The sequence below is a fragment of the Bufo gargarizans genome, chromosome 2, assembly GCF_014858855.1.
Source record: "Bufo gargarizans isolate SCDJY-AF-19 chromosome 2, ASM1485885v1, whole genome shotgun sequence".
NCBI classification, from domain to species: Eukaryota; Metazoa; Chordata; class Amphibia; order Anura; family Bufonidae; genus Bufo; species Bufo gargarizans.
Window position 1 is genome coordinate 319,127,472 of NC_058081.1, and position 134,546 is coordinate 319,262,017.

General features: G+C 41.9%; 1 protein-coding gene across 1 annotated transcript; it reads right to left on the reverse strand.

The window, feature by feature from the left end:
- Nucleotides 1–56,802: 56,802 nt before the first annotated feature.
- On the reverse strand, nt 56,803–121,174 carry EPYC (epiphycan). Its single transcript, XM_044277212.1, has 6 exons — nt 120,980–121,174; nt 87,907–88,072; nt 74,407–74,565; nt 65,144–65,346; nt 60,159–60,254; nt 56,803–56,985 (listed from the first exon to the last, which is right to left on the reverse strand). The coding sequence occupies exons 1-6, from the start codon at nt 121,136–121,138 to the stop codon at nt 56,815–56,817; spliced, it is 954 nt and encodes a 317-aa protein (XP_044133147.1). The 5' UTR covers nt 121,139–121,174; the 3' UTR covers nt 56,803–56,814.
- Between the last annotated feature and the right edge of the window lie 13,372 nt (nt 121,175–134,546).

Here is a 134,546-nt window from a genome sequence, read left to right on the forward strand (position 1 = left end):
TTGTCAAATCCTTTATTCATAAACACAACGTGAATGGTGAACTCCTCCGACCCCTCACATGGTTTGAGGCAATGATTGCCAATCCCAACATCCCTAGAAGACCTATCTCCCTGGTCTATAATAAACTACGATCCCCACCTTTAGTTGTCTAGCCAGCTTTCATACGCTCATGGGAGGGGGAAACTGGGATAGATATCCCTTTCCACTCTCTACCCATGATCTTTGACACCCCTCACAAATCCTCTAGGTGTGTTAGGGCCCAGGAGAATGGTTATAAAATTCTCTCGCAATGGTACATTACTCCAGTTAAGACCGCTCGCTTCAGCAGACCTACTTCTGCCGAATGCTGGAGATGCCAAAAGGAGATTGGCACCTTTCTCCATATTTGGTGGTCATGTCCCCCCATAAATAAGTGGTGGGCAGAGATCTTTAGGATCAGCAATCAGATTTGCTCCTCTGACATTGCCGTCTCACCGTATGGTGCACTACTTTCCTTTTTTGGTGACAAACCGTCTCTGCCGCCCACTTTTCTTTTTAGGCAACTCTTGATAGCCGCCCGCCTCTTGGTTCCCCAATACTGGTTACAAACCAGTCTACCATCGGTAGAGCAGTGGAGATTGAAGGTGGACCAAATTCACCGCTTCGAAGAAATGGCTTCATGGGAATCTCGGACCCATCTAACTTTCTTGAGAAAATGGGCACCCTGGACCAAATATAGGTTCGCCCAGCACTGACTGTTCTATTTCACCCTCCCAACCCGCTATATGTTTGGTCTAACCTGTTAGCTAGATCCTGATGGGATGGTGTCTCTTCCCTTCCTTTGCTTCTAGGAACACCCTAACAGATTGGAGGCCAGGGTTTTGGTCATGAGTGCCTGTTGTGTATTATTTGACGTACTCTTCTGTTGGCGGCAACAATGTTACTGTCCTATTTATAATGGTTCAGGCATGTTTATAATAGACCCAATGCTGTTGCGCGATTTCTAAATTGAAGGCTCTTCCTTATTGTGGGACTACAACTCCTGATGCTCCTAACCCTCCCTGTGCTGTAAGATGCAAAATGTTTACTTTCTTATGTGACTGGTACCGTGTTACACCATTGTTGGTGTTATGTTACACTGTATGCTTTCTTCAGAGTATAATAAAATATTTAAAAAAAAACAAAAAAACAAAAAAAAAAAACAAGGAAGTCACTCAGGCTCCCCCTGCTACCTCTTCTGCTGCTGCCGCCTCGGCCTCTTCTGCTGCTGCCGCCGCCTTAGCCTGTTCCTCCGCCTCTGGAGGAACGTTGGCACCTGCCGCCCAGCAAACATGGGATGTACCACCTAAACCACCACCTGCGTCACCAAGCATCTCAACCATGTCACACGGCAGCGTTCAGCTCTCCATCATACAAACATTTGAGTGAAAGCGTAAATTCCCAGCTAGCCACCCTCGATCCCTGGCCCTGAATGCCAGCATTTCTAAACTACTGGCATATGAAATGCTGTCATTTAGGCTGGTGGACACAGACAGATTCAAACAGCTCATGTCGCTTGCTGTCCCACAGTATGTTGTTCCCAGCCGGCACTACTTCTCCAAGAGAGCCGTGCCTTCCCTGCACAACCAAGTATCCACCTAACCACAGATACGTGGACCAGTAAGCACGGCCAGGGACACTATATCTCCCTAACTGCACACTGGGTAAATGTAGTGCGGCTGGGCCCCAGGCGGAGAGCTGTTTGGCGCAAATCCTTCCACCACCAAGGATCGCAGGGCAACATTCTTTGCCTCCTGTTGCCACCTCCTCCTACTCAGCTTCCTCCTCCTCTTCTTCCACCTGCTCATCCAGTCAGCCACACACCTTCACCACCAACTTCAGCACAGCCCGGGGTAAACGTCAGAAGGCCATTCTGAAACTCATATGTTTGGGGGACAGGCCCCACACCGCACAGGAGTTTTGGCGGGGTATAGAACAACAGACCGACGAGTGGTTGCTGCCGGTGAGCCTCAAGCCCGGCCTCGTGGTGTGCGATAATGGGCGAAATCTCGTTGCAGCTCTGGGAATAGCCGGTTTGACGCACATCCCTTGCCTGGCGCATGTGCTGAATTTGGTGGTGCAGAAGTTCATTCACAACTACCCCGACATGTCAGAGCTGCTGCATAAAGTGCGGGCCATCTGTTTGCGCTTCCGGCGTTCACATCCTGCCGCTGCTCGCCTGTCTGCGCTACAGCGTAACTTCAGCCTTCCCGCTCACCGCCTCATATGCGACGTGCCCACCAGGTGGAACTCCACCTTGCACATGCTGGACAGACTGTGCGAGCAGCAGCAGGCCATAGTGGAGTTTAAGCTGCAGCACGCACGGGTCAGTCGCACTGCAGAACAGCACCACTTCACCATCATCAATGACTGGGCCCCCATGCGAGACCTGTGTGCCCTGTTGCGCTGTTTCGAGTACTCCACCAACATGGCCAGTGGCGATGACGCCGTTATCAGCGTTACAATACCTCTTCTATGTCTCCTTGAGAAAACACTTAGGGTGATGATGGAAGAGGAGGTGGCCCAGGAGGAGGAGGAGGAGGAGGAGGAAGAGGGGTCATTTTTAGCACTTTCAGGCCAGTCTCTTAGAAGTGACTCAGAGGGAGGTTTTTTGCAACAGCAGAGACCAGGTACAAATATGGTCAGCCAGGGCCCACTACTGGAGGACGAGGAGGAGGAGGTGGAGGAGGATGAAGCATGGTCACAGCGGGGTGGCACCCAACGCAGCTCGGGCCCATCACGTGTGCGTGGCTGGGGGAAACGCAGGACGATGACGATACGCCTCCCACAGAGGACAGCTTGTCCTTACCTCTGGGCAGCCTGGCACACATGAGCGACTACATGCTGCAGTGCCGACAGCAGAGTTGCCCACATTTTAACGTGTGCGGACTACTGGGTTGCCACCCTGCTGGATCCACGGTACAAAGACAATGTGCCCACCTTACTTCCTGCACTGGAGCGTGATAGGAAGATGCGCGAGTACAAGCGCACGTTGGTAGACGCGCTACTGAGAGCATTCCCAAATGTCACAGGGGAACAAGTGGAAGCCCAAGGCCAAGGCAGAGGAGGAGCAAGAGGTCGTCAAGGCAGCTGTGTCACGGCCAGCTCCTCTGAGGGCAGGGTTAGCATTGCAGAGATGTGGAAAAGTTTTGTCAACACGCCACAGCTAACTGCACCACCACCTGATACGCAACTTTTTAGCAGGAGGCAACATTTCACTAACATGGTGGAACAGTACGTGTGCACACCCCTCCACGTACTGACTGATGGTTTGGCCCCATTCAACTTCTGGGTCTCAAAATTGTCCACGTGGCCAGAGCAAGCCTTTTGTGCCTTGGAGGTGCTGGCCTGCCCGCCAGTCAGAGTTTTGTCTGAACGTGTATTCAGCACGGCAGGGGGCGTCATTACAGACAAATGCAGCCGCCTGTCTACAGCCAATGTGGACAAGCTGACGTTCATAAAAATAAACCAGGCATGGATCCCACAGGACCTGTCCATCCCTTGTGCAGATTAGAAAATTAACTACCTCCCCTTAACCATATATTATTGTACTCCAGGGCATTTCCTCATTCAATCCTATTTTTTTTTTCATTTTACCATTATATTGCGGGGCAACCCAAAGTTGAATGAACCTCTCCTCTGTCTGGGTGTCAGGGCCTAAATATATGACAATAGACTGTTCCAATGTTGGGTGACGTGAAGCATGATTCTCTGCTATGACATGAAGACTGATTCTCTGCTGACATGAAGACTGATTCTCTGTTACGGGACCTCTCTCCTCTGTCTGGGTGCCTGGGCCTAAATATCTGACAATGGACTGTTCCAGTGTTGGGTGACGTAAAGCATGATTCTCTGCTATGACATGAAGACTGATTCTCTGCTGACATGAAGACAGATTCTCTGTTACGGGACCTCTCTCCTCTGCCTGGGTGCCTGGGCCTAAATATCTGACAATGGACTGTTCCAGTGTTGGGTGACGTGAAGCCTGATTCTCTGCTATGACATGCAGACTGATTCTCTGCTGACATGAAGTCAGATTCTCTGTTACGAGACCTCTCTCCTCTGCCTGGGTGCCTGGGCCTAAATATATGACAATGGACTGTTCCAGTGTTGGGTGACGTGAAGCATGATTCTCTGCTTTGACATGAAGACTGATTCTCTGCTGACATGAAGCCAGATTCTTTGTTACGGGACCTCTCTGCTCTGCCTGGATGGCGGGGCCTAAATATCTGACAATGGACTGTTCCAGTGTTGGGTGACGTGAAGCATGATTCTCTGCTATGACATGAAGACTGATTCTCTGCTGACATGAACCAGATTCTCTGCTATGGGACCTCTCTCCAATTGATATTGGTTAATTTTTATTTATTTTATTTTTATTCATTTCCCTATCAACATTTGTTTGCAGGGGATTTACCTACATGTTGCTGCCTTTTGCAGCCCTCTAGCCCTTTCCTGGGCTGTTTTACAGCCTTTTTAGTGCCGAAAAGTTCGGATCCCCATTGACTTCAATGGGGTTCGGGACGAAGTTCAGGTCGGGTTCGGATCCCGAACCCGAACATTTCCGGGAAGTTCGGCCGAACTTCTCGAACCCGAACATCCAGGTGTTCGCTCAACTCTAAATGTAACCAAATATGCAAAACAAAGACCTCGCTCTCGCCTCAACTTGCCCTTTTAGGCCTCCCCCCTCCCACACAATTACCGAGGTCACACCACTGTTTAAAAAATTGCTCATGGCAGCACGCCTATTGGTTCCTCGGTACTGGCTATCCCAGATCATCCACCACTAGACCATTGGGTAAATAAGGTGGATACCATTTATAGATTCGAAGAATTAGCAGCTTGGGAGAATTGCTCTCATAGTAAATTCTGCACCCTTTGGAAACACTGGGAAGCTTTCAGGCAATTTAACAGTAACCATTGACTGAGCTGTGATTTATTTCCTCTATTAGAGATATAAGTTACAATTAATAACGAATATACATTGTGACCATAGATGACATCTGCCTACTATAATTACTGTAATTGTTGTTATGCAGCATAATATTGCATAGTGCTGCACATTGTTTCTTTATTGTATATGTAATACTGAATTACTTTTTCAATAAAGCATTGAAACAAACTAAAAAAGAAATTCAGGAAAGGCCCCAAAAGTAGTGTCTTGCACAAAATGGGTGTTTTTTTAAACCCTGAATATAAGTGCAGTATTTAAAGTTTGTATTTGACTGTCACAAATGCAACAAATTCTGCAAATGTATTATCTTGCCACAAAATGGGTGTTTTTTTTAATACCAGAATATAACAGCAGTATCTAACGATTGTACTAGACTGTGAGAAATGCAACAAAGGCTGCAAATGTATTATCTTGCCCAAAATGGATGTTTTTTTATTACCAGAATATAACAGCAGTATCTAACGCTTGTATTGGACTGTCAGAAATGCAGCAAAGGCCGCAAATGTATTATCTTGCCCAAAATGGGTGTTTTTTTTAAATATCAGAATATAGCAGCAGTATCTATTGCTTGTATTTGACTGTGACAAATGCAACAAAGGCTGCATATGTAGGGTCTTGCAAAAAAAAAAAATTGAAACCAAGAATATATAAGTTTGTATTTGACTGTCACAAATTCAGCAAAGGACCCAAAATTTATTATCTTGCAAAAAATGGGTGTTCTTTTAAACCCAGCATATAATTGCAGTATTTAAAGCTTGCATTTTACTGTGACAAATGCAGCAAAGGCCCCAGATGTAGGGTCTTGCAAAAAATTGGTGTTTTTTTAAACCCAGAATATAATTGCAGTATTTAAAGTTTGTATTTGACTGTCACTAATTCAGCAAAATACCCAAAATGTATTATCTTGCAAAGAATTGATGTTTTTTTAAACCCAGAATATAACTGCAGTATTTAAAGTTTGTATTTGACTGTTACAAATTTAACAAAGGACACAAAATGCATTATCTTGCAAGAAATTTGTGTTTTTTTATACCCAGAATATAATTGCAGTATTTATGTTCAAACTATTTTTATTGTTCAGTGAATGCATCAATGACATCTTATGCATTATAGGACACCTTATTGCACTTGTAATCATAAGTAAAGAAGCGATAGTATAACACATCAATAAAACATAAAAGGGAAAGGGGAGGGAAGGAATAGGAGTGTGGGGGGGGGGGGAGTTGATGATTGCAGCATACTTTTCAGCAATTCCTTAAGAGTAGTTCTTGTAACCTCCTAGGCCATAGGAGGAGAAGATGGAGATATTCCCTCATGTGGATTGGAAGTCTCTATATGTTACCCACGGGCTCCATACTTTTTGGAACACGTGGGTGGATTTATTCTCCCAGCCTGCTAGTTGTTCCATCCTATATATATCATCACATCTGAGTTCCCAGTTTCCCAGTGAAGGAGGGGATGTATCTCGCCATTTAACTGCAACTAGCACCCGAGCAGCTGTAAGCAATTGCGAAATGAGACGTTTGGTGGTGCCTAAGCATTTTATTTGGTCCAATAAATTTAATAGACAAATCTGTGGAGACGGCTGTACTTAAATCTTACATACCTTTGTGACTGTGGAGCAGATTTGTTCCCAATATTTTTCAATTATCTCACACTGCCACCAGATGTGAAAAAAGGTGCCTATTTCCCATTTGCATCTCCAACATCTCTCACTGACCTCGGGGAACATCTTATGTAAAATATCTGGCATGTAATACCATCTGGTCAGTATTTTAAAGTCATTTTTTTGCAGTCTCACGCAAGTCGAGATCTTCGGGGTCATTGAAAGTCACCTGAGCAGGGATCTATTATCCCTATCTAAAAGTAGGTCCGATTCCCATTTCGCTAGATATGGGTTAATCTCTGGGCTTGTAAATGTAAGTATCATAGAGTACAGTATAGAGATTTTTTTAACAGGTTCCTAATTCTGGAGGGCTATTTTCTCAAACCTTGTTGGGTCTGTCTTATTTATTGGTGTCATTGGTTTTAAGTAGTCTCTTATGTATGATCTTTGTAGAAAAGATAAAGAGGAAATATTGTCCCCCTTATCCCATTCCTTTCTCAGTGTGCCCCAAGTGTCTAATAAATCCACCACTGGTCTGGTAAAAGCTTTTGCCTACTCAGGTAGAGTTTGTATAAATTGTAGGGATGCATCTTGTAGGATATCTCTCAGTTGTGTCAAAGGGGAAATTGGGGCAGTGAGAAAGTGAGTATTCAATTTTTGTTTCCATAGTCATACCGTATTTTTAGTAATGGGGTTTCCAATACATGCTTCAGTTACACACTTTCCATGTAAAAGGCCGTATTGCAGATTGATTAATGGCAAACTCGGATTGAATATCCAGTCTATCTCCCTGGTAGCGCAGCCATTCTAAACATCTCATCCCGTGAACTGCCAAGTAATATCCATAAAAGTCCAGTACCCCCATACCCCCTTGCTTGACAGGTAAAGTAGCGTATTGTTTTGTAAGTCTGGGTTTCTTTTTATTCCATAAAAACTTAGAGAGAGTTGACTCTATTTTGGCAAAAAAAGAACGAGGTAGGGAAATAGGGGGAGTTTGGAGGAGATATAAAACTTTGGGTAATATAATGGTTTTGATTAATGAGCGTCTGCCGAACCAGGAAGTGAATGGCATTTCCCATGAGTCCAGCGTACGTCTAATGTCATCAGATAAGTCTCGATAGTTCTCATCGTATATCCGGGTAGGATCAGATGTAAGCTTAATGCCCAAAAACTTCAGGCTTGAAGCCGACCATTGATACGGGGTATTGAGCTCCAGTCTTTTCTGCCACTGAATGTCTAATGTCAGATTTAAAACCCGAGACTTTGTGGGGTTAATCAAGAAGTTAGATAGATCCCCAAAAAGATCAAATAAGGACTGTATAGCCATAAAGGCTTCATCATTAATACCAATAAGTCATCAGCAAACGCCGCCAACTGGTGGTGAACCCCTGTAGCTCAATACCCCATATTCTGTCATCTTGTCTTATAGCCTGAAATAGACACTCAACTTTCAAGACAAATAGCAAGAGGGACAGAGGACATCCCTGTCTCGTCCCATTGGAAATCTGCAGAGGGGGAGAGAGTGTGCCATTAACCACCACTTTAGCAGAGGGCTTGAAATACACAGCCATGATAGCGTTGACAAAATCTGCAGGGATTTAGAATTTTGTCAAGGCCTTCTGCATAAACAGCCAATCTATACGGTGAAACGCTTTTTCGGCGTCCGTCCCCAGCAGTATTAAAGGTACAGAACAGTTACATGCGTATTGAATGATGTTGATAAGATGAATAGTGTTCATTCTACCTTCTCTCCTCGCTATAAATCCAACTTGTTCGCTATTTATAAGGTTTGGCAATAATTGTTTTAGCCTAAGTGCCAAGAGTTTGGCAAACATTTTTAAATCATTCAAATCCACAAGTAGTTGCAGGGATCGCGCTGATACCAGCAGTAATAGACCCAATGCTGACTTCAACACACGCTCCAGCAGGCAGCTGTTATCAATCTACTCCTATGGACGTCTCCTGAAGCGTCTTGATACCAACCAAAAACTTAAATGTATGGCACCAATTCCTTCACAAGACAAAGAGACACAAACCCAGGTTTCGCCTTAGGCTTCGTCAGGGGTTGAGAAACTGAATTCCCTCAGACTCAGTGTTAAATATCCTTCCTAAATTGCTCTAGGGCCACACCCAACTTCCAATTTGTCCGCCCTCCGGCGCTATTTCTTCTGTATTCCTAGCTAGTGAGGATGTTGTTGTGCGTATCTTTTGTATGTATGATTTAGCTTTCCTCTTTTTAATCTGTGCGAGTAAGAATTTTGAAGCTTTATCTCCATGCGCATAATATTTAAAGCGCGCAGAAAGAAAAAGCTTAGCCGTTCTTTGGATATTTTTGAGGGATAAGCGTGTTTGATTCAACTGTATCAGACCATCCTCAGATCGTTTTTTTTTTTTTATGAGAAGTTTCTAAAGCTTGTATTTTCTTTGTTAGGGATGACACTTGTTCTTCTCTTTTCTTTTTAAGGAAGGAACCCAAACTTTTAAAAAGACCTCTTATCACAGCCTTATGGGCCTCCCAAACCATGCCTTGTGCAAAATCTGGGGTTGCATCCTCTGGCTTGTCTGCAGCCTTCTGAACATGTTCCGGTGAGTCCAGCAATGTTTCATTGAGCCTCCAATTTGACATAGGTTTAGGCACTGAATCAAAACCCATCTCTACAAACACCAGAGCATGGTCCGATAACAGCAAAGTACCAATAGAGGCATTAATACATGAGGTCAGTTTATAAGTAGTCAAGTCTCTGATAGGATCTATGGGCTACCGAATAGTGAGAATACTCCTTAACAGTGGGATGTAGTGTCCTCCATACGTCTACCAGTCCCAGAGAGCTGATAGCTGAATGTACCCTTCTCAAAGCTATTCACGAGGTAGACGAGATGCCCGTCGACGAGTCTAGTAGTGGGTGTAGTGTGATATTTAGGTCTCCACCCAGAATCAAAATACCTTCAGTAAATTCTCTTAGGAGGTTTAAGGTAGTACATATCCACTTGGTTTGCTCAGTATTTGGTGCATACAGATTGCCAAATGTATAGGTACTGTTCCCTATCGTTCCTTTAATAAAAAGGAATCTACCCTCTGGATCCTCTAAAGTGGAGCTCACATTCAGAGGGAAGTTTTTGTGTAAGGCATTTGAAGCCCCCTTTGAGGCCGAGGAGGGCCATGTACTGTGGTACCACCTATTATAAGTAAGATGGCTTTACCGCGGTACGTGGTCCTTCTTAAAATGTGTCTCTTGTAGCATCAGATATTATTTACAATTGGCCACTCGGGCCATCAGTGTCCCTTGGTTTACACGTGTTACTAAGGCTACTTTCACACTAGCGTTCGATCGGATCCGTTCTGAACGGATCCGATCATAATAATGCAGACGGAGGCTCCGTTCAGAACGGATCCGTCTGCATTATATTGGCATATAAAAGCTAAGTGTGAAAGTAGCCTCGGACGGATCCGTCCAGACTTTCAATGTAAAGTCAATGGGGGACGGATCCGCTTGAAGATTGAGCCATATTGTGGCATCTTCAAACGGATCCGTCCCCATTGACTTACATTGTAAGTCTGGACGGATCCGCACGCCTCCGCACGGCCAGGCGGACACCCGAACGCTGCAAGCAGCGTTCAGCTGTCCGCCTGTCCGTGCGGAGGTGAGCGGAGCGGAGGCTGAACGCCGCCAGACTGATGCAGTCTGAGCGGATCCGCATCCATTCAGACTGCATCAGGGCTGGACGGAAGCGTTCGGGTCCGCTCGTGAGCCCCTTCAAACGGAGCTCACGAGCGGACAGCCGAACGCTAGTGTGAAAGTAGCCTAATACTAAAAAATAACTTTTATTACTTCTACTTAAAAAAATGTTTTATTCATTTTTTAGAACTCTATATTTTCCTATAATTAAAATTATCAGCGTAGCCTGCCTGCCTGTTAATATGCTCACAATGTAATCAGTGATTTCCAAAATTCATCCACTAGGTGGCTCTATGCATCTACAGCAGCTTATTTCATGCGTCCTTTATTATACAGGCGTCTCTCTGCTAGTATACTACACGTTGTTAGTTCCACAACGTCTCACTACTGTGCCACCTACTTGGACTGATCACCCATCTTGATATCTCTCTCATACATAAATTGAGGCAAGGCTACCGCTGGCTAAGATACTAAATTCACTAACTGCCCCCCGACATGTTTCGCCAACCAGGCGTCTTCAGGGGTTTGGGCAGAGGACTGGGTGTTGGGGGCGGAGCCAGGTTTATAAAACCTCCCTTCTCTCGTCATTGCCGTATTGACCAATAAGTTTCTTCCTAAATGCGGGCATTTGTTTTTGACCAATCGCAGCGCCTCTACTGAATAGTCCCAGGTATTAGCTCCTCCCCATTAGACTTTGACCTGCGCCGTGCGGGATGCGCTGATACTTAGTATCATTTCGGCTCACATTGCCTTTACCGCGCATGTCTTGGGGCTCCTTCCTGGTTTCGCTTCATGACGTTCATATCGCTACGCCCTGTCTTCTTTTTATGACATGTGAGCGGTGCGACTCCTGGTGTGTGACCTCTCCGCGCATGTCACGGTACTTTAACTTTTTCCTCCTTAGTAAGTTATACTGCGCCTGCTCTCCCTCTTGGAGCGAGTCTCAATCATTATCACTGCTCTTGATTCTGAATTCATGCCCTTACATTACTATTCACTATGTTCAGACCCCTTGCTTGATTTATTTGAGCTATTGTAGTCTTCTTTCTATATAGGGGCTGTTCATTCAGTATTGTATAGCCATACCTAATTATATTAATTCATGCTACTTAATTTATTAATTACTTCAACATTCTCATATTAATAGATTTTAAATGGATATTCAGGCCCCTAAAACACTTCTCTCTAATTCCAGATGTTCCGGTTTTCCCTTTTCACGTCGCCGTGTTTCCGAGGGTAAGTTCTGTGCATGCATTATGATTTATGTTATTATATTATAGATTATTGATGATTTTTTATTTTTTTATTGTTTTTTTATATTATTTTTTAGTTTTTTATATATATATATATTTATTATATTATTTTATTATTATTATTTGTTGTGGTGGAATTTTTTGTTTTAGGGATTAACATGATTTTGGTGATGTTACTATTACTTCTATCTATTATATTTACTTCTTATTCCTTCTTTATGTACATATATTTTTTTATTATTAATAATTATTAATTTTCTGTGATTTTTTAATATTATTTTAATTATCTGTATTATATTTTAATATTAATGCTTTTTTTTTTACTTCTTTTTTTTTAAAGATTTTTAGAAATTATAAATTTTAAATATTTTTATTATTATATTATTAGTGCTGCTAGTGATTTATTTACCATACTACCTTGCTTTCCTTCACCGTTTGAGAACTATAATTGACTGGGTTAGTGCATATATGTGATAATTCCACCTATAATATTCTCATGTATCCTAGTGTAGCTTCCCTATATTCCATTCAAGGGATTGGTCAACTTGGACTCTACTATAATTTTTTTCTTTTTTTCCCTATGGGGGCTTATGGCTACTTATTTTTCCTCCTTTATTTAAATTCACCTATGGTCTATGTTGAATTGGTATTAATTTATTAAATCTATTTACTACTCCTTTCTCTGTATTATTTTACTCCACATATCTAGTTTGCAGTGCGGCTATACAATACAATTGGTAATACTAATTTTTGTACTTGAGATGCTTTTTCTCATAGTATATTACTATTTTACTATTACTGGTTTCTACCTGGCTCCTCTCCTTTATTCTTATAGTGTTCTATTCATTCTTATCTCTTCCTTATGCTAATTTCATATTATTTTAGTCTCGCTCAGAGAAATGAGGCGAAGGTGAATCCCTCATTTAGGCCTACAGGAGCTAGACTTTTCAGCCGGTAAATCCAGCGAGTTTCCTCTTGCTGTAGTCTCCTGTCTAAATTTCCCATTCTGGGGCCCTGTTTGAGTTTTTGTATGCCCCATATTTTCAAATTCTGGGTGTTTCCATTATGTATTTCATGCATATGTCTTGCTATGGGTGTATCGCCACTAGTATTTATTACGCTCAGGTGTTTGGATATACGTCTCCTAAGCTCTTGGGTGGTTTTCCCCACATAAATCTTTGGACATTCACATTGTATGGCATACACTACTCCCATTGACTTACAGTTGATGTATTCCTTAATTTGATATTTCTTATTATCCCCAGGATTTGTAAAATCCTTCTTTGGTGGCATCATTTTACAAAAGCTGCAATCCCCACATGGAAACGATCCACTCGTACTGAGCCAGGTGGGTTTATTTTGTTTTTTGTTCTGAACAAAGTGGCTATGTACAATTTTCTCTTTTATGTTCTGCCCCCTTCTATATGTGATTGCTGGTCTCGGAGTGATAATTTCTTTAAGCTCATCATCTGAGAGTAGTATATGCCAATACCGTGTCAGAATCTTACGAATCTTCTCATGTTGTCCGTCATAATTTCCAATACAGCGTATTATTTTTTCATTTTGGATTCTAGATTGCCCGGTACTTATTAGCAGACTCATTCTGCTACTTTTTCTAGCTCGGTTGTATGCGCGGTGTAGGGTTTTCTTCGGATATCCTCTCGCTGAGAATTTTTCATACAGGAGCCTACATTCTGCCTCAAAATTTTCAGTAGTTGAGCAATTTTGTTTCGCTCGAAGATATTGCCCTATCGGGATACCTTTTTTAAGACTAGTTGGGTGATGGCTTTTCCAATGCAAGAGGCTGTTCGTTGAAGTAGGTTTCCTATAGATGGTAGTTTGTATGCTGCCATCACTCTCAAGGGAAATGGTGAGGTCCAAAAAATTAATGGTTTTTTGATTTAATTCCGCTGTAAATTTTAGGCCTAGTTCATTATTATTTAGTTCTTTAACAAAATCAAAAAATTGAGTGCTCGTGCTGTCCCATAAAATTAAAATATCGTCAATATAACGACTCCAGTACAGTATGTGATCAGTGTGATGTTGATTAATTTCTGTGAATACTACCTGTTCCTCCCACCACCCTAAAAATAAATTCGCGAAGCTAGGGGCACAGATTGTCCCCATAGCTGTCCCGGTGACCTGCAAATAAAACTTACCATTAAACGTGAAATAATTATGTGTCAACAAAAACTCATACAAATTCATTGTGCTCAAAGAATTGAATACCTTTTTTATTCAAATAATATCTAATAGCTTCCAGGCCAAGATGATGTTTAATACTAGTGTAGAGAGCCTCTACATCTAGACTCGCTATTTGAATGGACTCATTCACCTGAATTTCTTGAATTTTCATCAGCGTATCCTTGGTGTCTGTAAGGTAGGAGGATAGACTGGATACAAATGGGGCAATGGTTTGGTCCACATATCTGCTAATTCCCTCACAGAGACTTTGATTGCCTGATACTATCGGCCTACCTGGAATGGGATCCCGTTTTTTGTGTACCTTAGGGATGGCGTAAAAGGTAGCTACAGTTGGATACGGGTTGTATAATACCTTTAGTTCTTCTTTAGTAATGAGGTCTCTCTCTTTTGCTACATTTAGCATAATTTTCAACTTCTGTTTAAATTCTTCTGTGGGATTTTCTCCAAGTGGTCGATAGGTGTTGGTGTCTTCAAGGAGGGTCATTACCATACGTACATAGTACTCTTTTTCAAGTAGTACTATGTTTCCTCCTTTATCGGATGGTTTAATCTCTATATTATCATTCTTTATCAGGCCATCCAAGGCTCCTTTCTCTTGTGGGGTAAGATTAGACCCCAAAGATGTTTTATTAGTTCTTATTTTTTGAAGGTCCTTTGTGACTAAATCAACAAATGAGTCTATTTTCCCATACTTTGTGAACGGTGGAGTATATCTAGATTGTGGTGTTAATGTACTGTGAGGTGCCCTAGGGGGTACTACCTCACCTCGATGTTCCCGTTGTAAATCCTCTAGAATTTGTACTGCTTCTAGTTCTTTACCACTGATCCTTGTAGGATCCTTTTCTTGATTTTTATATTCTTTGTACAGGGCCAGTTTCCGTGCGAATAAATTCACATCTTTGACCCAACTGAAGCAGTCAAAGTAGGGTAGTGGTGTGAATGACAGACCTTTACTTAGAAGGGCCTCGTGTTCTGGTGTAAGTATCACATCTGTGAGGTTAATAATTTGCATTTCATCTTGAGATGATGCTACACCTAGGTCCCCTGACGATACCCCCACTTGTCCCTGTCCCTCAGCTGGATACCGGGCACTAAAAAATGAGGCATTAGTGTTTGAGTCGTGATTCCTGCCTGACCAGTATTTACTCCTGGGCTGTTCCCTGTGGGTTGAGTAGATGATGAATAGGAAGATGATTGTATTACACCTGACTGTCCTCCACTTGCTCCCGTTGTTCCACCCATATTTGTTGGAACTGTATTGGGGCATTTTTGCGTATCTTGCGAATATCCTCTGTTACTAGTTTGTTTATAGTTTGATCTACTGTTACCTCTTCGTTTATATCTCGAACGGTAACCTCTTTTATACGTCGAGGTATAGTTGTCAGGTTCCGATACGTCTGACTCTGAAACGTCAGTGTATTCGCTACGACTATAATTGCCGCGATAGTTGCTCTGACTATTTCGATTATAGATCTTCCCTGATTCAAAGTCCTTCTTATCCCTATTGTACTTTCGATGTTTTCTCTCCTTCACCTCACTCTGCAGATATTCAATGTTCTTTTGGAGTTTAGTCTCTAGATCTATAAATTCCGTATGGGATCGGAAAGTTTGTATGTCAGTAATCTCCTTTTCCAATTGTGTGGCTATTTTACTTAGTGATTGTTTTTCATATTCAAGGAGATATGTCTGCATGCGTAGAGAGCAGTCGGTCAATAGGTCTTCCCACCCCTTCAGGAAATCTGGATCATCCTGATGGGAATTTGGTCTGATATTTATTCTGATCCCCCTATACACGAGGTTCTGCTGCAGGTAGGTTTCCAGACTGGTTATTTCCCAGATTGACCGTATGTATTGTTTATATGTTTTATTCAGTTCCTTGAATGCAAGGCTGATGTCCAGAGCATTCACAGGTAAATTTTGGGCAGAGAACACTCTACTCGCTTCTGATAGATACACCTCTGTAGCAGGTTGATTAGACAGGAAACTAGCCATATTCACTCTTGTTCTACCTTCTTGCGTTCTTTCTGAGGTTCGTATTTCTGGGGAGTCATTATTAGGGGTTTTCCCCCTTTTACTAAATCTATGTTATTTTACACAAATCTCCCTAACACGTGTTGGGACTTGGTTCAAATATTATTTACAATTGGCCACTCGGGCCATCAGTGTCCCTTGGTTTACACGTGTTACTAATACTAAAAAATAACTTTTATTACTTCTCCTTAAAAAATGTTTTATTCATTTTTTAGAACTCTATATTTTCCTATAATTAAAATTATCAGCGTAGCCTGCCTGCCTGTTAATATGCTCACAATGTAATCAGTGATTTCCAAAATTCGTCCACTAGGTGGCTCTATGCATCTACAGCAGCTTATTTCATGCGTCCTTTATTATACAGGCGTCTCTCTGCTAGTATACTACACGTTGTTAGTTCCACAACGTCTCACTACTGTGCCACCTACTTGGACTGATCACCCATCTTGATATCTCTCTCATACATAAATTGAGGCAAGGCTACCGCTGGCTAAGATACTAAATTCACTAACTGCCCCCCGACATGTTTCGCCAACCAGGCGTCTTCAGGGGTTTGGGCAGAGGACTGGGTGTTGGGGGCGGAGCCAGGTTTATAAAACCTCCCTTCTCTCGTCATTGCCGTATTGACCAATAAGTTTCTTCCTAAATGCGGGCATTTGTTTTTGACCAATCGCAGCGCCTCTACTGAATAGTCCCAGGTATTAGCTCCTCCCCATTAGACTTTGACCTGCGCCGTGCGGGATGCGCTGATACTTAGTATCATTTCGGCTCACATTGCCTTTACCGCGCATGTCTTGGGGCTCCTTCCTGGTTTCGCTTCATGACATTCATATCGCTACGTCCTGTCTTCTTTTTATGACATGTGAGCGGTGCGACTCCTGGTGTGTGACCTCTCCGCGCATGTCACGGTACTTTAACTTTTTCCTCCTTAGTAAGTTATACTGCGCCTGCTCTCCCTCTTGGAGCGAGTCTCAATCATTATCACTGCTCTTGATTCTGAATTCATGCCCTTACATTACTATTCACTATGTTCAGACCCCTTGCTTGATTTATTTGAGCTATTGTAGTCTTCTTTCTATATAGGGGCTGTTCATTCAGTATTGTATAGCCATACCTAATTATATTAATTCATGCTACTTAATTTATTAATTACTTCAACATTCTCATATTAATAGATTTTAAATGGATATTCAGGCCCCTAAAACACTTCTCTCTAATTCCAGATGTTCCGGTTTTCCCTTTTCACGTCGCCGTGTTTCCGAGGGTAAGTTCTGTGCATGCATTATGATTTATGTTATTATTATATTATAGATTATTGATGATTTTTTATTTTTTTATTGTTTTTTTATATTATTTTTTAGTTTTTTATATATATATTTATTATATTATTTTATTATTATTATTTGTTGTGGTGGAATTTTTTGTTTTAGGGATTAACATGATTTTGGTGATGTTACTATTACTTCTATCTATTATATTTACTTCTTATTCCTTCTTTATGTACATATATTTTTTTATTATTAATAATTATTAATTTTCTGTGATTTTTTAATATTATTTTAATTATCTGTATTATATTTTAATATTAATGCTTTTTTTTTTTTTTTTTTTACTTCTTTTTTTGAAAAGATTTTTAGAAATTATAAATTTTAAATATTTTTATTATTATATTATTAGTGCTGCTAGTGATTTATTTACCATACTACCTTGCTTTCCTTCACCGTTTGAGAACTATAATCTTGTAGCATCAGGACGCTTACGCATAAGCTGAATTATCTGACTTCTTTTGGCAGGTGAGTTTAACCCTCTGACATTGAAGGGACATATCTTTATGGTAGCCATTTCATATCTTCTCGTGAGTCCAGTGAACAACCATTACAGCCTAGGAGGGAAGAATGTCGAAACGTATGCTGCAGGAAAAAGAGTGGGATGGGGGGAGGGGAAATTGAAAAATGCAATAAAAAAAATTAATGGAATAACATTAGTAAGTGAATCCAATGATATCTCTAGACATGTAACACTTATGGAAGGTAATAGTAAGTTAACCCAACTAATAACAAAGTCTCCTCGTAAAAGGAGGTATTCAGGGGGGAGAGAATTGGTCCGAGAACACGGCTAGTCCGTGCACACGAGCAGATAGGGCTTCCTTATGTCACAACAAGAGGGAACAAATTAGACACAGGCAAACAGGCCTGCGTATAATAGGCTTGTCTAGCAACCCTGATATATCTATAAAGGAACCTGAGCCTAACAACCCATCAAAGTGGAGCAATATATCTAAGTGACTTTTATTTTAATTTTTTTAGTAATTCTAGGTCTGCAGAGCTATCTAGACTGTCATGTATCTCAATATAATGGAGGAACGGGAGGTGGTAAAGGATAATGGTAAAGGGTGAGAAAACGAAAAAGGGGGGAGGGGGGAGGGTATGAAGTAGAAAAATGGAAAGGTGTGAAGGAGGGGTGGGGAAGAGGGGAGAGGGGAAGGAGTACGATTCCTATGGTCCCTACGTTTTAGTAAGACAACTAGAAAAGCATCTTTAGCTTAGCCTAACCTAGAGAACAGATGTAATAACCTAATAGCACCATCAAAACTTTTTCCCTAGTTAAGCTTAGGATCTGCCAAGAACTCCTCAGTGCTCCTTTGCATAGATGTGAAACACAGCATCAGAAAAAAACATAGTCTCAATCTGGATGCAATGATAGCCTCTTTGGTGTCATCTTAGGGAGACTCCTCTTGTGCCTTTGGGGTTTGGAGGACGAGGCAGGGGTCCAAGCAGTCAACGCCAGAACAGCAGGGAGATCTGTGATTTCTCACAGTGGTCCAGTCCTGGATATCTAGCGGCTCTATCTCCAGGGTGTTGTAGATCTGGATAAGGTCTGCAGGAGATCTGATTACCGCTTTACGTCCTGGGGTATTCACTAGCAGTCCAATCGGATGGAGCAAACGGTAAATAATGTTCCTACTTCGTAGGATTTCAAAGCTCTCAGTTTTTGCAGTGTCATAGGCGACAAATCCTGGAATAAGGTGATTGTTGAGCCAAAACAGGCTACTGGGTGTTTGTCCCTTGTTGCTTTGAGCAGCTTTTCCTTAGTGCTGAAGCTGGTAAGTCGACATAGTATGTCCCTTGGTGCCTCTTGAGGCTTTGGGGGAGGACATAACGCTCTGTGGGCCCTGTCCATAGTGAAGTCATCTGTGGCGTCCGGGCCTAGCATTTTGTAAAAAAGTTCCACCATTGAGATCATGATGGCGTCTGAAGGCAGAGTCTCCGGTACACTCTTAATGCGCAAGTTGTTCCTGCGCCTGCGATTATCTTGATCCTCTATTAGATTGTACAGCTGATTAATATGGGCTTGGGTATTGAAGGCAATAGTCCCTTCCCAGCCCGCTTTAAGGGATTCAACCCTGTCCCCAACCTGCTTCAAGTCGGATTTAATATCCTGCAGGTCTTGTCTCAGCGGGGCCAGCGCAGCCCCTAGCGCCTGTGTAATGAAGTCCCTGGATACTGGGAGGTTATCTCTGGGACGTCTGGCACATGTTTCACTGTCCCTACCTCCATCAGAGTCGACCGAGGCGTCCGTTTGCTCTCATTGTTCAGAAGCTTCTCTTTCCGGTGCCATCTTCGATTCGGCTCTTGTCGGCCCGACTCCTCTTCTCAGGAATTTCTCCATCTCTCCGTGGGTAGGGTGAGTCCCACGCGTGCCTGAAGTGTCTTTAGCTTTATCTCTGCCGATTTTCCCAATTTCTGGGCTCTAGTCGTGGCTTAAATCGCCTGTGTGCACGTAGCCAGAAGCAGAGCTCACACAGACATGTGCGTCTCGCTCTGCAGGCAAGCTCCGCCCCCATAATTTCAGTATTTAAAGCTTGTATTTCACTGTGACAAATGCAGCAAAGGCCTCAGATGTAGGGTCTTGCAAAAAATGGGTGTTTTTTTTTAAACCCAGAATATAACTGCAGTATTTAAAATTTGTATTTGACTGTCACAAATTCAGCAAAGGACCCAAAATATATTATCTTGCAAAGAAAATTGTGTTTTATTAAACCCAAAATATAATTGCAATATTTAAAGCTTGTATTTCACTGTGACAAATGCAGCAAAGGCCCCCGATGTAAGGTCTTGCAAAAAATATAGTTTTTTTAAACCCAGTATATAATTGCAGTATTTAAAGCTTGTTTTTCACTGTGACAAATGCAGCAAAGGCCCCAGATGTAGGGTCTTGCAAAAAATTGGTGTTTTTTTAACTCAGAATATTACTGCAGTATTTAAAGTTTGTATTTGACAGTCACAAATGCAACAAAGGCCGCAAATGTATTATCTTGAAAAAAAAATGCTTGTTTATTTAAACCCAGAATATAATTGCAGTATTTAAAGCTTGTATTTCACTGTGACAAATGCTACAAATGCCCCTGTAGGATTTTGCAAAAAATTTGTGTTTTTTACCCAGAATATAACTGCAGTATTTAAAGTTTGCATTTCACTGTGACAAATGCAGCAAAGACCCCAGATATAGGGTCTTGCAAAAAAACTGTTGTTTTTTTAAACCAAGAGAATATTTACAGTAGTTAAAGCTTGTATTTCACTGTGACAACTGCATCAAAGTCCCCAGATGTAGGGTCTTGCAAAAAATGGGTCTTTTTTAAACTCAGAATATAATTGCAGTATTTAAACCTTGTATTTCACTGTGACAAATGCAGCAAAGGCCCCAGTTGTAGAGTTTTGCAAAAAATTTGTGTTTTTTCTAAACCCAAATATTAACTGCAGTATTTAAAGTTTGTATTTGACTGTTTTACAAATTCAGCAAAAGACGCAAAATGTATTATCTTGCCCAAAAAATTGGTGTGTTTTTTTTTTTTACCCAGAATATAATTGCAATATTTAAAGCTTGTCTTTCACTGTGATAAATGTAACAAAGGACCCAAAATGTATTATCTTGCAAAAATTGGGTGTTTTTTTAAACCAGAATATAATTGCAGTATTTAAAGCGTGTATTTTACTGTGACAAATGCAGCAAAGGCCCCAGATGTAGGGTTTTGCAAAAAATTTGTGTTTTTTTAAACCCAGTATATAACTGCAGTATATAAAGTTTGTATTTGACTGTCACAAATGCAACAAAGGCCGCAAATGTATTATCTTGCAAATAATGGGTGCTTTTTAAAACTCAGAATATAACTGCAATATTTAAAGTTTGTATTTGACTGTCACGAATTCAGCAAAGGACCCAAATCAATTTATCTTGCAAAAATTGGGTGTTTTTTAAACCCAGAATATAATTGCAGTAGTTAAAGCTTGTATTTCACCGTGAGAAATGCAGCAAAGGTCCCAGATATAGGGTCTTGCAAAACATGGGTGTTTTATTAAACCCAGAATATAACTGCAGTATTTAAAGTTTGTATTTGACTGTGAAAAATGCAGCAAAGGCCCCAGATGTAGGGTCTTGCAAAAAAAAAAAAAGAAGAGCAAATTTCAGAGGCTCTACTGGCAGCAAATCACGGATAGGTGCTCTCTCCAATATGGCAGTACCACTTGACAAAAATTGGGTATAATATGTATAGTCAAACGATGGAGGGCACTCAAATGGATGGGTATATATATATATATAAGAAGTCGGGTGTGGTAATTAACCAACAATTTATTACACAATATACAGCCTTCAGCAATTTACTGAATAACTAAAACGTGCTGTTTGGTCACGATTATGTATGTCTTCCTATAGTTGGAAGGAAATACAAACTTGCACAGAGATTAAAAAAATATAAAATAAAATAAAATAATATAAGTTAAAATAAAGTAAGAACCTACTATTGAAGGTGATCAATCTGCATGTAGGTGCTGCATAGGTGTATACTGAGTGAGCTTGAGTTAAAAGGATAAAATCTGCACTGATGTGCAGTTGGTTATTTATCCCCAGTATCGATAACTGAGAGGAGGTGGAGAAAACAGATAGTCTTACCCCGTATAGCCGAATTCCGGGAGGCTATTGTAAGGGGATGTCTCTCTTTGGGAGCGCTCCGGTCCTGTGTATCTTTGGTGCGCACGTGTTCCTCTGCTGCCTCGGCGTCCTCGGCGTCCTCGGTGTGTTCCTCTGTAACCGGATGTATTCTCCACAGTACAGGAAATTGCAAATACAGAGATCGGAAGTGACGATTTGTTCCTCCGGTCAGCTGGAAGGTTTATTCCTCCGGTCAGCTGACTAATTGCGTCAGCGGGTTGTGTGATAGATAATTGCCTGTAATTTCTCTCTGTATGGGCGATCTTTATTAGGTCCAGAGTCCATGTACTATTCCTTCTTTATACCAAACGCGTTTCGGTGCACTCTTGCACCTTCATCAGTGGTGAATAGTACAACTGATCTCCTTCCTTTTATAGGGGAGGGATCATTAAGGAGTTTGGGTCAAACTCAAAACATGGGATGGATCATTAAAAAGTTTGGGTCGAACTCAAAACAAGGGATGGATGCACTACAGAGTAACTGGAACTCATGTCATTTGTTTCCATAGCAATTATGTGGTTGCTAAAGTGCAGATATAGGTTCAACTAATGTATATAGTTTCAGAAGATGTTAAATATCATAATTAATGAGATAAAATATTCAGCGCCTTAATAGAAATATACTGTGAATACGTATTGGAATAAAAAGATATAAATGGTATCACATAATAATAAGTTAATAATATATGGACAGATTACTGATATATTACTGATCTATAAATAAGGGCACACAATGATGTCATAAAAGAATAAGATATAAATATACAATAAAATCTATATATAGATATATATTATAATATAGCATAATACATTAAAAGATTTCTCATAAAATTTATTATGGAATCTCATAATATTTCGCAGAATAGTCTTCTTATAATCTCAGTTCTGTATATGGTTTTCAGGTATATGGGATTCAGATACATATTTGCAAATATATATTTGTTTATATAGCCCTTCCCCCATCCACATTTGAGATATATAAACAAACAAATATACATTTGCAAATATGTATCTGAATCCCATATACCTGAAAACAATATACAGAACTGAGATTATAAGAAGACTATTCTGCGAAATATTATGAGATTCCATAATAAATTTTATGAGAAATCTTTTAATGTATTATGCTATATTATAATATATATCTATATATAGATTTTATTGTATATTTATATCTTATTCTTTTATGACATCATTGTGTGCCCTTATTTATAGATCAGTAATATATCAGTAATCTGTCCATATATTATTAACTTATTATTATGTGATACCATTTATATCTTTTTATTCCAATACGTATTCACAGTATATTTCTATTAAGGCGCTGAATATTTTATCTCATTAATTATGATATTTAACATCTTCTGAAACTATATACATTAGTTGAACCTATATCTGCACTTTAGCAACCACATAATTGCTATGGAAACAAATGACATGAGTTCCAGTTACTCTGTAGTGCATCCATCCCTTGTTTTGAGTTCGACCCAAACTTTTTAATGATCCATCCCATGTTTTGAGTTTGACCCAAACTCCTTAATGATCCCTCCCCTATAAAAGGAAGGAGATCAGTTGTACTATTCACCACTGATGAAGGTGCAAGAGTGCACCGAAACGCGTTTGGTATAAAGAAGGAATAGTACATGGACTCTGGACCTAATAAAGATCGCCCATACAGAGAGAAATTACAGGCAATTATCTATCACACAACCCGCTGACGCAATTAGTCAGCTGACCGGAGGAATAAACCTTCCAGCTGACCGGAGGAACAAATCGTCACTTCCGATCTCTGTATTTGCAATTTCCTGTACTGTGGAGAATACATCCGGTTACAGAGGAACACACCGAGGACGCCGAGGACGCCGAGGCAGCAGAGGAACATGTGCGCACCAAAGATACACAGGACCGGAGCGCTCCCAAAGAGAGACATCCCCTTACAATAGCCTCCCGGAATTCGGCTATACGGGGTAAGACTATCTGTTTTCTCCACCTCCTCTCAGTTATCGATACTGGGGATAAATAACCAACTGCACATCAGTGCAGATTTTATCCTTTTAACTCAAGCTCACTCAGTATACACCTATGCAGCACCTACATGCAGATTGATCACCTGCAATAGTAGGTTCTTACTTTATTTTAACTTATATTATTTTATTTTATTTTATATTTTTTTAATCTCTGTGCAAGTTTGTATTTCCTCCCAACTATAGGAAGACATACATAATCGTGACCAAACAGCACGTTTTAGTTATTCAGTAAATTGCTGAAGGCTGTATATTGTGTAATAAATTGTTGGTTAATTACCACACCCGACTTCTTATATATATATATACCCATCCATTTGAGTGCCCTCCATCGTTTGACTATACATATTATATCCAATTTTTGGCAAGTGGTACTGCCATATTGGAGAGAGCACCTCTCCGTGATTTGCTGCCAGTAGAGCCTCTGAAATTTGCTCTTCTCTTTGTTCACATAGTACCCATCAGTAGTGCTCCTGACATAACAAATCATGGATGTTTGGGAATATATAGACAGCAAATGCAAGAATGTAGACGATTATAACTTTGAATTACCATCTAATGTCCAAAATACGATGCCAAAATCTAGATCAACATCAGATCTATTTAAAGACCTTGAGAAACTATTGCATCGTCAATTAAAACAGAAATGGGAAGTTAAATCCCTAACTGATTATCTTGAAAGAGACATTATTCCAAAAGGCCTACAAATAGCAAAAGAACTGGCCAGTGATTTATATAATGAAGATTTCTACACAGAATGGCAGTCCTTCTTTAAAAATCAATCAAAAAAATTGATACAAATGATTATAAAAAGGAGGACACAAATACTTGAAGATATAACCAAAGATATCATACATCTCAAAGAAATAATCATCAAATTACCCCATGATGATGAATACGCCAAGTGGCAAGAGGCTATTTGCAGGAGTCTAGATGATTTAGAAAGAGAAATAATAAAGAGAAAATCTAAGAAACTCAAATACACCAAATATGAGAGAACAATAGTGAACACACACAGTAGAGAAGAAACCCCAATGATACAAATAGACAATAGAGAAAATAATACACAGGAGAATAGAATGCATAACCAGTATAACATACCGACAACAAACCGATATGAAGCCCTGTCCACCCCTAATTTTTTAGACCACACCCCACCTCACCACAGAATAAGAACACGACAGTCACCCTCACAGTCCCAACGCAGAGAACTAGAGAATCACCAAAACCACCAGAATTACAAATACCAAACACACGACTACAATTTACGACAGAAGTATCACAATCACCAACACAATATGAACAATTATCCCCAATCCTCACACAATCACGAACAGAGATACACGAAAGACTATCACAGGAGACGATCGCCACCAAGAACACGCTCGCAAAAAGAAACAAGAAAACACGAAGAGGTCGCACAAAAAAGAGACAGGGAATACAGGAAATACAGATAGAACAAACCTCAATTGTCAACCTTAGTCAAACAAATCTTTCAAATTCACAGATGAAACTATTAAATAAAGGAATTAAATTCTCACCAACGGCAAATCTAGACAAATTTTCTACATATATTGGCATAGAAAAATTATTAGGAAACTATGTCTAAAAAGATACTATATGAAGAATCCCATACTACAAACAACAGTAGTGTCTAAATATGAACACACAGAGCTAAAATTAAAATCAAAAAAATTCCCAAGACAAGAAATTAGCCATGAAATTGCGGCGTTCAGGAAAAACATGGAATCAGATATAAGGAAATTAAGTAATAAACAATCATATAATAATCTAACAAGATCAGAGATAGACGCCATAAAAGAACTACAAGCCATTAACAACATTACAATCAGACCAGCTGATAAGGGGGGAGCAATAGTTGTACTGGATACAGTTTCATACAATTCAGAATGTCAGAGACAACTATCGGACCCCACAACATATAAAAAACTAAGATCTGACCCAACAAATACCTTTTATAATGATCTAATGAAATACTGTAATAAGGGATATACCAAAGGTATACTATTAGAACAAGAGCAAAAATGTATCATAAACACTCCAAAACGTTTACCAGTCTTTTACTGCCTACCAAAAATCCATAAGGATCCTGTGGCACCACCAGGCAGGCCTATAATATCAGGTATAGGTTCCTTAACATCAAACCTTTCACAATATTTAGATAAATTACTTCAACCTACAGTAAAAAGGACTCCATCTTATATAAAAGATACAACGGACATAATAAATACATTAGAGCAATTAGAAATTCAGGAACATTGGTATTTGGGCACAATGGACGTGAGCTCATTATACACGATTATAGACCATGAGCAAGGTCTAGAGGCTACCAAACAACAGTTAATAATGGCGAAAACTCTGAATTTAGAACAGATAGAATACATTTTAGAGGGTATACAATATATTTTAACACATAATTATTTTTATCATAACTCTGATTTTTATATTCAAGAAAGAGGTACAGCCATGGGCACCAGGTTCGCCCCCAGTTACGCCAATTTATTTATGGCACACTGGGAATATGAAACTATCACACCACATCTGGGGGCGGGCCTGGTGCTGTGGCGTCGTTATATTGACGATATTATTTTTATTTGGCAAGGCACTAAACCACTTTTAGATCAATTTTTAATTGACATTAATAGGAATGATAAGAATTTAAAATTCATCACTAAAATCAGTGACTCTGTAGTAGAATTTTTAGACTTAAAAATAGAGATTAAAGAGAAAAAATTGGTATGCAGCACATACCACAAGCCAGTCACGAAAAATGGGTATATACTCTATACGAGTTGCCACCTTCCTCGTTGGTTACTTAATATCCCAACGAGTCAATTCAGAAGGCTCAAAAGAAACTGTACTCTAAATGAAGATTTTGAGAAGGAAGCAATAATATTAAAAGAACAATTTATAACTAAACAATACCCAACAGAAACTGTAGACATGGCCCTAAATAAGGTTATAAATATGGAGAGAAAATCGTTTTTTAGAAATAAAAAGAAACAAGAAGAATTAGGGGAAAAAATAAGACTAATACTCCCATTCCATGGACAATATAAGAAAATCAATTCTCTGGTGCGTAAACATTGGCACCATTTACAAAGGGACAAAATTATAGGCCCTTCCCTGCCAGAGAACCCCCTAATCTCTTATAAAAAGGCTCCTAATTTGGGTCTGTTGATTGCCCCCACTATAAAAACCCCATTAAGAACATCAAGTCTAATTGGCTTAACTTAAAGGGATTCTACAGGTGTGGGACCTGTAATAACTGCAAAATAACACATTTTCCGAAAAAAAACAACACAGATCCAATCAAGACAAAACTCATTTAGCTATACAATTAGAGACAACTTGTCATGTAACTCTTCTGATGTCATCTATATTTTGGAATGCCCGTGCCACAAGCAGTATGTGGGACGTACCAAAAGATTGTTTAAAAAGAGGGTAGCCGAACATATAGGTAATATCAAAAAGGGCTACGAAAACCACATACTGTCTAAACATTTCAAAACACACCATAATAAGGACCCCTCTGGGTTAACCTATATAGCATTTGAAAAAGTTTACAAATCCTGGAGAGGAGGAAACCATATATCAAGTATGTCCAGAGCAGAGTCCCGTAAGATATTTGAATTTGAAACCATCACCCCGGCTGGTCTTAATGCACAATTAGAGTTATTCGGATTCTTATAGGGGGTTGTGCCCTTTGGGGACACTCTGTCGAGTTCGGGCTGTTTACCAGCATCTCGACAGTCTCTCCCCGTTGGGCCCTTCCCCCATCCACATTTGAGATATATAAACAAATATACATTTGCAAATATGTATCTGAATCCCATATACCTGAAAACAATATACAGAACTGAGATTATAAGAAGACTATTCTGCGAAATATTATGAAATTCCATAATAAATTTTATGAGAAATCTTTTAATGTATTATGCTATATTATAATATATATCTATATATAGATTTTATTGTATATTTATATCTTATTCTTTTATGACATCATTGTGTGCCCTTATTTATAGATCAGTAATATATCAGTAATCTGTCCATATATTATTAACTTATTATTATGTGATACCATTTATATCTTTTTATTCCAATACGTATTCACAGTATATTTCTATTAAGGCGCTGAATATTTTATCTCATTAATTATGATATTTAACATCTTCTGAAACTATATACATTAGTTGAACCTATATCTGCACTTTAGCAACCACATAATTGCTATGGAAACAAATGACATGAGTTCCAGTTACTCTGTAGTGCATCCATCCCTTGTTTTGAGTTCGACCCAAACTTTTTAATGATCCATCCCATGTTTTGAGTTTGACCCAAACTCCTTAATGATCCCTCCCCTATAAAAGGAAGGAGATCAGTTGTACTATTCACCACTGATGAAGGTGCAAGAGTGCATTGAAACGCGTTTGGTATAAAGAAGGAATAGTACATGGACTCTGGACCTAATAAAGATCGCCCATACAGAGAGAAATTACAGGCAATTATCTATCACACAACCCGCTGACGCAATTAGTCAGCTGACCGGAGGAATAAACCTTCCAGCTGACCGGAGGAACAAATTGTCACTTCCGATCTCTGTATTTGCAATTTCCTGTACTGTGGAGAATACATCCGGTTACAGAGGAACACACCGAGGACGCCGAGGACGCCGAGGCAGCAGAGGAACACGTGCGCACCAAAGATACACAGGACCGGAGCGCTCCCAAAGAGAGACATCCCCTTACAATAGCCTCCCGGAATTCGGCTATACGGGGTAAGACTATCTGTTTTCTCCACCTCCTCTCAGTTATCGATACTGGGGATAAATAACCAACTGCACATCAGTGCAGATTTTATCCTTTTAACTCAAGCTCACTCAGTATACACCTATGCAGCACCTACATGCAGATTGATCACCTGCAATAGTAGGTTCTTACTTTATTTTAACTTATATTATTTTATTTTATATTTTTTTAATCTCTGTGCAAGTTTGTATTTCCTCCCAACTATAGGAAGACATACATAATCGTGACCAAACAGCACGTTTTAGTTATTCAGTAAATTGCTGAAGGCTGTATATTGTGTAATAAATTGTTGGTTAATTACCACACCCGACTTCTTATATATATATATATATATATATATATATATACCCATCCATTTGAGTGCCCTCCATCGTTTGACTATAAAAAAAAAAAAGGGTGTTTTTTCAAACCCAGAATATAATTGCAGTATTTAAAGCTTGTATTTCACTGTGACAAATGCAGCAAAGGGCCCAGATGTAGGGTCTTTTTTAACCCATAATATTACTGCAGTATTTAAAGTTTGTTTTTGACGGTCACAAATTCAGAAAAGGACCCAAAATGTATTATCTTGCAAAAAATGCTTGTTTATTTAAACCCAGAATATAATTGCAGTATTTAAAGCTTGTATTTCACAGTGACAAATGCTACAAATGCCCCTGCAGGGTCTTGCAAAAAATGCATGTTTTTTTTAAACCCAGAATATAACTGCAGTATTTAAAGTTTGCATTTTACTGTGACAAATGCCACAAATGCCCCTGTAGGGTCTTGCAAAAAATGCATGTTTTTTTAAACCCAGAATATAACTGCATTATTTAAAGTTTGCATTTCACTGTGACAAATGCAGCAAAGGCCCCAGATGTAGAGTCTTGCAAAAAACTGGTGTTTTTTTAAACCAAGAAAATAATTACAGTAGTTAAACCTTGTATTTCACTGTGACAGATGCAGCATCGGCCCCAGATGTAGGGTCTTGAAATTTTTTGTTTGTTTTTTTAAACACAAAATATAATTGCAGTATTTAAAGCTTGTATTTTACTGTGAGGAATGCAGCAAAGGCACCAGTTGAAGGGTCTAGCAAAAAATGTGTGTTTTTTTAAACTCAGAATTTACTTTCAATAGTTTTTTATTGTCAGAGTATTGGCTCATGCCAAAAATGAAACAACAAGTGTATTACAAGCAGTAATATGAGTCACTGAGCACAGTACTCCTATTTTGTTTAAATACACAATAAAGGTATACAGACAGGTAAAATTCCAATAGCAAAATCTTGTCTTAAAAAGAAAATTTAACAAACTTATAATCATACAATAAATCATATCATAATTTATACAGTAATCTGTGCCACGTCTTCATTATACCTTAGTATACCTTTGCATTTTGTTTTAGAGACTTTCCATACTACATGTGTGCATCCACTCACTTCCTGCCAATAACATTATTCCGGTCCTCCGGACCTTGATCCCTCCAGACATCCCACTTCAAATTGTGTTTTTCAACCTGAAATGTTCTATGAGCTAGTATATATTCATATGAGTTAGTGGTATTAACCGCACTAATGATCTCTTGCAGATCCAGGATATTAGTATTTTTCCAATTTCTTGTAATTGCTAATTTAGTAGCAATTAGTAAGTGTAGAACAACAGTTCTATATTTAAACGGAATTTTATCTAGCTCCACCAAAAGCAAAGCTAGAGCTGGATCTGGAGGGATCAGGTGTCCCACTATCTCCGACACCTTAGAAAACACCTGAGCCCAGAGGGAGTAAATTCCAGGACATTGCCACAGTATATGCAACAGTGTACCTTTATGTCCACAATTCCTCCAGCAGGTTATGTTAGTGTTTGGAAAAAACGTGTGTAACCTAACCGGGGTATAGTGCCACCTCAACGTTGTTTTGAGAAAAGTTTCCAGATTTGAAGAGCATTTAAAAGTGGAGATAGCCATCTTATTTGCTGCTGACCATTGGGCTATGGAGAAGGTTGCTTTAAGCTCATTCTCCCATGCTAGAAATGGAGTAGTTTTTGAAAACCTATCCTTATCCCCCAGAAACATATATAAAGGTTTAATCCCTTTGTGAGCGGGTCCTCGGATGGACCAATGAACCATCAGTTGAGTATGGTTCTTGAGGACAAACGACGGGTTATTTGACAATATGTGTCTTATTTTGATATATACGAAAACACTTCTTGTTGAGGGATGTTATGAGATTGCTCAATAACTTTAAAGGTTTTCAATACTGAACCCGACAATAAGTCCGCCACAGTTGAAAGGCCGCAATTTTTCCATACTCATTTAACATTTAAATCTGGAACCAGATATTGAAGAGAATCTATAGGGGTTAGGTGGGCCACTGATGATGGGGCTGCTCGGCTTAAGTCATGATACCTTTTCCACAGGGCCACTGATGTATAGACATAAAAAGCCGGGTGAAGACCTGAATATCCATCGTGCAACGCTGCCATGAGTAGGGCACGTAGATTCTTCCCTGGGATTTGCGATTGTTCAATATGCACCCAATATTTTTCGACTTCCCCTCTCCACCAGCCATTAAGTTGATTAACTCTGGAAGCTAAATAGTAATCGAACAAGTTAGGCATACCCAGGCCCCCGCATTTTTTATGTCTACACATGATACTTCTCGCTATTCTAGGTTTAGCTTTGTTCCAAATGAAAGCGTTTAACATCCTGTTAGCTTGGTTAAAAAAGGAAATTGGAACTGGAATAGGGATAGTGCGGAATAAATATAATAATTTTGGCAGTATATGTTGTTGAAATGCAGCAATACGTCCTAGCCAAGATAGCTCTGTTTTGGCCATACTATCTAATTCAGGTTGAAGTGAAAGCAAGAGGGGAGGGAAATTAGCCTTATATAGACCCTGAGGGGTGACTGTCACTTTAAAACCTAGATACTGAACCATAGATTCTTGCCAATCCAAGGAGAATTCTGTTTTCATCTGGGACAAGCATGTTCCTGGGATCCCCAACGATAGAGCCTGGGACTTACTTTCGTTTATCTTATAGTACGATAAGGCTCCATAAGAGCAAATGATGTCCATCACTGCCTTTAAGGACTTCCTGGGATTTGTAAGGGACAGAATAATATCGTCCGCATATAGCGATATACAATGTTGCCTATTTCCAATTTTTACTCCCGATACTTCGGTCGACTGACGGATCGCCTGTGACAATGGTTCCAATGATAAGATAAATATTAAGGGAGAAAGGGGGCATCCCTGTCTCGTGCCATTAGAAAGCTTAAATGGATCTGACAATACACCGTTTGTTAATACACGGGCTGATGGGTTAGAATAAAGGACCTTTATCGCTTGTATAGTTGACTCTGGGAACCCCATCTTGCGAAGTACAGAGAAGACAAACGACCAGTTAACTCGGTCGAAGGCCTTCTCTGCATCCAGGGTAACCAAGACTGTCGGGATTCTGGCTCGATTTACAAAATCAACTAAGTTCAAAACCCTTCTTGAGTTGTCTGTGATTTGGCGCCCCTGGACAAAGCCCACCTTGTCCGGGGCCACCAAAGCTGGAATAATGCTCGCTAGGCGGGAAGCTAAAATTTTCGCATAAATTTTAAGGTCTGTGTTGAGTAAGGAGATGGGGCGGAAATTTTGAGGAACGGAAGGATCCTTTCCAGGCTTAGGTAACGTCACGATGACCGCTTCCAGCATTTCATTAGGCATACTGCCCTTTTCCATGGCACGGGACAGGGATGCGTGGAGATGTGGCAACAAATATTCAGAAAAGGTCTTGTAGTAAGAATTCGAAAGTCCATCTGGACCAGGGCTTTTATGATGTGGCAAACCTTTTATTACCTTAGAAATTTCAGCTTGAGTGACAGGAGCACTAAGGGAATCGCTTTGACTCTTATCTAAAGAGGGTATCATTAGGGATCCCAGGAATTCCTCAATGCCGCCAGAGGAGGCAGGAACAAAGCCAGGTTCTTCCTGTAGATTATATAATTTAGAGTAGTAAGATCTAAACTGATTGGCTATAGCTTTTGGATCAAACAGCTTATAAGATTTGGAAGAATCCCAGAGAAACGCTATTTTTGATTTCACAGCCCTTGACTTAACCCAACTTGCCAGCAGTTTCCCTGCTTTGTTAGCTTGAGAGTAATATGTAGCTTTAGTCTTTTTCAGTGCTAACTCATACGTGTGCAAAAAGCTTTCTCTGAGTTGTGATCTGAGAACTGTCAGCTTTTCTGATAGTTCCAGAGATGGGGAGGTTTTATTCAGTGCATCTATCGTTTGTATTTGCAATATAAGATCATTTTGAAGTTTTTCCCTCTGCCTTTTATGTTTATGGCCTAGTTTCAACAGAATTCCCCTTATGAACGCTTTATGAGCTGTCCATACTATGGTAGGGTCCGAAACAGAGTCAGCGTTAAATTGGAAGTATTCCTGTAGGGCTGAAGATATTTCAGCCTGGTATTTGGTATTAGCTAATATGAAGTCATTGGCTCTCCATAGAGGGTTAGGGGGGGTTGTGAACTCTTCCCTAATTTCCAAGGTCACCGGGGCGTGATCCGACCAAGTAATCGTCCCTATTGAGGATTTTGTAGAAACACTCAATGACGTTCTATCTACAAGGAACAGGTCTATACGGGAGTACGTTCTGTGTGCTGGAGAAAAATACGTGAAATCCTTCTCCGACGCATGGTGAATACGCCATACATCAAATAGGGAATTGGCTAATAAAGATGGCATGAGGGGTATTGCATTTGATCTCGATACAGAGGAAAATGTCTTGTGAAGGGTCAGGTGCTACATTGAAGTCACCGCAGTTGATCACTCTGCCTTCCTTCAAGGTCTGTATTTTGTTAAAGAGCTTATTGAGAAATCGTACTGGACGAATATTCGGAGCGTACACACCCACTAAGGTATAGATTATATTATTTATAGAGCATATGTGAATAACATACCTGCCCCCTGAATCAATGATCGTTCTTTTTTCTGTGTGCGCTACCAAACTTCTTATTGCTAATAAAAAAACCCTCTTTTTACCTATACTATGGGAGTGTATTAGGGTCGGAAAGGAAGGGTGTTTCAATCTCCCTATGTCAGCCTCCAATATGTGTGTCTCCTGTGTGCAAAATATGTCGCATTTGTTCGAGAGTGCCTCCCTCCACATCATCCGCCTCTTGTATGGACGGTTCAAGCCTCTTACATTCAACAAACAAATTGTCAGCACCATCTTGTCACATAAGAGGCTGCATATATGAACTCACTCGGACCACGTGGAAGGAGACACCCACCGACACCCTGCAATTCGATCAGATAAATGGTTAGATACAGACATGGCACAAAGAAAAAATAAATGCAAAAAGGAAAAAACATTAACAGTATAAACCAGAACTGACCGCCCTGAGAAAGGGACGGTAAAGGATTAGCACAAGGGTTAGATCGCATGTCCCCTTGTGATCTTTTTTGGGGGAAGACAGTCTTGCCTACCACCATGAGGATTCACAGTGAGAGCGTAATCCCGCTCCAATGATACACAGGACATCTGGAAGAACCTTAAGCGATGTTTTCTCTGGCATCGCCTCTCCACCTGCTGCCACTCTCCATCTTCTCCAGGGAGATGCTGATTCTTTTCTGTAGGAACCACCGACACCTTGATACCCCAGGTTGCCAAAACAGCTTTGCCCTCCTCGACTGTGTGAATGACAGACATAGTCCCGTCTTTCTGCACAAGTAGCTTCATAGGGTAACCCCAACGATATGGTACTGAATGTGATCTCAGAGCCATGGTAATCGGGGCTAGCGTGCGTCTGAGCTGCAGGGTAGCAATGGAGAGATCCGCAAAAAGCTTAACAGATTGATATGGCTCTGGTAAGGTGCCTAGCTTTCTTGCTGCCGCGAGGGTATCATCTTTAGCCTGAAAGAAGTGCAGACAGGCTAGTATGTCTCGAGGCACATCATCAGGCAGATGCTTTGGCTTGGCAATCCTATGAGCCCGGTCAATGATGAGGTCTTGCTCGGTGCAATCAGGCAGAAGCAGTTTAATCATATTTTTGATGTATGTTTGCAGGTCTGCCGCTGAGACCGATTCTGGCACCCCGCGCAGCTTTAAGTTGTTTCTGCGGGACCGATCCTCCAGGTCCGCCACTTTCGCCCGGAGGTAAGCAATTTCCTCCGATTGGGAGCCATGAGAGTCTATTAGGTTATTATGCGAATCCGCAAATTCGCCCATTTTTTGCTCCACATGCTGAACTCTCTTGTCCAGGGCTGTTACTGACACCTGAATCGGCGCAATTACGTGCGATATATGGCTGGTAACCGACTGATTAAATGCTAAAAGCATGTCCTTCAGCAGCAAACTAGACGCCGGTTTATCATCTATGGGGAAGTTGCCTAACTTGTCAGACAAGGTGTCGGCTTCTGCCAAGCCGTGGCTGCCGCTTGCTTCCAGGGCATACACCCCCTGTTCCTGCAATCTGGGTCTTTGTTTAGCCGGACTTGTACCGGGCGATCGCTGTGGCGCCGCGGCCCTCAGAGGTGCCGAGTCGCATTCTGTTAAGTCCCCTTTATTATTGAGTTGGCTCTTACCCGACCGGGGGAGTTGTGGGGAACCACGAGGGCTCTGATGCGAGCATCCGTCTTCTGAAGCACGGGGAGATCCTCCGCTACTTTCGGATACCGGGCTGGAGCCAGGCCCTGCATGTCTGCCTCGTGCGTCGGCGCCATCTTTGTTCTGTTCAGGGCCGAAGAAAAACTCCAGTTTCCCCTGGTTTTTTATGCTTCTTTTTCCCCTAGTCATCATCGGGGATGGTTCCGATGCCGAACCGCACCAGAAGAAGAGGATAAAGTGCAAAATTAAGGTTCTGCTGGGCTGAAACGCTAGACTGGAGCGGGAGCTCTGGAATCAAGCAGCCATACTCCTCGGCGTCACGGCCACGCCCCCTTAAACTCAGAATTTGGCCCCATGCACACGGCCGTGTTTCACGGCCGTGTGCGGGCCGTGGAAGCGCGGCCTGGATCCCTCCTGAGAGCAGGAGCGCACGGCGTTACTGGTTGCTATGACACCGTGCGCTCCCTGCTGCCGGCACAGTACAGTAATACACTGGTATAGATCATACCAGTGTATTACTGTATTGCGGCGGCAGCAGGGAGCGCACGGCGTCATAGCAACCAGTGACGCCGTGCGCTCCTGCTCTCAGGAGGGATCCAGGCCGCGGTTCCACGGCCCGCACACGGCCGAGAAACACGGCCGTGTGCATGGGGCCTTTAACTGCATTATTTAAAGTTTGTATTTGACTGTTTTACAAATTCAGCAAAGGACCCAAAATGTATTATCTTGCAAAAAAATTGGTGTGTTTTTTTTTTAAACCTAGAATATAATTGCAATATTTAAAGCTTGTATTTTACTGTGACAAATGCAGCAAAGGCCCCAGATGTAGGGTCTTGCAAAAAATTGGTATTTTATTAAACCCAGAATATAATTGCAATATTTAAAGCTTGTATTTCACTGTGACAAATGCAACAAAGGACCCAAAATGTATTATCTCACAAAAATTGGGTGTTTTTTAAACCCAGAATATAATTGCAGTATTTAAAGCTTGTATTTCACTGTGACAAATGCAGCAAAGGCCCCAGATGTCGGGTCTTGCAAAAAATTGGTCTTTTTTTAAACCCACAATATAATTGCAGTATTTAAAGCTTGTATTTCACTGTGACAAATGCAGCAAAGGCCCCTGATGTAGGGTCTTGCAAAACATGGGTGTTTTTTTAAACCCACAATATAAGTGCAGTATTTAAAGTTTGTATTTGGCTGTCAAAAATGCAACAAAGGCCGCAAATGTATTATCTTGCAAAGAATTTATGGTTTTTTGACCCATAATATAACTGCTGTATTTAAAGATTGTTTTTGACTGTCACAAATTCACAAAGGACCCAAAATGTATTATCTTGCAAAAAATGTTTTTTTTTTTTTAAACTCAGAATATAATTGTAGTATTTAAAGTTTGTATTTCACTGTCACAAATTCAGCAAAGGCCCCAGATGTAGGGCCTTGCAAAAAAATGGGTGTTTTTTTTAAACCCAGAATATAATTACAGTATTTTAAGCTTGTATCTCACTGTGACAAATGCAGCAAAGGCCCCATAGGTAGGGTCTTGCAAAAAAATTGTGTTGTTTTTAAACCCAGAATATAACTGCAGTATTTACAGTTTGCATTTGACTGTCACAAATGCAACAAAGGACCCAAAATGTATTATCTTGCAAAAAATTGGTGTTTTTTTAAACCCAGAATATAACTAGAAACATAGAAACATAAAATGTGTCGGCAGATAAGAACCATTTGGCCCATCTAGTCTTCCCAATATACTAAATACTATGGATATCCCCTGGCCCTATCTTATATGAAGGGTGGCCTTATGCCTATCCCATGCATGCTTAAACTCCTAAACTGTATTTGCAGCTACCACTTCTGCTTGAAGGCTATTCCATGCATCCGCTACTCTCTCAGTAAAGTAATACTTCCTGATATTACTTTTAAACCTTTGCCGCTCTATTTTAAAACTATGTCCTCTTGTAGCAGTTTTTCTTCTTTTAAATATTCTTTCCTCTTTTACCTTGTTGATTCCCTTTATGTATTTAAAAGTTTCTATCATATCCCCTCTGTTTCGTCTTTCTTCCAAGCTATACATGTTAAGGTCCTTTAATCTTTCCTGGTAAGTTTTATCCTGCAATCCATGTACCAGTTTAGTAGCTCTTCTCTGAACTCTCTCCAAAGTATCAATATCCTTCTGGAGATATGGTCTCCAGTACTAAGCACAATACTCCAAATGAGGTCTCACTAGTGCTCTGTAGAGCGGCATGAGCACCTCCCTCTTTCTACTGGTATTTAAAGCAGTATTTAAAGTTTGCATTTGACTGTCACAAATGCAACAAAGGACCTAAAATGTATTATCTTGCAAAAAAATTGTGTTTTTTTTAACCTGCAGCTTGTTTTTTTTTTTTTTTTTTTTACTTAGAATATAATTGTAGTATTTAAAGTTTGTATTTCACTGTCACAAATTCAGCAAAGGCCCCAGATGCAGGGTCTTGCAAAAAATGGGTGTTTTTTTTAAACCCAGAATATAATTACAGTATTTTAAGCTTGTATCTCACTGTGACAAATGCAGCAAAGGCCCCATAGGTTGGGTCTTGAAAAAAAATAGTGTTTTTTTAAACCCAGAATATAACTGCAGTATTTAAAGTTTGCATTTGACTGTCACAAATGCAACAAAGGACCCAAAATGTATTATCTTGCAAAAAATTGGTGTTTTTTTAAACCCAGAATTTAATTGCAGTATTTAAAGCTTGTATTTCACTGTGACAAATGCAGCAAAGGCCCCAGATGTAGGGTCTTGCAAAAAAAACGGGTGTTTTATTAAACCCAGAATATAATTGCAGTATTTAAAGTTTGTATTTCACTGTCACTAATTCAGCAAAGGACCCAAAATGTATTATCTTGCAAAAAGTTTTTTTTTTTTTTGAACCCAGAATATAATTGCTGTATTTAAAGCTTGTATTTCACTGTCACAAATGCAGCAAAGGCCCCAGATGTAGGGTCTTGCAAAAAATTGGTGTTTTTTTAAACCCAGAATATAACTGCAGTATTTAAAGTTTGTATTTGACTGTCACAAATGCACAGATGCTGTTCTGGTGCACTGAACTTGCAGAAAATGGCCGCCAACGCCAACCTAACTAACAGACGGATAAAAGTTATTATTCTGTGTCACTGGTCTCAGGGCAGGGTAAAAAAAATGGTGCACTGCACCCACAAAACAAAATCGCTGTAGATCGCATAGTTAAAGGAACCTGTCATGTGGATATTTGATTATAATCTAACTAATTATATACAATCATTAACTACTAAAAAGCACCTTAGATGTATTCACTTATTACACACAAAGATGCCACATGGTGTATGCTAATGAGCTGATTTGAGTCCAGCGTGATGTCAGTGAGTCCAGCGTATTTTTAATTCAGAGCTATAGCCACTCCCCTGCCCACCTGCTGCTGATTCATATGGAAAAAAAAACTGTCACTCAGCAGCAGGTAGGCGGGAAGTGTCAGGAGCTCATAAATATTCATGACTCATCATTATCAGCTGGAGCTTTTCAATACAAGATGTTGGCAGATTGACTGGGTCAGAAAGTGAGAGAATTAGTCACTTATTTATGTTGCCATTAGTTAGGACACCATAAAACTGGTGACAGGTTCCCTTTAAAGGGAACCTGTCACCGGGATTTTGGGTATAGAGCTGAGGACATGGGTTGCTAGATGGTCACTAGCACATCCGCAATATCCAGACCCCATAGCTCTGTGTGCTTTTATTGTGTCAAAAAAACGATTTGATACATATGCAAATTAACCTGAGATGAGTCCTGTGCCTGACTCATCTCACATACAGGACTCATCTCAGGTTAATTTGCATATGTATCAAATCGTAAGAAAAAGCAGGCATATTAGGTATTGCCACATCCGTAACAATCTGCTCTATAAAAAAGTCACATGACCAAATCCCTCAGGTAAACACTGTAAAAATAAATAAATAAAAACTGCCAAAACAACCAATTTTTGGGTCATCTTGCCCCCATAAAGTGTAATAATGAATGATCAAAAAAGCATATGTACCCAAAAATGGCACCAATAAAAAACTCTTCCTGCAAAAGCCCCTGCACAAGACGATTGGCAGAAAAATTAAAAAAAATAGGGCATTCAGAAAATGGAGATACAAAATTTTTTCAAAAATGCTTTATTATGTAAAACTGAAACAAACATCATAGAAAGTAGACATATTTGATATCATTGCGTCCGTAACAACCTGCTCTATAAAAATAGCACTTGATCTAACCTGTCAGATGAATGTTGCTAAAAAAAAAAAAACAGTGCCAAAACATTAATTTTTGGGTTACCTTGCCTCACAAAAAAGGGAATAGTACCAATAAAACTGGCACCTTATCGCGTAGTTTCCAAAATGTGGTCACTTTTTTGAGTTTCTACTGTAGGGGTGCATCACGGGGGGTTCAAATGGGTTATGTCATCTAAAAACCAGTTCAGCTAAATCTGCCTTCCAAAAACCATATGGCGTTCCTTTCCTACTCCGCCCTGCCGTGTGACCATACAGCAGTTTAAAACCACATGTGGGGTGTTTCTGTAAACCGCAGAATCAGGTTAATAAATATAGAGTTTTGTTTGGCTGTTAACCCTTGCTTTGCTACTGGAAAACTGTATACCTTGAGGGGTGTAGTTTCAAAATGTTGGGTGGTTTCTATTATGTAAGCCTAACAAAGTAACGTCAGACCTGAACTGGTCTTTAAAAAGTGTGTTTTTGAATGGCCTGGGCAGAAGAGTGAAAACTGTCCCGGGGTAGAAGGGGTTAAAAGGACTTTTGGGTCTCTAACAATTCCACACAATTTAGTGCAGGTTGTGCTAATAATTATATTGCTGCCAGATACAACAATAGTCCTTAAAAGTACTTTTGGGTCTTTCTCTAACAATTCCATGCAATTTAGCGCAGGTTGCTCTAATAATTATATTGCTGCCAGATACAACAATAGTCCTTAAAAGGACTTTTGGGTCTCTAGCAAGTTTTTTTCACTAAAATATTACTATTTCACTCCCTACACTATCTGTCCCTTCTTCAGCACAGCTCTCCCTGACTAAGACTGAGCCAAACACGTGTCATCAGGTGCTATATATAGCACCTGATGATACGTTCCGGCCAGCCAATCACTGTAATGCCAGTAGCCAACATGGCTACGGCTTTACAGGGAGTGCCAGTACCCCTGTACGCATTTATGGGCTGCGTAGCAGCCAACAAACGTGCGGGAAGGAGAGTCGAGCATCGCGCTCAAACACATGCGGTGTTCGACCGAACACTGCCATGTGCTGATCATCGTGATGCTCGAGTAAAATTAGTGTTCAGCAGAGCATGCTCGCCTAACACTAGTTTCTACCACTATTCCAAGCGAGGTGGTAAATCACTTACTAGCAGGCATCAGTCTCCTTATCCCTCCTCTTCTTTGAATTACCTTTGTATGTATTATTGTATGTATATTAGAAATAAGAGGATGAGTAAAAGTAAGAGGGAAGAAAGCAACCTGAGTAGCTACGGAGGAAACATAATTAATTTAATAAGATATTTTACAAAGTCTCTTATATTCATATCTACTATTCATTTCAGAAACATTGTTTACAACTGGAGGTACAATTTAAATACAACTCTGGTCAAAGGCATACCAGTCCTGAGTTAGTAATAATTAGAGATGAGCAGAGTTTTAAAAAATTTGACTTGGACGCTAAAAATCAGCTATTTCCCGGCTGCAGGGGGCTTGTATATTATACAACATTGTGCATTGCAGAAACATGCATAGCTAGTCCGCAGTGATAAACAGTTACTGAGCGTTAGTATGACAGGAAGTTGACAGGTGTCACTCTGAGAATCAGTTCTCACTTCACTTATGTGGTCAGTAAAGTGGTCCCGTCACAGAGTGGTGAGGGGGGCAACCGAATGAGGAGTCACTATAGTGACCCAGTGACAGAGTAAGGAGGGTGGCAACTTCATAAGGAGTCAACATTGTGGCCCAGTAACAGAGCGGTGAGGGTGGCAACCACATTAAGGAGTCAACATAGTGGCCCAGTCACAGAGTGGGGAGGGCGGCAACCGCATGAGCAGTCAACATAGTGTCCCAATCAATAGAGTGGTGAGAGTGGCAACCACATAAGGAGTCAACATAGTGGCTGAGTGACAGAGTGGTGGGGTGGCAAATGCATGAGGAGTCAACTTAGTAGCCCAATGAGAGATTGGGGATGGTGGCAACCGCATGAGGAGTCAACATAGTGGTGCAGTCACAGAGTGGTGAGGCTGACAACCTTATGAGGAGTCAACATAGTGGCTCAGTTACAGAGTGGGGAGGGTGGCAAACGCATGATGAGTCAACGTAGTGGCCCAGTCACAGAGTGGTGGGGGTGACAACGGCATGAGGAGTCAACATATTGGCTCAGTTACAGAGTGGAGAGGGCAGCAACCACTTGAGGTGTCAAAATAGTGGCCCTGTCACAGAGTGGTTAGAGCGGCAACCGCATAAGGAGTCAACATAGTGGCCCAGTCACAGAGTGGTGAGAGTGGCAACCGCATATGGAGTCAAAATATGGGCTCAGTCACAGATTGTGTAGGGCAGCAACCACATAAGGAGTCAGCATAGTGACCCAGCCACAGAGTGGTGAGAGTAGAAACCATATGAGGAGTCAAAATATTGGCCAAGTCACAGATTGGATAGGGCGGCAACCACATAAGGAGTCAACGTAGTAGCCTAGTCACAGAGGGGTGAGAGTGGCAACTGCATGAGGAGTCAGCATAGTGGCCCAGTTAAAGAGTAGGGAGGGTGGCAACTGCATGAGGAGTCAACACAGTGGCCTACTCACAGAGTGGAGAGGCTGGCAACTGCATGAGGATTCAACACAGTGGCCCAGTCACACAGTGGTGAGGGTGGAAACTGCATGAGGAGTCAACATAGTAGCCAAGTGACAGTGGAGAGGATGGCAACTGCATGAGGAGTCACAATAGTGGCCCAGTGACAGAGTGGAGAGGGTGGCAACTGCATGAGGAGTCAACATATTGGCCCCATCACAGAGTGGGTAGGTGGGGCAGGTAACAGCATTGGCAGTATCAGCACAAGATAGCAGCAGTAGGAGAAGATGGCAACAGTGGTAGGAGGTGTGTGGCATCAGGTGGGTGGCAGCATCCAAATAGTGGCAGAAGCAGGTGGCCAAAAGAAAGCGGCCTTTTTTTTTTTTTTACAAAGTTTGGCATGGCACCCAGAATGAGCTAGTCTATTGCATCAGGCACTGACATGTGGAAATGCTGGCTGATCCACGCCTGATTCACCTTTACAAAGATTAGTCTCTCAATATTGTGCATGAAAGGCGAATTCACTAAACACCCGCTCTGATGCCACACTACTGGCTGGCAGGAAAGCTTGTCCAGGGCAAACTTGGCCAGTTGCGCCCACAAATCAAGTTTGGCTGCCAAGTAGTCCAGGGGATCTTGGATCTGGGGTGGCAGGGTGCATTCCAAGTATGCCACAACCTGCTGGTTCAGGTTCTCCACGTCCTGCTGTTGCTGGGAGGTTTCTTCAGTAGGCGGTTGAAGAAAAGTGCCCATTAGAGACTCCAGACTCAAGTTGCTGCTGAGTGAGCTAGTGCTGCTTCTTCTCCTCCTCTTCCGCCAGTTCAGCCCCCACAGAACTCAGGTGGCCATATGATGTAAGCACCACGTCTTCTGTCCCCTGACCAGCCAGATTTATCAGCATCTGCTCCAGGACGTGAAGAAGTGGAATGACATAGTTCATCCCATAGTCCTGGAGACTGACAAATAAAGTGGCTTCCTCAAAGGGCCTGAGCAAATAGCAGGTGTCACGCATAAGCTGCCCCTGGTTAATGTCGAAGTGCTCCTGTCCACCTGCATCATTAAGAAATCGTTCATCTCCTTCCTCTGCTCATATAGTCGGTCCAACATGTGGAGGGTTGAGTTCCAACGGGTGGAAACATTGCATCTGAGGCGATGCTGGGGAACATTATTCTGCCTTTGCAGGGTGTATGGGTCAGCCCTCCTTGATGCAATGATCTTATGTTCTTCCTGTTATTGTTGACCATGGTTCTAATCTTCAGTTGGCGAGGAGATTGCTGACACAGAACAGTTCCTCCCTGATGTGACTCCGTTAACCCAGGCAAACCAGGTGCAGAACAGTGTGACACCGCTGTGCTCTGCATAAGTGGTCTGCTGGAGGAGAACTCCGAATTTTGATTCCAGGGGTTAAAGACAGGGTTGAGGATGAGAAGGCAGAGGAGGACATTGGAGCAGAGTATGCAAAGGTGGCAGGACTGTCACCTGCCCAAATTACTGGTATGGCTGGGCAGGAACCACATTTATCCAGTGGGCCGTAAAGGACATATATTGTCCTTGATAGGGATGAGCGGACCTGTGGATGTTCGGGTCTGCCTGGTTCATCTGAACTTCCAGTCAAAGTTCAGGTTTTGGACCCGAACTCGACCCGAACTTGAACCTGAACCCCATTAAAGTCAATGGGGATCCGAACTTTGGTGCACTAAAATGGCTGTAAAATAGTCATAGTAAGGGCTAGATGGCTGCAAAAGGAAGCAAAATGTGGGTAAGTGCAGGACAATTGCCCTGCAAACAAATGTGGATAGGGAAATTACTTAAACTAACATAGAATAGAAAAAAATATATATAATAATAATAATCTTGAACTAGGAGGCGGAGGTTAAAGTGGAGTGGGCAGTTGAGGAGGCGGTAGATGTGGCTGTGTAGGTGGAGGAGAAGAAGATAGTTTTTTTACCCTTTTATTTATTAATTTTTTATAAATTTGAGAAGACCCCAAAACATTGGGAAATGGAAAAGAGAACGCAAATAGAAAGTGCGCTGTAGTATAACAATGGCTGGGTGCGGCTAGTATACATGTCTATTCAGCACAAGGTATGGACAAGTCTTGTGGGATCCATGCCTGGTTAATTTTAATGAACGTGAGCTTGTCCACGTTGGCTGTGGACAGGCAGCTCCGCTTGTCTGTAATCACAGAGCAGGCCAGCACCTCCAAGTCGTAAAGGGCAAGCTCAGGCCATGTGCCCAATTTGGAGACCCAGAACAGACAAAGACAAAGCTTTTCCACAATTCGGTCATGCTAACCCTCCCTTCTGAGGTGCTGGCGGTGCCCCAGCTGCGTTGGCGACTTCTTCCTCCTCTTTCCTCTGGCTTCGCCTTGTGCTTCCACTGAGCCCCGACTGTCAGGTGTGAATGCCATCAGCAGCGCGTTTACCCGTGTGCGCTTGTACTCGTGCATCTTCCGATCACGCTCCTGTGATGGAATTAAGAACAGCATGTTGTCCACCAGCAGAGTGGACACCCAGTAATCAGCAAAGGTTAGAATGTGGGCATCTCGGCAGTCGTTGTGCAGGCACTGCAGCATGTAGTCGCTCATGTGTGCCAATCTGCCCAGATGCAACAACAAGCTGTCCTCTTTGGGAGGTGTATCGTCTGTGTCCTCTGTATCCCCCCAGCCACGCTCCAGTGATGCCCATGAGCTGCTTTGGGTGTCACCATCATGTGAACACGGTTCCTCCTCATCATCATCCTCCACATCCTCCAAAACTGTGTCCTGGCTGGACAGTTGTGTACCTGGCCTCTTTTGGTACAGGAACGCACCCATTTGTGAATGACTGGCCTGATAACCGTGGAAATAATCTCTTTTTCTCCCCCTCTTCCTCCTGTGCCACATCCTCTTCCATCATCGCCCAAAGAGTTTTTTCAAGGAGACATAGAAGTGGGATAGTAACGCTGAGGACTGCGTCATCGGCACTGGCCATGTTGGTGGAGTACACAAAACAGCATAATACAGCCCAAAAGTCCCTCATGGAGGCCCACTCGGTGGTGAAGTGGTGCTGCTCCGCAGAGCGAGTCAGCCGTGTGTGCTGCAGCTAAAACTCCACTATCGCCTGCTGCTGCTCGCGCAGTCTTTCCATCATGTGCAAGGTGGAGTTTCACCTTGTGGGTATGTCGCATATGATGCAGTGAGCGGGAAGGCCAAAGTTACGCTGCAGTGCAGACAGGTGAGCAGCAGCAGGGTGAGAATGCCGAAAGCCAACACTTTCTGCAGCAGCTCTGACATATCGGGGTAATTTTTCAGGAACCTTCGCACCACCAAATTCTGCAAATGCGCCAGACAAGGGATGTGCGTCAAACCGGCTAGGCCTAGAGCTGCTACGAGATTTCGCCCATTATCGCACACCACCAGGCCGGGCTTGAGGCTCAGTGGCGCCAACCACTCATCGGTCTGTTGCTCCATGCCTGTCCACAGCTCTTGTGTGGTGTGTTCCCCCCCCCCCAAACAGATTTTCAAAACAGCCTTCTGTCATTTCCCCCTGGCTGTGCTGATGTTGGTGGTGCAAGGTGTTATGCTGGCCGGATGCGGAGGAGGAGGAGGCAACAGGAGGCAACAAGAAACGTCCTGAAATCCTCAGTGGCGGAAGGACATGCGCCAAAATGCTATCCGCCTCAGGCCCAGCCGTCATTGCATTTACCCAGTGTGCTGTTAGGGAGATTTAACATGCCCGTGCTTACTGGTCCATGTATCGGTGGCTTTGTAGAGCTTGACACAGATGGAGTTGAGCAGTGCACACCTGATTTTGTCCGCCACTTGGTTGTGCAGGGCAGGGATGGCTCGCCTGGAAAAGTAGTGGCGGCTGGGAAACACATACTATGGAACAGCCACCCCGAAAAGGTTTTTAAAAATCTCCATCTCCACCAAACAGAATGACAGCATTTCAAAGGCCAGAATTTTCGAAATGCTGGCATTCACGGCCAGGGATCGCTGGTGGGTAGGGAGATACTTCCTTTCTCTCTCCAGTGTTTGGGGGATGGACAGCTGAATACTTCAATGGAACAGTGTTGAGATGCTTGGTGATCGTGATCATGATGGAGGTGGTGGTGTTGCTGTAACAGTCTCTGTTTGCGGGGTGGCAGGTGCCCCTGTCACTCCAGAGGGGGAGGAAGAGGCCGAGACCGCAGCAGAAGAGGGAGCAGGAGGAGCCTGAGATCTATTGTGGTTTTTGAGGTGTGTATTCCACTGCAGCTCGTGATTTGCATTTATATGCCTCATTTCAGGCTCCGATTGCACAGCGTGCAAACCACTTACGTTTTGTCATCAGCACATTGTCTGAAGAACTGCCACGCCAGAGAGCTCCTTGGGGGCTGGCTTTGGTGTGCTTAGTCCCTAGGTGCGTTGGGCAGTAGCAAGCGTACTGGCTAGGGGACGACCACTCTGCTTTTGCACCCTGCTCCTTCTTTTGCTGAGCGGCTGGCGCTGTGTGACCACCATCTCTTCCTCCGAACTGCACACGTCACTCGCATGACATTGATTCCATGTGAGGTCTAGGACCTCATCATCCTCCACATCATCTTCCACCCACCCTTTACACCTGCCCTCTTTGCCGATCTGCACACTGCAGAAAGCTGCAGCAGTTGGGACATGTGTTTTGTCATCATCAGAGACATGCTGCGCTGGTCCTACCATGTCCACATCCTAAAACATAAGTGGTTGGGCATCAGTGCACTCAATCTCTTCTACTTCTGGGGCAGGGCTAAGTGGATGGCTCACAGAAACCCTGCAAGCAGAGTCATCAAAAAGCTCCCAGAGTCATCAAAAAGCATAAGAGACTGCTGCATGACTTGGGGCTCAGACTGCTTGGCTGATTTGCAAGGGGAGGAGGTGAAAGACAAATACTCATGGGCTGCAGGTGCCAACTCTGCTCTTTCAGCAAGGGACCAGGTGGGAGACAATGTGAAGGAACTCCTACCACCTCTACTTGTTCTCGCCTCACCATTCTTACACAGGTATGCATGCCTACAAAATAATGCTGAACGTTCTGTCGCCTACGTGCACTTGTGGAAGGTGTTTCATTTGGGCGTGGCACAGATCGACCAGGCCCTCCCCCATAATTTTTTCCATGGTCAGATCAGCAGCAGGCACTCGCCCCTAATGTTTTAGAGAGTCAGCTCGGCAGCAGACCCTCACCCCTTATGTTTTAGATGGTCAGCTCAGCAGCAGGCCCTCGCCCATAATTTTTTCCATGGTCAGATCAGCAGCAGACCCTTCTCCCATGCGACTCTCATCGTCGCTACTTACGCACCTACCGGAGGAAGCGGTGGATCTCTCCTCTACATCTTGGCTGGGCAGTAGCTGCTGATTGTCCTTAATAAGCTTGCCCTCGCTAAAAAGCAGAGCAGAGTTTATAGCATACAATACTTCCTGAATAGAAGGAACAAAAAATCAAAGAGGCATGTTCGGAACAGTTGGAAGCACAGAGCTTGTTCCTGGGAGATGTTAACATAGCAGGAACCAACCTACTCCTGGCTGGCACTGTTGTCACTTGAGATTATGTTTAAGGCCGAGTCAACCATTCATGGACAGCTGGTCAAAACACGACCACTGGATGACACTGGAAGCTGTGGCCTGTGTCTGAAACTGTTGTTACCATCCCCCCCACCTTCTTCTGCTGCTACTTCTGCCAGTTCCAGAAATAATTTTGCCACTTCCCGTTCCCTTAGAATGCCCTGGCACCTGTCTGCAGGACATACTGTACTGTAATAGTAACTGTACGTAGTAATGGCAGTAGTATCACAAACTGCAATTTCACCCCAGATTCAAGGATGAATGGACTTACTTATGTATAAAAGAACATGAACACCCCAAAATCTGTATGTCAGGCCAAAATTTCATCCCAACTACACAAATAACAACCTCATCCCCCCTAGCTTAAACACCCTTAATGACCAGACCACTTTTTACAATTCTGCACTACACTATTTTCACGGTTTATTGCTCGGTCATGCAACTTACCACCCAAATGAATTTTACCTGCTTTTCTTCCCACTAATAGAGCTTTCATTTGGTGGTATTTCATTGCTGCTGTCATTTTTACTTTTTTTGTTATTAATCGAAATGTACCCAAGTTTTTGCCAAAAAAATGACATTTTTCACTTTCAGTTGTAAATTTTTTCAAATAAAACTACATTTCTATAGAATTTTTTCTCTAAATGTATTGTTCTACATGTCTTTGATAAAAAAAATGCAATAAGTGTATATTTATTGGTTTGTGCAAAAATGTGAATCTCCGCATTTTGAAGCAGCTCTGACTTTCTGAGCACCTGTCATGTTTCCTGAGGTTCTACAATGCCCAGACAGTAGAAACACCCCACAAATGACCCCATTTTGGAAAGAAGACACCCTAAGGTATTCGCTGATGGGAATAGTGAGTTCATAGAAGTTTTTATTTTTTGTCACAAGTTAGCGGAAAATGATGAGTTTTTTTTTCCTTACAAAGTCTCATATTCCACTAACTTGTGACAAAAAAATTAAACTTCCATGAACTCACTATGCCCATCACGAAATTACCTTGTCTTCTTTCCAAAATGGGGTCACTTGTGGGGTATTTATACTGCCCTGGCATTTTAGGGGACCTAAAGCGTGAGAAGTAGTTTGAAATCAAAATGCATAAAAAATGCCCTGCGAAATCCTAAAGGTGCTCTTTAGAATTTGGGCCCCTTTGGGCACCTAGGCTGCATAAAAGTGTCACACATGTGGTATTGCCGTACTCAGGAGAAGTAGGGCAATGTGTTTTGGGGTGTATTTTTACATATACCCATGCTGGGTGAGAGAAATATCTCTCTAAAAGTCAACTTTTCCAATTTTTTTTATACAAAGTTGTCATTTTAGAGAGATATTTCTCTCACCCAGCATAGGTATATGTAAAAATTCACCCCAAAACACATTGCCCAACTTCTCCTGAGTACGGTGATACCACATGTGTGACACTTTTTTGCAGCCTAGGTGTGCAAAGGGGCCCAAATTTCTTTTAGGAGGGCATTTTTAGACATTTGGATTCCAGGCTTCTTCTCACGCTTTAGGGACCCTAAAATGCCAGGGCAGTATAAATATCCTACATGTGACCCCATTTTGGAAAGAAGACACCCCAAGGTATTCCGTGAGGGGCATGGCGAGTTCATAGAAGTTTTTTTTTATTTTGGCACAAGTTAGCGGAATTTTTTTTTTCTCTCACAAAGTCTCTCCGCTAACTTGTGACAAAAAGTTCAATCTTTCATGGACTCAATATGCCCCTCAGCAAATATCTTGGGGTGTCTTCTTTCCGAAATGGGGTCATTTGTAGGGTGTTTGTACTGCCCTGGCATTTTAGGGGCCCTAAAGCGTGAGAAGAAGTCTGGAATATAAATGTCTAAAAAATTTTACACATTTGGATTCCGTGAGGGGTATGGTGAGTTCATGTGAGATATTATCTTTTGTCAAGTTAGTGGAATACGAGACTTTGTAAGAAAAAAAAAAAAAAAAAAACAATTTCCGCTAACTTGTACCAAAAAAAAATCTTCTATGAACTCGCCATGCCCCTCAAAAGTGATCTTTTTATAGCGCCGCAGCGATTTTACGGTGTTTTTGCAGTGATCAGAAAAAAAATAATTCTGTCACTGCGGTGGGGCGGACTGAACGCAAGTGTGTGCACAAGATCAGGCCTGATCGGGCGAACACAGCGTTTTTTGTAGAGCCTATAGAACATGTCCTATTCTTGTCCGCAATTGCGGACAAGAAAAGGCATTTTCTATATAGTTCTGGCAATGTGCGGATCCGCAAAATGCGGAAAGCAAATTGCCGGTGTGCGTGTTTTGCGGATCCGCTGTGTCTGTGTTTTGATGATCCGCGGATCCGCAAAACACATACGGACGTCTGAATGGTGCCTTACAGGGGGGTGATCAATGACAGGGGGGTGATCAGGGAGTCTATATGGGGTGATCACCCCCCTGTAAGGCTCCATTCAGACGTCCGTATGTGTTTTGCGGTTCTGCGCATCCGTAAAACACATACGGACGTCTAAATGGAGCCTTACAGGGGGGTGACCAATGAGAGGGGGGTGATCAGGGAGTCTATATGGGGTGATCACCCCCCTGTCATTGATCACCCCCCTGTAAGGCTCCATTCCAATGGAGCCTTACAGGGGGTCATCAATGACAGGGGGGTGATCAGGGAGTCTATATGGGGTGATCAGGGGTTAATAAGTGACGGGGGGTGTAGTGTAGTGGTGTTTGGTGCTACTTTACAGAGCTGCCTGTGTCCTCTGGTGGTCGATCCAAGCAAAATGGACCACCAGAGGAGCAGGTAGCAGGTATACTAGATGCTGTTATCAAAACAGTGTCTAATATACCTTTTTGGGGTTAAAAAAAAAATCACATCTACAACCTGCCTGCGAATGATCGCCGCTGGCAGGCTGTAGATTCACTTGTTTACCTCTGGTTCCTGTGAACGTGCGCTCCTGTGTGCGCGCGTTCACAGGAAATCTCGCCTCTCGCGAGATGATGCATCGGCGCGTCCAGGAGGAATAACAGGAGGTGGTTAAGGATTATTGATTCACTTATGTATAAAACAACGTGAACCTCTTCCCAAAACCTGTAGTATCATGTAGCAATTTCACCCTAATTACACAATCAAGGATTAATGGATTGACTTATGTATAAAAGAGCGTGAACCCCCCAAATCTGTAATATCAGGCTGCAATTTCACCCTAATTATACAATCAATGATTATTGGATTTACTTATGTATAAAAGAAAGTAACCCCCCCCCCCAAATCTGTAGTATCAGGCTGCAATTTCAGCCCAATTACACAATTAAGGATTAACAGATTTACTTATGTATAAAAAAACATGATCCCTACAAAATCAGTAGTATCAGGCCTCAATTTCACCCCAATTACACAATTAAGGATTTTGGATCCACTTATGTACAAAAAACATGAACCCATAAATCTGTAGTGTCAGGCAGCAATGTCACCACAATAACAGAATCAAGAATTAATTGCTTTATGTATAAAAGAACGCAAACAACCTAAAATCTGTAGTATTAGATCATTTTTGTAACCCCATTTGATTTGTGCTGAATCAAATGTTTCCTAAAATTCAGACGGAATTCCACTTTGTCACCTTCACCTCTCTGAATACTAATAATTAGAAAAAATCCAATAATACTGATGAAATGTGATGGGATGATGTCACTGTGATCAAAGAGCTCTAGGGAGATACAATGGTTGCAAAAGTGGAGTGATGATACATTTGCAGTGCAATAGTAAAAATATAAAACAATTTGCTTTGCAGGTAGTATAGTTCCAAACCTTGACAATTTCTGTAGGGTATGCAATTTTCAATTTGACCTTTTACATTAAAAAATCTATTCATCACTGATACTGACTTTGTAGAAATAATACACAAAATTTGGTTATATATAGGCTATATACAGTACCTCTATATTACATAGATGCTGTACTTTCACCTGCTACTGGTTTAAGCTTCAATGAAAGAAATATGTTAGAATATATACCAGATACAAGTAATCAAATCCAGGGACCCTTGCAGGATAACAGTCTGAACTGGATGGACAGATGTTTTTTTTTTTAGTCCTACAACCTATGTTACTATGAAAGTGTTTAAAAAAAAAAAGAAGACAATTTATGGCATAATGCAGATTTTTGGAGGCCTGTATGGGGAATTACCACATGGGGGCAGCAAAGCTATACAGTAATCTAATATGTGTAGGCAGAATATAATATATGCAATCCACTCTTGCTAGAAGTTCCTTGAAATGATATCTCTGCAAAATATTGCAAGGGCTTGTACACGTGGCTGTATTATGGCTGTGCTTTACTTCTGTGGTACTTCTGTGTGTCTCTGATTTCATGCAAAGGTATACAGAGTTTTTCTCTTTTAGACTCAGATCGAATGCTCTATTGGATGCACTGTGTTCAGAGGTATTCTTCCCTAGAAGCACCAGAGATGTCCAGTCACCCGATGGCTCCAATCACTATGATGGGGACTGGCGTTCATCCAGCCATAGCGCGGCAAAGATGCTGTTATTGGCATATTTGCCAGGTTGTAGCCGGATCGGTGCCGATCCCCATTATAATGAATGGAGCGAAACGGCGATGTCGGAATGCAGAGAGATACGGCAAGCTGTTCCCTGTGACATTATTCACTCAGTGCTGCCAGTGTTACATTTTGCAAAGATGACCCCCTCCATCTGGATCTTCACTACAAACTACTGGCAAATCAATCATAACTTTTAGCAGGAATAATAAAGAAATGGCATAACATAGATTCATAAAATTAGATAAAGCAGAATTGTTATTACATGGGGAAAAAAATGAATGTAGTTGCTAAAACAGACATGTCAGGAGAGGTTACAGATCACAGAACACACCTACTAATGTGTAACCAACAAAGCCCCTGCTGCCATCACTAAAACACTCAGGTGGGGTTTACAGCATTTTGCAGGTAAAACCACTCTTATGCCCAAACAGTTAATAGAAAGGACACTTTGGCACTTTAAAGCGGTTGTCCAGCCTTTGAGTCTACAACATTTGAGGTTCTCCACTGTCCCCCTGAACATAAAAATAACCCCACTCACCTGTCTGCGTTCCCACCACTACTCTATTCCCGGCCGTTTTCTATTCCCGTAGGAGAAGGAAGAGGCTTGGTCCAGTGGCTACTATGTCAGCTGTCATAGTAGCTAGATGTAGCAGTGATGTAGCTTTTAACCCCTTAGTGACCAGCCTGTTTTGGGCCTTGCTGACCAAGCGTTTTTCTTCCTTTTTTCATCGTCTCGTTCCAAAAGCTATAACTTTTTCATTTTTCTGTGTTTATAGGTTTTAAGAGGGCTTGTTTTTTGCGGTACAACTTGTAGGTTTTAATAGTTTTAATGTTTTCGGGTACACATAACTTTCTGATTAACTCTTTCTTGGAGGGAGATGGGAAAAACAGCAATACTGCCACTAAGTTTTTATGTTATACATTTTAAATAATTGACTGCCTGAAAAGGAACGCTTAAACTATTTTATGAAATTATTTAATAAAAAAATGTGTCTAACCGCAAAAATACTTAAATCAGGCTAAGTGCAGGAGGGTGACAATTGTCTGTTTTATTATTTATAGCAAAGTCCCCTTCTATCACACATAAATATTGTTATCCAAAATAGAGGTGTGTGGAGACATATATTATGTACAGTACAGACCAAAAGTTTGGACACACCTTCTCATTCAAAGAGTTTTCTTTATTTTCATGAGTATGAAAATTGTAGATTCACACCGAAGGCATCAAAACTATGAATTAACACATGTGGAATTATATACATAACAAAAAAATGTGAAACAACTGAAAATATGTCATATTCTAGGTTCTTCAAAGTAGCCACCTTTTGCTTTGATTACTGCCTTGCACACTCTTGGCATTCTCTTGATGAGCTTCAAAAGGTAGTCACCTGAAATGGTTTTCACTTCACAGGTGTGCCCTGTCAGGTTTTATAAGTGTGATTTTTTTGCCTTATAAATGGGGTTGGGACCATCAGTTGCGTTGTGGAGAAGTCAGGTGGATACACAGCTGATAGTCCTACTGAATAGACTGTTAGAATTTGTATTATGGCAAGAAAAAAGCAGCTAAGTAAAGAAAAACGAGTAGCCATCATTACTTTATGAAATGAAGGTCAGTCAGTCTGAAAAATTGGGAAAACTTTAAAAGTGTCCCCAAGTGCAGTCACAAAAACCATCAAGCACTACAAAGAAACTGGCTCACATGCGGACCGCCCCAGGAAAGGAAGATCAGAGTCACCTCTGCTGCGGAGGATAAGTTCATCCGAGTCACCAGCCTCAGAAATCGCAGGTTAACAGCAGCTCAGATTAGAGACCAGGTCAATGTCACACAGAGTTCTAGCAGCAGACACATCTCTAGAACAACTGTTAAGAGGAGACTGTGTGAATCAGGCCTTCATGGTAGAATAACTGCTAGGAAATCACTGCTAAGGACAGTCAACAAGCAGAAAAGATTTGTTTGGACTAAAGAACACAAGGAATAGACATTAGACCAGTGGAAATCTGTGCTTTGGTCTGATAAGTCCAAATTTGAGATCTTTGGTTCCAACCACCGTGTCTTTGTGCGACGCAGAAAAGGTGAACGGATGGACTCTACATGCCTGGTTCCCACCGTGAAGCATGGAGAAGGAGGTGTGATGGTGCTGGGGTGCTTTGCTGGTGACACTGTTGGGGATTTATTCAAAATTGAAGGCATACTGAACCAGCATGGCTACCACAGCATCTTGCAGGGGCATGCTATTCCATCCGGTTTGCGTTTAGTTGGACCATCATTTATTTTTCAACAGGACAATGACCCCAAACACACCTCCAGGCTGTGTAAGGGCTATTTGACCATGAAGGAGAGTGATGGGGTGCTGCGCCAGATGACCTGCCTCCACAGTCACTGGATCTGAACCCAATCAAGATGGTTTTGAGTGAGCTGGACGGCAGATTGAAGGCAAAAGGGCCAACAAGTGCTAAGCATCTCTGGGAACTCCTTCAAGACTGTTGGAAGACCATTTCAGGTGACTACATCTTGAAGCTCATCAAAAGAATGCCAAGAGTGTGCAAAGCAGTAATCAAAGCAAAAGGTTGATACTTTGAAGAACCTAGAATATGACATATTTTCAGTTGTTTCACACTTTTTTGTTATGTATATAATTCCACATGTGTTAATTCATAGTTTTGATGCCTTCAGTGTGAATCTACAATTTTCATAGTCATGAAAATAAAGAAAACTCTTTGAATAAGAAGGTGTGTCCAAACTTTTGGTCTGTACTGTATGTATGATGGTATCTAATTATAATATACATATGATAATATATATCTCCAAACACCTCTATTTTGGATAACAATATTTAAGTGTGATAGAAGAGGACTTTGCTATAAATAATCAAAGATCAAAGATAATCAGATATAAATATCTTTATTCCTGGTTCAGTACAATACAAGTACACGAAATACATAAAGTTATTTTTTTTTCTGTTTTACTACTTTTGTTTAATAAAACCCCTTTTTTTTAAAGGAATAAAATCTTTTGCATCGTTGCTATCCAAGACCCATAACTTTTTTATTTTTCTTTCTATGTAGTTGTGTGAGGGCTCGAGTTTTGCGGTACGACGAGTAGTTTTCATTGGTATAATTCTGGGGTAAATTCTACTTTACTTTTTTTCATTGGCAAGTATAAATTAGCAATTCTGTCTTTTTTTTAAGTACTCAAGGCTGGTTTGGGGCCCACATGAGACCCCAGCCAGCCTTTACACAATTCTGTACCATACGATCGTATTTGCGGGGTGCCGATGGAAGACAAAGGGAGTCAGAGGAGGAATTCAGGGGTTGTCAGCTCCAAGACTAGAGAATCCCTTTAATCACCTAAAAGCTTTTCCCCAAATCAGCTTGGGCTGTGGGAAAAGCACTTGACTGTTTTACCCCAGTAGAGCTTGGTAAGAAGGAGAAGGCAAATGAGCTGTTCATATCTCTGGATTGGTAGCAGCAAGGGATATGGTCATTTCAGGCTTTCATACAAGACCAAAATGACAGCATTAGCAGAACATCAGCAGGAGATATCACTGTTAGAAATCAGGTCAAGATTAAACATGGTAAAACCTACTTTTACTGTCACTTTCAGCTGCATTTTCTGGATCTCGATTTCTAACAGCCATATCTTCCCATGTAGTGCTGTGATTTTCGCATCGTTTGAAAACTTGGAATGGCAGCTTTCAAACAATACAAAGACCATATTTCTAGATGCCAATCCAGAGATATGAGCAGCTAAAGCAGCTAAAGGAAAAATAGTAAAAAAATATATAGAGATGTGGCATTATCTTCATTGTACTGATCACACAGTGAACATTGTAAATACATTTCACAAAATATTGCAAAAATTTGTTTTTTCTTTCCCCCTGAAATTAAATAAAAGTTATTTAATGCACTATAGATACCCCAAAATGGTTCCTAAAAAAAAAAATTATTAGAAGGAAAAATTAAAGTCGACTGCTAGAACACAAAGGGTGAACATGATACGGGTCCTAAAGGCTAAAATTAAATAACTCACTAAGGGTTTAAAAATGCAATTGTGTCCCCTGAGTTGTTTGCCAACAAGATTTACTTCAAACGCATATTAAAAATCTACAATACAAAAGTGGCATTTTGGGAGGGGTTTTCCGATTTTAATGTGAATGTGAGGAGGTTAATGGTGTTACTTTAACTTAAATTACATTAAGGTGCACTGTGGCTCTCAGTTGTTCGGTGTTCAAAGGAACGTGGACTATATTTGAGGACAGGGCACCACACACTTTATCTCCATTAAGTCATTTTTTTTAAACTAGCCAAAAATGAATATTGAGGCAAAGAGAGCGGTATCAAGGTACAATAAAATAACACATAACCTTTATGTACACGATTAGTCCAGCTGTAACACATTTCACATTTACCTCACTGAGAATGAAGTGATTTAGCTAAAAAATATTAGGTAGGTAACGTATACGGAAATAAATTGACAAATTCAAGATTACATAATTCAGTTACAATGTTAGTTCATCAGAAGATAGTACTTTTCTGTACATTCTTGTGCATATTATTTTCCAGTTTTTAGTATATTTAATTTCAAATTTTCTTTAAGATTGCATTTTATTTATGGAAAATAGTAGAAATTGTCATTTGAAGTTACATAGTATTTTATGTGTCTAATAAAGCCATGTAAAAATCTTGTGTATGGGTGGTTTATGGAGTTAATGTATTGCTTTCTGTCTTAAACAAGTCTGCCAACTGGTATACGAGGTAGACAGACAAAAGCCTGTGGTGTTCTACTCAGGTTAATAGGATTTCCATCTAGTCTGACGTCTTCAAGAGATCTTCTGACATATGAGAAATCTTTTGTGTTACAGAAGGTATCTTCATGCATTTCCTGAATGTTGTTGTCCTAGAACAATATGGAAAGTAAATTCATGTTTATTATCTTACTCTTTCAATCAGGATTAAAAAAGTGAATACACGATGCTTCTACCAAAGAACCTCATTTTTAAAAAACTCAGTGGTTGCCATCTTTAACCTTCTCAGGCCTGAATATGTCACCTAAAGGTGGTTGGAACTACAGAAACAGTGCAGCAAAGCCCACATCGCAATTCTCATAGTTTCAAGCACCTCAGGCTGCCATCTCTAGGTCGGTGGAGGTTGAGGATGGAGCCATCCTAAGATGGGAATACTCTTTAAAGCCACAATCATTCATGCTACGGCACACCTGTTATCATCCAAATGAAAAACCCTTGTCAAATAAGGCAGGAAAAGTGCCCAAAACACATTGTAAATGTGTTGCAATGCATGAAAGTTAGTTTCCAGGTCTTATTGAGGCAGAATTCTGATACATTTAGCTTAGTTAATCTCCCTGGTATTTCTTACCTCATTTTGGAAACTAGGGGATAAGGTGCCAGTTTTATTAGTACTATTTTGGGGTACATATGATTTTTAATTGCTCTATATTATGTTTTTTGTGAGACAAGGTAACCAAAAAAATGGCTGTTTTGGCACTGTTTTTATTTTTTACAATATTCATCTGACAGGTAAGATCATGTGCTAATTTTATAGAGCTGGTTGTTACGGACGCAATGATATCAAATATGTCTACTTTATTTGTGTATTTCAGTTTAAATAATAAAGAATTATGTTTTTGTGTCTTCATTTTCTGAATGCCATATTTTTTTTCTTCTGCCGATCGTCTTGTGCAGGGGCTTGAGCAGGAAGAGTTTAAGTTTTTATTGGTACAATGTTTGGGTACATATGATTTTTTGATCATTCATTATAACACTTTATGGGGCAAGGTAACCCAAAAATTGGTTATTTTAGCACAGTTTTTATTTATTTATTTTGACAGCATTCACCTGAGGGGTTAGGTCATGTGACATTTTTATAGAGCAGATCGTTACGGACGTGGCGATACCTTATATTTATACTTTTTCTTATTTATTTAAGTTTTACATAATAATAACATTTTTGAAACCAAAAAAATATGTCTTAGTGTCATAGTTTTTTTTATTTTTTGACCGATTGTCTTAGTTAGGATAAAAAAAATTGTGGGATGAGGAGACAGTTTGATTGGCACTATTTTGTGGGCTTGGTGTTGCACTTTATGTGATGTTAGGTGACAAAAAATAGCTTTTTTGGCACAGTTTTTTTTTCTTTTACGCTGTTCACTAGAGAGGTTAGGTCATGTGATATTTTTATAGAGATGGTTGTTACAGACGCGGCGATACCTAACATGTATACTTTTTTTTATTTATTTCACTTTAACACAATAATAGCATTTTTGAAACAAAAAAATTATGTTTTAATCTCTCCATGTTCTGAGAGCTATATATTTTTTTCTTTTTTGAGCGATTTTCTTATGTAGGGGCTAAATTTTTGCAGGATGAGGTGACGGTTTTATCGGTATCATTTTGTGGGATATTCGCCTTTTTGATCACTTGGTGTTCTTTTTGTGATGTAAGGTGACAAAAATTGCTTTTTTTAACATAGTTTTTATTTTTTATTTTATGGTGTTTATCGGACTGGGTGGATCATGTGATATATTTATAGAGCTGACTGTCTAGGACGCAGCAATACCAAATATGTCTATTTTATTTTTTTTAATTCAAATTTTAATATTTTTTATTCAGTACTTGGGGAATTTTTTTTTTACATGCAAAACCTTTATTTTTCTATTTTAACACTTTTATTTTTTTTATTTTACACTTTGTGTCCCCCATAAGGTCATACAAGACCTCTGGGGGACATTTTACTTCACTCCCCCCCCACTATTGATTTCTCCTGTAACTGGGGCTGACATAGTAGCCCCAGTTACAGAGGAAATACACCCCCCAGAGAGGCTTTACAGCAGAATACAATGCTGTACAGCCTCAGTGCAGAGCTGATCGAGGTCTGTAGAAGACCCGACATCTCCTGCACTCTCCCGGCCCCGGCGGTCACCTGAGCGCATCTAGAAGGCAGGGACACCTGGGAACTGTCCCTGCCTTCTCTCTGGGTTGCCCTGCTGTCACTGACAGTGGGCAACCTGCTCTGCAGCTGCACGATTAGCGTGCAGCTGCAATCTCTGAATGGACATTCAGAAACATCCATTCAGAGATAGAGATCCACCTCCCGGATGTTTATAGTCAACAGGCGGACGGGAGGTGGTTAAATTACAGTATCAATCAATTATCAACGTAGCCATCTTTAACTTGACACTCATAATGCAAATAGTTGCAGCAAACTTCAACTTCATTTTCATGTGTTAAAGTTAAGTGTCAACTGTAGTTTCAGGTAATTTCTCGCCCAAGATGCCATTTAGGTGTACATGAACAATAACACCCTTTCTCGGCATTAAATGACTTCTATCTGTCATTTTTAGTCATTGCATCTGATCTTCAATTTGTTTGTAAATCTGATGGGTGGAGAATAACTGTTATCATGTCTGCCTATATACAGGACCTGGATAAACAGGAGAGTGTGCTCCCTAACTCTCTGTAGTATAACCTCAGATGCAGCAGCAGTAATGGAGAACATTACACAGAAGAACTGAGCAGTTCAGATTTATTAATAGCAGTGAATTAAGATAGTAAATCACTTATATGTCTCTCTGCCTGCTCCTGTGTGTAGCAGCCCATCCCTTTTCCTCCTGCCATCTCCATAGATTTCTATGTAATCTGATGCTTTAGTAAGTAGACAGCCCGAATTCAATTACCTTCACTGAAGGCATATCTAGGTAGTAAATTGACATTCAGAGAAGATAAAGGAGGAGCCTTGTAAGAGAAGGAAGCATCTTTTTCTGATAAGATATATTACAAAGTTTCTTCACATTCATATGAATGAAACATAATACAATTAATGAAACAACAGTTAAGCTTTAAAGTTTTCTGCATTTATTTATCTAATTGGATGTTTAATGTTAGAAATAGCTACATCTGTATATTATATTGGCCCTTAGTGCAGTGTCTGTCACCCTAGAAAATCACTACTAACCACAATTCTAACCACTACTTGCAGCCATATTTACATGGAAGACACCAATAAGACAGGATTTACACATGCAATAAGTATAAATATGAAAACTTGATTAGATACCTGAAGATGAAGAGCCTGCAAATTATCAGGAAGAGGTATTGGGATATGGTCTAAGCTGTTTTCATTCAAGTACAAAATACGAAGATCTTTCAGGTCCTGAAAATGAAAAGACTTTACTAAGTGCAAATACTTAGGCTGCTTTCACACTAGCGTTCGCTGGTCCGCTCGTGAGCTCCGTTTGAAGGGGCTCACGAGCGGACCCGAACACAGCCGTCCAGCCCTGATGCAGTCTGAATGGAGGCGGATCGGCTCAGACTGCATCAGTCTGGCGGCGTTCAGCCTCCGCTCCGCTCGCCTCCGCACGGACAGGCAGACAGCTGAACGCTGCTTGCAGCGTTCGGGTGTCCGCCTGGCCGTGCGGAGGCGTGCGGATCCGTGCGGATCCGTCCAGACTTTCAATGTAAGTCAATGGGGACGGATCCGTTTGAAGATGCCACAATGTGGCTCAATCTTCAAGCGGATCCGTCCCCCATTGACTTTACATTGAAAGTCTGGACGGATCCGTACTAGGCTATTTTCACACTTAGCTGTTCTATGCTAAAAATAATGCAGACGGATCCGTTCTGAACGGAGCCTCCGTCTGCATTATTATGAGCGGATCCGTTCAGAACGGATCCGCCCGAACGCTAGTGTGAAAGTAGCCTTACTTGGGACAAACATTTAAACAGAATAATAAGAAATGTGCATTACAAAATGGTTAAATAAGAGATCTTTCATTTCTATGGGGAGAAGAGTTGAGGGTAACCAGCAGAAATTAAAACGTTCTTAAAAATTACATTTTCACTCAAAGTGACTTTCAATTTTGATAACTCAACATTGATATTCTGTGTAAATAGCTCCTGGAGAGGTTTTCTAATCTCGCAATCCTGTCCTCGGCATTAATTTTACGACTCATGCATGGAGCCATTATTCAGACATGTACATGAGATTTAAAGGGAATATGTCATCAGAAAATGACCTGCTGTTTAAATAACTTTTTTATGTTGAACATTTTAAATAATTTTTGATTAGGTTATTTTTAATTTTTCATGTCACTTCTTAATTTTAAACTATAAACAAATATCCTGCAGTTTTTGCACTGACCACTTTATCTAATAACCGGCACCACTTCTGGGTTTGTACACATTACTTTACTGCAGTTAACTCATTCTAATCCTGCCTATAATTCTATTCTACACCTTTGTGTATAGATAAAACAGGATCCACCATTCACAATAGGTGATTGTCAAATCTTATCTATTCTTTCCTTGTACAATGAGGTCTGCACAGATCACAAAACATGCCTAGAAAACTCTCCCATAAAAGTCAATGAGGTCCTCTCCTGACCATTGTGTCTATAGTAGAGTTGAGTGGACACCTGGATGTTCGAGTTCGATGGGTTCGGCCAAACTTCACAAAAAAGTTCGATTTCGGGACCCAAACTTGACCCCGAACCACATTGAAGTCAATGGGGACCCGAACTTTTGAGCACTAAAATGGCTCTAAAAATGTCATGGAAAGGGCTAGAGGGCAAATGACAGCAAAATGTGGTTAAGAGCATGGCAAGTGCTCTGCAAACAAATGTGAATAGGGAAATGACTTCAAATAACATAAAATATGCAAAAATAAAAATAATAATCTTGATCTTGGAGGATGAGGTCCATATGGAGGTTGAGGAGGCAGTGGTAGTGGTAGTGGCGGTGTAGGTGGAAGCGCGGTGCAGGAGGAGGAGGTAGCTAACACTGGTTTTTGGTTTAAATATTTTTTTTTGTTTAAATTAGGGTACACCCCAAAACATTGGGGAATATAACCTGTTATAACCCCCTCCAGCTGTGCTAAACAAACGTTCAGACAATACACTGGCTGCAGGGCAAGCCAGCACCTCCAAGGCATAAAGAGCAAGCTCAGGCCATGTGCCCAATTTATAGACCCAGAAGTTGAAGGGGGCAGACCTATCAGTCAGTACGTGTAGGCGTGTGCACACATACTGCTCCACCATATCGCACGTCCCAGTGATGTCCACGATCCAATTGGATATCTGCTCTATCAACTTTCAATGTTCTTTTCTGTGCCTATCATGTTGATCACGGTTAGGAGCGAATCAGGGTTCCACGCCAGGGAGGGAGCGTGAGAAAGGGAGACCACATCCAAGGGAGGTCAATGGCTGCAAAATGATCAAGCTCAAATGTGGGACAAATTATTAAAGCAGAAGGATCGAATGAAAGGGCCAATTAAAGCCAAATTTTAGAAATTTAAGTCCCTATCACCTATGCAGAAATGGGTTAATGTCACCGACCAATGGAACAGATGATTTTTAATCATTTCGGTCCCTGTCACCTATGCAGAGCAGGGGTTTATTCACGGGAAAAATTGTAAAATGTCACAATTAGTGAAATTTATGAACCTGTCTACTAGGTAGAGCAGGGGTATATCACAGCCAAAAATTGGTGAATGTCACCGAACTATGTAACAGACAAGAAGATACATGTGTTACAGTGGCTCAAACCCCTCGTACCAACTGGATGCCGTGTACAAACCTTGCGGCCTACCCCGGTCGCAAAGTAAGCAAAAATGATAATATATAGTGGTAGGGGGCACTCAACTATCTGGAACTAGTGATGAGCGGCATGGGTCATATTAGAATTCGCGATATTTCGTGAATTTTTTGTAAAATATTCGGCGAATATTGGCAAATTCGAATATTCGCAATTTTTTTTTACGCGAAAAATCAACAAGGTAATGATTGTGTAATATGCGAATTTTCGTAATTCGAATTTTCGGATTCTAATTTTTTATTGCAAATTTTTCAACTTACATCTATTAGACAAAGAAGATTATAGCACTATATTAGCAAAATTGCTCTATATTCGATTTTTTTTAATATTCGCTATATTGCTATAACTTCATTTTTTCAAATATTCGTAATATTCTAAAACAAGAATATATAGCAATACAGCGAATATTCGAAAAAAACGAATATAGAGCAATTTAGCTAATATAGTGCTATAATCTTCTTTGTCTAATAGTTGTAATTTTTTTCTCATCTGAAGTTCAGATTGGAAAAAAATTACAACTATAAAAAAAAAGATTATAGCACTATATTAGCTAAATTGCTCTATATTCGTTTTTCCCCCCGAATATTCGCTATATTGGTATAACTTCGTTTTTTCGAATATTCGTAATATTCTAAAACAAGAATATATAGCAATATAGCGAATATTCGAAAAAACGAATATAGAGCAAAATTCGCAAATACTACTACTCCTAAAGTCAAGTATATTGCAGCCTTCTTATTGGCCCACAAGCTAGAAGCAGGGAGGGATCATGTGTACTGATTTAAAAAATAAATAAAAAATTGAATATTTGAAATTACGAATATATATAACTATATTCAAAATATTCGCGAATTTTCGAAGTACCTATATTCACGATAAAAATTCTAAATTTGAATATTCGTAATCCAACACTATCTGGAATTAGATGCATGATCAATATGATATTAAAATTATATTTAATCAAATAGATAAATACAGAAATGTACTCTACATCAAGACGGGATTAAATCGCACATAAAATGGCGCCATAAAAGAATGAGAATGCATATAAAATCATACAGATTATATATCACTGAATATTGTTATGGGGTATGTCCCCTATATAGGATGGATGGGTTAATAACAGTCCACAATTACTACCTCACGCTGAGGTAACAGCGATAACTGGCTGTATCATACCTGGAGTTTGCTGACTACAGCATTGTGGCACCATTTTATGTGTGATTTAATCCTGTCAATGGGGACAGAGCGGCGGTCCGGCGATACAACGAAACAGCGGAAGGACGGATCCGACAGGGAGACCAGCCTGCTGGATCCGTCCTGCCGTAAGTGTGAAAGTAGCCTAATTTCCATACAGCGAGAAGAAGATTAAAAAATGCATCTACAGTATATTTACCAGTTATAATACTACAACAAGTACTGCTTCCAGAGCCCCATAAGCACATAAAGAAGGTACAGTGGGCAGCTAAGCATATCAGAGATGTCAGGTCCCCCTTAACCGACTGTAATTAAAGTGAGTTTGTTAGTAGGAACTTCACTGATAAACCAGTGAGGGCTAGATCAGCCAGTTGCATCATTCTGGAGAAAAATACTTATGCAATCAATATGCAAAGTAAAAGTTAAGTGCACTGAAGTAAGGCCTAAGCCATTCTGTGCACCCTTACCCCTCCTGCCTCCTTTGTCAGCTTGTCCCTCTTGGGTTCAACCTCAGCTACTTATCTGCTTGTTTGTTTCTTCAGAATGAAGCAACAGATCAGTAAGTAAAAGGTATCATTATGTTAAGCTGAGCTAGCCCTACAAGACATTGTGCCTGGTTTAACAATGCATTTCCCGGCAACAGAATCCCTTTAAAAGCTTGTAATGCAAATTTACTGAGTTGCCATTCACACCCTATGTTCTGGTACCAACATTAGAAGATAGATGCACACTTTTGCATAATGCTAAAGAGGTTGTCTGGCTTTGGGGGGGTGACACATCATTAAAACCAAAGAGACTGCTGAGGAGTGTAGTTCACCTCAGCAGTTAAAGGACAAACCAATTTTCTAGACCAGCAGGGACCAGAAGCAGGCAGAAATGGAGAACCAGAAAGAACCAGCATGACCACAGACTAGTGAGTGGTGTTTTTTATATTAAGGGACACAGGTTTGCACCCCGGAGGTTGTCATCTTTGAGGCCGGACATTCCCTTTAATTATACAACCTGTTATAAGAGTATATTACAGCTTTTATTCTAAATTTGGATTTTAATATGCAAAGGCCTAATATAGTATCCTTTTGATTACCAATGTATATTTGTCAAAATCATTACAAAAGGACCCTCTTTAAGCATGCATTTAACTAATGAAGTCTACATTACACATATACGTTGGCACACTTCATACATACTGTATATTCCAAACATTCACCCTCAAATGTTGTCTAAACCTAACACTGATTGACTTTATCTACATACTTTAAATGCCTCCTGCTTAATTCCTTTGCGTCCAAGTCTATTCTTGCTGACATCAAGGAAGTTCAATGAGTTTGGCAGTTCTGGAAGCTGTCTTATCCTGTTATCCAAAAGTGAGAGTTCATTAAGCTGTGCCAAGCTCCTAAATGCATCTTCATCAATTTCTGATACAATGTTTGATGTCAGATCAATCTTCTGTAATTTATCTGAAAGAAGCAAAGCACTCAGGGTTATTACTGTATTAAAAAGCAAAGCAAATTCTGTGCAGAGCTTCATAAATGGAAGTTACATTTATAACATACAGTCCAATCAAAATGATAGATCATAATATAATTACTATACTAATTGGCAGCAATGTTTTTCTTAACAGTGTCGTAAACTGCTCATTTTTGTAAACCTCCAGTACACTCATGCAAAGTTCATTAAGGCTAAGGCTTCATCTAGACTATTTTTTAGTAATACCTTTTTTCTATAAAGTAATCAAAATCTTAAAGTGTTTATCTAGGATTTTAATACTGAAGGCCTATCCTCAGGAGTTAACAACTCCATCTACCACACAGTGGATGGATCTGTGTAGTGCTAGTGCTACAAAGTAACAGCTGACCATGGGGGTGAGAGATGGTGGACCCCCCTGACATTCTGATATTGATAGCATATTCTGAGGATAGGTCATCATTATTAAAATTCTGAACAACCCCTTTAAAGGGGGATTTTCAAGAAATGTTCATTAACTGTAAGTCTATCGAGGGAAATAGCTACTACTTTAATAATTGCTCAAAAATCCCATTAAGTAGACAGTAAAAAAATAAAATAAAATAAATTTAACTTCTGAATTTTTGTTCATCCTACCAAAATGTGTACCCCAAAATGGTACAAGTTAAAACTGCAATAGGTTTTGCAAAAAACAAGTTCCCAAACAGTTTCCTTGATGGAAAAAAATGTTATAAATGCAGCAACACAGTATTTTTTTTAAAGTATTTTCTATGCAAAAGCATAATGAAAAACAATATAAGTGGGATATCTATCACGGGGGACAGGAACTCAGATACACAGACAACCAAATACACAAGTGTCTAGGCTAGATGCTGGGGACAGGTCACCTCCTAGCACATCCCTGACTTCTCTCCCTATGCTGCTAAGCCCACATTCAGACCTTGATGGTAGGTATAAAGTGTCCTCGTGCCTGGACTGCAAACACCCTAGAATCCCTGAGATGGTGAAAGGGGAGAAGGGGCAGAAGACAGAAGATAGCCTAGACCGTAAACAACACAAACAGAAAACAAAGCTTATCTGAGCTGGAACAGACAATCCTTCCTTCCTGAATCCAAGACCAGAATTAATTGTATAACCCGCACAGCCCTCTGGGATTGAAGGCAATTCGCCCCCCCCCCCCCCTTCTAAGGGTGACCTCCGGGCACCCCGGACCAACCTTATCTGGGTGGGCTCTGTGAAAACCCCTAACCAGTCGGCTGGCGTTGACCTCCAGTGCCAGAACCCACATGCTCTCCTCGGGGCCGTATCCCCTCCAGTGTACCAGGTACTGAAGGGAACCCCGAAGAACTCTAGAATCAAGAATCCTGGAGCTCTCGAACTCTAAATTCCCATTGACCAGAACAGGAGGAGGGGGCAATGGTGATGGTTCCACTGGTTTCACATATTTTTTCAATAAAGATCTATGGAACACATCATGGATCCTCCAAGTCTGCGGAAGATCCAGTCAAAACGCTACTGGATTAATCAGCGCAGATATTTTGTACGGGCTGATAAATCTTGGACCCAGTTTCCAAGATGGCACTCTCAATTTAATGTTTTTAGTGGACAACCACACCAGATCACCCACACACAGGTCCGAACCAGTCACACGTCTCCTGTCAGCCATTCGCTTATATCTCTCACCCATCGTCTCCAAATTCACTTGTATCCTCCGCCAGATAGAGGATAAGGTAGAAGAAAACCTTTCCTCCTCTGACATCCCAGAAGAACTAGTCCCATAAAAGGTACCGAACTGAGGATGAAAACCATATACGCCAAAAGATGGCGACTTACCCGTGGATTCCTGCAGAAACCACAACCCCGTCAGCCAAAATCGGAGCAGGATCCTCTGAATCACCTCCCCCAGGAAAACTGCGAGACAACGCATCTGCCTTGATGTTTTTGACCCCCGAACGAAAAGTAACAGCAAAATTGAACCTGGTAAAAAACTGTGACCATCTGGCCTGTCTAGGGTTCAGATGCTTGGCAGATTGCAGGTAAGCCAAATTCTTATGATCCGTATAAACAGTAACGGGGTGAGAAGCCCCTTCCAACCAGTGACGCTATTCCTCAAAGGCCAACTTTATAGCCAGCAACTCTCTATCTCCCACATCATAGTTCCTCTCGGTGACCGAGAGCTTCTTGGAAAAGAAAGCACAGGGGACCCATTTGCCAGGAGAAGAACCCTGCGACAGTACCGCTCCCACCCCCACTTCTGATACCTCCACCACAAATGGTTGAGACACCTCGGGCTGCACCAGAATGGGAGCAGACGCAAAACACTCCTTAATAGTCGAAAAGGCCTGCAATGCCTCCTCCGACTAAACAGAGACGTCAGTGCCCTTCTTTGTCATATCAGTCAGAGGTTTAACAATGGTGGAATAGTTTAGAATACATTTTCTATAATAGTTAGTAAACCCCAAAAACCGCATCAAAGCTTTCTGATTCTCTGGTCGGTCCCATTCCAGAACCGCCCGGACTTTTTCAGGGTCCATACGAAAACCAGAGTCGGAAAGCAGATATCCCAAAAATGGAAGCTCCTGCACAGAAAACACACCTTTTTCAAATTTGGCATATAACTTATTCTCCTGAAGGATTGTCAAAACCTGACTCACATGATCCTGATGGGTCTTCAGATCAGGAGAGTAAATAAAAATGTCATCTAAGTAAACTACCACGAACCTCCCCACCAAGTGATGAAAAATGTCATTGACGAATCGCTGAAATACCGCTGGCGCGTTCGTCAACCCAAAAGGCATAACCAGATTCTCAAAATGACCCTCGTGCGTATTGAAGGCCGTCTTCCACTCATTCCCCTTCCTTGATTCTGATCAGATTGAAGGCCCCTCTCAAATCCAGCTTGGAGAACACCCTGGCACCAACAATCTGATCAAAAAGGTCGGAGATCAAAGAAGGGGATACGGATCCCGGCCCGTAATACGGTTCAATTACCGAAAATCCAAGCTCGGTCTCAGTGATCCATCCTTTTTCTTGACAAAGAAAAAACCTACTGCCACCGGATACTTAGATGGCCTAATATGACCTTTTGCCAAACTCTCTGCGATATACTTTCGCATGACCTCTCTTTCAGGTTGGGAAAGATTGTAAAGACGAGACTTTGGCAACTTACAGTCATGTGAAAAAATTAGGACACCCTTTGAAAGCATGTGGTTTTTTGTAACATTTTTAATAAAAGGTTATTTCATCTCCGTTTCAACAATACAGAGAGATTAAAGTAATCCAACTAAACAAAGAAAACTGAAGAAAAGTCTTTTCAAGATCTTCTGTAAATGTCATTCTACAAAAATGCCTATTCTAACTGAGGAAAAAGATAGGACACCCTCACATGTATTCCCTCTTAAATTGGCTCAGATCTCACACAGGTATATCACACCAGGTGCACATAATTAGTAGATCGTTACTCTGCATGTTGAATGAGGCTTGCCCTATTTAAACCTCAGACATTTAGTTTGGTGTGCTCCTGACTGTTGAAGTGAGAGTGAGCACCATGGTGAGAGCAAAAGAGCTGTCAGAGGACTTCAGAAAAAAAGATTGTAGCAGCCTATGAGTCTGGGAAGGGATTTAAAAAGATCTCAAAAGATTTTGAAATCAGCCATTCCACTGTCCGGAAGATAGTCTACAAGTGGAGGGCTTTCAAAACAACTGCCAACATGCCCAGGACTGGTCGCCCCAGCAAGTTCACCCCAAGAGCAGACCGCAAGATGCTAAAAGAGGTCTCCAATAACCCTAAAGTGTCATCTCGAGAACTACAGCAGGCTCTGGCTACTGTTGATGTAGAAGTACATGCCTCTACAATCAGAAAGAGACTGTACAAGTTTAACTTGCATGGGAGGTGTGCAAGGAGGAAACCTTTGCTTTCCAAGAGAAACATCGAGGCCAGACTGACATTTGCCAGAGATAAAGTTGACAAAGACCAGGACTTCTGGAATAATGTTCTTTGGACAGATGAGTCCAAAATTGAATTATTTGGACACAACAGCAGAGGACATGTTTGGCGTAAACCAAACACAGCATTCCAAGAAAAGAACCTCATACCAACTGTGAAGCATGGAGGTGGAAGTGTCATGGTTTGGGGCTGCTTTGCTGCAGCAGGACCTGGTCAGCTCACCATCATAGAATCCACGATGAATTCTACTGTGTATCAGAAGGTGCTTGAAGAACATGTGAGACCATCAGTTAGAAAATTAAAGCTGAAGCGGAACTGGACCATGCAACATGACAATGACCCAAAACATACTAGTAAATCAACCAAAGATTGGCTGAAAAAGAAGAAATGGAGAGTCCTGGAATGGCCAAGTCAAAGTCCAGATTTGAATCCCATTGAGATGCTGTGGGGTGACTTGAAAAGGGCTGTAAGTGCAAGAAACCCCTCAAACATCTCACAGCTGAAAAAGTTCTGCATTGAGGAGTGGGGTAAAATTTCCTCAGACCGATGTCGAAGACTGGTAGATGGCTACAAGAACCGTCTCACTGAAGTTATTTCAGCCAAAGGAGGTAACACTCGCTATTAGGGGCAAGGGTGTCCTATCTTTTTCCTCAGTTAGAATAGGCATTTTTGTAGAATGACATTTACAGAAGATCTTGAAAAGACTTTTCTTCAGTTTTCTTTGTTTAGTCGGATTACTTTAATCTCTCTGTATTGTTGAAACGGAGATGAAATAACCTTTTATTAAAAATGTTACAAAAAACCACATGCTTTCAAAGGGTGTCCTAATTTTTTCACATGACTGTAGCTCCTGGGATGAGATTAACTGGACAATCATAGTCACGATGAGGGGGCAATTCCTGGGTCCCATCCTCTGAAAAGACATCCGCAAAGTCTGAGAGATATTGAGGTAAAACCGCAGTGGACACCCCAGAGATAGATGTGCCAAGACAATTCTCTGAACAAAATTCTCCCCAAACAATAATTTGTCTTGCTTGCCAATCAATAATTGGATTATGTTTTGTCAACCACGGTAAACCTAGGACTATAGGAGCAGGCAAATCCCTCATAACAAAACAAGATATAAACTCTACATATGAATCACCCACCCTCAACTGAATACCATGTACAATATGAGTGAGACTCCTTTGAGAAAGAGGTGAAGAATCTATTGCAAACACCGAAATCTCCCTTTCTAAAGTGCACGTACTTAGACCCAGATTTTGAAGAAAAAGAAAGTCAATGAGGTTTAACCCAGAATCACAGTCAATGAATACCTGCACAGAAAATGTTCTTGAGTCTAGCGCCACCATAGCTAGAAGGAGAAAACAAGAATTACAGGGAGCTTGCATATATGCTTGTTCCACTACTCCATTCACGCTACCAATAGTCAGGATGTTTTTTTTTTCTTTCATATCTTCATGCGGTTTAACAAAAGGACAAGCAAAAACATAATGGTCACTTTTTCCACAGTAGTAACATAGTTTATGTAATCTCCTAAAGTTTTTCCTATCAAAACGAAAAGATATTTGACCCAACTGCATGGGTTCCTCCCCTACCCCAGAGTTATAAGTAATATCACCCTGGGCAGCAGGTGAGACGAAACCACACGCAGAAGGGATCCCTTGCGCGGAGGGACCCTTACACCTCTCTCTGATACGTCTATCCAACCGTATAGCCAAAGACATGGCATTCTCTAGAGTATCCGGGTACTCATGAAAAGTCAGGGCATCTTTCAACCTCTCAGATAACCCCTGACAAAACTGACTACGCAATGCAGGGTCGTTCCAACCTGACTCAGTAGCCCATCTCCTAAACTCTACGCAGTAAACCTCTGCAGTATGTTCACCCTGTAATAAGTTACGCAATTTAGATTCTACAATCGAGACCCGATCTGGGTCATCGTAAATCAATCCTAGGGCTTTGAAAAATTCCTCCACCGACCGGAGGGCCAGAGAACAGGGCGGCAGAGAAAAAGCCCAGGATTGCGCGTCCCCTTTAAGCAGAGACATGATGATACCAACCCTCTGACTTTGATCACCTGACGAAAATGGAGCAGGCAAAAATACAGTTTGCATGACTCTAAAGTAGATAAAATCATCCGCACCCCCTGTAAATTTCTCGGGAAGAGCGACTTTAGACTCCCCACCAATTTGACCTTCACCTGATGCCAGAGCACTCTGACACTGTGTGACCGAACTACGCAGATCTGAAACCTCTAGGGATAATCCCTGCATGCGGTCAACCAGTGCATTAATTGACGCCATCACAAAACCGCTGAGTAATGGCAGTCACAGTGTGGCGGGTTATAATGTCACGCGGACAGGAACTCAGATACACAGACAACCAAATACACAAGTGTCTAGGTTAGATGCTGGGGACAGGTCACCTCCTAGCACATCCCTGACTTCTCTCCCTATGCTGCTAACCCCACATTCAGACCTTGATGGTAGGTATGAAGTGTCCTCGTGCCTGGACTTCAAACACCCTAGAATCCCTGAGATCGCAAACAACACAAACAGAAACAAAACTTATCTGAGCTGGAACAGACAATCCTTCCTTCCTGAATCCAAGACCAGAATTAATTGTATAACCCGCACAGCCCTCTGGGATTGAAGGCAATTTAAGCCAATGACCCCACCCATAGCACCTGAAGGAAGGCGGATCCAGCATGATTCCAAAACAAACAAAAGGTTAGACACGTGCTGCCAATCTGACAGACCTCCGCACACTGTCCGAGCAGGGCATGACTATATCACTGTAGTTGTGCTGTAAATTTAACGTGTTAGTTATGCTGCATGGTGCATGTCATAAAAAATATGGCAGAAGTGCTACTATTTTGACAGAAAAATGAACCCTTAGTGACCACCCATACGTGTTTTTATGGCAGTCACTAAGGGGCCTTAGGCTGGGCTGCCGCTTTTTTATGGTGACCCAGTCTAAGCGCTGCACAGGTCCCCCATGCAGCAGGGAGTGGGGACCCGCCTCTCACATGAGAGCCGCGGCCCTGCTCTAACAGCCCAGACAGGCAGGAGTGCTGATCCGGGCTTTTTAGCACTTTAGCACTGTGGGCAATGGTGCCCGCTGCATGTAAAGCATTGACAGAGGGAGTGGACTCCCTCTGTCTCCTATCAGCACCCTGCAAATGCAATCGTGGGGTGCCAATGTGTGTGAAGGTTGGCTGGGGTCTGATGTAGGCCCCAGACCAGCTTTGAGTAATTTTTTAGCAGGCTTCGCCTCTATGGCGTATCCTGCTGGTCATTATTAAAATAGCATTGCCATTAAAATGCAAGCGGTAAAAAAAAAAAAAAAAAAAAAAAAACATTTATTACATTTTAAACATTCCATTTAAAAAAATGCTTTTAATCCATTGAAAATACACTTTTCAATTAAAACAATAAAAAAAAAAAAATCTCCCCCATATGTTTGGTATTGCCGCATCTGTAACGATCAGACTACATAAATATAAGTAAATTATACCATATGGTGAACGCTGTAAAAAATAAAAAATGACAGAATTGCTAATTTATTCTTAGTTACTATGAAAAAAAACGTAATAACAAGCGATCAAAAAGCATAATTTACTCCAAAATTATACCAATGAAAAATACAAGTCGCCCTGCAAAAATCAAGCCCTCACACGCCATAGAAAAAAAAAAATATTATAATTATGGGTCTTGGTAAGCGGCAATGCAAAAACATTTTTTCCCTTTTTAAAAAAAAGGAGTTTTATTGCAAAAAAGTAGTACAACTTTAAAAATGATGTATTTGGTATCATTGTAATCGTACTGACCCAGAGAATAAAGATATTATGTTATTTATACCAAAAAATAAACGCGTAAAAGTAAAGTAAAAACGCTGTGGCAAAATTTCTGTTTATCCCATCCCAGAAATAATTAATAAAAGTTAATCAGAAAGTTAGGTGTACCATAAAATGGCACCATTAAAAACTACAACTTTTCCTGCAAAAAACAAGTCATCATGTAGCTATATAGACTGAAAAATAAAAACGTTATAGCTCTTGGAACACGACAATGAAAAAATGAAGAAAAACACTTGGTCAGTAAGGCCAAAAACAGGCTGGTCACTAAGGGGTTAAAAAAAACGAGAACTAAAAAAGCCTGTTGCTTTCTTATAGCCCCAAAGTACATTACAACTGAAAACTGAGGGTCTTAGCAGTGAGACATCTGGTGATCAGTCTGTGAAGGTTCTCATTTTTCCAGGTCATGGTATATATCTGGAAAGAATAAATCAAGGCAACTGGACTTACTGTAGATTTCTTGAAAACGTTTCACTCGTTCTTCCAACGAGCTTTCTCAATTCTGAGTGACTGTACAAAAATTCTGGAAATAAATATGTAACTGAATCAACATCTGGTAATTATACCTAGCATGGGGTCAGAGGTCATTATACCCAGCATGGGGTCAAAGGTGTTGATAAAGCTCGTTGGAAGAACGAGTGAAATGTTTTCAAGAAATCTACAGTAAGTCCAGTTGCCTTGATTTATTCTTTACAGATATCCGGTGATTAGTTTATCTTTGGGGAACTCTTCTAATAAGACATTCTCCAGAGTGGACAACCCCATTAAAGGGAACCTGTAATCAACTTTATGCAGCACATACTAACGGCAGAATAAAGTAGAGACAGGTGAGTTGATTTTAGTGGTCTGTCATTTGAAAGTTAAAAGTAAGTGGTTGCCGAGAACCAACATCAAAATCATTGCAGACTGGGCCTGGAAAAGAGTCACATCCACCTCAGAAAAGTCATGGTTATTCAAGAATTAATTTCTCTCCTTCCCACCTGCTGATGACTGTCTTCTACCTAGTTTTCTCCTTTTCTCTCTAGGAGAGAACTGCCAACCATCAGCAGATGGGGAGAGCAGGAGATATGAATAACCATGACTGCTGGTTCTCAGCAACTACATACTTTTAGCTCATGAGTGACACACCGCTGAAATCAGCATTTCTGTCACTATTTTATACACTATACTCAGTGAGGTCAGCATAAAGTTGATGACAGGCTTCCTTTAAGTACAATTTTATAACACAAATTTATCAAGAATACATACTTAGGTATGAAAAATCATTCTTGTTTATCTTGCTTATCTTATTGAAACGTAGATAGACGTGAGTAGTGTCCTTCGGTAATGGTGGAACTGAATCAAGGTTGTGGTCATCGCAGTAAACAGTAGTGCGAATGCACGCACAGAGGATACATGTAGAGATTTCTAAAAGACAATAACAGTTATAAAGAAGATTGTTGAATATAGCACATTGTAAAGACGGTCCTAAACATTTATAATACAGTATGTCAAACATGCATGATATCTATAATACCATTTCAGTATTACCAGTTAAAGCAAGGCTAACACAAATGCAATTTAAAAAAAAAAAAGAAAATATTTTTTCCAGCAATTTCTTTCTAAATATCTATCTATCATGCAAAAAATGAGGCAGCACTCTAAATATGGTGAATAGGTGATGGCCTGTCAAGCTTGACAAAGGCCTCATTGTGCTGGGCCTTGGGAATAAACAGGTCCACCACCTATTCACCATATTTGGAGTGCTGCCTCATTTTTGGTATTTTGGATCTTTTAGTGGACTCTGCCTATTGTCCTGGAGGGATTGTACCTGACTATTACCTTATAGACTGTGCTGATGTTTCTTTTTGTTTTGGGTTATCTATCTATCATTTATCTCATATCTGAAGATGTAGCTGAGCTAAACTTGATGGGTAAGGCGTTAAGCAAACAATGGGAAAAACATGTTAATTGACTTTCTCAATGGATTTGAATGGCTTTGTCACGAGATAACACTGTAACATATGTTATCAGAGTCAATTTTAGCTCAGCTAGATCTATATCTATTTATCTAGAGATAGAGAGAGAGATTTTCTATATTTGTCCCAGGGGATCACCCATGTTTCCCTTCCTCCTGTGCACAATCCTGTAATGGGTATAAGACAACTGGCTGCACAAAGACCCCTGCCTTCCCCCCCCCCCCCCCCCCCCCCCTCTGCTCTGTTAGAAATTAATTAATTTCTCCCTGCAGGATTTTTAAAAGTTAAAGTTTATTTGCTTCAGAAATATGCAATAAATCCTGTAGAGTCCTGTAGAGTTTATCTTCTGTTTACTGTTTTGTCATAGCGCCTTCTGCACTATTGAGCTTCATTACATAAGAGTTCTGGAAGGATTACCTGACAACTAAACATAAATATTATTTTTTTTATAGCTTTTATAATACAGTAAAGGAGTTTCAGTTTACTTCTTCAGGCAGTTCTCCTTTAAAAAAGTGTGATAATTATAGTTAAAAAAGAGCATTTTTGCTCAGTGGGGAACTCTGTTCCTGGCACCCCAATCCAATCAAGATCTCTAATATCTCTTTTTTTAAATGCAGATTTTATCTTAAATGATAGCTAGATACCAGTAAAAATATTCAGCCAATGTTAAAAAAATAATCTTGGCCCACCATATCTATGATATGCCATCCCCTATACATTCATAGGCAATTATTGACAAATAATTATATTCTCAATGATATTTTGAACTTTATAATTCAATGTTAACACTGTTCTCATAAAAGATCCAGCTTTATCATGTTCTGCAGATTGCATTAATTTACTTCTATAGAGAAGTATTCTGTAATATCACAGGTTGCTCACATATGTAGGCAGAGATTTATAAAATGAACCTATGTAGTTACTTGATGTACACCATGGACTCCCGTTGTTTTTAATGACCTCCTGCCAAACTTCTAAGCAATGCATTTTCAAAGAAGACCAGCTACTTATAGTTTTTTTCTGCCTAGCAGATGTTCATTGATAATAGCTTCCAGCAGCAAGATCCCTTACAATTAGCATGTTTAGGGTGAACTCACAATATCAAAAAGTGTTAAGAAACTGGACATCTCCTTTATGTCAATATGGTTGATATCTAATATATTGGGCACCAGCCTAAGCCCTCATACAAGCAGCTGAGCCATGTCATTATTCCAACAATCTGTGGAGGTCTTAGTTTTTTTAAAGTTTAGTGACACTTTAAAGGGGTTTTGCAGGCCATACATATTGGCCAGATAGGTCATTAATATCAGATTGGCGGGGGTCTGACAACAGGCACCCCTGCCGATCAGCTGTTTGAAGAGGAGGCAGCTCTCCATGCAAGCGCAGCTTCCTGTTCATTACACTACTCTACTGTCTTGGAAGTTTCAGCAGTGCAGTGTAAGGTTTGTAGTGCTGCTTTCTTTCTATTACTTTGGAAGAGGAGACGACGGGCAGCCTAATGAACAGGAAGCAGCAATCGCATTGTGTCCCATCTCCTCTTCGAACAGCTGATCGGCGGGAATGCTGCAAATGCTGGGTGTTGGACCCACCACTCAGCTATTGATGACCTGTCCTGACAATAGGTCATCTATATGTATGGCCTGCACATCCAATCAATCATTGGATCAATTAGCAGGGATGAGTGTTTGTAGGAAAGATACACAGTGTAAATGTACAGCTGATCGCCTGATAAACAAGCAAAGACTCATTCATGGGGTGACCATATCATTTTTCCACCAAAGTTTCTGGCCAGCACATCACCCTGTGTAAACAGGATTTTTTTTTTCAGCCCACAAACAATGGATCGGTAGCCATACAGAAGGGATGATTGCTGCATTCAAGTACTCTCATCTCTGTAATTTTCATAAACAAATGGTTTATTCCCAATAATTGCCTGTAAACTGGCCGGTGTGAAAGAAGCATTATCTTATAATAGAAAAATATCATGTTCTCTAGTTATCAGCTATTTTCTTCCTACCCCATCTTAAAATAACATTCTTACTGAATTCTGGGATAAATAAGTTTGATTACCTACTCATCGAAGGATCAGATTACATCATCCCACAGAAGTATGTGGAGAAGGGAGGGTGAGCAGTGAGCAGCACAGTGAGAAAAGACAAGCATAGCCATGACTCAGCAGCTAATAGTAAGTTTTATATTTCACCTCAAGTGCTTCACACAAATCTTCCATCAAATTTGATTCTGGTCCGAATGCATTTGGGCCAATTTGAAAGTGCCCTGATTGCCCTGAACAGTCATGTATGACACTCTGAGTTCTCCTAGGACTCTATACCAGTGGTAGTGATGGACGTACATCTGCAGGGATGGTTCGCGAACGCGATCAAATGTTCGCGAACCCCAAGTTCGCAGTGGGTCCCATTCATTTTAATGGCAGACGAACTTGAAAAACCTTCAGCTCATATTTGCAGCCAAGAAATAATTACTAGAAGTGCACAAATAGTCCCACAACATGGAGAGTGACATACCAAATGTATTATTCGAATATATAACACCCGGCTTCAATCACTTGTTTTGGGGGGCGACTGGTATATCACACCAGTTATAATTATTTTGTCCAATACCGTTTGTCACTGTGTAGCAGAGGGAACACAGCAAAACCGCAAACAAATGCTGCCCTACCCAAATGCACTATATAGAAAGTATATTATTGGTACATAACACCCCGCTACTATCAGTTTTTTTAGGGGGGCGACTGGTATATCACACCAGTTATAATTATTTTTTCTAATTTAGTTTGCCACACTGTGTAGCTGCAGTATCACTGCAGAACCGCTCACCAGTCACCACCACTGCTGCACATTACAAATCCATAATAATATGCTTTCTATTTTAGAAAGTATATTATAAGTGTATTACACCCCTCTGTACTGCCCACCTATCAATGGTACACCTATACCAGTCCTTAAAAGGACTTTTGTGGACCTATTTGATAGCGTTTTTGTCCCTAACAGTCTGTCCCTGCCCCACACAGCAACCTTTCCCTACACTGGCAAAACACTGAATGTAAAATGGCGGCCAGATCAGGTTTATTTACATGGTACAGTAGAGGGTATGTCCATGTGCTGAAACGTCTCAATTGGCTGTCCTGTACAACCTGATGGATGTGTCATGGGTGCAAAGTTCGCCACAAACCGACCACCGGGCTAACTGCAAGGCCATCTCTACCCAGTGGTAACAAACAGCCTGCTTAACTTTGCGCCCTGATGTCCGAGTCCTTAAGGACACAGGGCATACAGGTACGCCCTGTGTATTTCCGATTACCGCCGCGTGGCGGGCTGTGATCGGAACGGGGTGCCTGCTGTAATCATTCAGCAAGGCACCCTGTGACAATGTCGAGGGGGTCCTGTGACCCCCCGTATTGGCAATCGCTGCAGATTAACCCCTTATATGTCGCGGTCCACGCTGACCGCGACATAGAAGTTGTTTTTTGGTTGAGGGAGCCCATCGAGTCCCCGCTCTGCTGTGGCAGGGACCCGATGGGTGAGAATGCCAACCTTGCATGCCATCGGGACCTGCCTTCTACGGGAGCCGAGGAGATCCAGCCTCAGGCTAGGTCTCCTAGGCAACCTGTTAGTGTATGACTCTGATGTATTGTAATGCATTGCAGAGGGGTTGAGATCCCCAAAGTTGAAGTCCCAGAGTGGGACAGAAATAAAGTAAAAAAAAAAGTGTTTTCAATAAAAAAATTACGTTTCAAGTTAAAAAAAGAAAACACGCCTCTTTCCCCTAATTTAATAATAAAAAATAATAAAAAACACACATATTAGATATTGCCGCATCCGTAACACCCGGCTCTATAAATATATCACATGATCCACCCCGTCCAATAGACCTCATAAAAAAAAAAAGGGTCAAAAAAGTCTTTTTTGTCACCTTACATCAATAAAACTGCAATACTAAGCGATCAAAAAGGCGTATGCCCCCCAAAATAGTACCAATCTAACTGTCACCTCATCCTACCAAAAATGAGCCCCTACATAGGACAATCACACAAAAAATAAAAAAAACCTATGGCTCTCAGACTATTGAGACACTAAAACATGATTTTTTTTGTTTAAAAAATTATATTAGTGTAAATAAAAAAAAGTTGACATACAGTACAGACCAAAAGTTTGGACACACTTTCTCATTCAAAGAGTTTTATTTATTTTCAGGACTATGAAAATTGTAGATTTAGGCTACTTTCACACTAGCGCTTGATCGGATCCGTTCTGAACGGATCCGATCATATTAATGCAGACGGAGGTTCCGTTCACAGTACGGATCCGTCTGCATTAATAACTTAGAAAATTTTCTAAGTGCGCAAGATGCCTGAGCGGATCCGTTCAGACTTTCAATGTAAAGTCAATGGGGGACGGATCCGCTTGAAGATTGAGCCATATGGTGACCTCTTCAAGCGGATCCGTTCCCATTGACTTACATTGTAAGTCTGAACGGATCCGCTCGCCTCCGCACGGCCAGGCGGACAGCTGAACGCTGCAAGCAGAGTTCAGCTGTCCGCCTGTCCGTGCGGAGGCGAGCGGAGCGGAGGCTGAACGCCGCCAGATTGATGCAGTCTGAGCGGATCCGCTCCATTCAGACTGCATCAGGGCTGGACGGAGGCGTTCGGGTCCGCTCGTGAGCTCCTTCAAATGGAGCTCACGAGCGGACCGACGAACGCTAGTGTGAAACTAGCCTAACACTGAAGGCATCAAAACGATGAATTAACACATGTGGAATTATATACATAACAAAAAAGTGTGAAACAACTGAAAATATGTCAAATTCTAGGTTCTTCAAAGTAGCCACCTTTTGCTTTGATTACTGCTTTGCACGCAGTCTCTTAATGAGCTTCAAGAGGTAGTCACTTGAAATGGTCTTCCTACAGTCTTGAAGGAGTTCCCAGAGATGCTTAGCACTTGTTGGCCCTTTTGCATTCTCTCTGCGGTCCAGCTCCCCCCAAACCATCTCGATTGGGTTCAGGTCTGGTGACTGTGGAGGCCAGGTCATCTGGCACAGCACCCCATCACTCTCCTTCATGGTCAAATAGCCCTTACACAGCCTGGAGGTGTGTTTGGGGTCATTGTCCTGTTGAAAAATAAATGATGGTCCAACTAAACGCAAACCGGATGGAATAGCATGCCACTGCAAGATGCTGTGGTAGCCATGCTGGTTCAGTATGCCTTCAATTTTGAATAAATCCCCAACAGTGTCACCAGCAAAGCACCCCCACACCATCACACCTCCTCCTCCATGCTTCACGGTGGGAACCAGGCATGTAGAGTCCATCCGTTCACCTTTTCTGCGTCGCACAAAGACACGGTGGTTGGAAACAAAGATCTCAAATTTGGACTCATCAGACCAAAGCACAGATTTCCACTGGTCTAATGTCCATTCCTTGTGTTCTTTAGCCCAAACATATCTCTTCTGCTTGTTGCCTGTTCTTAGCAGTGGTTTCCTAGCAGATATTATACCATGAAGGCCTGATTCACACAGTCTCCTCTTAACAGTTGTTCTAGAGATGTGTCTGCTGCTAGAACTCTGTGTGGCATTGACCTGGTCTCTAATCTGAGCTGCTGTTAACCTGCGATTTCTGAGGCTGGTGACTCGGATGAACTTATCCTCCACAGCAGAGGTGACTCTTGGTCTTCCTTTCCTGGGGCAGTGCGCATGTGAGCCAGTTTCTTTGTAGCGCTTGATGGTTTTTGTGACTGCACTTGGGGACACTTTCAAAGTTTTCCCAATTTTCCGGACTGACTGACCTTCATTTCTTAAAGTAATGATGGCCACTCGTTTTTCTTTACTTAGCTGCTTTTTTCTTGCCATAATACAAATTCTAACAGTCTATTTAGTAGGACTATCAGCTGTGCATCCACCTGACTTCTCCACAATGCAACTGATGGTCCCAACCCCATTTATAAGGCAAGAAATCCCACTTATTAAACCTGACAGGGCACACCTGTGAAGTGAAAACCATTTCAGATGACTACCTCTTGAAGCTCATCAAGAGAATGCCAAGAGTGTGCAAAGCAGTAATCAAAGCAAAAGGTGGCTACTTTGAAGAACCTAGAATGTGACATATTTTCAGTTGTTTCACACTTTTTTTTATGTATATAATTCCACATGTGTTAATTCATAGTTTTGATGCCTTCAGTGTGAATCTACAATTTTCATAGTCATGAAAATAAAGAAAACTCTTTGAATGAGAAGGTGTGTCTAAACTTTTGGTCTGTACTGTATTAGGTATTGCCGCGTCCATAAAAACCTTCTCTATAAAAATATCACATGACATAACCCCTCAGGTGAACACCGCAAAAAAAAAAAAGTGTCACCTTACATCACAAAAAGTGTAATACTAAGCGATCAAAAAGTCACATGCACCCTAAAATAGTACCAATCAAACCGTCATCTCATACCGAAAAAAATGAGCCCCTACATAAGACAGTCGCCCCAAAAATAAAAGAAACTATGGCTTTCAGAATATGGAGACACAAAAAAATATTTTTGTTTTCAAAAATGCTTTATTATAGAAAACTGAAACAAACAATATTTTGTATTGTCGCATCCGTAACAACCTGCTCTATAAAAATAGCTCATGATATAACCTGTCAGATGAATGTTGTAAATAACAAAATTTAAAAACAGTGCAAAAAACAGCTATTTTTTGTTACCTTGCTTCACAAAAAGTGCAATATAAAGCAACCAAAAATCATCTGTACCCTAAAATAGTATCAACAGGACTGCAACCTTATCCCATAGTTTCCAAAATGGGGTCACTTTTTTTGAGTTTCTACCCTATGGGTGCATCAGGGGGTCTTCAAATGTGACATAGCAAGTTAAAATTATCCCAGTGAAATCTACCCTCCAAAAACCATGTGGTGTTCCTTTCCTTTTGCGCCCTGCCGTGTGCCCGTACAGCAGTTTACGACCACATATGGGGTGTTTATATAAACTACAGAATCAGGGCAATAAATATTGAGTTTAATTTGGCTGTTAATGCTTGATTTGTTAGCGGAAAAAAATGATTAAAATGGAAAATCGGACAAAAAAGTGAAATTTTGAAATGTCATCTCAATTTTCCATTAATCCTTGTGGAACACCTAAAGGGTTAAAAACGTTTGTAAAATCTGTTTTTAATACCTTGAGGGGTATAGTTTCTAAAATGAGGTCATTTTTGGGTGGTTTCTATCTATTTTTGCTTCTAAACTTCTAAGCCTTGTAACGTCCCCAAAAAATAAAATTGCATTCCCAAAATGATGCAAACATGAAGTAGACATATGGGGAATGTAAATTAATAACTATTTTGGAGGTATTACTATGTATTATAGAAGTACAGAAATTGAAACTTTGAAATTTGCTAATTTTTCTAAATTTTTCCAAATTTTATATTTTTTTATAAATAAAAATGAATTTTTTTGACTCCATTTTACCAGTGTCATGAAGTACAATAAAGCGCTTTAAAGTTATTCACACATAAAGTGACACTGGTCAGATTTGCAAAAAATGGCCTGGTCCTTAAGGTGAAAATGAGCCCGGTCCTTAAGGGGTTAAGAATGCATCACACTGTAATTATTTTTCATGTTTTTGTTGAGTAGCAACAGGTAAGTTGCTCATATACATAGGCAGAGATTTATAAAATTAACCTTTGTAGCTACTTGATTTGTACTATGGACAGCTAGGAATGTATTTCAGTGGCCCAGCAGGTCCCTGACTTTAACCTAATCGAACATCCCTGGAGACACCTTAAAATGGCTGTCCACTGAGGATCCTCATCCAGCCTGACAGTGCTTCAGAGGATCTGCAGAGAGGAATGGCAAAAAATCCCCAAATCCAAGTGTGTAACTTGAGAATGATGGGGAACATTGAAACTTTTTTCTATTTTAGCACAATGCCAGATCATGAGAAAATTGTTGAATCTATATACACTACTCACAAAAAGTTAGGGATTAGGGATGAGCAAACATCATATTTTGAAGTTTGTGTTCGGGTTGTGGTATATGTTGAATTGCATTATGTATTCTGTTACCACGGAACATAGCGCAATTCCATGAGAGGACTCCTCATTATTGCAGGTATTTCTACCTGTGAGCAGTGGGGCTTGGGGTCAGTCTGTTTTGTGCCTTGCTGGGTGTAGCCCCTTGCTGCTGACGCAGGGGGTTTGCCATCTGCCCTTCTATATGGTATAGCCTGGTAAAGCATTGGTGTTTTATCATGTCTGTTTCCATGTTTTGCCTGCCAGTGTAACTGCTTCTGATCCTGTCTGTTCCATGTATAACTTGGTGGTGCTCAACTGCTTCTGATCCTGTCTGTTCCATGTCTAGCCTGGCAGTGCCTAACTGCTAACTTTGTCTGTTTCATGTCTAGCCTGGCTGTGCTTTCTGCTTCTGTTTCTGTCCTGTGTATGTCCTGGGATCTCCGGAGGGAGGGCATTTAGTCTGTGTGCAGCTCTTCCTGTGACTGCCAAGCTACCTTTCTGCATGGGGTCCAGGCATCTGCTTGTGCGCTGGTTCCCATTTGTTGTATGAGCCATGTCCTGAGTTTGTTTGGGTTCCAGTCCTTCTGCTGTCTGTTCCACTGGTGCTTGCACCAGAGTGGTTCTCTGCAGGTAGCAGCCAAGTGTAACAGGGCCATCCTGGAGGTGCGACCAGTGAGCCCTCGGCCAAGTTCATCCCCACCACCAGGTTCTCTGTGAAGAATGGGGCTCGCTGGTTCCCTGCCCTCTTGGTTTGGCCTCCTGCCCTTCCGGTGCACTTGGTTCAGTGGTAGTGCTACCACTATTCCCTTGCCTGCTGTTCCTGTTACTGTCATGATTATTTATTAAATGTGTGACAGAGTATTCAGTTGGTTCCTGGTCTGTAATCTACCTGTCTTGTTCTGTTTGCATAATGTTCCGGAGGTCTGCCCAGTCCTCCGGAATGTGACAGAGCCTTTGGTGGTGGTGGTGTTACAGTGTGGACAGGTGTGTCTAGTCAATACAAAACTGCCCTACACTTTGTGAATGAATGACAAGCACGTACTACTTGAATAACATTATTAATCCAGTCATAGTGCTTCTGCATGAACAAAACAGGTTGGCTCGCCTGGAAATTTTCCAGGATGGCTCGCCTGGAAAAGTAGTGGCGGCTGGGCACAACGTACTGTGGGACAGATTCTTAAAACTGTCTGTGTCCACCAGACGGAATGACAGCATTTCAAAGGCCAGGAATTTAGAAATGCTGACATTTAGGATCGCGGGTGGGTAGGGGGGTACTTCCTCTTTCGCTCCAGTGTTTAAGAGATAGACAGCTGAACGCTTCCATGGGACATTGTGGAGATGCTTGGTGGCCGAGGTGATGGCGTTGGTGCCACATCCTCTGCTTGCGGTGTGCTAGGTGCCACTGTCATTCCAGAAGGGGATGAAGAGGCCGAGACTGCAGCAGAAGAGGAAGCAGGACGAGCCAGAGACCTTTCTTGGTTTTTACTCCACTGCAGCTTGTGCTTTGCACTTAGATGCCTGGTCATGCAGGATGTGCCCAGGTTTAGAACGTTTATGCCTCGCTTCAGGCTCTGATTGCACAGCGTGCAAACCACTCGTGTCTTGTCATCAGCACATTGTCTGAAGAACTGCCACGCCAAGGAACTCCTTGGAGCTGGCTTTGGTGTGCTCGGTCCCTTGGTGTAGTGTGGGCAGTAGCAGGAGTACTGTCTAGGGGACGGGTACTCCGCTTTTGCACCCTGCTCCCTCTTTGCTGTGCTGTTGGTTCTGTGCGACCACCGCCTCTTCCTCCGAACTGCACAGGTTACTCGCATGACCTTGATTCCATGTGGGGTCGAGGACCTCATCATCTTCCACATTATCTTCTACCAAGTCTTCACCCCTGCCCTCCTTGTCGGTCTGCACACTGCAGAAAGCCGCAGCAGTTGGCACCTGTTTTTCATCATCATCTGAGACGTCCTGCGGTGGTCCTCCCATGTACTCATCTTAAAACATAAGTGGTTGGGCATCTCTTCCACTTCTGGGGCAGGGCTATGTGGATGGCCCTAGGAAACCCTGCCAGCAGAGTCATCAAAAAGCAGAAGAGACTGCTGCATGACTTCGGGCTCAGACTGCTTGGCTGATTTGCAAGGGGGTAAGTTGAAAGACTGATTGCCATGGGCTGCAGGTGCCAACTCTGATCTTTCAGCAGGGGACTGGGTGGGAGACAATGTGAAGGAACTAGAGTCACTGTCAGCCACCAAATCTAAGATCGCCTGTCCTTGTTCTGGCCTCACCATTCGTAGAGCCGCATTCGGCCCTACCAAATAACGCTGAAGGTTCTGTCACCTACTCGCACCTGAGGAAGGTGTTTCACTTGGTGTGTAGCTGGTACACATCGACCACGTCCTCTCCCTGCAACAGGAGTTCCACCAACACTAGCAGCACTGCGAACAGGGCCACTTCCCTTGTTTGACGCTCTCCTCATTTTTTGCGGTCACCCACTGAAGTAACAGACATTTTTACAAAATTAAGTTCCTTGTGAACAATGCAGAGCAGGGGTTTTTTGATGGCCAAAATGGGTTAATGTCACCCAACAATGGAACAGACAAATTTTAGAAATGTAGGTCCCTGTCACCTAGGCAGAGCAGGGGGTTTTGAAAGGGAAAAATGGGTTAATGTCACCCAACAATGGAACAGACAAATTTTTTAAACTTATTGCCCAGTCTTCTATGCAGTGCAGGCAGCAAAGGTACTTTATTGCCCAAAAAAAGATTTTTTTCTCACACACAATGAAACAGATGGATTTAACTGTATTTCTTTAACTACAAGAAATGCAGCACAAGGCTATAAGGTACTTTTTTGCCCCCCCCCCCAAAAGGGTTACTTTAACCCTAAATGAAACAGATGGATTTAACTGTGATTATATTTCACTCTCACAAATGAAGCACAGGGTTTTTTAACATAAAAAATGGTGGATATGTCACTCCTACGATGGAACATATGGATTTGCTGAATTTATGTGCCTGCCTGTCACATGTGCAGTACTTTACACCCAAAAATGTGAATTTGAAGCCCACAAATTTAACAGCGGTATTTAATGGTTTTATTTGACTGACAGGAACGCAGCGTAGGCCACAAATGTACTTTATAGCAGCAAAAAATGTAACTGCAGTATTTGGCAGTTTTATTGGACTGTCAAAAATGAAGCACAGGACAAAAAGGAACTTTTTTTTAACCCTAAATGAAACAGGCCTCAGAGGTACTTTACAACAAAAAATGTAAATATGTCACCCCACAATGGAACAGATGGATTTAACTGATTATATTTCACTCTCAGAAATGCATCACAGGGGTACTTTACAGAAATAAAATGAGGATATGTCACCCCCTGGGTCCCTGAACTCACAGACAGTATTATTTTCCCTTCCCCTGGCACATATGCAGTGCAGGTGCACTTTAAAAATGGGTATATGTCAGCCACTAAACTACCAGAACAGAATTAAATTATTGTCCCTGGCACATGTGCAGTGCTGGTGCATTGCTGTTGCACAAAATGGCCACCGACGCCCACCTAACTAACAGACGGAGTAAAACTTTTTTTCAGTCTCACTGGGCTCAGGGCAGGGTACAAAAATGTTGCATTGCACCCCCAAAACAAAAAACGCTGTAGATCGCTGACTACACACCAAGTGCAGATATCAGATCCTTTCCTAATCTCTCCCTCACAGCAGCATCCTATCCCTATAACTAGTAAGAGTTGAGTGACGTGCGGCGCTATGTGACTCCAGCTTATATAGAGGCTGGGTCACATGCTGCACTTGGCCAATCACAAACATGCCATTAGTACGCATGGCTGTGATGGCTTTTAAGGGCACACTAGTTAAACGCTCATTGATTGGCTGCCCAGCAGCCTTTCAAAAAGCGCCATTAAATCGCCGAACACCAAAATCGAACCTAAGCTTTTACGAAAATGTCCATGCCGGGTACAAAAAACCCTAAAGTTCGGTACGAACCCGAACTTTGCAGTTCGGGTTCGCTCAACCCTTGTCAGATATGTATTGTAAAAGATTGGGTGGTATAGCTTTATTGATTGGTATTGCTTTAAAAAATTGCTATAGCAGTAGCTAACTATTGTCTTACTAAACTCTCCCTGTGATTAAACTATATATATATATATATATATATATATATATATATATATTATATTTAAAGATAAGATTTTTTTCTTTTTCTGTCAGACATTCTATTACAGCAATTTATAACCCCAGAGAACACATCCATTTCCTGGCTGGGATCTTATATAGTGCCTATGACACATATCAGTATAGTCCCTCCTGATGCTGATTGGCTGAGGCTGACTGCAGGGCAAACCCACCAGCCAGGGCACCTTGTGGATTCATGTGATCAAGCTCTTTCATCTTTCCTGCTGTGCGGTTTTCTGATCTGCAAAATGGTGGATGTCATCTTGAATGATTTGTTCAAAAAGAATTGCAAAAGTTTCGGATTCGCTAGAGTCCAAATTTTTGGGTAAATTTGTAATGAATTTAATTAGTTATGATTTGATTTGATCATCTATAATAGTAATAAACCTAAAATAACCACTCAAAAGTTAAAATTGTTAAACAAAAGCAGAACCGAAAAAGTGAAAAATGTATAAATATAAAACATATTACACTTTAAGCATGTAATTATTAATCCAATATATATTATTAATTTATAGACATTTCAAAACCATTTCTTTGCAAGCAATATTACAGAGCTAAGTTCATGTAACTATATACTATGGACACAAACCTCCACTTGCTTCTGGAATTTGGACTCCAGGAGACAAGGGCCCCTGTGGTGAAGATCCATCAATTAACTTTGGTGTAGATTCCTCATCTTCTTCAATTTCTTCTTGAACTGGTTCTGGAGATAGAATGGGTCTATTCACAATAGGCAGTACAGTTCCAATTTCTATCTAAAAGAGAAAAAAGTATGTTTATTGATCAAAAACATTATAGCACTCCTGTACATTCATTATTAAAAGATATGGGTACAGAGATATAAGGTTGGCCACTAGGTGTCGCTATGCAACAAATCCTTTTTTTCTTGCATCATTTTTGCACAGACTGTTGCCAGTGCTGTACATGAACCTAATCAACTTTTACCCTGTGAAGCAGAAAATAATTGCAGAAGTCTGAAAAAATGTATAGTCGTGGCTAAAATGCCCTAAAGACAATACTAAAAGCATGCTGCTGTGTTGTCATCATTTTCAGTTAAATATATGGTAGCAAAAACTAGTTTTTACAGTATTCAAATATATGTTGAATACACATTTGGATATATATAATATGTACTGTATAGATTTTATGAGTTTATATATAATTTACATATTTTTTTTTCTCTTTTATTATGGCATTCAACGTTAAAATTAATAGATGGTATAGATTTATTGTACAGGTCAAGACAAGTGTGGGGTTTAGGGATGAATGAACTCATTCTAAAGAATCAGTTTGTCTCATTAGCAAGAGTTCTTCACCTCTGAGGGGCTGTCAGTGCAGGTGAAGATGCAACCGCAACCTGTTGATTGGAAGGGCCAGAATATAGGCCAGCCCTAACGATCTGGGCCCTGCGCCGATGCTCTGAGTAGCAAAACAGGCGCAGAAGCTCAAATTTGGCCTTGGGAGTAGTGCTTGCACTCTCAGTTCAGCTTTACACTCTTATCAGTAATAAGACCATCTACTTGGCTAATGCGCTCTGAAAGAGCAGAGATTAAAATCCATAAATTACAACTTTTACATGAATCACTACTCATAAAACTATGGGGCACTGCCACTTCTGAATGTAAGACAGCTTTCACATTTAGACCTTTTTCTACTCCTGAAACAGACGAAGAAAACGGTAAATAAGACGGACCTACCATCCCGTCCCATTCACCGCCCACTTATTTAGACCTAGCGTGGGCAGGGAGGAGTCCTCTGCTGCATAATGGAAACCAGATGGATCCATTATGTGGCCCATAGACCGGAATGCAAAACGGAAAGCCTCTAAAGGCATTCCATCATAGAATTCTGTTATGGCCCGTGGTAACGGAATCCATAACGAAATAGTAATAAAACCCAGAACTCGAACTTGTAAAACACAAGTTTTCTTATCCCTAGTCCTGTGCAATCACAACAAAAATGTGAATTGGACAGAGACACAAAATATGGTGGTGGGTTTGAGGTCTGAGTTAACTTTCCAGAAGGACAAAAGTCGTTTTGAGGGAAAAGATTCAGCAAAACTTGTGAATTAGTAATTAAAAGCTCTGCTTTTTTTCAACTGAAAGGCCAAGCGGGATCATATCAATGATTCACAGCTGTTTCTGTATACACAGTCATGGAGGAAAGGCTAACCCCGGTAACCCTCCCTCTTCCCTGTCCCTTCGCTGTGACTGAAAGCCGGCTGTTCGGCAAAGGCAGCCGAACTCTCGTGCACAAGCAATGTCAGTCACAGCGAAGGGGCAGGGAAGGGGGCGTGGTTACCGCTGCCTCCTTGACTTCAATCATGTGTGCAGAAGCATGCCGGGCAGGGGATAAAACAATTTTTTCAGTACGTTTGCTGCATCTGCCTTCAGAAACACACTGCTGGCTACAGGCAGGTACTGCTGGCGGCTTGGGATGGTTTTGGGAGGTGACAGGTTCCCTTTAAGAAACATTCTTTTCTGTATATTTACTTGTACATAAAGTGCAAGTGCTGCCAAAAATTACAAGCAAGAGGCACTCCGATACAACCTGTATATCACATAAAGGAGGGCCTCATTCACATTGTGGTACAATAGTTCAGGTAGTGGGACTCCTATAATTATAAAGCCTATGCACTAAGTGAAAGGGCTGCCAAAAATTAGAAGGAACAGGCACTCAAAAACACCCTTTATTACACATAAAGGAGGGCATCATACACACCCTTGAAAAATTATGATTGATGGCATGCTGGTGACCCTCAAAATCATTTGGAGCCAAGGCCTGCTGATCTGACGATCTAAAACATTAGGGGCTAGGGCCTGCTGCTGCATTGGTGATTCTAGATAACCTCTGTGTGATTGCACATCCCCGTGACGGCGATGATCCATTTGGATGTCTGCCCTATCAACTTTCGATGTTCTTTTCTGCGCCTACCATGGTGATCACGAGCAACGAAGAATCAGGGTTTGATGCCGCAGAGGGAGCCTGAGAAAAGGCTACCACATCCAAGGGAGATCAATGGCTGAAATCTAATTGGTTGTTGTTGCCTTGCCCCTTTTTTTTTCCTAATTGTTAACCACCCAGAGAGGGTGGGTAAAGTAATTAAGTAACAAGCATCCAAGGAAGGCAGCAGGCAAGCGGCAATTACCCACTCCCGACTCGGGGAGGTAGTGACGATAAATAACAATACAGCACTCTTAAGAGGCCCTGTTATTAAAATTAGTACACTTTCCGTTAATGAGGATCTATTGGAGGGCAAGTCTGGTGACAGCAGTCTACTCGCTCCACAACGGTCACCCAGTTTGCCATCATGGTGAGGATTGTGTTGACCAGACTCTTGGCTACTGAGACTGGACTTGTAGGTGAGGGCCTGCTGCCTGCCTGACTTTAGATAACTTCTAGGCGATCGCACGTCCCCTTGACAGCGACGATACATTTGGATGTCTGCCCTATCAACTTTGGAGCAATTTTTCAACAAGGACCTTATGGTATAGCACCGTTTTGCGTGTCCTCTCCACCAGAGGAATGAGAGATAAGAAGTTCTCTTTGTAGCGGAGGTTGAGAAGGGTGAGCAACCAGTAATCCGTGTTGTCTAAAATGCGTATAACATGCGGGTCGTGGGAAAGGCATCCTAACATGAAGTCAGCCATGTGTGCCAGAGTACAAAAAGGCAAGACTTCGCTATTATCATCAGAAAATAAGCTGACCCTGTAAAAGATTGCAGGTGAGGGCCTGCAGGTGAGGTGACCGTGTAAAACATTATATGCGAGGGCCTTCAGTTGAGCTGACCCTGTAAAACATTATATGCGAGGGCCTGCAGGTGAGCTGACCCTGTCAAACATTATATGTGAGGGCCTGCAGGTGAGCTGACCCTGTAAAAAATAAGTATGTTGATATGATGGAAGAGGAGGAGGATGAGAAAAGGAAGATTTAACCATATATCCTTTTTTGTGGTGGAAGGGGTGCATGGGAATACAGTGTATTCAATACACCATAAAAGCCACATTTAAAGTGCCTTTATGTTCAGCCGCTTTCCTCTGGTGGAGTAGAGAAGTCAGGGGCAATCTAGGCCTTGTTCATTTTGATAAGAGTCAGCCTGTCAGCATTTTCAGTTGACAGGCGGATGCGCTTATCAGTTACTATGCCCCCAGCAGCACTAAATACCCGCTCTGACAAAACTCTGGCGGCGGGGCAGGCCAGAATCTCCAAGGCGTAGAGCGCCAGTTTGTGCCACGTGTCCAGCTTGGACACATAATAGTTGTAAGGCACAAAGGGATCACTGAGGACACTGACACGGTCTGCTACGTACTCCTTCACCATCTTCCAAAACTTTTCCCTCCTTGTGACACTAGGCCGTACATCAGGGTGAGGGTGCTGGTGGGGTGTCATGAAACTGTCCCAGGCCTTGGAGAGTGTTGCCCTGCCTCTTTTGGAACTGCTGTGTGTTCACCTTGTCTCCCCTCCTCGGTTGCCCAGAGAAGTACGGACTCTGCCTCCAGCATTGTCAGATGGAAATGTTTGGAGCAATTTTTCAACAAGGAGCTTCTGGTATTGCACGGTTTTGCCCGTCCTCTCCACCTGAGGAATAAGAGATGAGAAATTCTCTTTGTAGCGAGGGTCAAGAAGGGTGAACAACCAGTAATCCGTGTTGTCTAAAAGGGCGGGAAAGGCAGCCTAACATGAAGTCAGCCATGTGTGCCAGAGTACCAACAGGCAAGACTCTCAATATCCTCATCCTCTTCCTCCTCTTCTGCCCACCCACGCTGAACAGATGGAATTAAACGTCCATGGGTACTACCCTCTGTAGCAGAGGCAACCGTCTCCTGCTCCTCCTCCTCCTCTTCAACGTCCAATTTGCGCTTTAGAAGACTGAAGGAGAGTGGTCTGGCTATCACCCTGTGTAATGTCGTCTTCCCTCATTTCCAGCTCTTCCACATGCAAAGCGTTGTCCTTAATTTTGAGCAGCGAGCATTTGAGTAGACACAGAAGTGGGATGGTCACGCTGATAATAGTGTTATTGCCGCTCAACATCTATGTTAATTCCTCAAAGTTCCTCAAACTTCACAAAGGTCAGAAATCCATGTCCACTCCTTGCTTCTGATTAGCATAAACTGACTGGAAAGGCGACGACAATGTTGCAGCTGGTATTCCACTACTGCCCTCTGCTGCTCACAAAGCCTGGCCAACATGTAGAACATAGAGTTCCAACATGCGCTCGCGTTGCACAAGAGCCGGTGAGCTGGCAAGTTAAAGTGCTGCTGCAGCGTTGACAGACCGGCTGAAGCTGTCGATGATTTGCGGAAATGTGCACACACGTGGTACACCTTCACCAGTAGCTCAGTCAAATTGGGGTAGGTTTTGAGAAACCGCTGAACCACTAAGTTTAAGACTTGGGCTAGGCATGGGATGTGTCTGAGCTTGCCGATCTCCAAAGCCGCCACCAAGTTACAGCCATTATCACACACAACCATGCCTGGCTGTAGGTTGAGTGGCGAAAGCCACAGCTCAGTCTGGTCTCTTATGCCCTGCAACAGCTCTGCGGTGGTGTGCTGTTTGTCCCCTAAGCATATCAGCTTCAGCACGGCCTGTTGACTCTTCCCCACTGCAGTGCTACACTGCTTCCAGATACCGGCTGATGGCTGACTGGTTCTGCACACGGATAATTCGGAGGTGGAAGTGGAGGCAGAGGAGGAGAAGTGGGGGTTGGAGCCACTAACGTAGATGCTGGTGAAAACCCTGATGGTATTAGGGCACGCAATACTCAGCGTCGGTAGCTCCCAGGGTATGACTCGCTCCCGGCCTTCACAATGTTCACCCAGTGTGCCATCAGGGAAATGTAGCGTCCCTGGCCAAATTCACTTGTCCATTTGTCCGTGGTTAAGTGGACCTTCCCAGTAACTGCGTTGGTCAGGGCAAATGTGACCTTTCGGGACACATGTTGGTGTAAGGCGGGCACGGCACACCTTGAATAATAGTGGTGGCTGGGTACAGAGTACCACGGGATATCAGGCTGCGGAAGGCCTCATTTTCCACAAGCTGCTCATTTAGTGCTATGGCCTGTGGGTGGGTGGCTGGATATTTGCATTCAAATGCCTGGAGTAATGACATTTGGACGCTGTGCTGGGACAGGGAAGTGAATGTGGTCAATGATGGTGCTCGTGAAGGTCCAGGTGCAGGGCAGGACACATCCTCGTCTGTGCCTTCGATAGGCGATTGGCCAGCACGTACCATAGAGGAAGAGGAGGCAGTGGTGTGACTCGCAGACACAGATTGTGGACCCAGGCATTCGTCCCACTTATTATGGTGCTTGGATGCCATGTGGCGGATCATGCTGGTGAGGTTGCTAGCGTTCACGCCCCGGCTCATTTTTGTATGGCACAGGTTGCAAACTACTATTCTTTTGTCGTCCATACTTTCCTAAAAAAAAGCGCCATACTGCAGAACACCTACCCCTTGGCAAGAGAGATTTATGTAAGGGGGTGCTCCGTGGAACAGTTGCGGGCATGTTTGGTGTTGCATGCCTTCTGCCTTTTGCCACCCCACTGCTTCTTCCAGACTGTTGCGGTGCTGCAGATCCTTCCCCCTCTGAAATGCTGTCCTCAATCAGCTATCCACCTTCCCAGGTTGGGTCAGTGACCTCATCGTCCACCACCTCCTCTTCCATGTCCTCACTTTGATGATCATCCTCTTGATTTGTTGACCTAACCACAACCTCAGTGATTGACAACTGTGTCTCATCCTCTTCATCAACCTCTTGAGACAGTAATTGCGGTTGACTCATTGGTAACGGTGTCTCATCATCATCCACCTCATTAAACACTAACTGCCTTTCCCCACCGTCATGTTCTTGTGACTGTGGATGCTCAATAGGTTGGGAATCAGGGCACAAGATCTCATGTCCCTCTTCAAGCGTGCTTGGCGAAAGGGCCAAATCAAGTAATGACGATGAATAGAGCTACTCTGAGTGTGGGATCACTTTTTGGGCCAGACTCTTCATGGTGGGAGGAAGGAAGATCACGGAGAGGATTCTGTTGACCAAACTCTTGGCTACTGAGACTGGACTTTGTGGAAGACAGGGGTGGTGCTTAACCGACTGGAAGCATAATCTGCTGCAATCCAACCGACCAACTGGTTGCACTGGTCTGACTTCAAGAGTTTTGTTCTGCCATGCCCTGCAAACTGGGACATGAAGCTAGGTATCGTGGATGATTGTTTTTCTTATGCTCTGGCAGCAGGCACAGTTTCAACGCGCCCAGGGCCACGGCCTCTGCGTAAACCATCAGCATCATGGCCACTTCCCCGTCCCTTACTACTCGCCTTCTTCATATCAAATGTTATATGCATGCTTGACACACAAGATGTGGCACGGATGTCACAGTTCACAGCAAGCACAGTTTATGGAAAAAGTACGTAAGTATAGAAAAAGGAAAATAGACTTCACTTATATTTCTCCAATCTTTGGCCCTGACGCACAGAAGGTATTGGACATATGTCACAAGTCACTGCAGACACCTTCTATAAAAAAAAAGTATTGAAAATGATTGAAAAAATATATAGTAAGTTTCACTCATATTTCTCCAATCTCTGGCCCTGACACACAGAAGGTATTGGACAGATGTCACAAGTCACTGCAGACACCCTCTATAGAAAAAGTATTAAAAATTTAGGAAAAAATAAATTAATTTTCACTTAAATTTCTCCTATCTCTGGCCCTGACACACAGAAGGTATTAGAAAGATGTCACAAGTCACTGCAGACACCCTCTATAGAAAAAGTATTGAAAATGAAAGAGAAAATATATTAATTTTCACTTATATTTCTCCAATCTCTGGCCCTGACACACAGAAGGTATTGGACAGATGTCACAAGTCACTGCAGACACCATCTATAGAAAAAAGTATTGAAAATGAAGGAAAAAATATATAAATGTTACTTATATTTCTCTAATCTCTGGCCCTGACACACAGAAGGTATTGGACAGATGTCTTAAGTCACTGCAGACACAGTCTATAGAAAAAGTATTGAGGATAAAGGAAAAAATATAGTAATTTTCCATTATATTTCTCCTATCTCTGGCCCTGACACACAGAATGTATTGGACAGATGTCACAAGTCACTGCAGACACCCTCTATAGAAAAAGTATTGAAAATGAAGAAAAAAATATAATAATTTTCACTTATATGTCTCCTATCTCTGGCAATGACACACAGAAGGTATTGGAAAGATGTCTTTAGTCACTGTAGACACACTCTATAGAAAAAGTATTCTAAATGCTGAAAAAAAAAAAATTGGTACTGTAGCTATAAAATACTGCCAGCCTGCCACCACACACAATAGTCCTTAAAAGGATTTTTGGGTCTTTTAAAACGTTTTCTAATAAATAGATTGCGATAACACTCCCTACACTCTCTGTCCCTTCCAAAGCGCAGTTCTCCCTGACTACAAATGAGCTGAACATGCGTTATCGGGTGCACCTGATGACGTTTTTCAGCCAGCCAATCACTGCTACTGGCATTACAGTAAGGGCAGTACTTACCTGCACGTTTATTGGCTGCATAGCAGCCGTGAAACATGCGGGGGAGGAGACTCGAGCATGGTGCTTGAGCACATGCAGCACTCGGCCGAGTACCACTACGTGCCGAGCATAGCGATGCTCGAGCCGAACAGCAGTTCGGTCGAGCATGCTCGCTCAACATTACTGCCAATCATTGATAGGACCAACCATGTAGCTATTGAGCATAGAAAGAGCAAAGGTTTAAATAAAAATACTAATTATACTAAGCATTTTCTTACAAAACTACATATCAATCTGCTCAACTCTTCCTGCTCTATAACACGCTGCAGATTGCATTGCATTTTCATGGAGACAGCTTCCCTTTTAAAACAGGTAAGGATATATTAAAAAGTATCCAAACCAGTCAATGCTCTATGACAGGGATACTTAACTGGTAGACCACCTGCATGTCCTGATTTCCACTGTATATGTAATGAAAGAACGAAACGAAAAATAAAAGGAAGAAAAATATGTCTAAGGTCTGTTGAATAAAGGCAAAGGGGATTGTATGTCAACATGTAAATGTTAAATCATACCACTAATCAACTTATCCACTATAGTAAAATTAGTATCTAATATAGAATTAAAGTGATTGCTTAATTAAATGAGTTTTCTTGGAGTTTGATCTTGATGGCCTATCCTCAGAATAGGCCATAAATATCTGATCGGTGGTGGTTCGACACCTGCAATCTAGGCCGATTAGCTACTCTAAATGGCTGTGACGCTCCAATGTACACATTCCCTGTGTAAATGTGTTACATAGATAGCTATCATTCACTGATAAGACTGCATACTTGGCTACTGAGCTCAAAAAGAGCGGCAATTAAAATGTATACATTCTAAGTTTTAATGACTCTTTCCCCATAAAACTATATTTTAATCTGCTCAATTCTTCCTGCTCTATAACATGCAGCTGCTTAAAATAAGTAGGGACATTGATTACAATAGTCTGAGTGAAGACTATGATGGCAAGAACACCCACACAGTTAGAGCTCATGCAGACAGTGGCCATATGTTTTGTTCCGCACCCGTTCCGCATTTTCTATGAGTGTGATGGCCATGTGCGGTCCACAAATTGCGGAACACACACAGGCCAGTATCCGAGTTTTTCAGATCCGCAATTTGCGGACCACAAAACACATACGGTCATCTGAATGAGCCCTTAGGTTACTTCTCCTGGAGTCCAGGAGAAATGGGACTACTTAAAAGGGGCACTATTGAAGGCAACAGAAAATTGCATTAGGCTTGTCAGTAAAAGCAAAAAAAGGAAGAGACCACTGTGGTACTCAGCAGAAGTGGCCAAAATCATTAAAAACAAAAAGATAGCATTTAGGAATTATTTAAAAAAAACAAGGATGACAGGCAAATTTATAAGATTAGGCAGAGAGAGGCCAAACAAGTTATAAGAGCTTCTAAAGCACAGGCAGAAGAGAAATTAGCTCAGTCAGGGAAAAAAGGCGATAAGGCATTCTTCCGATACATAAATTAAAAAAGGAAACTAAAACAAGGAATTACCAAATTAAAAACAAAAGAAGGAAGGTATATGGAAGAAGATAAAGAACTAGCTGACTGCCTCAATGAATACTTCTGTTCAGTTTTTGCAAAGGAAAATGAAGGAGAAGGACCTCAGTTAGGAAAGAAGACTAATGAATCTTTTGATGCATGTGTCTTTACAGAGGAAGAGGTTCTAAGTCAACTGTCTAAAATTAATACAAATAAGTCACAGGGGCCTGATAGGATATACCCAAAGCTATTAAAAGAGCTCAGTGGTGAACTAGCAAAACCATTAACAGATTTATTTAACCAATCACTGGCAACAGGAGTTGTCCCAGAAGATTGGAAATTAGCAAATGTTGTGCCCATTCACAAGAAAGGTAGTAGGGAGGAATCGGGCAACTATAGGCCAGTAAGCCTGACATCAATAGTGGGGAAATTAATGGAAACCATACTTAAGGAGAGGATTGTGGAAAATCTAAAATTTCATGGATTGAAAGATGAAAAACAGCATGGGTTTACTTCAGGGAGATCATGTCAAACTAATCTTATGATTTTTTTGATTGGGTGACTAAAATAATAGATGGCGGAGGTGCAGTAGACATCGCTTATCTAGACTTTAGTAAGGCTTTTGATACTGACCCACATAGAAGGCTTATCAATAAAGTGCAGTCTTTGGGCTTGGACTCCCATATTGTTGAATGGATTAGGCAGTGGCTGAGGGACAGGCAACAGAGGGTTGTAGTCAATGGAGTATATTCAGACCAAGGTCTTGTTACCAGTGGGGTACCTCAGGGATCTGTTCTGGGACCCATATTGTTTAATATCTTTATCAGCAAAATTGCAGAAGGCCTCAATGGTAAGGTGTGTCTTTTTGCTGATGACACAAAGATTTGTAAGAGGGTTGATGTTCCTGGAGGGAAACACCAAATGGAAAAGGACTTAGGAAAACTAGAGGAATTGTCAAAAATCTGGCAACTAAAATTTAATGTTGATAAGTGCAAGATAATGCACCTGGGACGTAAAACCCCAAGAGCAGAAAATAAAATCAGTGATACAGTCCTAACCTCAGTATCTGAGGAAAGGGATTTAGGGATCATTATTTCAGAAGACTTAAAGGTAGGCAGACAATGTCATAGAGCAGCAGGAAATGCTAGCAGAATGATTGGGTGTATAGGGAGAGGCATTAACAGTAGAAAGAGGGAGGTGCTCATGCCGCTCTACAGAGCACTAGGGAGACCTCATTTGGAGTATTGTGCTCAGTACTGGAGACCATATCTCCAGAAGGATATTGATACTTTGGAGAGAGTTCAGAGAAGAGCTACTAAACTGGTACATGGATTGCAGGATAAAACTTACCAGGAAAGATTAAAGGACCTTAACATGTATAGCTTGGAAGAAAGATGAGACAGAGGGGATATGATAGAAATACATAAAGGGAATCAACAAGGTAAAAGAGGAGAGAATATTTAAAAGAAGAAAAACTGCTACAAGAGGACATCGTTTTAAATTAGAGGGAAGTATTATTTTACTGAGAGAGTAGTGGATGCATGGAATAGCCTGAAGGAGTTTAAGCATGCATGGGATAGGCATAAGGCCACCCTTCATATAAGATAGGGCCAGGGGCTATCCATAGTATTTAGTATATTGGGCAGACTAGATGGGCCAAATGGTTCTTATCTGCCGACACATTCTATGTTTCTATGTTTTACGTCTGCATTTTTGCCGGATCCATCATGGATCAACAAAAATGTTTCCGTCATGATAATACAACCGTCTGCATCTGTTATGAACGGATCCGGTTGTATTATCTCTAAAATAGCCATGATGGATCCGCCTCTGAAACCATTCAATGGGGGACGGATCTGTTTTCTTTTGCATCAGAGAAAACGGATCCATCCCCATTGACTTACATTGTGAGTCATGATGGATCCGTCCTGCTAAGAATCACCCAGGACGCACTAAAAAATTCTGCTTGCAGTGCTTTTGTGTGCGTCATTGGAACTCAATGAAACGGAACGCATTCTGGTGCACTCTGTTCCCTTCAGTTCAGTTTTGTCCCCATTGACAATGAATAGGGACAAAACTGAAGTGATTTTCCACGCTATTGAGATCCTACGATGGATCTCAATAGTGGAAAGGGAAAGTACAGATGTGAAAAAAACCTTAGTGGCACTCTTAATGTATAGTGGTAATTTCAATGAGGGGTCAACATCATAATTTTTATACACAATCTAGCCATTCAATTTTTGTGTACTGCATAGCAGTACTTTTTATGTATACAGTATGGCTGGACCATTTATGTGTGTTGTATTGCCCCACTATTTATACATCACTGTAAATCCAAATGGCAATTGTAATGCTGTTTTTAGAAAGGGGAAGTCAGTTTAACATCACTACAACTGTTTAAAAAGTTATGTTACATTCTATGTTTGTGTCAAGGCTCCTTCACACTTCCTGATGTTCTGGCAGATTACTGCTAATAAGCATTTGTACGAGTGAAACGTTCGTTCATCGAATAATAGGATCATTGGTGTGGACACCTAAATCGATGTTTATCTGGCAGCAGATCATGCTGTCTAAACAGTACTCTGTTGCTGGCATACAATGATTCTTTATGGGGAGGAGCGATGGCATTAGAGATTGCTCCTCCCCATACTGTGGAGGAGATTACTGCAATGCCTTGATTAGAGAATATGTGTCACCCTAGCAGAACTTGGGGTGAGATGGAGTACAGCAGCAAGAGTAAGGACACGTGAAAGCTACCATGTGGAGGAAGGGGGTTAGGGTCCATTCACACGTCCGTAGTGATTGCAGATCTGCAAATTGCAGATTCGCAATACATCCAACCGTCACCCCCATAGAAATGCCTATTTGTGTCCGCAATTGCGGACAAGAATAGGAAATGTTCTATTTTTTTCTGAAGCCGCGGACCGGAAGATCGGCGGCGCGCTCTGGAAATGCGGATGCGGAGAGCACATAGTGTGCTCTCCGCATCCATTCCATCCCCATAGAAAATTAATCGGTCCGCAGCCGTTCCGCAAAATAGCGGAACGGATGCGTACCCATTTGCGGACGTATGAATGGAGCCTAAGGCCTCATGCACACGACAGTATTTTTTCACTGTCCGCAAAACGGGGTTCCGTTGGTCCGTGATCCGTGACCGTTTTTTCGTCCGTGGGTCTTCCTTGTTTTTTGGAGGATCCACGGACATGAAAAATGAAAAAAAAATCTAAGTCAAGTTTGCCATTGAAATGATAGGAAAAAACGGACACGGATCACGGACACGGATCACGGACACGGATGACAATCTTGTGTGCATCCGTGATTTTCACGGACCCATTGACTTGAATGGGTCCGTGAACCGTTGGCCGTGAAAAAAATAGGACAGATCATATTTTTTTCACGGCCAGGAAAAACGGATCACGGATGCGGCTGCCAAACGGTGCAGTTTCCGATTTTTCCACTGACCCATTGAAAGTCAATGGGTCCGCAAAAAAAACGGAAAACGGCACAACGGCCACGGATGCACACAACGGTCGTGTGCATGAGGCCTAAGAGTGAGGAGAGTGATAGATAAAAGAGATAGTTAGGGAGTCAGTTGGAAGATAGCAGTCAGACGGAAGGGTTGACTGTGATGGAGGACAGCCATATAGAAAAGAGATGGATTAGATATCTAGAGAAAAAGACATGGACAATCTGAATATAACAGAGACAAGGAGAACTTAACTGTCCAAACTGAACTGAGAGAAGTATATAGAGACACTAAAGCAATGTACAGTTATATATCAATCAATATGTAGTAATATTTCTAAAAAGTTTGTAACCATTCAAGTGGATGTACCTTTTTATTTTAAAAAGGTTAAGGGGGATTTCTGAGATTCTAATATTGATGGCCTATCCTCTGGATAGGTCATCAAAAATAGATCACTGAAGGTCCAACTCCCAGCACCCCTACGGATCATCTGTATGCACTAATGCACTCTTGTGAGTGCCATGGTCTCTTCTTAGGCAAGTAATGTGAAGTTCAAAGGTGACATGGCCTAGTTGAAGCACAGTCCCATTCTAGTACCAAACTCGGCTTCTGGCCGATGGATAGTGCTGTGTTTTGTAAGTTTTTTTAAAAAACTTTTTTTCTTATTTAGCAATTACAACATACATAAATATGCAAACTTAAGGGATAAAACCCACCCTTCCCCATCCTCTCTATACCCCCCTACTAACTAACATATCATGAATTACTGTATTCCGCACTTAATTAGAAAAGCCAATGTTTGGCAATCATCATTCTCGCAGCAACCATTAAAGTCTATGTATACCTTTGGAGGCAATTATTGTTTATGATTTCATTTTACTCATTTTTGGCTAAAAATCATATTGTCAATTAGCCTTAATTAAACATATTAAGCCATTCTGTCACAAATGGTTAACTGTTTTTCTAACTGTGTGACGGTTACTTTTACTTTCACTTAGTGCCAGTCCTCTAATAACCCTTATCTCTAAACTGCTAAGGGGTCATTATAAATAGGGATGAGCGAACACGTGGGAGTTTGTGTTTGCCAGGTTTGGCCGAACTTCAGGTCAAAGTTCGGGTTCGGGACCCGAACTTGACCCCAAACCCAAACCCAATTGAAGTCAATGGGAACCCTAACTTCACTTTATTATTTTCTGTTATAACGGAAAATAATAGCCTTCTTAAGAGAGATAAGGGGTTAGAAAAAATGACTCACCTCATCCACTTGATCAGTGTCTTCTATCTTCTTTCAGCAGGACCTGCGATGACATCACAGTGTTTACCATGTGGTGAGCGTGGTGACGTCATCGCAGGTCCTTTGATCTTCATTCAGCAGGACCTGCCAAAGTACCTGAGATGATGTCATCATGCTCACTATGTGGTGACGTCATCGCAGGTCCTTTTGCAGGTCCTACTGAAAGCAGATAGAAGACACTGGGGCAGCGCGATCAAGTGGACTAGGTGAGTTTTTTGTTTTTTTTACTCCTAAATTGCTATACTCTTTTGCATTCTGTCTTAAGAATGCTATTATTTTACGCTATAACCATGTTGTAATGGAAAATAATAAAATGAGCCAAACACCGTACCCGGACTTCAGTGAAAAAGTCCGGGTCCGGGTACCCGGACTCACAAAGTTCGGTACGAACCCAAACTTTGCAGTTCGGGTTCGCTCATCCCTAGTCATAAACACTTACTTAAGCCACATACTTATCAGTAAGATAAGAAATGGGCTATAATGAGTGTTTATAAGGTCAGAGAGAAGAGATAAGGAGTCTGTCTGCTCCCCAGATGACGGAAAAGACAGAAAATCCACAGGCTGCTACTACAGCTATGTACAAAAAAAAAGGATTACATATTTTTAATAAAGACCAATGGGAAAAATGATTTTTAGCTCAAAATAAGTACAATACAATAATAATAATAATTAAAAAAATTGCCCCGACATAATAAGTAGGTGTACATAACCTTTAACTTATACACTCCATCACAAAAACATTGCTTAATTCCTGTTAAGTCGCCTATAATAAAATGTAATACATCCAATGGAATACTCAATCCAGACTTAACCTATATATAACTTAATATCTCTTGCCAGTTTCTCACAAGCTTGGATCAATGCCAGCAAAGGTGTATCCAGCAGTGGCGTAGCAATGGGGGGGGGGGGGGGGCATTGCCCCGGGCGTCATACTGCAGGTGGCGCCAGTCAGCAGAGTAGATTCCCATCTCCCTGCAGTTCAGCCTCATAGGCTTCAGGCCACTAGGCCAGAAAGCTATGAGGCAGTAGAAGGGCACAGGCAGGGTAAAGGTTAAACCACATGCACAGTAGGGACCTGTGACTCACAATATCACATGACATTCCTAGGTCACGTGGGTCAGAAGTAGTGATGAGCGGCAGGGGTCATTTTCGAATTTGTGATATTTCGCAAATATTTCGCGAATTTGAATATTCGTTAAGAGTAGTGTTGCTTGCGAATTTTCGTGATGCGAATTTTCGTAATGAGAATCAATGAGATCGTGAAAACTCAGATCCGATGGTATATTCTAACCCCCAGGCATTCCCATGGTGATGGGGACGCTTGTCGGGGAGGAGTATGCCAAAGTGGAATAATTGTACAGATTTTTATTTTAAAAGACGAATATTCTAGGAAACGTATATTAGAATATTCGTAATATTCTAAAACAAGCATATATAACAATATAGCGAATATTCGAAAAAAACTAATGTAGAACAATTTAGCTAATATAGTGCTATAATCTTTTTCTTTTAATAGTTGTAATTTTTTTTCCAATCTTAACTTCAGATGAGAAAAAAATTACAACTATTAGACAAAGAAGATTATAGCACTATATTAGCTAAATTGCTCTATATTCGTTTTTTTATTAGTCTTGTGTGGCAACAAAGTGGACATCAAGGACAGAAAAGTTAAAGCAAAGTGCATTGTGTTTCATAGAAAGGAGAATCTTCAGTACTACGATATCTCTGCAAAGACTAACTACAATTTTGAAAAGCCATTCCTTTGGCTTGCCAGAAAACGAATAGGTGATCCTAACCGTGAATTTGTAGCCAAATGCACCACCAGAGGTGGCTATGGATCCTGCACTTGCAGCACAATATGAGATCGATCTACAGGTTGCCCAGACCACAGCACTGCCAGATGAAGATGATGATCTGTGAGGTGAATGAAGTGGGAGCCCAGAGTCAGAAGTTTAGTTTTATAGGCAACTGTCCTGCGATGTCAGTGGTGCAGAGTGTTTGCCACTTTATTATCTAGCTGAGCAGAACATATGCTTAATCTTTTTGGGATGCTGAAGGAGATGAATGGGCTTCAGAGTGAATGTGGCAGATAAACAGAAACAAAATAAATCCTTCATATTTTGGACCTGCATATTTAGCTGTTTGGGACTGCAGATATTCCTTAAAATTTAATAAAGTCGTATTTCAAATACCCGTTCCTTGACATCAGTGACACTTTCTGTATGTGACACTTAATCGCTTACTCAGCCTAATGTGACTAGTGACTTTCTACTTTCCACTTGCTGTAAAACATTTGCCTTTAACTTTTTTCTTCGTCAAAAAGTCACTTATGTGGAGGATTTGTTCTTAGCCTTTCTGAATGAGAATTTTTATTTTTTTATAGGAAGTACCCAATTTCACTCATCGATTCCTCATTAAATAAAGTTCGACATAGTTTTGACTCAATTTTACCAAATGGGTTAAACGCAGAAATGGAGATCTTCGGCTTCCTCTAAGACGCCATACGTGGGTGGCTGCTGCCCACCGATGGGGGACCAGTGTGACAATATAGGTGTGCTCTGGTCCCCCCCTTGGTGGATAGCCGCCGCCCATTTACATCATAACAACATTGGCACTCTGAGTTACCCAAAGACCCAAAATCATTTTGCCACTAGATTGGAAATACTATAAAAGACACACAGGAGCCCAGTCCGGTTTCCAACCATATACCATATAGAGACATCATCCATCGCTGGTTCCCTCATTAAAATAGTCCCATCTATCTGTTATACATGACCTTACACATCAAGCTATGCTCCAAAATGAGATCATCACATTTCAAAGGTACACTCTAGCTTTACAGGCAAAATGGTAGCTTTATCACCGCTGGGTCTTTTGTTGTATGGACCAGTGTTGATATCTAGTAAACCCATATCTGCCTAAAACTAGTGGCCCTTCCAGGATTTGGAGCCCTCCCTTATGAAACCATATATTCCAATGCCACAATAATGCGAAAACACATATATCTCAGAAATGTAAGTTCCAAACATACCTATTTAAACTCTGTCTCAACAATACACTCAAGCCTTACAAGCTAGATGGTGATTTTGTCACCGCTAGGTCTTTTGCCACACGGACAAGTGTCAATAATAAACCCATATTGCTAGAAGACTAATAGTCTCCTCAAGATTCGGAACCCTCCCTTATAAAACAGTCATGTTTTCAAAACGTAACAATAAGGTGAAAACTACACCACAACATTCACCCAGAAGAATATGCATCGCTCAATCAGATCAGACAGAACAATAATGCCTACTCTTTGGACTGTTTTTATTGCCCAATTGGCCTAGTCCTATGTTCTTTCTGCCATATAGAAATACATACACACATATATACTCCTTTATATTCTACATTTCATACTTCCAAGATTGATATATTCTCAGATCTTACCTCCACTTCTATCCCTGTTTCTGGGATGATCTTCCCCAACAAGCCACAGACCTATCCAATTTCCAAATAAACTTCAATTGATTGAACCCTTAATTGCTGACCCAATAAATACCATGCAGACGATATGAATCCTCCACTTACTGATAAAGGGACCAAGCGGAGTCCCAAAACGTGTTTAAGAGTGTGAAGGACCACTGCAAACTAACGTTTTAATACCAAGAATCTTCCAATTAGGAGCTCTCCGTATACTAAATAACCTCATTCAAACAGACCAGCGGATCCCGATCACGTGACTATTCCCCTGGTCATGTCTTCATTACATCACCTACCAGACACTCGAGACGCACTCAGGAACCACGAGGGATGCCGAGAGCCAGAGAGCCAAACTATGAGAACAACCTGCCCGGGACATCTACAGACGACATCCCTGGTCGGTGGGTTAGTGATTTCTGAACCAAAGACAGTGCGGGACGCCGCACTCAGATTCAAAACACCAATCCCCCCACAGTATTTTTTTCTGCATGCAAGGACAATATACATACGCCATCATATGTGACTGTATATTCAAAAGTCAACCTTATATTACCTCGCAGCGATACAGCTCTTTTTAAAACTAGGACACCCCATCACTGATAGTCCCTGAGAAAAAGGACCACTCTACTGCACCTTTTGGGAAAGTGCTATATAACAGACATCCCACAGATGTACTATCCATTTTACGGTTAACACAGCCACATCCACCATTATTCTCATATTTATCATTTTTCCATTTTATTCAAACCCATTTTTAATCATTTACACGGACTTCTATGGACTTGACCCATTAAAGCATTCACTAAGTTTGGTACCAGACATATATCTCACACTATTTTCCCCAATTCGGTACACATATCCAGTGTCTGGTGGTTTCACTAACACCACTCAGTTTCACTCTACGTCACACCTCTGTCCAAGGACTTTTAACCTTACAGCAGCTTTTTAACCAAATTTTAACCAATATTTAAAATAGATTTTATAAAATTGTATTTAATCCCAAATACGAGTGTGCCTGCTACTTTCTTTACAACATACACACCCCTGTTAAAATGTCAGGTTTCTGTGCTGTAAAAAATGAGACAAAGATAAATCATTTCAGAACTTTTTCCACCTTTAATGTGACCTATAAACTGTATCACTCAATTGAAAAACAAACTGGAAGAAAAAAGCTAAAAAAAAACCTAATGTGGTTGCATAAGTGTGCACACCCTCTTATAACTGGGTCTGTAGCTGTGTTCAGAATTAAGCAATCACATTCAAAATCATGTTAAATAGGAGTCAGCATACACCTGCCATCATTTAAAGTGCCTCTGATTAACCCTAAATAAAGTTCAGCTGCTCTAGTTGGTCTTTCCTGAAATTTTCTTAGTCACATCCCACAGGAAAAAACCATGGTCTACAGAGAGCTTCCAAAGCATCAGAGGGATCTCATTGTTAAAATGTTTCAGGAGAAGGGTACAAAAGAATTTCCAAGGCATTGGATATTAGTAATGAGCGGCAGGGGCAATATTCGAATTCGTGATATTTCGCTAATATTTGGGCGAATATTTGCCATATATTCGCAAATTCGTTATCTCCAGTCATTATTTTCTTGATGGCAGAAATCAGAAATTGAAAAATTTGCAAAAACACATCTGAAGTCTCCCAAAAGCATGTGGGAAAAGGTGTTATGGTCTGATGAAACTAAGGTTGAACTTTTTGGCCAAAATTCCAAAATACATTTTTGGTGCAAAAACAACACTGCAGATCACCAAAAGAACACCATACCCACAGTGAAGCATGGTGGTGGCAGCATCATGCTTTGGGGCTGTTTTTCTTCAGCTGGAACTGGGGCCTTAGTTAAGCTAGATAGAATTATGAACAGTTCCAAATACCAGTCAATATTGGCAAAAAACCTTCAGGCTTCTGCTAGAAAGCTAAACATGAAGAGGAACTTCATCTTTCAGCACGACCCAAAGCATACATCCAAATCAACAAAGGAATGGCTTCACCAGAAGAAGATTAACGTTTTGGAATAGCCCAGCCAGAGCCCAGACCTGAATCTGATTGAAAATCTGTGGGGTGATCTGAAGAGGGCTGTAATAAAATCAAAAGGTGCTTCAACAAAGTATTAGTTTAAGGGTGTGCACACTTATACAACCATATTATTTTTTCTTCCCTCTACCTAAAAGATTTCAGTTATTTTTTTTCAACTGAGTTGTACAGTTTATAGGTCATATTAAAGGTGGAAAAAGTTCTGAAATTATTTATCTTTGTCTCATCACAGAAACCTGACATTTTAACAGGGGTGTGTAGACTTTTTATATCCACTGTAGGTAGCATCTTCATTATGCACCCCTGTCTCTGCCTGAACCATTTTCAGGTGCATAGCAAAAGAAAATTTGGTGTCAAAGCATCCATTTTGTGCCTGCCAATGACAGCCAGTCACCATCTCCTTTCTTTGCAGTGGTGTTGTAAACATAAAACTTGTGCTACTATGGACTGGAACTGTATTGTCTTTAGCAGGTTCTGTTTGGTATCCAACAACGTTTAGGTTAAAGTATGGATGACTCCTTGTGAGTGTTTCAATCCTGCCTTTTCTTGTGGAGCAACACACTCTGCCCCAACTGCTGGTATCATGATCTGGGGATTTATCGCATGTTAGAGTCACTTCTAGTCGTGATATGAGGGGCACTAACAGCTCAGTGATATGTACAGAACATCATGCAGCCACATGTGCTGGTTCCTATGGCAGGGCTTCCAGCTTGCATTTTTGAGCAGGATAATGTTTGCTCACACACAGAAAGAGTTTACCAGGAGTGTCTCCAGAATTTATCACCAAACAAGTATTTATTAGACCAGCTGGAATCCTAGCTTCAGCAATTTTGCAGGATCTCCAGGCCCAGTTACAACATTTGTGAGCAAATGTGCAGCAGGATACCATAGGAAACCTGCAAAGTTTAATTTGCTTCAAACAACGGGAAGCCAATTTGAGGCAGATTTCAGGAAAATTATTTGCTGTGAATGTCAAAGAATGCCATTCTGTCTTCATCTTGTGACCTGAAAGGATGTGTTATAGCAGTGTGTGCCAAAAAACAATTGTAGACAAATGCCATCACTGTAGTGTGATAGGGACAGTATAAGGATAGTATAGGAAGAGAATAAGGAGATATAATTGGGCACATTTTAGGGACTTTGATCAGGGAAAACATATATAGCGGCAGAGTTCTGTGTTTAATACAGCAGCTTGCAATAGCCATACAGCCTATCACTTGCATCAAACAGGAAACATCCAGCTGGAACTCCAAATGGATAAAATTAATATAAAAAAATACCATAAACAGTGTGTCTGTGCTGTATTTGTGGGAAATTACACAATCTACTTGCATGGACTAGAGATGTCTTGAACTATTCGCCGGCGAACAGTTCCCGGCGAACATAGCTTGTTCGCGTTCGCCACGGTGGGCGAACATATGCGATGTTCGGTCCGCCCCCTATTCATCATCATTGAATAAACGTTGACCCTGTACCTCACAGACAGCAGACACATTCCAGCCAATCAGCAGCAGACCCTCCCTCCCAGACCCTCCCACCTCCTGGACAGCATCCATTTTAGATTCATTCGGAAGCTGCATTCTTAGTGAGAGGAGGGACAGTGCTGCTGCTGATTTAATAGGGAAATCGATAGCTAGGCCAGTGTATTCAGTGTCCACTACAGTCCTGAAAGACTCATCTGATCTCTGCTGTAAGGACAGCACCCCAAAAAGCCCTTTTTTGGGCTAGAACATCAGTCTGCTTTTTCTTTTCCTGTGTAATCTAATTGCAGTTGCCTGCCAGAGTGTGTGTCAGGCTCACAGCATATACTGTGCCCACTTGCCCAGTGCCACCACTCATATCTGGTGTCACAGTAGCTTGCATTTAAAAAAACAACAACTTTTTTGACTGTAATATAATAGCAGTCAGTTGCCTGCACGCGTGTGTGTTTCATGCCCTGCAAGTGCATAGTGTCAACAGCGCAACTCATATCTGGTGTCACAGTAGATTACATAAAAAAAGCAAAAAAAGATTTTGACTGTGAAATAATAGCAGTTAGTTTCCTGTACACAAGTGTGTTTCAGGCCCTGCAAGTGCATAGTGTCACCAGCGCAACTCATATCTGGTGTCACAGCAGATTACATTTAAAAAAAAAAAAATTTTTCACTGTGAAATAATAGCTGTCAGTTGCCTGCACGCGTGTGTGTTTCAGGCCCTGCAAGCGCATAGTGTCACCAGCGCAACTCATATCTGGTGTCATCACAGTAGATTACATAAAAAAATAAAAATAAATTTTGACTGTGAAATAATAGCAGTCAGTTGCCTGCATGCGTGTGTGTTTCAGGCCATGCAAGTGCATAGTGACACCAGCGCAACTCATATCTGGTGTCACAGTAGATTATATTTAAAAAATAATAATATTTTGACTGTAATAGATTGAATAGCAGTTATTTGTCTGCAAGCGTGTGTCAGGCCTACAGTGTCTACTCTGCCAACTTCTGCCAGTGCACAGTGCCACTCATATCTGGTGTCACAGTAGCTTGCACGCATAGTACAACTAAACTAATCTAAAAAAAAATGACAGGCAGAGGCAGGCCACCCCGCAGGAGCCCAGTGTTCTGAAAAGTTCTGAGGACATAGTTGACTACTGGCTAACACAGGAAACCCAATCTTCTACAGCTTCCGCTCGGAACCTTGACGCACCATCCTCCTCCAGCTCAGCTTCGGGCACCTCTCAAGTTACCACTCGCCTGCCTGCCGCCACCACCAACACTAGCACCACAGCTGCTTCACTTGATCTGTCAGAGGAGTTATTTACACATCAGTTGGAAGAAATGAGTGTTGCGCAACCATTATTGCAAGAGGATGTAGATAACAGGGATATGTCTCAGTCAGGCAACATTACACACATGGACGTACAGTGTGACGATGATGATGTTGTACCCGCTGCTGCTTCTTTTGTTGAGTTGTCAGATACAAGTGAAGCGGTTGATGATGACGATGTGTCCATGGATGTCACGTGGGTGCCCGCTTGAAGAGAAGAAGAACAGGGGGAAAGTTCAGATGGGGAGACAGAGAGGAGGAGGAGACGAGTTGGAAGTAGGGGGAGGTCATCGCAAGGAGCTAGTGGCACAGTCAGACAGCATGTATCGGCACCCGGGGTCAGCCAGACAGCACGCCAGTCAACGCATGCTGTTGCCACCACCAGAATGCCGTCATTGCAAAGCTTAGCAGTGTGGCATTTTTTGTGTGTGTCTGCCTCTGATAACAGCAATGCCATTTGCAACCTGTGCCAAAAGAAACTGAGTCGTAGGAAGTCCAACACCCACCTAGGCACAACTGCTTTGCAAAGGCACATGATCTCACATCACAAACGCCTATGGGATCAACACATGAGTACAAGCAGCACACAAACTCAAAGCCACCATCCTCCTCCTGGTCCAGCATCTTCAGCCACATCAACCACTGCTGTCCTCCTTGCCCCCTCTCAACCACCCGCCTCTCGCCTTGAGCAGTTCCTGCTCATCTGCCCACAGTCCGGTGTCTGTCAAGGACATGTTTGAGCGTAAGAGTCACCCCCATGCCCGGCGTCTGACAGCTGGCTTGTCGGAACTCTTAGCCCACCAGCTTTTACCATACAAGCTGGTGGAGTCTGAGGCCTTCAAAAAATTTGTAGCTATTGGGACACTGCAGTGGAAGGTACCCGGCCGAAATTTATTTTCACAAAAGGCAATCCTCAACCTGTACTCTATTGTGCAAAAGGAAGTCATGGCAAGTCTGGCACACAGTGTTGGGGTAAGGGTCCATCTGACCACTGATACCTGGTCTGCAAAGCACGGTCAGGGCAGGTATATCACCTACACTGCGCATTGGGTAAACCTGCTGATGGCTGCCAAGCATGGAATGCGTGGCTCTGCAGAGGAGTTGGTGACGCCGCCACGACTTGCAGGCAGGCCTGCTGCCACCTCCTCTACTCCTCCTACTCCATCCTCTTCGCTAACCTCCTCGGCTGAATCTTCTTCTGCTGCTGTGTCTTGCTCCACATCAACTGCACCCCCCCCCCCAGCTCCCCAGGGGCTATTCCACATCCCGGATACGACAGTGTCATGCCGCCTTGGGGTTCACTTGCCTGAAAGCAGAGTCACACTGGACAAGCACTCCTATCCACCCTAAACGCACAGGTGGATCAGTAGCTGACTCCGCACCAACTGGAGATCGGCAAAGTGGTGTGTGACAATGGAAGCAATTTGTTGGCAGCATTGAATTTGGGCAAGTTGACACATGTGCTGTGCATGGCACATGTGTGTAATCTGATCATACAACGCTTTGCGCACAAGTACCCAGGCTTACAGGATGTCCTCAAGCAGGCCAGGAAGGTGTGTGGCCATTTCAGGCATTCCTACACGGCCATGGCGCACTTTTCAGACATTCAGCGCCGAAACAACATGCCAGTGAGGCACTTGATTTGCGACAGCCCGACACGTTGGAATTCAACACTCCTAATGTTCGACCGCCTGCTCCAACAAGAAAAAGCCATCAACGAGTCCTATGACCGGGGTGCTAGGACAGCCTCTGCGGAGCTGGGATTTTTTTTCCACGTTACTGGACGCTCATGCGCAATGCCTGTAGGCTCATGCGTCCTTTTGAGGCGGTCACAAACCTAGTCAGTCGCACCAAAGGCACCATCGGCACCATCAGCGACATCATCCCATTTTTTTTCTTCCTGGAGCATGACCTGCGAAGAGTGCTGGATCAGGCTGTAGATGAGCGTGAAGAGGAAGAGTTGTGGTCACTATCATCACCACCAGAAACAGCCTTATCAGCTTCGCTTGCTGGACCTGCAGCAACGCTGGAAGAGGAGTCTGAGGAAGAAGAGTCAGAGGAGGAATGTGGCTTTGAGGAGGAGGAAGACCAACCACAGCAGGCATCCCAGGGTGCTCGTTGTCACCTATCTGGTACCCATGGTGTTGTACGTGGCTGGGGGGAAGAACAGACCTTCAGTGAGATCAGTGAGAATGAGGGATGGGACATCAGGAGCTCGGCATCCAACCTTGTGCAAATGGTTGGATGCTTGTTTCTGTAATGACAGGTATATCTTTACCATGAAGCGGGGGGGGGGGGAATGTTTTTTGTTGCCAAAAGGGAGGCAAAATTGATTTGCTACCAGGATACACTGCGTACTCTGCTTGTTGCAGCTTTTGGCAAGCAGATGCCTACCAACCACATGTCTGACCAGGAAGTCCCTCTACTTTCCCCGTAGAGTCACCCACCATGCCATCCTCACTTTCACAAGAAACAGAACCAACCAGTTCAGCATCATCAACAAGATGGGGCTTTTTTTTAATGTGCCATGCAAGGCTGATGCAGATTAGCAAATGGAGAAGTACAGCCTGAGCACCCAGATTCAGTCCCACCTGGACTCTGATCTTTCTATGGCACGTACCGTGTACTCAGACCCCATGGACTTCTGGGCAGGCAGATTGAAACGTTGGCCAGAATTGTACTAGTATGCTCTCTCTGTCTTGTCTAACCTTCAGTATCATTTTTCAGACTAGCAGGTGGCAGGGTCACACCCAAAGTTGTCCTCTGCCAGATTACAAAACATAACTTTTGTCAAAATTGTATGAGGCATGACTCCTTGAGGATATCCACATCCCTTCGGCTGAGGCCAATGAAGATATCTGCCCTTGTTGACTGTGCCGTATCATGCCACTGCCACTGTCTGCCTGCCTACTATCATGTTCTGTACACTATGGATTCTGCGGCTGCCCCTATCATGCCTCTGCTGCTGTCGGCCTGACTACCATCATGTTCCATGTACCATCTGATGCTGCATACTGCTAATTCTCGTATTGCGACTTCCGTTAACCTTACTGTCATTACCATTACCATTACACAGATGCATTTAGTAATACTACCTTTTTCCTCATTCACACCATACTGCTGCTGTTCCCAACTAAAAGGGAGAATTTTTCCAGACTTATTTGGAACAGATCACTCTTTCTTCTGACAATTAACACTTGCATGTGTATAAATATGTGTAGTGTGATGATTCGCTCTGGTAGTTAGGATAAGCGGGCGCAGTACAGAGGCAAAATACAAGTTGGTAATTCAAACTTCAGTGTTTATTCACACATTCGCCAAAAACAAAACATCACTTTTGCAATGTTGCTGTTACTTTACACCCAATGCCAAGTTAACATAACAAAAGTCACATTGGTGGCAGTTCTGCCTCAGAAAGTTCAAACACAGGCTTTAGACGGCCTGTTCCCCTGATCCCAGCACACAGACCTCCTGAGCTCCACTGTCAGACGGAGGCAATCCTCTCCACCTGGCAGTGCTGGCTGGTTTTATGACTGGCAAAACCCGGCCTGGAACGTGGGGAGTAGTCACCCACCCAGCACTTTGACTACTCCCAGTAAGAGCCGTCCGGATCAGCTATTACAGCCATGCTAAGTACCAAGGTGTCAAACAGTAACTGCTGCTGACAGATAAAAAACGGCTCTTACTCCACCGAGGCCAGGAACCTTGGTGAAACATACCTACCATCCACGATGATTCCTTGTACCTTCTTACATACCTTCCCCCTATGTTTAATCCTGAGGGGGTGAACACATGCCATACAGTATACTAGGGACAGGGCATCCACGTTTCCCTTTAACCGGCCTGCCCTGTGTTCTACCAAAAACTTTAAGTTTTGTAAGGACAGGAACCACCTGGTGACTCAGGCATTTCTCTCTTTGGCCTTGCTCATCCAGTGAGGGGAGTGGTCAGTCACCAGGCGGAATGTTCTCAAATAATAGCAGAGAGACTTGAGTGCCCACTTGATAGCCAGGTACTCTCTCTCTCCACTGTAATATACCGGGTCTCGGCGAGGGTGAGGAAGACAACGGGATGCTCCTCACTGTTGACTTCTTGAGACAGTACAGCACCGAGGCCTACTTCGGAGGCATCGGTCTGTACTATAAGCTCCCTTTTGGGTACCGAGTGGCATAGTCTAGGATGATCAAGATGTGTTGTTGTCCTCTAGCAGACTTCGGTACTGGGCCTACGGGGTCCATAGCAATACGCTCAAACAGTACCTCTATGATTGGGAGAGGTACCAATGGTCTACGGAAAAGGTGCTGGGGGCTAGTTGCCTGGCAGGTTGGGCAAGACAGAATTCACCCAGCTCCCTAGACACACTCGGCCAGTAAAACAGTTGTAGTATCCGGTCCTGTGTTTTCTGCATTCCCAGATGACCCCCGAGAACATGTTGGTGGGCTAACTCTAACACGAGTTTGTGATAAGCCTGGTGCACCACCAACTTTTCACCCGGCAGCAGGTTTACTCTTTACAACATATCCTGCTGAACCACAAACATGGGGAAACACCGACTCTGCCCCAGCTTGTTGTGGTTCACCATATACTATTAATACATTTTCCCAGGCTCGGGACAGGGTGGGGTCCCGGTGTTGTGCAGTACCAAAATTATCCCCGGAGACATTAAGGTCTGCCAGCTCAGGCCCTCCACGTCTCCTACCATTACACTCAGTGGGCTTGTCTCCCCCTCTTCCATCGAAGTGGTGGTCACTCCTACCACTGGCCCTTCGGCCTCAGGTTCAGAGGGTTCTGGTCTCCCCCCTGAGCAAAGCCACTCTGCTGGGGTTACCTCTGTCTCATGGGTATCAGTCACTTTCGTAGCAGGCCACAGTGACGGGAAAACAGGGAAATCTCTCCCTATTATAAGTTTGTAGTGTAAGTTTGCGGCAATTGCCACTTTATGAGTCCACCTGCGCTGCGGCGTCCGTGGTTAGGGACACTAGGGCGGTGGGATAGTCTTTTAGGCCCCCATTAAAGCACATGGCCCCGACTTTCCGGCCAGTATACTGAGCAGACTGTACCAGGGGAGTCATTAGGAGTCCAGCAGGGCCTCCGCTGGAGTGTCTCCCACTTCCACCTGGAACAAGTGATTTAGAGTTTCTGGGGTACCCGGTGCACACAGCTTCCTGGGCATATAACAACTGACGGAAGCCATAGTTCGTGTCCATAGGTTCCACCTGATGTGGACAGTCAGCTCGTACATGGCCAGGCTCCCGACACCGCCAGCAGACTACCGGAGTAGGGCCCATAGGGGCTACATCCTGGGTGGGTTTTATTGACACAAGTCGCCGGGTCTGGAATGGAGATTTACAGGATTTGACTGCCCCCCTTCCAAAAGAACCACCCTGTAGATTCTGGGTACAGATGGCCTTGCGGTTCGCCTGGCGGTCGTTTTTCGGCGAACTTTGCTCATAGTGCATTTGTATTGTGCAGCATTTGTGTCAGAACAGAACATAAATTCTTTATTTTGAGCATCTGTTGTGCTTATTTTGCATAGATTTTAGCCATTCCCATCTGAGATCCTTTTTTTTGACAGGAGGAAAAGTCCTGTGTGGAGGACTTTTCCTACCATCTAAAATAACGGATCTCTCACGAAAATGGCTACAACGGATGCAAAATAAAGTATTTTCTTTTCTTTTTTTATTCTCTGTTCTTCTGACAGATCAGAAGAATTAAAAACGAAACATGATGTGAACTTAGGTGATGTTAATACACTAGTAGGCAGTGTGATTTCCCTTTCTTGTCATTGTCTGTCCGCCCCCCCTCCCCCCATATACACAATATACACTATGAAGTCACCCGCACTGTCACATATACACAATATACACTGTGCAGTCACTGCAGCCCCCACCGTCACATATACACAATATGCACTATGCAGTCACTGCCCCCCCCACACTGTCACATATACACAATTTACACTATTCAGTCACCCCCACTGTCACATATACACAATATACACTATGTAGTCACCCACACTGTCACATATACACAATTTACACTATGCAGTCACCCCCACTGTCACATATACACAATATACACTATGTAGTCACCCCCACTGTCACATATACACAATTTACACTATGCAGTCACCCCCACTGTCACATATACACAATATACACTATGTAGTCACCCACACTGTCACATATACACAATATACACTATGTAGTCACCCCCACTGTCACATATACACAATATACACTATGTAGTCACTGTCACATACACACAATATACACTATGCAGTCACTGTCACATATACACAATATACACTATGTAGTCACCCACACTGTCACATATACACAATTTACACTATGCAGTCACCCCCACTGTCACATATACACAATATACACTATGTAGTCACCCACACTGTCACATATACACAATATACACTATGTAGTCACCCCCACTGTCACATATACACAATATACACTATGTAGTCACTGTCACATATACACAATATACACTATGCAGTCACTGTCACATATACACAATATACACTATGTAGTCGCCCCCACTGTCACACATACACAATATACACTATGTAGTCACCCCCACTGTCACATATACACAATATACACTATGTAGTCACCCCCACTGTCACATATACACAATATACACTATGCAGTCACCCCCACTGTCACATATACACAATATACACTATGTAGTCACCCCCACTGTCACACATACACAATATACACTATGTAGTCACTGTCACATATACACAATATACACTATGCAGTCACTGTCACATATACACAATATACACTATGCAGTCACTGTCACATATACACAATATACACTATGCAGTCACCCCCAGTGTCACATATACACAATATACACTATGTAGTTACTGTCACATATACACAATATACACTATGCTGTCGCTGTCACCTATACACAATATACACTATGTAGTCACCCCCACTGTCACACATACACAATATACACTATGTAGTCACCCCCACTGTCACATATACACAATATACACTATGTAGTCACTGTCACATATACACAATATACACTATGCAGTCACTGTCACATATACACAATATACACTATGCAGTCACTGTCACATATACACAATATACACTATGCAGTCACCCCCAGTGTCACATATACACAATATACACTATGTAGTTACTGTCACATATACACAATATACACTATGCTGTCGCTGTCACCTATACACAATATATACTATGTAGTCACCCCCACTGTCACACCTAAGAGCCCAGGCAGAAGCACCTGTCCTTTCTCTCTGGTATGAACTGCAGACAGGGAGGATCTCTCATCTGATTGGCTGTCCTGACTTGCCTCCTCTCATTTATTGGCTGAGAAGCTCATCCTTTATTCCTGCTTCCCTGAATCACAGAAACCCAGCGAGTGGCAGCCCCTGGGTAACCCTTTCCTTTCCATGTCAGAGCCGGCCTGTTAACTCTTTCAGTGCAACACAGGAGCTTAGTAACCTGTTTTGTACAGTTAAGCTACTAGTACTATCGGCCCTGTAGTGCTATTGTCATGATAATGAGAGCACAGCAGGGCCAGCAGTCTGCAATGTGTATTACAGACTGTAGCACACAGCGCAGGCCAGGGCTGTCATTATCATACACAGTGTATGGTAATGATAGTGCAGCAGTGCAGGCGGCCTACTGCAAGGTGCTGATAGCATTTTATAGAAATGTTGGCCCATATTGATAGGATAGCATCTTGCAGTTGACGGAGATTTGAGGGATGCACATCCAGGGCACGAAGCTCCCGTTCCACCACATCCCAAAGATGCTCTATTGGGTTGAGATCTGGTTACTGTGGGGGCCATTTTAGTACAGTGAACTCATTGTCATGTTCAAGAAACCAATTTGAAATGATTCGAGCTTTGTGACATGGTGCATTATCCTGCTGGAAGTAGCCATCAGAGGATGGGTACATGGTGGTCATGAAGGGATGGACATGGTCAGAAACAATGCTCAGGTAGCCCGTGGCATTTAAACAATGGCCAATTGGCACTAAGGGGCCAAAAGTGTGCCCAGAAAACATCCCCCACGCCATTACTCCAACACCACCAGCCTGCACAGTGGTAACAAGGCATGGTGGATACATCTTCTCATTCTGTTTACACCAAATTCGGACTCTACCATTTGAATGTCTCAACAGAAATCGAGACTCATCAGAACAGGCAACATTTTTCCAGTCTTCAACAGTCCAATTTTGGTGAGCTTGTGCAAATTGTAGCCTCTTTTCCCTATTTGTAGTGGAGATGAGTGGTACCCGGTGAAGTCTTCTGCTGTTGTAGCCCATCCGCCTCAAGGTTGTGCATGTTGTGGCCTCAGAAATGCTTTGCTGCATACCTCGGTTGTAACGAGTGGTTATTTCAGTCAACGTTGCTCTTCTATAAGCTTGAATCAGTCGGCCCATTCTCCTCTGACCTCTAGCATCAACAAGGCATTTTCGGCCACAGGACTGCCGCATTCTGGATGTTTTTCCCTTTTCACACCATTCTTTGTAAACCCTAGAAATGGTTGTGCGTGAAAATCCCAGTAACTGAGCAGATTGTGAAATACTCAGACCGGCCCGTTTGGCACCAACAACCATGCCACGCTCAAAATTGCTTAAATCACCTTTCTTTCCCATTCTGACATTCAGTTTGGAGTTCAGGAGATTGTCTTGACCAAGATCACAACCCTACATGCATTGAAGCAACTGCCATGTGATCGGTTGACTAGATAATCGCATTAATGAGAAATAGAACAGGTGTTTCTAATAATTCTTTAGGTGAGTGTACATTGCCAATCCACCCCTGTTGATAGCATTCTTTGTGTAAGAGAATGGCCACACAGCGTGGTCGTGATGCATTAGGGAACTGTAGCATCTCATTTCCCAATAGAAGGCAATGGGAAAAAAGGTTTCTGAGACAGACCTGACGCTTTCAAAATTGTGATGACTGCACCTGATTGACCGCACATAAAGCATGTCCTGCTGCCTGTGGCCGCAGACTGCATGAGACATAGTCGAGTAGCCGCTTGCGGTATTTGCTTTACCACCAGTGTTATTATTTTATGTTAATTTGGAAAGCTAAAGAACCAGGAAAATTCACAGTTCAAGCAACAGTGGCAGACAAAAAATAAACCCTAAACCCTATGCATGTGGAAACCGACCGCATGCGTTTCCGTACACATGACAACCCTAAGTTTGTATACACCAATAGCTTTCAGTCACTGATAACATGGCTCCCATGTACAACTTAATTAAGAAAGAGTAGAGATTAAATTATATGAATGTATAAATTACAGATTTTACTGAATCTTTACCCACAAAACTACATATCAATCCACTCAGCTCCTCTTGCTTTATAACATGCTGATTGTAAATTGCATTGTATTTTTTGGTGATAGGTCCTCTTTAAGACCAGTCCTATGCTTAGTCACCTCCCTCATCTGTCTCCTAACCAAAATCAAAGGAACATGTAAAACAATTCTACACACTGACAAATTATGTGGGCAAGATTATTTTTTTACTTTTCTACTATGATTTATTTCTAGGTTTGGTATTCTATTAAGAACTTTACTCTGATAGTAGAAATAAACTTTAAATAATTGTCCTATTTAAGGCTATCCATGAATTAATAGGAGTTGTCAAGGACTAGAAAAAAGTGGTAAGCTGTAGTTTCAAAAAACAGCACAATATCTGTCCAAAAAATTGTTTCTGATATTGCACTAGAGATTCATTCACTTGAATATGTAATGACCGAGGCAGCTCATGAACAGACGTTGCACTGTTTCTGGCAAACATGCAGACCTTGCTTTCTAGACCTTGAGAACCCTTGGACTCTGTCTAGCTATTTGACTCTGGTGCTTTACACATAACTGTGACTATGGTGGCATAGACATACAGTAAGATGATTACATTCCTCATGAATGTAAAAATAAAACTTGATGATATCAGTATATGCTATAGACATGTTTCACAACCAATATACTATTCTTTTCTGTAAGCCACTGTAGGTTCATCTTATCATAACTAGTAATAAGCATTTGAATGTCCACCTTTTAATATCAGGTTGTTTTTGTTTCAACCCTCTGCTCATTATTTTTTAATATGTGTTATCTTTGGCTGGAAGTTTTTTGTCAGATACACAGCTTTAATTACACTACCTACATAAAATGATATGTTTGATTGCATCCACTACTAGATGGAATTTAGAGATTTACAGCAGCTCCCTCTACTGGTGGCTGTAGGGTGAAATATTTACCACTATGACTATTCTAGGGCTTTAGAGCTCAGAAAAACAGCTCCAATCTTCAGTCTCTGGATTAAAAACACAAAATTGTGCTTTCTTTAACATACCCTATATTTACATTTATGCAGGCAATATACTGCTAAACCTTTCTACAGCATCAGTTTGTCAACATCACAAGTTCTGATACTTTGCATCATTAAAAATCCCATTTAAAAGCACTTCAAGCAAATTGAAAATGAAATGAATAAATGAACGAACGAACTGAAATACCTCTCCTTGATCAATATTACTGCTTTCATCATAGTCGTAATTGCTGTACAGATCAACTTCATATGTATCTGTGTCATAGTTAACGGCATCCGTTGGAGGAGCAGCTACTGCCGCTTTAAGTATAAAAAGTCCCAAGAAAATATTTGCAAACATCTTCATTCTTCAAAGCTTGGAAGTGAAAGAAAAAGTATGGAAAAATTGATCTTTTTGGAAATTTGCTACCATTGCATATTTTCAAATAAATATAAATTATAGTCGTTTCAGAGTAACATAAACTGAGGAGAACTATTCATTTGAGTGTAATGAGCAGAAAAATATTGTGAGAATCCCAAAGACACACAGTAGCATTAATCCAATGACTTTGCTTTCTACATATAAATGAGAGTACACATAGATCTTGGATACATGCCATAAAGTCTACAAGTCAACATCTCTAACCCAGGTAGTTGACATTTAAGGATACAGGATACTACTTAGCCCACTGTTTTTTCTGCTCCCAGGTAGAGCTTGGATTAATGGCACTGTGTATGATGCAATTAGCAAATGATCAAAACTCACTTTTGTGAATATTAACATAAATCCAGTTAACTCTATGGGCAGTGTTATAAGGAATTTTTGTCAATTTTCTGATGCTTCAATATATTTATTTAATAAAGTATCTTTTGTGCAAGTACCCATGAAGAATTGTTTAATTGGGCCATGAAAGTACTACATGGACCAAGTTTTTGGCGATCTGCCATTTTACATACTTATACATAGCATTGGTATGGGAATTAGACATTACTGACACATTGCCAAATAAGTTTTAGCTTTAAAAGTTATTACTACAAATCCGTTATTTAATTTTATAATAATTGATTTTTTGAAGTTCATTACTTCTTTAGTCAGTTCTTAGTTGATATGGTTACGCATCTGTGCTAGATAAACAGGGAACATATTTGCCCCATATACGCTCCTCCTGCTTGAGCAAATAAGCATGTGACATGTGGTGTCTTCTAGAATGACAGTTCTCCTTAAGATGCTAAGTGCTACATAGTCCCAGACACTTGTTCTATTCATCTACAGTTCCTACTACCTCTAGTCCAGAAACATTACCAATTCATGGGCCAGAATGAACTAGCACACAAACTAAATTTCAGTAACTTAAAAGAAAGAAAGCTTTTATGGAGCAGCTTTAGGCATGAGGATATGAAATTCCACTGGGAAAAGAGAGCACTACAAAGCTCTCATTCATGGCAGATTCTCAAAGATACTTTATGCAGTGCACCCATCATGAGAACTCTGCTTGGATTACCTATTTCCATTGCAAAAATACTGAGGCTGAAATAGCAGCATCAGTATGAATTCTGCACAGTTTGAAAAAAATATAGAGAACCAGATTAAAAATCTGCAAATAAAACAATATGTAATTATAAATAAATAAATAGATATGTACTAGATAGATAGATAGATAGATAGATAAAAATGTCATTTTTAAATATTATTTGAGAAGGTAAAGATTTCCCAAAATATAAACAGCTTCCCAAATTAATACCAATTCAAAACCTTCCTAATAAATGTAACATTGCATAAAATAAAAAAGTAATGTTCAAGAAATGCTGAAATTGCATTTTAGAATTTACTGATGCAACTATTTTGTAATAACTTATTTTACATTTTAAAAGTTGCTATTACTTTTGAAAGACATTAAAAATAAGTAATAATAACAAGATTAAAAAATACTGAAGTAGAAAAACAATTCATATAAGAAGACAGCAAGAAGGAAACTTACCTTGGCTCCTGTTTGTTGGAATGGCAGCAGGTTAGATAGAGTACTGTGCAAGTGGGATGTGACCTAACCAATTACAAGTCATATCTCTGCCTGATGGAGGGTGGTACACTGACTTCCAAATATCAACTTGGAATTCAGACCATGAGATCTCTTTCAGCTTGTGCATGTTAGAATTAGCAATATTACTGGTTTAAAAATGTGTTGTGTCCACTATACATTGATATTGGTTTATAAAAGCAGAAGCCTGAGCCAAGGATTTTGTTTTACTACCTTCACTGTGGCCACCTAGCTTGGGAATTTTGTATGGGTGTCTTTATTTTACAGCAACATTTGAAAATAGCATGGAAGCAGCAAGACCCTGAATTCTCAGTGTTTTACATAGAAAGCTACACATAAATCTGCACAAAACGCTAAAAAGAATAATTATACAAATCCTAAAACTGCCAGTCATCTAAACATCATGCAAAAAAGTCATTGTGCTGCAGTTTTGCAACTCTAGTAGGATAAGTAATGACATTTATTCAAATAAGTTGCCAGTTTGGACAATCCACATTGTGGTTCATTCTGAGTTCTGCTGTTATTGCAGAGGGAGACCCAGTGTAAGTGCACACAGTAATTACCCTGAAGTGTCAAGGCAGAGAAAAATAGCAGGGAGAACCTTTTAAAGTTGCCTTACTTGATTTCTGTAATCTTTCAGAGTCCAATGATGTTGTGTTCTCCAGTTCTAATTCTAGGAATCAGAGAAAGAAAGCTTCTTAAGATAGGGCATCAATATCTGATTAGTAGGGGTATGACACCCTGCACCTTCTAATGAGCTATTTCAGGGTAGTTATGGTGCTGGTATTGAACAGCTCTATCTATTGCTTAGTGGATAAAGCTGGTTACTACTAGTGATGAGCGGCAGGGGCTATATTCGAATTCGCAATATTTCACGAATATTTGGGCGAATATTCATCATATTTTCGCAAATTTGAGATTATTTTCTTGATTGCGAAAATTCGGCAATGTAATATTTGTATAATGCGCGCAAAATAAAGGCGTGGGTCACTTTTGCTACATTTTCCAAGCTGCTAGAAGTTTCCTGAGACTAAAGAAAATGGTTGGCACGGCAGAACATTAAAAAATAAGTGCTCCAATATATTCGCGATTGCGCTAATTGGCACTAATGATGCAAATATTTTGGCACAATACGTGAAACTTCACATTTTAACAGGTCTGCATGTATGTATGGACAGCAGAACCTATCACACTACCTAACACCCTGCACTGGAATCTAACAGCTACACTATATCAGGATATAACCTACACTGACCATCTCCCACTAACTATCTGTATTATATATATAAGCTATATAACTATCTATCTAATGTAATGTGGAAAGTACAGAGCACAGCAATGACACTACCTAACACCCTGCACTGGAACCTACCAGCTACACCTATATCAGGATATAACCTACACTGACTATCTCCCACTATCTGTATTATATATATAAGCTATATAACTATCTATCTAATGTAGTGTGGAAAGTACAGAGCACAGCAATGACACTACCTAACACCCTGCACATGGAACCTACCAGCTACACTATATCAGGATATAACCTACACTGACTATCTCCCACTAATCTATCTGTATTATATATATAAGCTATATAACTATCTATCTAATGTAATGTGGAAAGTACAGAGCACAGCAATGACACTACCTAACACCCTGCACTGGAACCTACCAGCTACACCTATATCAGGATATAACCTACACTGACTATCTCCCTACTATCTGTATTATATATATAAGCTATATAACTATGCTATCTAATGTAATGTGGAAAGTACAGAGCACAGCAATGACACTACCTAACACCCTGCACTGGAACCTACCAGCTACACTATATCAGGATATAACCTACACTGACTATCTCCCACTAACTATCTGTATTATATATATAAGCTATATAACTATCTATCTAATGTAATGTGGAAAGTACAGAGCACAGCAATGACACTACCTAACACCCTGCACTGGAACCTACCAGCTACACTATATCAGGATATAACCTACACTGACTATCTCCCACTAACTATCTGTATTATATATATAAGCTATATAACTATCTATCTAATGTAATGTGGAAAGCACAGAGCACAGCAATGACACTACCTAACACCCTGAACAGGAACCTACCAGCTACACTATATCAGCATATAACCTACACTGACTATCTCCCACTATCTATCTGTATTATATATATAAGCTATATAACTATCTATCTAATGTAATGTGGGAAGTACAGAGCACAGTAATGACACTACCTAACACCCTGCACTGGAACCTACCAGCTACACTATATCAGGATATAACCTACACTGACTATCTCCCACTATCTGTATTATATATATATAAGCTATATAACTATCTATCTAATGTAATGTGGAAAGTACAGAGCACAGCAATGACACTACCTAACACCCTGCACAGGAACCTACCAGCTACACTATATCAGGATATAACCTACACTCACTATCTCCCACTATCTGTATTATATATATAAGCTATAGAACTATCTATCTAATGTAGTGTGAAAAGTACAGAGCACAGCAATGACACTACCTAACACCCTGCACTGGAACCTACCAGCTACACTATATCAGGATATAACCTACACTGACTATCTCCCACTAACTATCTGTATTATATATATAAGCTATATAACTATCTATCTAATGTAATGTGGAAAGCACAGAGCACAGCAATGACACTACCTAACACCCTGCACAGGAACCTACCAGCTACACTATATCAGGATATAACCTACACTGACTATCTCCCACTAACTATCTGTATTATATATATATATAAGCTATATAACTATCTATCTAATGTAATGTGGAAAGTACAGAGCACAGCGATGACATTACCTAACACCCTGCACTGGAACCTACCAGCTACACTATATCAGGATATAACCTACACTGGCTATCTCCCACTATCTGTATTATATATATAAGCTATAGAACTATCTATCTAATGTAGTGTGAAAAGTACAGAGCACAGCAATGACACTACCTAACACCCTGCACAGGAACCTACCAGCTACACTATATCAGGATATAACCTACACTGACTATCTCCCACTAACTATCTGTATTATATATATATATAAGCTATATAACTATCTATCTAAGGCTGCTTTCACACTAGCGTTCGTTGGTCCGCTCGTGAGCTCCGTTTGAAGGGGCTCAGGAGCGGACCCGAACGCCTCCGTCCAGCCCTGATGCAGTCTGAATGGATGCGGATCCGCTCAGACTGCATCAGTCTGGCGGCGTTCAGCCTCCGCTCCGCTCGCCTCCGCACGGCCAGGCGGACCGCTGAACGCTGCTTGCCGCGTTCGGGTGTCCGCCTGGCCGTGCGGAGGCGTGCGGATCCGTCCAGACTTACAATGTAAGTCAATGGGGACGGATCCGTTTGAAGATGCCACAATATGGCTCAATCTTCAAGCGGATCCGTCCCCCATTGACTTTACATTGAAAGTCTGGACGGATCCGTCCGAGGATATTTTCACACTTAGCTTTTTTTTGCCATTTTAATGCAGACGGATCCGTTCTGAACGGAGCCTCCGTCTGCATTAATATGATCGGATCCGTTCAGAACGGATCCGATCGAACGCTAGTGTGAAAGTAGCCTAATGTAATGTGGAAAGTACAGAGCACAGCAATGACACTGCCTAACACCCTGCACTGGAACCTACCAGCTACACTATATCAGGATATAACCTACACTGACTATCTCCCACTAACTATCTGTATTATATATAGTTGGAATTTTACTTACGTAATCATACTTTCTTCGAGTCCGAAGGCAGCACAGAAGGGATATTTCCCGTCCCAGTCACTCTATCATAGGACCGCCCACCTAGAAAAAAATCGAACAATCAAACAATTAACAATTAACACAATTGACAACACCCTATGTACTCTATATAACACGCCAAGGCACTGCATCCATTGTATAATAACGTAGACCAACTCATGCAAGTAAAATTTATTGGGAGGGTTAGTGTGCTGCCTTCGGACTCGAAAAAAGTATAATTACGTAAGTAAAATTCCAACTTTCTTCTTCGTCCTACAGCAGCACAGAAGGGATATAATATAGAAATTAAAGGGGGGGAAAGCTTTGTTTTACTGCTGACAAAACTGCTGTGCTGAAGGCTGAGTTCTCGGGTCCATTGCTGAGCCTGTAGTGATGAACAAACGTAGAGGATGAAGTCCAGGAAGCTGCATTGCAGATGTCTAGGAGATCAACTTGCTGTCTTTCAGCCCAAGATGTAGAGGTTGCCCTCGTGGAGTGGGCCCTTAACGGCCGAGGCGGTTCTTTACCATCTAAGATATAGGACTCCGAGATGGTTGTTTTAATCCAATGACCCAGAGTGTCTTTTGAGGCTTTCATACCCTTCCTCAGACCAGAGAATAAAATGAACAAATTTTCTTCCTTTCGGAAATCTCTCAGCCTTTCAAGATAGCAAATTAATGCTCTACGAATGTCCAGAGTATGGAGTCTTCTTTCCTCATCTGACTTAGGGTCAGGGTAGAATACTGGAAGAACAGATTCTCTATTGATGTTAGTTGAAGACGCAACTTTTGGTCTAAATGAAGGCATGGTTCTTAGTCTGACACCATTCGGCAAAATTTTCAAATATGGCTCTCTGGAGGACAAAGCCTGCAATTCCCCTAGCCTCTTTGCGCAAGTGATGGCAATGAGAAAAAGGATCTTGTAGGATAACCAGCTAAGATCCACTTCGGCAATAGGTTCAAAGGGAGGACCTGTAAGTCTATTTAGAACCAGTGATAATTCCCAGATGGGCATAGGCGGTCTCACAGAAGGCCTCAACTTCTTCAATGCTCTGAAATATCTAGCTATTAAAGCGTCACCTGCATATTGTCCATCTGTCCAAGCATTAATGGCTGTCATGTGGACTCTTAATGTATTAGGCTTTAGGCATTTTTCGTGCCCTTCTTGCAGGAATTGCAAAATGGAGTTGGTAGAGACTAGTAACTCTTTTTCCTGCAACCAGGAAGAAAACTTTCTCCATAATCTGTTGTAAACTGCAATAGTAGACTGCTTTCTGGAGGACAGTAAAGTAGAAATGACCCCATCTGAAAGGCCCTTCTCTTTTAATCTTTCCCTTTCAGATGCCACACGGTTAAATGCAACTTGTTCAGTTGAGGATGGTAAAGGTCTTCCTGTAGAAGAAGATACGGGTAAAGAGGCAAAGTCCAGTGATCGTTTTTTGAAAGTTGAGATACGGCAGAAAACCAAGCCCTGCGGGGCCAATATGGAGCTATTAGAATTGCTTCCGGTGCTTCTGAGAGGAGTTTCGGTATGATCTGAGGTAACATTGGTATGGGAGGAAACAGGTAGACAAACTTGTGGCTCCAATTCAGAGAGAAGGCATCCAGACAGTCGGGTCTGTCTGCTCTCCTGAGAGAACAAAACTTCAGGGCTTTCTTGTTCTTCCTCGTTGCAAACAGATCCCATTCTGGACAACCCCATTTCTCCACTATCTGGGCGAAATATTTCGGGTTCAATTCCCATTCTCCTGGGCACACCTTCTGTCGACTGAGTCAATCTGCTCTGATATTCTCGGAGCCCTTGATGTGAACTGCCACTAGGCTGTGTAGGACTGGCTCTGCCCAAGACATTATTTTGTCGCAAATGGACTGTAGAGAGAGACAACGCGTTTCCCCTTGTTTGTTTACATAATATGCCGCCGTTGCGTTGTCCGTCTGCAGGAGAACTGATCTGTGGTAGAGATGAGGTTTGAAATGCTGCAGGGCTAGTTGAATGGCTTTCAATTCCCTGAAGTTTGAGGATCGCCTCATTGTGGTTGAAGGCCATTCCCCTTGAATCCACCGATCTCCCATGTGCGCACCCCAACTTTTGCGGGAAGCATCTGTGGTTATCACTACTCTTTGAATGACTCGGAAATCTTTTCCTTTTTCCAGATTTTCTTCTCTTGTCCACCAAAGCAGCCCTCTGTGTGTTGCACATGATATCTTCATCATAGTGGTCAGTGATTTGGGATTCTTGTCCCAACAGTGAAGAATCTCTCTTTGCAGGTCTCTCATATGAGCCTTCGCCCATGGCACCGCCTCTATAGCAGCTGTCAATAACCCGAGGGTACTCATCGCCGAACGGACGGATATTTTCGTTGTAGAGATCAACAACTGATTTCTGCGAATGATCTGAGCCACTTTGAGAGGAGGAAGAAATACCTTCATTACTTCTGAGTCTAATAAAAGACCCAGGAACTGGATTCTCGTAGTGGGGACCAGCTGCGACTTCTTTTGGTTGACAATGAACCCGACTTGCTGAAGTAGATTCAGAGCAGTGTGAATATCCGATCTCAGAACCTCCTCGGAAGCTGCAATAAGCAACCAGTCGTCCAGATATGGCACTATCCTTAGACCTTGAACCCTCAGAGCTGCAATAAGGACGACCACCACCTTCGTAAAGATACAAGGTGCCGGAGATAGCCCGAAGGGAAGGGCCCTGAACTGATAGTTCCAAATCCGACCTAGAGTCTTGACCGCAACCCTGAGAAATCTCCTTGATTCTTTGTGGATAGGTATATGAAGGTATGCATCTTTTAGATCTATAGATGCCATCACCTCCCCAGGTTGCAGGATGCTCAGGACAGATCTTATGTTGTCCATCTTGAATTTTATCTTCCTTAAATGGTTGTTTAGAAACCTTAAATCTATGATGAGGCGCCACCTGCCGTCTGGTTTTGGAACGGGGAACACTTGAATAGACCCCTGAATACACCTCCTCTTCTGGAACTCTCTCCAGAACATTCATCTGTAGGAACTCCCGAAGAAGGGGCATGATTCTTGGATCCTCCGTGTTGTTTAACAGGAACCTTTCCCTTGGAAGATGAACGAATTCGAGTGAATAACCGTTCTTGATGATATTCCGAACCCAGCTGTCTGAAGTGACACTCTCCCATTTCATATAAAAGCTTCTTAACCTTGCGCCTACAGTGAGGGCAGGCTTGACGTCAGAATTTTGAATTGGAGGCAGGGGCTTCAGAGGGTTTCTTCTTTCCCTTGTCCTGGTAGCGGGGGCGAAACTTCTTCCCTTGCTCCTGTCTATTACGACCCTGAAAAGAAAATCTTCCTCTCTGCGTACGAAATCTGGTAGATTTGGGCCTGAAAGTTTGCGGAAAGGCTAAAGCCTTCTCTTTTTTTATTTTCTTCCAGGATCTTATCCAACTGGGATCCTATTAACTTTCCCGGTTTAAATGGGAGAGCGCAAAAGTTGGATTTAGAGGAAGCAACACCCGTCCAAGGTTTTAACCAAATCGATTTTCTTGTGGAATTCGCTAAAGCCATGTTCTTGGCTGAGATCTTTATGACAGCAAGCGGAAAATCACAAAGGAATTCCGCAGCCGTCTTAAGGGTCGATACTTGATCCAGCAGTTCATGCCTTGGTACCCCCGCTTGGATGTCTCTGGTTAGTTCTCTGAGCCAGACTCTTAACGCTCTTGCCACAGGCACTGAGGACATAGCTGCCTTCTGTAGAGAAGCCAGGTTGCAATGAGATCTCTTTAGGAAAGTGTCAGCTTTCCGATCCATAGGATCCTTTAATAGAGAAGAATCGTCTGATGGAAAAAATGATCTTTTGGACAGACGTGCAATGGCTGGATCAACTTTTGACGGTAATTCCCATTCCTCTGATGCGGCCGGGTCTAACTTGTATAGAGACTTGAAGCGAGGTCCTAAGTCCAGGCGTTTATCAGGTCTTTTCCATTCCCTTTCCATGATGGTCTTTAGAACCGGATGAGCAGGGAGGACTCTGGATTTCTTCTTAGGGAAGTAATACAGGTTCCCCTTATCCTGTACTAAATCTTCTTCATCATTAGTTTCCAGACAACGCTTTATGCGTCTGATGAGTTTTTCTGCTGAATCCATTTTCAATAGAAAAAATTCTTCACTACCTGAATCTGAATCCGAGGATAGGTCAGATTGAGATACAATAGCTGATGATTGAGACATGTCATCTGAATGATGATGATGATGGCTTCTTTCCTTTTTACTGCCAGAAGTAGACGCCAAATTCTGCATATTTTCTCTGAACCAGGAAAAAAATTTTTTTTGCTTCTTCTGCTAACGGGTCCTGTGGGGTACAATCCAAACAGATATTGGATGTCGCTTCTGGTGATAAAGGCTGTAGACAAGTGATGCATAGCTTAGATCTTGCGGGCTGCGGATCAGGCGTGCGTAACTTCTCTGCACAGATATCACAGATGTCATCATGTAAATCATCTGGAAGCGGCAATCTACAACCTGCACAAACACGGTGCTTTGTCTTTTTATGGCTCTTCCGGCTCGACATCTAAGAAAAGAATAGATTTATTAGATGTACAAATATGGAGCATAAGGGAGACAGACAGGGCAGCAGAACCCTTTGGTAATACCTTCAGAGACTCAGAACTCGGCTGCCCCGCACAGCAAGAATGTGCACACAGCTTCTGAGTCTCTAAATAGGAACCAGAGTTTGAAATTGCAGCCCAAAACACGCCCCCAACGTGATGACGTCACAGGACCTAGAGAAAGATAATTAACCCTTCCTGAACTTACCCGGGGAAACACCATCAGACCAGAGCCAGGCATCGCCGGCAGACAGCCTAATACTTACCCGGCTGCAAACGTCTGTACACCGGGAACCAGGTCAGCCAGGCAAACGCACTGGACACAGATCGGCGACCTGCTACAGGTATTACCAGGCAAACGCACTGGTAGGCAACAGCCACAATACGCTATAGCAGGTCTGGGCTAGGAAACCACTAGCCAGACCGACGGAGCCTGATATCACGATCGGCGTAACTGTCACATACGTGACACGGAGGGAGGAAAAGAGGGAGGCCCTGCCCTAGTGAGAGGGAAGGTGGTGACCCCTGACTCACCTTGCGACTGGCGCCTGGCTGCCCTGTCGTCCCTAGACGGGTTCCTCACCCGTACGCCGATCACGTGCCTAAAACCCTGGCTTTCCCTAAGATGAGCCCTAGATAGTGAACAGGGCGGTGGGAACACTAGTCCGCACCACTAGCTCTAAAGGAAAACACCAAGGGGAGGACAGACAATACAAACTAAACATATAATCCCAGGAGGGCAACAACAGGAGACAACAAAAGCCCAACAGGGATCCGGAGGGTAGCACTCTGGAACAACAACCAGATTCTCAGCTCCAGTGGGTCAGCATAGATGTCCAGGCAGGAAGCTCTATAACTGGCAACAAGAGAAGTGTGAGAGGAGAATATAAGGAGTTTGGGAGTGGCAGACAAGAAACAGCTGAGGAGGAGAAGCTACGGATCCCTGAGTGAGACAAAAAGGATAGCAAGGCAAACACAGAAAACAAACACTAAGAAACACCGTGATCTTTAGACATAGAGCGCGCAGCCACCCGCTGCGACTTCCTGACCACGGGTATAACGGAGTCAGACGTGGCTCTTGACACCCTCGTGACAGTACCCCCCCTTTCACGAGGGGTCTCCGGACACTCAGGACCAGGTCTCTCCGGATGAGAGACATGGAAAGCCTGAATCAACCTGTTGGCGTTTACCTCTGACGCTGGAACCCACATTCTTTCCTCGGGACCGTAACCCCTCCAATGCACCAGATACTGAAGAGACCGGCGGACCCGACGAGAATCAACAATTCTGGATATTTGAAACTCCAGATTACCATCCACAACAACAGGAGGAGGTGGCAGCGGTGATGGTTCTAGAGGTGGAACATACTTCTTGAGCAGCGACTTATGGAAGACGTTATGGATCTTAAAAGTCTGAGGTAGCTCCAGGCGAAAAGCCACAGGGTTAATGACGGCTACAATTTTATAAGGACCAATGAACCTAGGACCCAGTTTCCAAGAGGGAACCTTCAACTTAATATTCCTAGTAGACAACCACACATAGTCATTCACTCCTAGGTCCGGACCTGGCGACCGTTTCTTATCGGCCATGCATTTGTATTTACCACTCATATTTTTCAAGTTAGCTTGCACCTTCTGCCATACCGATGAAAGAGATGAAGAAAACCGTTCCTCTTCGGGAACCCCAGAAGACCCCCCCTCTTTGAAAGTACAAAATTGGGGATGAAAACCGTATGCACCAAGAAATGGTGACTTGCCAGTGGATTCCTGACGGCGATTATTTATGGCAAACTCGGCTAACGGTAAATATGATGACCACACCTCTTGGTTTTCAGACGCAAAACACCTTAAATATGTTTCTAGGTTTTGGTTGGTACGCTCAGTCTGTCCATTCGACTGAGGATGGAAAGCTGAGGAAAAGGATAAGTGTACCCCTAAACGGGTACAAAAAGCTCTCCAAAACTTAGAAATAAACTGGGTTCCCCGATCCGAAACCACATCGGAAGGGACCCCGTGAAGCTTCACGATTTCACTGATAAACACCTGAGCAAGAGTCTTAGCATTAGGAAGTGCGGGTAGCGCAATAAAGTGTACCATTTTGCTAAACCTGTCTACTACTACCAAGATAACTGTTTTACCCGCAGACAAAGGTAAGTCAGTGATGAAATCCATTGATAGATGTGTCCATGGTCTATTGGGGATGAAAAGTGGCAATAAAGACCCTGCTGGACGTGTATGAGAGACTTTCGCGCGTGCACAAGTAGAACAAGTAGACACGAAATCTATTACATCCTGACGCAACCTTGGCCACCAAAAACGACGAGACAATAGCTCCAAGGTTGCTTTACTACCCGGGTGCCCAGCAAGTGCCGAATTATGATGTTCCTTCAATAACTCAAGACGCAGGTTTAACGGTACAAACAATTTCTCTGAGGGGCAAGAGGCCGGGGCGTCCCCCTGGGCCTCTAACACCTTTCCCTCTAGAACAGAGTGTACAGCAGAGACAACCACTCCTCTTTGTAAAATAGGTACCGGATCACTAACATTACCCCCTCCAGGGAAACTACGAGAAAATGCGTCTGCCTTGGTATTTTTTGCCCCAGGACGATAGGTGATTACAAAGTTAAATCTGGTAAAGAAAAGCGACCACCTAGCTTGTCTAGGGGTGAGACGCTTAGCCGATTCTAGGTACAGAAGGTTTTTGTGATCCGTAATTACCGTGACGGGGTGGATTGCTCCCTCTAAGAAGTGACGCCACTCTTCAAAGGCCAGTTTAATCGCCAACAGTTCCCTATTTCCAATATCATAGTTCTTTTCTGCTGCAGATAATTTTTTGGAAAAGAAAGCGCAAGGACGCCATTTGCCAGGAGACGGACCCTGAGACAATACAGCCCCCACTCCCACCTCCGACGCATCAACTTCAACAATAAAAGGCTGGGAGACATCAGGTTGAATTAGGACAGGTGCCGAGGTAAATCTCTCTTTTAGAGAGGAAAATGCAATTTTAGCGGCGTCAGACCATTTAGAAAAATCAGTCCCCTTCCTAGTCATGTCAGTAAGGGGTTTAACGATCACTGAATAATTTTTAATAAACCTTCTGTAGAAATTTGCGAAACCCAAAAACCGTTGTAGAGCTTTAAGGTTCTCAGGAAGATCCCAATCTAAAATTGCCTGGACCTTCCCAGGATCCATACGGAAACCTGAAGCAGATAATAGATATCCCAGGAATTGTATTTCCTGAACGGCGAAGACACATTTTTCAATTTTCGCATATAATTTATTCGTCCGTAGGACCTGCAGTACTTGCCTGACATGTACTTCATGTGTTTTCAGATCAGCCGAATAAATTAAGATATCATCTAG

Coding starts and splice junctions, on each gene's coding strand:
- EPYC (XM_044277212.1), bottom strand. CDS start 121,138: ATGAAGATGTTTGCAAATATTTTCTTGGGACTTTTTATACTTAAAGCG. Junction 74,566..87,906: donor AATTCCAGAAGCAAGTGGAG/GTTTGTGTCCAT, acceptor ATTGTCTTTTAG/AAATCTCTACATGTATCCTC. Junction 60,255..65,143: donor TTAAGCAGGAGGCATTTAAA/GTATGTAGATAA, acceptor TTTCATTTTCAG/GACCTGAAAGATCTTCGTAT.